Source organism: Bos javanicus, chromosome 4 (assembly GCF_032452875.1).
Source record: "Bos javanicus breed banteng chromosome 4, ARS-OSU_banteng_1.0, whole genome shotgun sequence".
In the NCBI taxonomy this organism is placed as follows: Eukaryota; Metazoa; Chordata; class Mammalia; order Artiodactyla; family Bovidae; genus Bos; species Bos javanicus.
The window spans coordinates 77,497,900-77,642,078 of record NC_083871.1 but is presented as its reverse complement, the minus strand read 5'-3'; the positions used below and the strand labels follow the sequence as shown (position 1 = coordinate 77,642,078).

The 144,179-nt window shown below is 47.7% G+C and overlaps 2 protein-coding genes, 1 long non-coding RNA gene and 1 other non-coding gene across 5 annotated transcripts; 2 read left to right on the top strand and 2 right to left on the bottom strand.

The window, feature by feature from the left end:
• Nucleotides 1-36,379: 36,379 nt before the first annotated feature.
• On the bottom strand, nucleotides 36,380-106,908 carry NUDCD3 (NudC domain containing 3). Of its 2 annotated transcripts, none has more exons than XM_061414442.1 (6): nucleotides 106,717-106,908; nucleotides 101,284-101,594; nucleotides 60,980-61,112; nucleotides 50,944-51,087; nucleotides 41,039-41,227; nucleotides 36,380-38,133 (listed from the first exon to the last, which is right to left on the bottom strand). In XM_061414442.1, the coding sequence occupies exons 1-6, from the start codon at nucleotides 106,906-106,908 to the stop codon at nucleotides 38,023-38,025; spliced, it is 1,080 nt and encodes a 359-aa protein (XP_061270426.1). In that variant the 3' UTR covers nucleotides 36,380-38,022. The 2 variants fall into 2 exon arrangements, with proteins under 2 accessions (XP_061270426.1, XP_061270427.1); XM_061414443.1 differs by having other exon boundaries at nucleotides 36,380-36,499.
• On the top strand, nucleotides 62,849-63,991 carry LOC133246297 (uncharacterized). The gene is made up of 2 exons (XR_009736000.1): nucleotides 62,849-63,045; nucleotides 63,789-63,991. It is a non-coding gene; the product is annotated as an uncharacterized LOC133246297 (long non-coding RNA).
• Nucleotides 106,909-108,741: 1,833 nt separating the features above from the next.
• NPC1L1 (NPC1 like intracellular cholesterol transporter 1) lies at nucleotides 108,742-133,679 on the bottom strand. Its single transcript, XM_061414440.1, has 19 exons — nucleotides 133,306-133,679; nucleotides 130,801-132,332; nucleotides 128,184-128,284; nucleotides 127,602-127,774; nucleotides 127,232-127,360; nucleotides 126,638-126,820; nucleotides 125,417-125,531; nucleotides 125,159-125,286; nucleotides 124,560-124,697; nucleotides 124,190-124,279; nucleotides 117,943-118,133; nucleotides 117,652-117,776; nucleotides 116,934-117,060; nucleotides 116,710-116,765; nucleotides 115,626-115,776; nucleotides 115,221-115,452; nucleotides 114,964-115,077; nucleotides 114,725-114,887; nucleotides 108,742-112,532 (listed from the first exon to the last, which is right to left on the bottom strand). Exons 1-19 carry the CDS (start codon nucleotides 133,357-133,359, stop codon nucleotides 112,333-112,335), a joined length of 4,002 nt encoding a protein of 1,333 aa, XP_061270424.1. The 5' UTR covers nucleotides 133,360-133,679; the 3' UTR covers nucleotides 108,742-112,332.
• Nucleotides 133,680-134,828: 1,149 nt separating this feature from the next.
• Nucleotides 134,829-134,901, top strand: TRNAG-UCC (transfer RNA glycine (anticodon UCC)). The gene has a single exon. It is a non-coding gene; the product is annotated as a tRNA-Gly (tRNA).
• Nucleotides 134,902-144,179: the final 9,278 nt, after the last annotated feature.

The following is a 144,179-nucleotide window of genomic DNA, read 5'->3' as shown; positions in this document are numbered from 1 at the left end:
TGCTGCCCTGCTAAGAAGCCACTTACTGCACGTCCGGCTCCCCAGGAGTAGGGTCTGGGCCTGTCCTGCTCATCTCTCTCAGCTTGGTGGCCAATCCAGGGCTGGCTCTAGAACTCACAATAAATGTCTCCTGGATAGAAGATCTAATGCAGGGATTAGGGGGCAGGGGTGTACCCAGGGCCTCCTCGACCAGGATGCCTTTGGCACACAGCTGACAGGCATGTGAGCACACCAGGTGGTGACCAATCCCAGTCCCGGCTGTTTTTGCAGACCCAACTTGTACCCAAAAGAGGGCTGGAGGTCGAGGAACACTTAGGGGACAAGGCGAGATCTGGACTGGGGGGCAGATAGGGCCCTGTGGTGGGCGTGGCCTTGATCTCTGCAGGGCAGGTCACAGATGAGACCTCCTCCAGGCCTCAGTGCTGGAACCAGAGTGCCCCAGGTGCCTCCCGATGGGCAGCCGCCCACCTCTCCTGGGGCAGCTGGGGGAGGACTGGAGGCCCCTCATGGACTGACAGAGGCTTGCTCTTGGGGTTGTGTTCTGCCCCACAGGGGCCTCTCCCCACATGCTGGGCCATCTGCAACACTCTGAGCTGCGGAAGGAGAAGGAGGCAGTCCCACACAATAGAATACAATTAGCAAACAAACAAAACAAAATTGCACCCCTCAGTAAATCAGGCTCTCTCCAGGCTACAAGCAGACCTTGCACACTGCCAGGGTCACACACGCTCCTTCCAGTGCGAGTCCATGCCACGACACAGTGGCATTAAAGTCACGATGACAGCAGACAGTGACTTACATATATGCATTCTACACGTGTTATCTCATCTAATTCTCAACCAGTCCTAGGAAGCATATACTATTATGATTCCCACGCTACTAGGTGGGACAGCAGAGCGACAGGTGAAGTAACTTGTCCAATGTCACGCAGCCGAGAAGTGGCTGAGGCTCAAACCTTATTTCCCCATTAAGACTCTTTTCTCTTTTATTTTCACACACACATATACAAACACACAGTCACATAGTACATACCCAGCACACACTCACACACACGCACGATGTCCTGCCACACTGGGCAAGGACACCACAGCACTCTGGGTATCTGTTTTGAGGTCCTTTCCCCTGGGAGGCTGCCCAGATCAAGTTTACATGAGAAGTCAGAGTCACTAAAAGAGTGTGATTTGAGGCCCCCATGTTGCTCTTGTGAGCACTGGAAGTCAACAGGGCAGCCCCTCCTCTGGGCTGGGACATTAAAGGCATGACATCAAGTGACCCTGAGGGGGGCAGGGATAGCAGGGTGATCAGAGCATCACAGTTGAGAAGGAGTGAGCTACCAAAGAGACCCAGATTGTCCCTGCCTATACAGTCCCACCCCTCAACCCCACTCTCCACCTCCAGACCCAGAAGGCTCCTCTCCAGCAGAGTGGAAAAGCTGGAAGGGAGAAGGGCTACCAGCCAAGACACTTTCAGGAGTACTAGGCCCCAGAAGCCCTCTCATCTGGCTTCAGCCTCCCACCCCTCCTGCAGGAAGGGCCCTCTTCCACCCGCACCCCCACGTCATCTCCACCTCCCACCTCATCCTTTCTAGCTGGCTTTCGTCAGTAAGGAGGGCTCTCCCTCCCCGGTGGCAGCTGGGGCGGGTGTGGGGAAGATCAGTTCTGGGAGGTTATTGTTAGGACGGTCACCATGGCAACAAGCGTCACATCTGCAGAGCCAAAAGTGCTGCACATGGGGCTCCTTCTCCCAGGAAAGCCACGGCCTTCCCTATCCCCCTTGCCTCAAGGGATTGCTGTCATGGGAGGGATGCCACTGCTGCCACTTCTCCCAGGCCCAGCCATCTGCCTGGAAGAGCAGGTTGCAGTACCCCAGAGCAGGAAGACCCTAGTTCATCAATCTCCAGTCATCTGGCCCTGACATGGCAGGCCGTGCAGGACATGGTGGCAGGCATGTGGGGAGAGGATGGTAGTGGTGGGGGATGGTGACGATGGTGATGGTGATAATGATGATAGTGGTCACGATGGTGATGGTAGTGGTGGTAGTGGTGATGATGACAATGATAGTGGTGAAGCTGGTGATGGTGATAATGGTTGCTGTTGTTGAATCGCTCAGTCATGTCCAACTCTGCAACCCCATGAACTGCAGCACACCAGGCTTCCCTGTCCTTCACTATTTCCTGGAGTCTGCTCAAACTCATGTGCACTGAGTCGGTGATGCCATCCAACCGTCTCATCCTCTGTTGCCCCTTTCTCCTCTTGCCCTCTATCTTTCCCAGCATCAGGGTCTTTTCCAATGAGTCAGCTCTGCACATCAGGTGGCCAAAGTATTGGGGCTTCAACTTTGGCATCAGTCTTTCCAATGAATATTCAGAATTGATTTCCTTTAGGATTGACTGGTTTGATCTCTTTGCTGTCTAAGGGACTCTCAAGGGTCTTCTTCAGCACCAGAATTCAAAAGCATCAATTCTTCGACCCTCAGCCTTCTTTATGGTCCAGCTCTCACATCAGTACATGACTACTAGAAAAATCACAGCTTTGACTATATATATCTTTGTTGGCAAAGTGATGTCTCTGCTTTTTAATATTCTGTCTAGGTTTGTCATATCTTTTCTTCCAAGGAGCAAGCGTCTTTTAATTTTGTGGCTGCAGTCACTGTCTGCAGTGATTTTGGAGCTCAAGAAAATAAAATCTGTCACTGTTTCCACTTTTTCCCCATCTATTTGCTATGAAATGATGGGACCGCATGCCTTGACCTAATTTTTGAATGTTAAGTTTTAAAGATAGTGGTAATGATGGTGGTAATGGTAATAATGACGGTGGTGATAATGGTGGTGATGGTGCCCCTACCATCACATCCGTGTTCCTAGTGGCCAGATAGCGAAAGGGAGGATGGTCTGAGGGCCCTCATCAGTTTTTGGTCACATGACCCTCTTCCTAACGGCCCATTGTCCAGAATCTATCCATGACTTCATTTAGCTGCGAAAGATCCTGGGGAAAAGGTCTTGACCCAGCTAAAATATGGAGATCCATCACTGAAGTAGAGGGGAGAATGCATCCTGGGGACAAGCAGAATTCTCTGCCACCTGGCCTGTGACATGGCCCACCAATTCTCTGGGTATCAGTCTTAAAGAGTCTGCAGAGCCCACTGCTATAGAAAGACACAGGGGCCTGAGTACATGCCAGCTCAGGGGTCTAATTCTGATCCCAACTGAGAGTCTCTGCTTTGTGACAGGAGCTAATATCTAATAGCTGTTAGGATTTACTGTTTTTAACAGATGCAAAATACTCTAAAAGAAAATGTACAGAATTAGGGACAGCCACTTTCAATAGCTGTTTGGCAGTTTCTTATAAAGCTAACCAAATACCTTCCCTATGACCCACTAATTCCTCTCTTAGGTATTTACCCAAAAGAAAAAAATGTATATCAAAAGAAAAAAAAGGCATTTGTACAGCAATATTTATAGCAACTCTATTCATAGCAGCTGAAACTGGAAGCAACGGAAATGTCCATACACTGGAGAGCAGGTAAACAAATCGGTGTATGTAAATAAGAATCACTACTGATACACTTGACAACATGAGCAAATCTCTCAGAACTAAAGTTGAATAAAAGAAGCCAGACACCAGACACAAAGAACGCATGCTGCAAGATACCATTTCTACAAAATTCTGGGACTAGCCCATGGTTATAGAAATCATAAAAGCGGCTGCACAGCAGAGGCTCAGGGAATGCTGAGGTCAGCTCCCAGCAGCCTGAGGGAAGATTCTGAGGTGGTAGAAATGGTCTCTATTTCTTTGGGATTACACAAGGGTAGGCTTCCCAGGTGGCGCTAGTGGTAAAGAATCCACCTGCCAGTGCAGGAGACACAAGTTTGATTCCTGGGTGGGGAATATCTCCTGGAGAAGGAGATGGCAACGCACTCCAGTATTCTTGCTTGGGAAATCCCCTGGACAGAAGAGCCTGGCGGGTTACAGTCCATGGGGTCGAAAAAGAGTTGGACATGACTTAGCGACTAAACAACAACACAAGGGTATACATTTGTCAAAAGCATATACTCTACACAAACCATACTCTTAAAATCGATGCATTTTTATGTGAATGCAATTTACATGCCAGTGACATATCATTATGTATGTAAATTACCCCTAACTTTAAAATTACACAAAATGTTGGCATCATTTGTGGAGAATACATGTTCTTCTCAGTCACATGGAACAGTCTCAGTGCTTGGCCAAGGATCAGAAAACAGAGCGGGTCTCAAAAAATTTGACAAAAGCAGGCATCAGCGGCAACAGTGCAATAATATTAAAAAATAAATAACTAAAGGAAGCCAAATACATCCACTCGGCAGTAAATTTAAATGATAAACTACAGAAACTACAAAAGCGAAACATGAACAGACACAAGTGAAACCAGCGTGTCCATAGGCCGTCGGGTGCGGCCAAGCAGTGTTCCTAGGAGATAAGCCAGTTTGATTTACTAGAAAACGAGTGAAATTGAGAATAAGCTGAGATTTACAGCTGAAAATGTTGGCAAAGAAAAACAACCCCGAGAAAGGTAAAGGGAGGAGTGTGATAAAACCAAAGAGAAATCCGTGAAATAAAAAACAGCCAAGCTAAGCTCAACTAACCAGTAATACCAAAACTTGAAAAAAAAATTTCATAGTAAAATAGACAAACTTTCGCCAAGTTTGGCCAATAGCAAAAATATGTCCCAAAAAAGTTGAAAAGGAAGACAAAAATGAAACAAAGAGATAATGATCACCAAAGAACACTATGCACAACATTTTACCAATAAATGGAAAAGCATAGTTGAAATGGAAAATTTTCTAGGAAAATATAAATGACTCATGGAGACTCAAAAAAAGAGTAAAATACCATAGAAGAAATGCAAAAACTGTGGTGAACTTTGCACAAGAATATTTTCACATATTATATTTGTACTACAAAAAAGCCAATGAAAATATGAAAAAAAAAGATAAGCAAACAAAAGCAACAGCCATGACTGGGGAATGACCAGGGCCCATCACACCTGACCTCTATCCAGTTGCACAGAAGAGTTCATTGCAAATTTAAAGGAATAAAACATTAGGAAATACTGGGTGCTCCTCCTTTACTTTTCGTTTGGTTTGTTTATGCCCGTGAGCCTGGCAGAGGCTGCATTCCAGCCCCTGGTGCCCTTTTGTGCACTTGCCAGGCCAGCGTCCCTAGCAAGGGTCTATGCAGCGCAGGTAGGATGCGCCAGGAAGCAAGGAGGGTTTGGAAGGATGTGCTCGCGGGGCGCCAGTGCCTCGTGGGGCTTAGTTATTCGGGGTTTCAGAGGAAAGAAGGATTTGTAATAAAGACATGCACAGCGGTGTTATTTATAAACCAGAAAACTGGAAACAGCCCAAATCGCCCCCCTCTGGGACTGGCCTGGCAGATCTGCGGAGGAAGGGATGGAGATACCGGGCCACGTGACACATGGGGAGGGAGAGCTCCGTGGAAACAAGAGCCTTGTGCGTGGGGGGAGCCAAATATAATGCAGTTTGCACACAGCCACCGTAATTACGGGACACTGCAGACATGCGCACCCTTACAGGTGTCAGGCCACGGCCAGGCAGCAAACAGCCAGAGTAACTCGAGTGCTAGTCTAGCCGGAGCCTTCCATATGTGGGCACGTGGTCACCACTTTGCTAACGAGGACACAGGGTTCTGAGGCGTGGGGCTGATAGTGGTGGGGCCCAGTGGATTAGGGGTAGGAGAGTGGTGGGGGAAGCTCTCCCCAGGCCTGGGGGCAGGTGATCCAGCCAGCTGTGCGATGCCACCTGAAAGCAGTCCAATGATGGAAACAGAGCTGTAAGATCACAGGTCTTGGCCCCAGGGATACAATGCCTACCTCTAAGCTAGCCGGGTCCTCCTTCCTAACTGCAGGAACAAAGCCTGGGTCTCAGGGAGCAGAGGGGAGGTAGCATTTTTAACTCTCCCTCTCGGACCACGTTCCCTCATCCTGCCAGGACTCCCCTGGGCCCTGCTCTGAGGTGCCCGGGTGCAGGGCCTCCCCCTCTTGCAGTCATCCCATGAGGGTCTCCCAGGTGTCTGGGCTCTCCTCCACCCAGAGGCCATGAGGGCAGTGGGTGGAAGCAAAGTGGTGGGTGGACCCTGAGGCCCACAGAATGGAGTGGCCTCACTCTTGCCCAGACCCCAGCCCAAGGTGCTTGGCCTCTGCCAGCTCCTGCCTGCATCTGGCCTTCCTAGTGGGTCAGGAGAAGCTTCACACCATGGATACAGCCCTCCTGCCATTCTCCCCAGACTCTGACCCCTCTGCACCGCACCCCCAGGCTAGCAGGCCACAATAGTTTCGGGGCTCTCATACAGAACACTCATGGGCTTTCCTGGTGGTTCAGATGGTAAAGAATCTGCCTGCAATGCGGGAGATCGGGTTCCATCCCTGGGTCGGGAAGATCCCCTGGAGAAGGGAATGATTACCTGCTCCAGTATTCTTGCCTGGAGAATCCCATGGACAGAGGAGCCTGAAGAGCTACAGTCCAGAGGGTTGCAAAGAATCAGACATGACTGAGCGACTAACACAGACACATACAGGACAGTCACAGAGGGAGGAGGTCCCTGTCCTTCAGGGACGTGACTACAGAAGCCCTCTCCATACAGTAGGGGCCTCAGCAGACTCGCTGGCAGGCCTGCTGAACAGCAGCTTGGTCAGGCTCTAAAGCAGCCACCCAATGCCAGCCAGTCCCCAGGCAGGCTCCCTTCACACCTCAGCAGCTCCCTGCCACGTGACTGGGTCTCTATCACAGTGACTGGTGTCCAGGTCTTCCTGCCTAGGGTTCTGCGGGGGGCCATGCAGATCCTTGTCCTCGTCTAGGAACCAGGGTCTATTGAAACCTCCTCACCTTCCCCTCACCTCCCAAGAGAAACTGTTGAAAGCCACACCCTGGAAACTGCACATCTGACCTTCTTCATGGTGTTAATATTAATACTAGTAATAGCTACTGTCATTGGCAGGGAGCTAGAAGGTTCCCAGGTGACTCAGTGGGTAAAGAATCTGCCTGCCAATGCAGGAGGTGCAGGTTCAATCCCTGGATCGGGAAGATCCCTTGCAGGGGCACAGCAACCCACTCCAGTATTCTTGCCTGGAGAATCCTTTGGACAGAGGAACCTGGTGGGCTACAGTCCATGGGGTCACAAAGAGTCGGACACGACTGAAGCAACCGAGCACAGAAGGTATGCATTTGGAATTATGATTTGGTGGCCACTGCAATGGAGAAGTCAGGGGAGAGGAAATGCTGCATGACCACTCCTGCTGAGGGGGGCAGTGTGGGAGAAAGACACGAGAGAGGAACAGGTTTGAGGCATAGGTAGTAAGTTCCACTTCTTGGTGTTGAGAAAGAGCCTCCTGGCACCACCACCTGCAGTGTCAGGTGAAGATAGGCCCTCAGGCCAGAGCAAAGGTGGGAACTGAAGGTCCAGACCAGGGACTTATGTGAAGGAGGCGCGTGGGAGCCATAGTGAATGTCAACTGGAAGAGAGTAAAGGGCCACTTGTAGGTCTCCAGGGAAAGCCTGCAGGAAGGGGATGATCTGAGGAAGGGGCGCTGAAAGACATTAGAGGGAGAAAGCCAGGGGTTCCCTGGTGGTCCAGTGGTGAGGACTTGGCATGTTTAATGCCGAGAACTGGGTTCCATCTCTGGTCGGGAAACTAAGATCCCAGATCCTACAAGCCATATGTCATAGCCAAAAAACTAAAAATAAGGAGCAAACTGAGGGTGAGAGAACCAGAGAGGAGACGTTCTGGAAGCCAGGCCTGAGAAGTGTCCAGGCAGAGAAGTATCACAGGTGGTGGGGGCAGGGGGTGGAGACAAGCGTCACCTTCTCCATCAAGAAGTTTGCTTTCAGGACTTGCCTGGTGGGCCAGTGGTTAAGACTCCATGCTCCATGCAGGGGACTTGTATTTGATCCCTGGTCAGGAAGCCAAGAGCCCACAAACTGCAACTAAACACTCTCACCACAACTACTGAGCCCATGCGCTCTAGAGCCCATGAGCAGTAACTTTAGAGAAGCCTGGATGTCGCAACAAAGACCCAGCAGAGCCTAAATAAATAAATTAAAATTAAAATAATTTAAATAAAGAAGCTTACTTGTGACTTCCATGTCTAAATATTATGGACGAACTGGAACTAGAGTAACCTTTCCTCAGATAACCATAAAACTGGACAAAATGTATGCGATAACTCTTTTCAGGCTGTGGGTGACAGACCAGACTGGAATCCCAGAGAGGACGACTTACAATCTGCAAAGGTTTCCCACAGTGGTTTCTACCAAGTTACATTCCTACCAACACTGTGAGTTTGGGCTGCTCCATAGTCCAGGGAGTATAAACTGGTAAAACTTTGGGCCATTCAGGTGGGTGTGTATTACACTGTGATCCTAACTTTCATGTCCCTGACAACCTTCTCATATGTTTAAGGAACCTTTGGATATCTCTTTTTATGAAGTGCAGTTCATATTTCCCCCCATTTTTCTATTGTCTGTCTTTTTCTTATTGACTTGTAGAAATTCTTTGTATATTCTAGATCAGGATCCTTCATCAGATACAGGCACTGGAAGTATCTTTTATCACTCTGGGGCTTGCCTTTTCACCTTCTTGAACATTATTTTTTAATTAATTTATGTTTTTATTTATTTTGGGCCACGTTCAGTTTTCATTGCTGCACACAGGCTTTCTCTAGTTGCCATGCACGGGCTGCTCACCGTGGTGGCTTCTCTCGTGGCTCATCTGCTCTAGGGCACCCGGGCTTCGGTAGTTACAGCTTGTGGGCTCCAGGGCGCAGACTCAGTAGTTGTGGTGTACAAGTTAGTCTTCCCAGACGAGGGATCAAACTCATGTCCCCTGCGTGGGCAGGCAGATTTTTATCCACTGGACAAGCAGGGAAGTCTGTGCACATCACTAATAGTGTATTTTGACCAGTATAAGTTCTTAATTTCAATGTGATTAAATGTATCAATTTTTTCCTCAATGGCATTGTGCTTTTTACATCCTATTTAAGAGATTATTGCTTATTCTCAAGGTCATAAAGATATTCTCCTATGTTTTTTTTTCTTACAGCTTTATTGTTTATCCCTATGAATTAGTTCTACAATCCTTGTGAATTAGAGGTATGTGCGTATGCACACATGTGTGAGTATTTGTGTGTGTATAGTATAAAGTAAGCATCAAAAGTACTTTTCCATATGTATATTCAATCTACCCAGCAGTAATTTTGGAAAAAACTCTCCTTCCCCTAATTTATAAGCAAGTAGTAATTTTGTCATACATGTGTGGGCCTGTTTCTGAACTCAATTCAGTTCCATTGGCCTATTTGTCTATTCTTGACTAAGGCCACCCTGGATATTTATTGAAGCTTTGCAGTGAGTGATGCTGCTGCTGGTACAAGTCCTACAGCCTTGTGTCTGCTGTTTCTCTGTTCCTCCTCCTTCAGTTCATCTTACCTTTCTTAGTCCTTTGAAATTTCAGGTAGTAAAACTGAAAACAAAAAAAGGGTCAGCTTGTCAATTTTACACACACACAAACACACAACTGCTGATATTTTGGGGGGGGGGGGGTAATGTGCCTTACATACATAGCTCAGATTGCATAGAGTTGAAATTACTTCAGTATCATCTTCCAATCCACAAATATGGTATAGGTCCTTCCATTTATTTAGGTGTACTTTAATAAAGCTCTTAACTTCCTATGTAAATGTTTTGCATGTCTTTCGTTAGTTTTATTACTAAGTATTTGGTGTTTTTTAATCCTATCAAAATGATAATTCTTAAAATATTTTAATTATTTTTGGTACATATAAATACAAATTTAAAAATATTGACATTATAGCCAGCAACCTTGTTAATTTCACATATTAATTCTAGTAAGTTGCCTGAAATTTTTTTGGACATTTTACTTGCACAATAATGTCATCTCTAAGTAATGATCATTTTATTTCTTCATTTTCAAACTTTGGGTCTTTATCTACTTGCCTTTAGAACTGGATAAACTCTTCAATACTTTGGCCACCTGATATGAAGAACTGACTCATTGGAAAAGACCCTGATGCTGGGAAAGACTGAAGGCAGGAGAAGGGAATGACAGATGAGATGTTTGGATGGCATCACAGACTCGATGGACATGAGTTTGAGCAAGCTCCAGGAGTTGGTGATGGACAGAGAAGCCTGGCGTGCTGCAGTCCATGGGGTTGCAAAGAGTCAGACCCGACTGAGCAACTGAATTGACTGACTGAACCTCTTCAGTACAATGTTGAACCGTAGGGTGATTATAGATATCCTGTTTCATTCCCAATCTCAGGGGGAATGTTTTCAATATTTCATCACTAAGAATGCTTTTATAGATAGTTTTCAACAGAATACAAGTTACCAACCACTCCTAAGACGTGATCTGAATAACTTAAGTCTCTTAATATGTGTTGAAACTTATAGTTCAACCATATGATCAATTTTTGTAATGTTCCATATATATCAAAGATATCAAGTTTGTTAATCGTGTTATTCAGATCTTGTCCTTACTGAGATTTTTATCCTCTTGTTCTCATAAATTAAGGGAGATGGGTTATCCTCTGCCAATTTTAAAGTTTCTCCTTTTAGTATTGTCAATTTTTACTTTATATGTTTTGAGCTTACTAGGTTTATACAAAATTCCTAATCTTTGTGTATTTCTGGCAAGTACACTTTTAATTATTATGTCTATCTCCAGTTACCTTTATTTTCTGAGTGTTTTTTTTTAATCTAATGATAGTATAATCGCATTAGCTTTTTTTTGGTTAGTGACTGCATGGTATGGAATAAAGGGTTAACACAGCAGACTTGGTTTGCCCAAATCCTGCACATTCCAAGACAGGCCTGATCCTTGGCTGGCTTCTGTGAAATAACTTATGAGCTCTTGGAATATCCTTGCTAAAAACCATGTTTTGATATTCCTGAGATCTTGGGCCATGCTCTATCAGTTTGACCAGGGTTACAGGGAGGCCTGGCGTGCTGCGATTGTTGCAAAGAGTCAGACAGACTGAGTGACTGAACTGAACTGAACTGAACTGATGAATTTAACTGTGTCCGCTACAAATCCAGATGCTGAAACTCTAGTCCACAGTACTTCAGAATGTGACTGCATTTGGAGAGAGGGTCTTTAAAGATAAATAAGCTAAAATGAGGTCATTTGGGTGGGCCCTAATACAATTTTGCTAATGTCGTTATAAGGAGACGAGGACACACAGAGAGATACTACAGATGCAGAGAACAAGTCATGGGCAGACACACGGAGAAGGTGGCCCTGCAAGCCATGGAGAGAGGTCTCAGAGAAATCAACACTGACATCTCAATGTTCCAGTCTCCAGGACTGTGAGAAAAGAAATTTCTGTTGTTTAAGCTACCCAGTCTGTGGAATTTTGTTATGGCAGCCCTAGCTGACCTATACAATCACACAGCTGTGCTAACGTGACTTGTGGTGAATATCTGTTTCATAGCCTGAGGCCCTGGGCTACCCTGTATTGGCCTTATCTCTGGGGGCTACAGACTGAGCAACTAAGCCTAGTCATTAGACAGTGCAGCCAATTCCCAATACAAACCCTTGACATCAAGGCTCGGCTGAACTCCTTAGCTGGCAATGCTTCATGTGTGTTATCAGGCTTCCCTGGTGGTTCAGACGGTAAAAAAATCCTCCTGTAATGCAGGAGGCCTGGGTCAATACTTGGGTTGGGAAGATCCCCTGGAGGAGGGCATGGCAACCCACTCCAGTTTTCTTGCCTGGAGAATCCCCATGGACAGGGGAGCCTGGCAGGACTCTGCTCCATGGGGTTGCAGAGTCAGACATGACTGAGCAACTAAGAACACGCAGCACACATGTGTATTATCACACTTTATCAGGGAAATTAAGCAGCTTCCCTGGGGGTGGTGGGAAGGCGGTTTCCCAGGTTATGCCAGTAGTGAAGAATCCTCCTGCCAATGCAGGAGACATAAGAGATGTGGGTTCAATCCCTGGGTCAGAAAGATTTCCTGGAGGAGGGCATGGCAACCCATTCCAGTACTCTTGCCTGGAAAATGCTATGAACAGAGGAGCCTGGAGGGCTATGGTCCATAGGGTTACAAAGAGTCAGACACAACTGAAACAGCTTAGCATGCACACACACACACATTGGGAGCGATACCCCTGGAAGCTAGTGCCTGGTTTCCCCTAGATTTCATTCATGCACCTTTCCCCTTTGCTGATTGTAATCTATTTCCTTCTGCTTTAAAAAAAAAAGTAACTGTGAATATAACAGCTCCTCTGGGTCCTGTCAGTCCTAGTGAACCACCAAGCCTGAGAGTAGTCTTAGGGACCTGCGACACACATGGTCTATATTTTCCCACCCCTTTATTGTCAGACTCTCTGCATCCTTATATTTAAGATATGCCTCTTGTAGCAACATACAGTTTGTTTTGATCCAGTCTTTCTTAGTCTTTATCTTGGAATAATTCATCCCTTTATATTTAATATGGGCTTCCCAGGTCGCACTAGTGGTAAAGAACTCACTTGCCAATGCAGGAGACGTAAGAGACTCGGATTCGATCCCTGGATTGGGAAGATCCCCTGAAATGGGGCATGGCAACCCACTCCAGTGTTCTTGCTTGGAGAATCCCATGGACAGAGGAGCCTGGTGGGCTACAGTCCATGCGGTCGCACAGAGTGGAACATGACTGAAGCGACTTAGCGCGCACACGCATTCTGCCAATGAAGATTTTCATTTTTAAATTTTTTCTATTTTTCCTGAGGTGTCTTCATTTCACCCTCACTTCTGAAGAAGATTTTTGCGACCAAATTCTACGGTATTCTAGGTTGGTGTTTATTTTTGCCAGCACTTAAAAATGTTTTTTTATTGCCTTCTGATTATTCATTAGTGTTGAAAACTCTGCTATGTCTGATTGTCACTCCTTTGAAGTTACACTGTAGTTACTTATTTTTAGTCTGGCTCCTTTTAAGATTATCTTTGTATTTATCCTGCTTGTGGGTTCATTGAGTATCTTGAATCTGTGGGCTGATAGCATTCATTTATTTTTAAAATCATCTGCCATTATGTCCATTAATATTTCTTTGCTCCTTTCTCTTCCTAGGACTCCAGTGTACACATTTTAGAACTTTTCAACATATTCCATATTTTCTTTTTTTCCATCTTTGTGCATCAGCCTTGATATTTTCTACTGTCCTGGCTTCTACTAACCCTGTCAATCAACTTTCATTAGTTCTTTATTCTCTTGTGTCCCATCATAAACCTACTGCTACTGCTAAGTCACTTCAGTCGTGTCCGACTCTGTGTGACCCCGTAGACGGCAGCCCACCAGGCTCCCCCGTCCCTAGGATTCTCCAGGCAAGAACACTGGAGTGGGTTGCCATTTCCTTCTCCAGTGCATGAAAGTGAAAAATGAAAGTGAAGTCGCTCAGTCGTGTCCGACTCTTAGCGACCCCATGGACTGCAGCCTACTAGGCTCCTCCATCCATGGGATTTTCCAGGCAAGAGTACTGGAGTGGGGTGCCATTGCCTTCTCCACATAAACCCACTGACTTATTTTAAATATCAATTATTATGTTTTCAGCTCTAGAATGTGTAATATATATTTCTCTAATGAAATTCTTTATCTCATCATCTATTTTCTTTAAAATATCAATAACAGTTATTTTAAAGCCTGTCCGATAACTCCAAAATCTGTATCATCTAAGAGTTTCTTGGTATGTCAATAATTTATCACTGAATGCTGGACACTGTCCGTGACAATTGACTGAGGTTTCTGGATTCTTCTACATCTCCAGAGAGGGTTCATCTTATCCTCTGGGAGGCGGCTAGTGTGTGGGCAGACTACTTTAATCCAAAGTAATGGGAGGCAGGATTTTAGTCCTTCTGTCTCCTTCTGTCTTTAGTTCACGCCCATTCCCAGGGTATAGCCTTCCCCAGGCCCGAATTCAGATCCTAAATTCCAATTTTTGTCTCTTCATAACCATGAGATTATTGAAAATCCCACTCCTTGGTTCTTAGCCTCTCACCATGCATTTAATATACAGGCTAATGCTTTAGGGGCCACATCTGAGTTTGGAGCTTCCAGTCTCTTCAGTCCTGGCTAATTTGTTGGCACTATAATTAAAAATGTCTCCTCTTCTCCATGTACGCGTAGAAAATTATGCTGGCTTCTGTGCCTTTTAACAACAGCAGCCCTATGCTCAGATTCGTAGCCTCTCTAAGCCAAGAATTGGTTCACATCTGAAGATGTAAGTGGTGTGCAGAATGTCAGTTCACATCTCTCCAGTTCTCTTTTCTTGGGAAACTTGGCTCCTCAATTCATGGTTGTCTGCAGCTCTCAGATGCCTTCAAACCAATTGTTTCGTCTGGATTTTCTAATTGTTCACAGTAGTCTAGCCAAGTCCTCCACCATAGCTGGAAGTAGAAACTCAAGGAAGGGATGACATCAAACTGGACAGGTCTCTCTCTCACACACACAAACACACAGAGTAAATAATGATGACTGCTCCTCTCCAAGGAGCCCTCATCGTGTGCCAGACTTGATGCTAAGTACTTACGCCCATTATGCCATTTGATTTTTATAGCAGCCTCATAGGATAGGTACTATGTCTGTCTTCATTTTACAAATGTGGAAACAGAGACTTAGGAGGTAAATCAACTTGTCCAGGCAACCAGTCTATCCCTTGCAACTGAAACACACACACAAAATTTGAAGTTGTTTTTTATTATAGTAAAATATATATATTATAAAAGTTACCATCTCAACTATTTTAAGTGTACAGTTCAATGATATTTAAGTACATTGTTGTGCAATCATCACTACTATTGTGCCTTTCCAAATTTTTCATCAGTCCAAACAGAAACTCTGTGGTCATTCAGTAATAACTCCCCATCCCACCACCCTCCAGAGACTGGTAACCTTTAATCTACTTTCCATCTCAATGAATTTGCCTATCCTAGATATTTCAGATAGATGGGATCATACACAATTTGTCATTTTTTGCATCTGGCTTATTTCCCTCGGGCTTCCCTGGTGGCTCAGAGGTTAAAGCGTCTGCCTGGAATGCGGGAGACCTGGGTTCGATCCCTGGGTTGGGAAGATCCCCTGGAGAAGGAAATGGCAACCCACTTCAATACTCTTGCCTGGAGAATCCCATGGAGGGAGGAGCCTGGTAGGCTACAGTCCATGGGGTCACAAAGAATCGGACATCACTGAGCGACTTCACTTCACTTATTTCCCTTAGCATAATGTTTGCAAGGTTTGTCCACAGTGTAGCCTGTACAGTAATCTCTCCTCATCCAAACACTCCAAGCTCCCCAGTTCAGTTCAGTTCAGTCGCTCAGTCATGTCCGACTCTTTGCGACCCCATGAATTGCAGCACGCCAGGCTTCCCTGTCCATCATCAACTCCCAGAGTTCACTCAAACTCATGTCCATCGAGTCGGTGATGCCATCCAGCCATCTCATCCTCTGTCGTCCCCTTCTCCTCCTGCCCCCAATCCCTCCCAGCATCAGGGTCTTTTCCAATGAGTCAACTCTTCAAAAGAGCATGAGGTGGCCAAAGTACTGGAGTTTCAGTTTCAGCATCAGACCTACGAATGAACACCCAGGACTAATCTCCTTAAGGATGGACTGGTTGGATCTCCTTGCAGTCCAAGGGACTCTCAAGAGTCTTCTCCAACACCACACTTCAAAAGCATCAATTCTTCGGCGCTCAGCCTTCTTCACAGTCCAACTCTCACATCCATACATGACCACAGGAAAAACCATAGCCTTGACTAGACGGACCTTTGTTGGCAAGGTAATGTCTCTGCTTTTTAATATGCTATCTAGGTTGGTCATAACTTTCCTTCCAAGGAGTAAGCGTCTTTTAATTTCATGGCTACAATCACCATCTGCAGTGATTTTGGAGCCCCCAAAAATAAAGTCAGCTGCTGTGTTCACTGTTTCCCCATCTATTTGCCATGAAGTGATGGGACTGGATGCCATGATCTTAGTTTTCTGAATGTTGAGCTTTAAGCCAACTTTCTCACTCTCCTCTTTCACTTTCATCAAGAATCTCTTTAGTTCTTCTTCACTTTCTGCCGTAAGGGTGGTGTCATCTGCATATCTGAAGTTATTGATATTTCTCCCGGCAATCTTGATTCCAGCTTGTGCTTCCTCCAGCCCAGCGTTTCTCATGATGTATTCTGCATACAAGTTAAATAAGCAGGGTGACAATATACAGCCTTGATGAAGCTCCCCAGTAGATGCCTCAAACTTCAGATAGTACTAAGCACTATGTATATTGTGTTTTTTCTATACAGGCAGAGCTGTGATCAAGTTTAATTTATATATTAGGCATAATAAGAGATTAACCATCATAACAAAATAAATACAACAATGTACACTGCATGTTCTCAGTTGTATCCAACTCTCAGTGACTCTGTGGACTGTAGCCCACCACACTCCTCTGTCCATAGGATCTTCCAGGCAAGAATACTGGAGTGGGTTGCCATTTCCTCCTCCAGGGGATCTGCCCTACCCAGGGATCGAACCTACGTCTCCTGCATTGGCAGGCGAATTCTTTACCACTGAGCCACTGGGGGAGCAAATTATAACAATATACTGTATAAAAGAATTATATGAATGTGATCTCTTTCTCAAAATATATTATTGTACTATATTTACTTTTCTTGTGATGACATGAAATGACAAAATGCTTACAAGATGAGATAAAGTAGTGTGAATGAAGTAGGCATTGTGATGTAGCATCAAACTATTATTGACATTCTGGTGATGTGTCAGAAGGAGGATTATCTGCTTAGGGTGATTCTGGAACATGGGGCCATGATGATGTCAGTGGCTGAATGTCATAAGCTGACGATGTCGATGATTGGGGATCTCGGACAGAATGGTGTTAGATTTCAACATACTACTCAGAATGGTAGAAATTTAAGACTTAGGAATTGTCTATTTCTAAAATTTCCCATTTTATATTTTTGGATTACAGTTGACCATGGTAACTGAAATCTTAGAAAGTCAAACTATGGATAAGGGTGAACTACTATATCAGAAAGTCATTCATTTTTATAGATGAATTATATTTTTGCTATCTGGATATACTATTGATACATTTTATTTATCCATTCATAAGTGGATGGACATTTCAGTTGTTTCTGTGTGTGCTAAGTCGCTTCAGTCATGTCCGACTCTTTGCCACTCTATGGGCTGCAGCCTGCCAGGCACTTCTGTCCTTGGGATTCTCCAGGCAGGAATCCTGGAGTGGGTTGCTGTGCCCTTCTCCAGGGGATCTTCAAGACCCAGGGATTGAACCCGAGTCTCTTGCGTCTCCTGCATTGGCAGGTGGTCAGTTGTTTCTACCTTTTGGCTATTGTGAATAATGAGGCAATCAATATGGGTGCACAAGTATCTGTTTGAACCTGTTTTCAATTCTTTTGGGCATTTATCTAGGAGTGGAATTGCTAGATCATATGGTACTTCTATGTTTATCTTTTTGAGGAACCACCAAACTGTTTGCTATAGCAACTTCACCATTTTTCATTCCCACCAGCAATATGCAAGAGTTCCAACTTCTCCACATCCTCACCAACACTTACTTGCCTTTCTAAAAAATTTATAACTGTCCTAGTACAGGTGAACTGTACCTCATTGTGGTTTTTGCATTTCTCTATTGCCTAATGATATGGAGGATCTTTTCATCTGCTTATTGGTTATTTGTCTATGCACTTTGAAGAAATGTCTATTGAGATCATTTTCCCATATTTTAGTTGGTTTGTCTTTTTCTCACTGAGTTGTAGTTCTTTCTACATTCTGGATATTAAACACTTATTTTCTTCTACTTTGTATGTTGTATTTTCACTTTCTTGATAATGTCTTTTGATGCCCCCCAATTTTTAATTTTAATTAGGTCTACTTTATCTAGTTTTCTTTTGTTGCTGGTGCTTTTTGGTATAATACTTAAGAAGCTAATATAAAATCTGAAGTTCAATGATTTGTTTTCTTCTAAGCGTGTTATGCTTTTAGCTCTTATATTTGGGTGGTTTATCCATTTTGAGTTAATCTTTGTGTATGGTGTGAGGTAGGGGTCCAACATTATCTTATGACACTGGCAAGTTCATACAGACAGATTAGTGGTTGATGAGGCCTGGGGATGGGGGTGGGTGGGTGGAATAAGGAGTGACTGCTAACGGGTATGAGGTTTCTTTTGGGGATGATTAAAGTATTCTGCATTTAGATAGTGGTGATGGTTGCATAACTGTGAATACATTAACAACCACGAATTGTACACTTTAAAAGGGTGAATTTTATGCTATGTGAATTAGACCTCAATAAAGCTGTTATTAAAACAAACAAACAAAAAGAACAGCTGGTGGCCCGTAGGAGGGGGACAGGCCTGGCAGCCCCGCCTCCTGCTTCTAGGAGAGCAAGCATGCTGCCCTCCTGTGGCCTCTGATGGCCGCCAGCCAGGCTCCAGGACTGCCAGGGCTGTGTTCTAAATCAGACTCGCAGCCCAGACCCAGGATTCATTCTCCTCTGCAGTGTCACAGTTTAAGAGGAAAGGATCTTCTTTCACCAACTTTTCTCCACTTCGGTCCCAACCCCAAATGCAACTGCAGTGGGCTTTTAATCCTGGCAAATCACCAAGATGGAAAGAGCGTGCAGACAGCAGCTCCTGTGCCGTCTGTCTCTTCCAGGGAGTGGAGGACGTGCAGAGGAAAGGCAGGAGCACGAGTGGTCCCAGTGGAGCCGTGGGCGAGGCCAAGATCAAGCTCTGCCCCAAGCTCCCTCTGTGCGGGGAGGGGCTGGGACTCAACCTGTCCTCTGGCATGAACGAATCTGGCAAGGTGTCTGGGGGTCTTCCTGCTGCAGGGCCAACCCGGGTTCTACCTGGGACTTGAGCACTTGAACTCACGGACAGCCTCTCAGGAGGCCCGATTTGCACTGGCTCTTTGCACGAGGCTGCTTTGTGGGCCCTTTTGTGGATTGAGGGGATGGGAAGATCTCTCATGGGTCCTGGGCATGGGGGTCTCAGGAAACCCACTGCCTTCCTGCACTTGGAGGGGCAGGGGCTAGGGGCAGGGCTGTCAGCATTCTCCCAGGGACTTTAGAGGTGCCACCTTGGTAGCCTTCCTAAGCAAAGGCTGTTGACAACCTGGGCTAGAAAGGAGAAGGCGGCAGGCAAGGGGTGAGGACTGTGGCTGAATGACCGTGGATGGGTCCCTGGGCCACTTCCAGCCCCCTCAGTATGACCAAGGCTCTAGGTTGGGAGCAGGGGGGCTGGAACCAGTCTGGTTGGTGCCATTGCTGTGTGGCCCCCAGTGGGCCTCTACCCAGGAAGCTTGGGGTCCCTCAAGCAGGCCTTGGGGGCCCTGAGCCCTCTCTTGACTTTCCTGCCTCCCAACAGGGCTGGGGCCCAGGGGAAGCGAAGCGTGGGACTCTGGGTGGAAAAAACAGGCTTGAGAAGAAGGTCCTTTGATTCTCCTTGTGAAGTCTGCAAGGCTGGGAAGGAGAAGGGCCAGAGGGTACACTGGCAGCAGGGCGCAGCCCTCCCCTCTCCTGGCCTGAAGGCCCGAGGGGCCTGGCTGGCCCACTGCCCCCGGTGTCAGGCACTTGCAGCTCTTCAGCAGGATTCAGGAACCACCTGGCTGCTACAGAGCTGCTTGGCATTTTAATTACAGTCATTAAGATGCCTCCTGCCACTGCGGCCCTGTCAGCAGTTCCAGGCCTTTCCGTGTGGAGCACCTCAGCCTCAACCCCTCCGCCTGGCTGCTAACGCTCTCCCTCCAGGGCTCACAGTCCCCTGGGGCTTCTGGCCCCCAGGTCCCACCTCCCCAGCTGGACAGGCAGGGTTTTAGGCAGCATCTCCTGCCCCGCTACCACCCCTGCCCCATTCACACTGGCCATCAGGTCAGGCGCTGGGCAGAGGCCACGGTGACTGGGTGAGAGCAGAAGCACTTCCCACAGAAGGGTCCTCAATAGCGTCCAGACCACTGTCTGCCTTGTCCCTCTGGCATTGGGAGCTCTGCCCAAAGGAGTTCACTGTGGTGTCCCCTGCTCCCAGCCCAGCCAGCCAGCCCCTAGCCCCTCCCTAGTGGGACCCCTGGGCTCCAAGTGCTGCCTCTTCACAGAATCTGTAGAGTGGGGACCTCTTCCACAGAGCCACCATACCACCACAGTTTGGGTGTGACAAGCACCCTGTTTGTCTGTCTGTCCCCTCACATGGCTACAAGCAAAGCGCCTGTCTCCCTACGCCTCCTCTAAGACCTGGGCCTGAGTCTGAGAATCTTAATTCCCAGAAAAAGCTGTTCAGCCAAACTTAGCACAGAATGGCAATTCTGGGGTTGAACTCTACCTAGCAACAAGATTAGCAGCTGATTTTGCAAACTGGTATTTTTATCCCTGGGACTGGAACGGCTCAGAAAAGTGGCCTCCTCCTGCACCACCTGGGGACCCCGCCTCCCCAGACGCTAGTCCTGGCCCCATGCCTGGCTCTGCCTTCCCTTCTCGCTTGTAGGGGTCCCTGAGTTCTGGGAGGTAGGGGGGAGGATCGTGACAGCCCCCAGAGAGGAATGTCAGTCCCTCGGTCCGTGAGGAAATGCTGAATAGATGCTGGGGCTCCCAAAGTGACCTGTCCTCCCCTCCTCACTCACTACCTCCCTTTTTCTTTTCCTCATCCCTCTGTCTCCACATCCCAGATCACTGATACTTTCCATGTTGTGCTGCATTTGGTGCCCCATTGGCCGGGGGATCTGTGGGGCCAGTGTCACAGTGGGCTGGGCAGCTGTAGGATGCTTTGGACCATTTCCTTGCCTCCCGCTCCCAGCTCCTCTCTGCTTGCCTTCTCTCTGCCCTCCGCCCCCCACAATGATCGGAACCTTCCGGCAGCCTAAAGCCCTAGTGCTGTTTATGTGGGCTGCCATCTGCCAAGCTGTCATCTAGGAGTCATCATGGCTCCTTGTTTTAGAGAAAAAATATTGTGATGGTAAAACCTCCCGGAACTGGACTTTCAGTTCCAGAACAGGATGGATGGTGTGGACTCTCTTTTCCAGCTCCTCCTGCCTGGACATAATCCAGCAGACACCCATAAAAGGACCCTGAAAGCTGGAAAGGAGAAGGCAGGCAGCCTGGGGTCACAGGACTTGAGAGCAACATGCTGTGTGTCCCTGGGTTTCTTTTTATCCCTCATACATATCCAGGGTTGAGCACAGGGGCTTGCAATCTGGATTGACACCAGACATCGACAAAACAGACAAACAACAGGAAAAGCTACTCTCAGGCCAAAGGATGGGAGAGGGAGGCCCAGCGGAGCTGGTGCTCTGTGCTCTTCCATCAGATGACAAGGCAAGCAGCATCATGGAGCCCTGCCTCTCCCCACCTCCATCCAGTGCCATGCAGAGCCCCAGGCCCAGTAGAAGTGTGCCTGGCCTCACAGGCTGTGCCACCATGCAAGAACTCTGAAAACTAAACACTGTTCAGTTCAGTTCAGTCACTCAGTCATGTCTGACTCTTTGTGACCCCATAGACTTCAGCACACCAGGCTTCCCTGTCCATCACCAACTCCTGGAGCTTACTCAAACTCATGTCCATCAAGTCGGTGATGCCACCCAACCATCTCATCCTCTGTCATCCCCTTCTCCTCCTGCCTTCAATCTTTCCCAGCATCAGGGTCCTTTCCAATGAGTCAGTTCTTCACATCAGGTGGCCAAAATGTTGGAGTTTCACCTTCAGCATCAATCCTTCCAATGAATATTCAGGGTGGATTTCCTTTAGGGTTGACTGGTTTGATCTCCTTGCAGTTCAAGAGACTCTCACGAGTTCTCTCCAATACCACAGTTCAAAGGCATCAGCGCTTTGGAGCTCAGCTTTCTTTATAATCCAACTCTCACATCTGTACACATGGTAAACACTGTTGCCACAGTCTATAAAAGTTAAGCCTGAAAGTATACATTAAACCTGAGAAGAGTGACTACCTGCTAAATAGAGGAGTTAAATAAGATCAAGACTCAACATAATAACCAAAATATCCAGGATATAACAACAACAACAAAAACCCATCATCATACCAAGAACCAGGAAAACCACAATTTGAATGAGAAAAGACAATCAACTAATGCCAATGCCAAGCTAACTTGGCAGTTAGAATTATCAGGCAAGAATTTTAGAGCAGCCATCATGAAAATGCTTCAATAAGCAGAAGTTTTGTAAGTTTTTTTATAAAAATTTTTCTATAAAGAAAAGTATTTCCTACAAAGTAAAAATTATACCCACAATTGTTGAGTTTTTTTTTATCATAAATGGATGTTGAATTTTGTCAAATGTTTTTTTCTGAATCTATTGAGATGATCATATGGCTTTTATCCTTCGTTTTGTTCTTTCACATGTGTTACAGTGACAGATCTGTAGATGTTGAACCATCCTTGCATCCCTGGAACAAACCCCACATGACCATAGTGTAGGACTTCTCTAATGAATTGTTGAATTCAATTTGTTCATATTTTGTTAAGAATTTTTGCATCTATGTTCATCAGGGATATTGGCCAGTAATTTTCTTTTCTTGTGGCATCCCTGTCTGGTTCTGGTATCAGGATATTGCTAGCCCATGAGTTTGGGAGAGTTCTCTCTTACTCTGGTATTTGGAAGAGTTTTAGGAGGTTTGATATCAATTCTTTGAATGTTTGGTAAAATTCACCAGTGAAGCCATCCGGTCTGGACTTTTGTTTGTTGGGAGGTTTTTTATTATGAATTCAATCTCCTTACTGGTAATCAGTCTGTTCAGATCTTCTATTAATGTTTCATCATGACTAAGTCCTGGTATGGGCTTCCCTGGTGGCTCAGACAGTAAAGAATCTGCCTGCAATGCGGGAGACCTGGGTTCGATCCCTGGGTTGGGAAAACCCCTGGAGGAGGACATGGCAATCCACTCCAGTATTCTTGCCTGAAGAATCCCCATGGACAGAGGAGCCTGGCGGGCTACAGCCCATGGGGTCATAAAAAGTTGGACATGACTGAGCGACTAAGCACAGCATAGCACAGGTCCTGTGTTGTTAGGAATTTATCAATTTTTTCTAGGTTGTCCAATTTGTTGGTGTATAATTGTTCATAGCAGTCTCTTATGATCTTTTGTATTTCTGTGGTACCTCATTTTTCATGAAATTCCAATCTTATTTATATATTCTCTCTGCTTTTCTTGGCAAGCCTAGCTAAATGTTGGTAAATTTTGTTTACCTTTCCAAGGAACCAGATCTTAGTTTCATTGATCTTTTCTATTGTCTTTTTATCCTCTATTTCATTTATTTCTACTCTAAGCTTTGTTATTGCCTTCTTTCTATGAACTTTGGGCTTTCTTCTTCTTTTTGTTGTTCCTTGAGGTGCAAAGTTAGGTTGTTCAGGATTTTTTTTCCCCTTGAGATAGATATTTATTGCTATAAACTCCTTCCTAATAATGCTCAACTGATCTCAGCACTACAAGTGTCAGCAGCCAGCATAAAGCAATTGAAGAGACCACAGTGAGAATGACTGGCTCCAAACAAGATCTGATGAGCTGGAACAGCAGTGCAATGAGATAAACAGAGAGAAGGAGAAGAATATCCAGTTGAAGAGAAGAGCTGAGGATCTGGAGTCCAAGAAAAAGAGATGAAGCTGAAAGGCCTCTGAAAACACAGTGAAATCACACTTCCACTCACGCCAGAGTGTGAACACATCTCTGAGAAGTTACAGGCAGCAGAGAGAGACAGTAGGAACCTGGAAGACAAGGTGTGTTCTCTGAAGACAGACATTGAGGAGAGCAAGTGCCGACACCACCACCTGAAGGTGGAGCTGGAGAGCTTCTCGGAGGTGCTGGGTGGGAGGATCTGTGCCCTGCAAGACGTCCACCAGGGCCTCTCCAAGCCGGGTGCCAGCAGGCAGGGCTGCTCCTGAGTCCCCAGCGTGTGTGTGAGAGAGGGGGTCTCCTTCTGAGTCCCCAGTGTGTGTGAGAGAGGGGGTCTCCTCCTGAGTCCCCAGTGTGTATGTGAGAGGGGGTCTCCTCCTGAGTCCCCAGTGTGTGTGTGAGAGGGGGTCTCCTCCTGAGTCCCCAGTGTGTGTGTGAGAGGGGGTCTCCTCCTGAGTCCCCAGTGTGTGTGTGAGAGAGGGGGTCTCCTCCTGAGTCCCCAGTGTGTGTGTGAGAGGGGGTCTCCTCCTGAGTCCCCAGTGTGTGTGTGAGAGAGGGGGTCTCCTCCTGAGTCCCCAGTGTGTGTGTGAGAGGGGGTCTCCTCTTGAGTCCCCAGTGTGTATGAGAGAGGGGGTCTCCTCCTGAGTCCCCACTGTGTGTGTGAGAGGGGGTCTCCTCCTGAATCCCCAGTGTGTGTGTGAGAGGGGGTCTCCTCCTGAGTCCCCAGTGTGTGTGTGAGAGGGGGTCTCCTCCTGAGTCCCCAGTGTGTGTGAGAGGGGTCTCCTCCTGAGTCCCCAGTGTGTGTGTGAGAGAGGGGTCTCCTCCTGAGTCCCCAGTGTGTGTATGAGAGAGGGGGTCTCCTCCTGAGTCCCCAGTGTGTGTGTGAGAGGGGGTCTCCTCCTGAGTCCCCAGTGTGTGTGTGAGAGAGGGGGTCTCCTCCTGAGTCCCCAGTGTGTGTGTGAGAGGGGGTCTCCTCCTGAGTCCCCAGTGTGTGTGTGAGAGAGGGGGTCTCCTCCTGAGTCCCCAGTGTGTGTGTGAGAGGGGTCTCCTCCTGAGTCCCCAGTGTGTGTGTGAGAGAGGGGGTCTCCTCCTGAGTCCCCAGTGTGTGTGTGAGAGGGGGTCTCCTCCTGAGTCCCCAGTGTGTGTGTGAGAGAGGGGGTCTCCTCCTGAGTCCCCAGTGTGTGTGTGAGAGGGGGTCTCCTCTTGAGTCCCCAGTGTGTATGAGAGAGGGGGTCTCCTCCTGAGTCCCCACTGTGTGTGTGAGAGGGGGTCTCCTCCTGAATCCCCAGTGTGTGTGTGAGAGGGGGTCTCCTCCTGAGTCCCCAGTGTGTGTGTGAGAGAGGGGGTCTCCTCCTGAGTCCCCAGTGTGTGTGTGAGAGGGGGTCTCCTCCTGAGTCCCCAGTGTGTGTGTGAGAGAGGGGGTCTCCTCCTGAGTCCCCAGTGTGTGTATGAGAGAGGGGGTCTCCTCCTGAGTCCCCAGTGTGTGTGTGAGAGGGGGTCTCCTCCTGAGTCCCCAGTGTGTGTGTGAGAGAGGGGGTCTCCTCCTGAGTCCCCAGTGTGTGTGTGAGAGGGGGTCTCCTCCTGAGTCCCCAGTGTGTGTGTGAGAGAGGGGGTCTCCTCCTGAGTCCCCAGTGTGTGTGTGAGAGGGGGTCTCCTCCTGAGTCCCCAGTGTGTGTGTGGGAGAGGGGTCTCTAGTGGTAGTGCTAGGCTGTCCTCTCGTTTCGTTGCTTCTGTAAATGCAGGTGCAGTGTGTCGCGCTTCCAAACCCGAGGTGCTGTCCATGCTCTCCTCCTCAGAACAGAGATCTCCCTTCGCTTCTCTGGCCTTATGAGCTTGTAGATAACTGAACGATTCTGACTCAGGAATCCAAAACTAGGTCTACCTTAAACATTTATGCTGTCAAGGCAGGGATGTTTATATCTTTCTTAAGGGTTGTTGCAACCACATGAACTGAAAAAAAAAAAGTCTCTTCTAATCCAAATATGAATACCTTCCTTTGCCACTTCCTTTTTCTGAGTAGTGTTCAGAGTATTCGAATGTCCATCAGGCACCAGTGCGTGGGGATGTGGTGACAGCAACTTCCCTCTCAGTATACATGGAGATGTTTCAAAACAACCACTTAGTAGAGATTTGTCCCAAGAAAGAAAACAAGTTTCTGGTGGGTGTGTTTTTTGGCACAGGAATCGCCTGCATTCACTCTGCCCACTTCCACCCGCCCCTAGTTTGTAGGGTTGTGACAATTTTCTTTATCTTGGTTTCATTTCTGAGCAGATTACAATGCTGTGGGGACACGACACACTGAGGGTGCCTAACACAGTGCCTGGCACAAAGTAGGTGCTTAGTAAATATTTGTTCAGTTAAACACATTAAAAGAAACACCTCCCTCTTAGAACTGCCTTTGCTGTACCCCATTAATTTTGGTATGCTGATCAGACATTTTTATTTTCGTTTGTCTCAAGGTATTTTTTAAATGTCTTCTTCAATCCATTGGTTGTTCAGTAGCATGCTGTTTAATCTCCACATATTTATGAATTTTCCAGTTTTCTTCGTGTAATTAATTTCTAGTTTCATACCATTGTGCTTAGAAAAGGTGCTTGATATGATTTCAATCCTCTTACATTGATTAAGTCTTATTTTATAGTCTGACATACAAGCTATCTTGGAAAATGTTCCATGTGCACTTAAGAAGAATGTGTATTCTGTTGCTTTTGGATGGATTGTTCTAAAAATATCTGTTAAGTCCATCTGCTGAACATGTTGCTTAAAACCAATGTTCCCGTACCGATTTTCTGTGTGGAAGTAAGTGGGGTATTAAAATCCCCTAGTACTATTGCGTTGCTGTCTCTTGCTCCTTTTAGGCCTGTTAATATTTACTTTATATATTCAGGCACCCCATGTTCGGTGCATATACAATTGTTCTATCCTTTTGTTGGACTGACTCCTTGATCGTTACATAACGCCTTTGTTGGTCTCTCATTAACAGCCTTTGCTTTAATGTCTCTTTTGTCTGACATAAGTATAGCTATTCCAATTTTCTTTTGGTTTGCACTTGCATGGAAATATCTTTTTCACATCTCTTCACTTTCAGCCTGTGTGTCCTTACATGTAAAGGGAGTCTCTTGTAGGAAGCCCATAGATGCGTACTGGTTCTGTTGTTGTTGCTCATTTGTTTTTTCAGCCACTCTATGTCTTCACAGAATTTACCCCACTTAAACTCTTTATTGACAGACATGTGCTTATTGTCATTTTGTTAATTGTTTTCTGGCTGTTTTTGTAGTTCCTCTGTTCTTCTCTTTGAGAGGACTCAAAAAAAGTCCTCTTCTTTTGTGGCTTTATTTCTTAAGCAGTATGCTTCTATTCCTCTCTCTTTATCTTGTGTATTTACTGTGAGTTTTTGCTTTCTGGTTACCATGTGGCTTACATACAGCAACTTATATCCTCAACAGTCTGTTTCAAGTGGATTAACAACTTATGTTTGAGCCCGTTCTAGAACTCAACATTTTTGCACTTTGTCACCCTTGGCTTAATGTTTCTGATGTCACATTTTACCTTGTGGCTCAGCTGGAAAAGAATCTGCCTGCAATGCTGGAGACCTGGGTTTGATCCCTGGGTTGGGAATATCCCCTGGAGACGGAAAAGGTTACCCACTCCAGTATTCTGGCCTGGAGAATTCCATGAACTATATAGTCCACGGGGTCGCAGAGTCAGACACAACTGAGAGACTGTCACTTTCACTTTCAACGTATCCCTTAGCTAATTACTAAACTCAGTTTTACTACTTTGGCTTTTTATCATCACACTAGCTTTACAAGTAATTAAACCACTACTATCTATTTACGCTTACCAATGAGATTTATACTTTCATATGTGGCCTTTTACTAGTTAGCAGCCTTTCTTTCAGCCTAAATAAGGTCCTCTAACATTTCTTGTTTAGTAGTAATGAACTCCTTTAGCTTTGTTTGTCCATAAAACTCTTCATTTCTCCTTCAATTCTGAATGATAACCTTGCTGGGTAAAGTATTCCTGGTTGGAGGTTTTTTTCCTTTCATCACTTTGAATATATCATGCCACTCCCTTCTGGCCTGCAAAGTATATGCTGAAAAAAAATCTAATGATGGTCTTATGGGAGTTTCCTTGTATATACTAAGCTGTTTTTCTCTTGCTGCTTTTAAAATTCTCTCTGTATCTTTAACTTTTGACACTTTAATTATCACATGCCTTGCTGTGGATCTCTTTGGAGTCCTGTTTTTTGGTGGTCTCTGGGTTTCTTGGATCTGGATGCTTGTTTCCTTCCCCAGGTTAGGGAAGTTTTCAGTCATTAGTTCTTCAAATAAGACTTCTGCCCTTTTCTCTCTCTCTTCACCTGCGGGACTCCTATAATGTGAATGTTACTCCATTTGATGTTGTCCCATAATTCCCTTAAGTTACCTTCAGTCTCTTCATTCTTTTTTCTTTTTGCTACTCCGCATTGTCCTCAAGTTTATTTATTTTTTTCTGCTTCATATAGTCTGCTGTTGAACACTTCTGATGTACTTTTTCAGTTCAGTTATTGTACGCTTTAGCTCTGTTATTTCTATTTGGTACTTTCTTATATTTTCCATCTCTTTGTTGAAGTTCTCACTGTGTCTGTCCATTCTTCTTCCCAGTTCAGTGATCATCTTTATGACAATTACTTTGAACTCTTTATCAGGTAAATTATCAAGTAAATAATTAATACTATTTAATTATAGCTTTTTTCCTGAGGTTTTTGCCTTCTTCTTTCATTTGAAAACTGTTTCTCTGTTGCTTCATTTTACTTGACTCTATGTGTAAGCTTCTATCCAATAGACAAAACAACCACTTCTCCTAGTCTTGAAAAGAGCTACCTTGTATAGAAGAGAAATCTTGTTCAACCCTGCCCCAACTTTTTGTTGTCTCTCAAATTTTGTGCTTGTCCAAACAGCCTATTACGTTTTTAATAGCTCCCAGTAGTTGAGAATGTGCCAAGACAAGTCAATGTCCCAAAGTACAGGATCTCTGTACTTAGGTTCATGCTGGCTGGAAGCCAGACCCTCAGGTAACAGCTTTTAAAATACACAAATATCCACAGTCCTGTGGAACTGCAAGGGTAAGTAAGCCCCATTGGCAATCAGAGTTAGGTGATCTGGAGTCATCCGCTGGTCCACAGCCACAAAAATCAGGGCTCCAGATGAGTGTAACTCTTTTCTGGGTGACTCCAGTGAGTGAAGCAAGACAGATGGAGAGTGTCAAGATGGTGACAACAGCCTACATTCCTTGAGAGCAGCTCTATAAACCACTAAGTGTGTGCCAAACCTGAAGTTTGCCCCTCAGGCAGATGCTCTAAGAGAAGCAAAGAAGCCTTTTTCACAGCAAGACTGGAGGACGTGCCTCAGTTCACAGTCTGGGCAGTGTCCTGGGAGTAGCAGCCTCACAAAAACCATCTCTCCAACTGCCGCAATCCTGTGGGACCCAGGAATAAAAGCCCTTCTGGTCATTGGAACCGGGTGATCAAGAGGTGCTTCCTGGGTGGGTCAGTCACAGAAAAATGGGCACCAAACATAGAAACAAGGGCACTAATGCAGGTAAAGATCCCCCCACTCCCTGCCACCAGAAGACACGGCTGCTGTAGCATGGCAGGGGTAAGGAGAAAGGTAACATCCACCCTCCAAGGTCTCTGGAAAAGATTACAGTTAGCCCCTAAATGTATATCTAATTGGAAACCTGCCCCTTAGGCCTCGGTCATGATGATTAGCTAACAGGTTTTCTTCTTGCTCTGCCTGAGGGTGGCTGTTTAAAGACTCTGTCTCCATTGCTTACAGTCTTCAAAAAGACATACGTTCCCTCATGTTCACTGCAGAATTATTTACAGTAGCCAAGACATAAAAACAACCTAAGTGTCCACTGATAGATGAATGGACAAAGAAATTGTGATATATACATCTGATGGAATATTATTCAGTTATAAAAAAGAATGAAGTCCTGCCACTTGTTGACAACATGGATGGACCTCAAGAGCGTTATACTAAGTGAATAAGTCAGAGAGAGAAAGACAAATACCATATAATGTCTCTTATAAGTGGAACTTAAAAAAAAAAAAAAAGCTCAGGATACAGAGAACAGATTGGTGGTTGACAGAGGTGGGGTTAGGGGTAGGGAAAAATTTTTTATTAAAAAAATTAATATTTTCTATAAAGTATAAATTATAGAACTGAAAAATACACTAACCAAATTAAAAACTTTGCTGAATAAACTCTCCAGTAGATTGGAGATGACAGAGGATAGAATCAGTAAACTTAAAGAAAGATCAATAGAATTTACTCATTCTGAACAGCAGGCAGAAAATAGACTGAAAAATAAAATGAACAGATCTATGGAACAAGGACACAAGATCCAACATTCATATTGTATCATTCTTATTATCTTAGAAGGCAGGAAGAAAGAATATGGGGCTGAAAAAGTAATTTAAGAAATGGTATCTTTTTAAAAATCCCAATTTTTACAAAAGAGATAAATGTACAGATTCAAGAAGTTGAGCAAACCCCAAATAGGAAAAACCTAAAGAGATCCACACCAAGACATCATGACTAAACTTCTGAAAACGAAGAAGAATTCTTCAAAATAGTCAGAAACAATAAATTTCTAATAGAGGAATATCATTCAAATGACAGCATATTTCTCACCAGAAACCCTGGTGGCTCAGAAGTGAGTGGCACAATTATCATATTATTTTTCATGTGCTGAAAAAAAGAGAACAGTCAATTGCAAAATCCAGTGAAATTACCCTTTAGGAATGCAGGGGAAATAAAAGTATTCCAAGATGAAGAAAAACTAAGAAAATATGTTGCTATCAGACCTAACTTTAAAGAATGGCTAAAGGAAGCTCTCCAGATATAATGACAAAAGAAGGCAAGGACCTTTTTCAAGAAAAGAACAATGGAGAGGACAAATATAAAGAAAACAGGGAATCCCTGGTGACCCAGTGGTTAGGACTCTGCGTTTCCACTGCCAGGGGCTGGTTTTGATCCCTGGCTAGGGAACTAAGACCCTACAAGCCATGTGAGGTGGCCAAAAAATAAACAAACACAATAGACTACTTCACTTCATGAATTTCTTTAATAACATTTCATGGCTAAAGTAAAAATCCTAATACCATCTGATGCGGTTTCTCAATGTAGAGAAAATACTGAAGACAAATGTATTTTAAAACTTAGAAGAATAAAGAGACACTAACAAAAGTAAAATGGCTAGACTCACCCAAAGTGAGAAAATGTCAATACCACTGGACTGTGACCAGTTATATATGTGTATGAGATACTTAGGGCAATCACTAAATAAAACTATACAAGGCAATACACAAAAAAATGTTACAAATAAATCAGAGTAGACTTATTTAAAAGGTTCAAGAAATGAAAAGAAAGCCAATGAAAAAGAAACAGAGGAATGAAAAAAGGAACAAAAACAAAAGAAATATTAAAATGACAAACAAAAGCCTAATATACCAACAATTACTTTAAATATATATGGTCTAAATACACCAATTAAAAGACAGAGATTGGTAGAATGGATTTAAAAAGCATGACCCAACTATACACTGTCTACAAGGACCTTATCTCAAAACAGAATGATACTGAAAGCATGAATTATAAAAAAATTTTAATAAATTGGACCTTGCCAACATTAAAAACTTTAGCTCTGAGAAAGTCTGTGCTAAAAGATTAAAAGATTTAATCACAGACAGGGAGAAAATATTTGCAAATCACATATCCAACAAAGGACTTTTACCTAGAATATATTTTAAACATTTAAAACTTTTAAAAACAATTAGTCCAATTAGGAAACAAGCAAAACATTTGACAAACATTGCACCTAAAAAGATATATGGATGACAAAAGGCACATCAAAAGATGTTTACCACAGTCAGCCACTGGAAAAATACAAATTAAATCACAATGAGAAACCAGCACCCACCTATTAGACCAGTTAAAATATAAAATATTGACAGTGTCTATCACTCAGGCATGTTAATTTCCTACTGCTGCTTTTTAACAAATTACCACAAATTTAGTAGATTAAAAGAACACATTTGGGACTTCCCTGGTGGTCCAGTAGTTAAGAATTTGTTGCCAATGCAGGGTACATGGGTTCAATCCCCAGTCTAGGAACTAGGATCCCACATGTCACAGGGCAGCTGAGCCACTGAGGCAAGACTACTGAAGCCTGTGCACCCTAGATCCTGTGCTCCAAAATGAGAAGCCATCACAGGAAGCTTGTGCACTGCAACTAGAGAAGCCCCTGCTCAGCGCAACTAGAGAAAGCCCACAGGCAGCAACAAAGGCAGTGCAGTCAAATAAATAACTTAAAAAAAAAAAAAAAGCATAGTTATTTTCTCAGAGTACTGGAAGTCAGAAGCCCCAGATGGGTCTCATGGGGCGAGAAGCAATGTTGGCAGGGCTGTGTTCTTTTCGAGGCTCTGGGAGAGAGTCCTTTTCCTGGCGTTTTCCAGCTTGGAGAGCCTGCCTACATTTATTGGCCCACAGGCCCCCACCATCTTCATAGGAAGCAACGGCTGGTCATGTCTTCCCGTTATTACAGCACTCTGACGTGAACTCTCCTGCCCCCACTTCCAACACCTGAGGGAGCGTCGGTGGGCAGTGTGGAGCGAAGGGGGTTGCAGTAGCTGGCTCCGCCCACCTGCTACGGCCACAGCTGCCCGGATGCCACCTGTCTGGGTTTCCAAAGCTGTCAACAGAGCCCAGAAACGGAGACTTCTGTTAAATCTCACTTCCAATACCTGCAACGAATTTTTAAAAATTTTAACCAATATGGAATTTCGCTTTGGGAAGGTAAGTTCTGGACGTGGACAGTGGTGATGACTGCAGACCCACGTGAATGCACTTAATGCCACTGAACTGCACGCTTCAACATGGGTAAGATGCTAAATTCTGTCTCATGCATATGGTACCACAATAAACATGTTAAAGGGTGTGGTCATCTTCCTGCCTTGGGGTCAGAAGAGGAAGGGCTGAGGAGGTGAGGAGGAGAGTGCAGGGAGGAAGGAAAGGATGGGAAACAGAGGGGAGATGAAAGCAGTGGGAGAGGAGAAAAGGGGAGAGAGAAGTGGAGGTGGGGAGTGGGAAGGGGAAGGGAGAGAAGTATGAAAGCAGAGGGGAGAGGGGGCCGGAGCGGGGAGGCGAGCAGAGGCCAGGGATGGTTGGGTAGACTCACAGGTGCACCCACCTCTCCAGGTGTGAAGGCGATGGTGAGAGGAGCTTGGGGTCACGATGCCACTGGAGGGGTCAACGGGTGCCTTTTCAGGACCTGCCACCCTGCACACCTGGCACAGGCTTTCAAGACCTGGACTCATTGGGCCCTCACTGCCGCATCCCTGGCCCCAGGCCCAGGGGCGTGTGGGGTGCCTGCCCATACCCTGGCCTGCCCCAGATCTCTGGGCTTCATGTGAGCCACTAACCCAGGGAGTTGGGGGTCCCAGAGACCTTGTTGCTTGTTACTGACCATAAACACGGGATGTGCTCTTGTGACTGGCACTGGGAGACGCTGATCTAGAGTCCCAGGGGGGTACCCAGGATGTCCTGATGGTGTCCAGTCCAACAGAATGTGATAGAATGTTCCAGAAACACCACCTGCTTCCCCTAACCAAGAATTTGAACACAGGGTTCCTGTCACTGGGTTGATGCACTCAGAGACAGAGCATGGCTGCACTGTAGCCCCCAAGGTAGTCGGGTTGGGCAGGAACCCCAAGGGAGGTGTCGCAGCAGGTGGAACAGGCCAGTGGAATCCCCATGGGGAGGGGTGAGCCCTGCTACCCTCTCCACTGGAGGAAGCCTCTGACAGTGTCCTGAGGAACCGTGTATGCAACCTCTTGATAGGAACGTGGTCCAGAGACTGGGAGGGGCACAAACTCCCCACCTGCCTGCTGCTTGCTCTCCTTTCTTCCTTCTTTGCTCGCTCTTGGACCCTGAGTGTCCTGAAATGAGGTAGAAGGAATGAGGAGCACAAGAACGCAGTCTGCTTCTCTAGCAAGCACCGCCAGCCCTCTCCTGAAGGCGGGCGAGGGCCAACACGTCAGTGGGCCCCAAACGCACTGCTAACCCACTGGTTGGATTCAGGGTGCTCCACCAGGGTGGGTGGACAGCACTGCTCAGACCCTGGGAAGCATCTGGATTCCCGCCTAGTTTCTGGCCCTGTAGGTCACACCTTAAGTCCTCCCAGGTGCTGGTACTGATGCTTGTATAAACCACCGATGTGTGTGCTGACACCCCTGGAAGGAGCTGGCACAAACCCCACACTCAGGGTGGCTCCTGTGGATGCTTTGTGCTCAACGGATGGGGCTGTTTAAGAACACAGCTTCTGTGGGGCTTGGCAGGGCCCTTCTCCTCCTTCCTGCCCCTGCCTCCGCTTCCCTTTGCTGTCCTCTGCCCTCTGCTGGCACCTTGCACCTTGGACTGAGGTCTCCCACCCTGGGTCCTCTGCACCAGCCCGGCCCTGATGGGTGGTCACTGAGAATGCTGGCACCTTCTCCACCAGAGGCCCCGCTCTGCACCCCCTCCCTGGCCTCTGTTAACCCCAAGCCCCCTGTGGGCACTCTGTAGGCCAGACAGACCCTCTTTGGGGGCTGCTGACTCCCCATGCCACACCTCTGCAGCCCGGGCCCATCAGGGGACACTCTAACCCTAACATGATGTTCCTGACCCTGGTCCCTGCAAGGTCATAACCTGAGCAGCTTCCCAACAACCCTGTCCCTCAGGCAGCAGGCTCGCCATCCCTGCAGGAGAGACCTCTGCCAACCACCCACCCTCCATCATCGCTCCGCTGTGGCTTCTGAAGTGCCCTCTGGGGCCTCTCTCGGAGTGTCTGGGCTGTCAGAGTTTCAGTGGGTAAATGGTGCTGGGGGATGCTTTGCACCCCTTCAGCATCTATATGCAGAGCCAGACCATCTCTGGGATGATGCAAGAGCAGAGGCAGGGGGTCCCACTGGGAATGAGGGCACAAGTGGGGCCCAGCTCACGCCTCAGTGGTGACACTTCCCCTGTGGCCATTGTACATGGGGAGTTTAAGCCAAAATGTCTCTAATGCCCCAGCCGGTGCTGGCCAAAAGCCTAGGATCCCTCCTAGGAGGAACAAGGACAGAGGTGATGGAAGGCCTGGCCTGAGCTCCCTGGAGAAGCCCTGACTCACCCTCGGGTCGACACCTCTCTTGCAAAGGCCTCCTCCAGAGACGACAGGCCTGGGCCTGCTCTGCGGGAGGACGGCCACCTCAGGCCCACGGGTACCCTGTAAAAGGTGGTATCTCCCTGCGCCACCAGGTTGACCCCTCTCAGCACCACCAAGTCTGAGTCACAGTAGCCAGACTCTCCCAGCGGGGGCTGGAGGGTGTGATTTCAGACGTCCCCTCCCCACGCCAATGGCAGCAGATGCCAGATTCCGCAGAACAGGGCTGGGAGAGCAGGGAGTGGCGTCCAGTTCAAGGTTCCAGGGGCAGGGAGATCTAAGGCCCCACCTGGCATCTGACGCTCCTTTTTCCCCTTTGAAAGCAGACCAGTGATCCAACCTTGAGTTATAAAGAATAAACCCAAGGATGTAGATAAAACCAAGCTCGTGTGGACAAGCTGAGGGGTGAGCTGAGCCTGAAATCGCAGATTATTACTTTTTCCTCGCCCCTGAAGTTGTGATAGGGACTGAAGGAGAGGCCTTGGGATCCCTAACCATGTCCAGGGGGCATCATGCCAACCTCATGTCCAGGAGAGGTATGCCTGGGAGCAGCCAGGTTTGGACAACCTGATTCCCAGGCCACGGGGGACCAGCGCCATATGTGTGCCACTGTTCGGGGCAGGGGCTCTGCTCTGGCGCCTGCCCTCTGTCCAAGAGGGAGAGAGTGCTTACCAAGGACTGCTTCCACACCCACACTCCACTCTTTATTCATGGAAACAACTTGTCCGCCCTGGGTTGAGATTGCTGCCAGCTGGCCGCCTGGGGAGCAGATTGGAGGTGGGTTTGGGTCTGTTCCCCAGACTGTGCTCTGAGTGGTCAGGTCTCTGTAAGGCAACTGCCACCTCCTGGACACATTTGCACACAAAATACTTCTGACTTCTCCCTCCTGCACACTTCGGAGACAAACTATTGAAGACGGTGCTGTCCTTCCTGGCAGATTATTTCTGTCCTGGGAGTTTGCTTGGTAATTTCACTGTTGAACTGTCTACTTTCTTCATTCATTCAAGAAATACCCACCAGGTTCTGCCCATTGAGCTCGGCCCCTGGAATGAGGGTGGGGGTGGGGGGAGGCCACACTGGACAGCCTGCGATGTAAATGAGGCACCAGGACGTGCCACAAGCCTATTATGCCTGGAGGGGTGCAGGCACAAGCATGAGCCCAGCATTTTGGGGCCACTGCAGGTAAATGGGGCACCAAGGACCCTCTGGCTGAAGTCTTTCGAATCCTGCTTGGAAATGGATGTGAGCTCTAGAGCTACAATCATTTTTCCTGATCGAAAGCTTATTATGTTTCTGAAAGCTGTGTGAAGTCTTGCCAGGATGCAGGCTGGATAAGAAACAGCTTTGGGAGCTATTTAGGAATTCCCATTTTGGTGTTTGCTGTATACATGGGCCTGATGGCTAGAATTCGGGTAATGACCACATAGTGAAAACCGTCTTGGCAGAAAATATCACACACAGACCCAGAAGTGCTTAAATACAGATTTATTGCAAACCAACACCGGAGACAGGGTGATTTCGCAGGCAGGCACCCCATTTTCCTTGGACCTCAGCTGATGGAGCTCAGTGGCCAAACTGCTCCTGCCGTGTCTGAAGAGAGAAAACAGGCAGAGTGCACAGGTCCAGGGCCCAGGCCAGCAGCGAGGGGCGCAGGCAGCCCACAGGATGGCAAGCCCTCCAGCCTGCCACTCCCAGATGCCGGCAAGCTGCTATTACCCCCAGTGGGGTGGGGAGAAACGCGAACACTTGAAAATAAAATCAGGCAAAAGGAAGACAACTGACCATGGAGTCCACAGCTCCCAAACAGCCAAGGTGCAGGCCTCATACCCCACCTGGTGACGGCAGAGGACCCCCTGGTGGTGGCGGAGGGGAGGAGACAGGCACGGTGCCAGAACGGTTCTCACATAGATGGGTGAGACCTCTCACTACGTGGGACAGGTGAGACCCGGAGGACGCTGAAAGGGGGCCTCAGCAGCTCCATGACCAGCCTTGGTGACGACAGCCAACAACAGTGCTCCGTGCCCCCTTGGTGGTGCTCCCACCAGTCACCAGGTGTACACACCTCCTGTGATGGCACCGGAGCAAGCAACTGCTTCCCAGGGATGTGTCTACAGGGCCCTGTGAGCCAGAAACCTGTCCCCACACACGGCAATGAACCAGCTCCCACCCACGCAGCTGAAGGGGGAAGCTTCTAGAAGGAACGTCCCCAGACCCAGGACTCCTCCTCCCCAAGTCCAGCACACAGAGCTCGAGGGCAGGTTCCAGGGTGCAGAGGCCTGCAAGGTAACAACCAATAGGGCAGCCGCGCGGTCCTGGCAAAGGGCAAGGGCTCTGGGTCCTGGGAGAGCCGCGGGAGCAGGGCCCCAAGCTCTGGGTGGCACAGTCTGGCTTCAGCCAAGAAAGGACCCGGGGCTGCAGTGAGCAGTGGCACACCGTGGGGTCTCCTGAGGGCGCCTGGCCCAGCTTGCTCTGACAAGAACCAGTCCCCCAGGGGAAAGTGCCAGGCCGGGGGCAGCAGGACAAGCCAATCAGAAGACAGAGATCCTGCTGTGCAGGGCCTGAGGCCACCAGAGACGCTTCCAGCATCCGGAATCAGAGACCAGCACCCTGGTTTCCGTGGCTCCCCGACGAGGAAGGCAGGGGACACATACAAGCAGATGGGCAAGACTACACAAGAACACACCCAGCAAGAGGGCAAGGCGGCAGCTTCCCCAAACTGGCCCTGAGCCCAGCCCTCAGCCTGCACATCCCTGCCTGCGCTTCCACAGCCGAGGGGCACCCACGCCCGCCCGAGCGCACGGAGAACAGCAAGCAGAGAGCACAGGAGCAGAGCAGCGAGTGCAGGGAGGGAGGGAGCGGCGAGCGGCGCCTGCAGGGCCCAGAGCTGTGCCCGCTGGGACAGCCCCTGCTCCCCACACCCCTCGGCAAGGCCGCACAGCCCCGCCCTGCTCTCAAACAGTCAGGAGACGCAGGGCCAGGGGTGGAGGCCGGTTCACCCTTGAGAGAAAGGATGGCAGAGGTGAACTAGACAGCGAGTCCCCGGCAGGAGGGAGCTGAGGGGCGCGGCCGAGGCCCCGCTTCCCTGCCGGCGAGGGCGTCCTCTCCTCCGGTCATTAAAACTGCACAGCCCCCGGGGAGATGTTGAACATGGCGGGGTCGAATCGCTGGCCTCGGAAGGGAGAGCCTTCAGCGTCCCACCCCTTCTTCAGCATCTCATGGACTTTCTACAAACAGAAAACAGAGAGGTTACTGTAGTCACCAGGCCTGCACGTCCCAGAGCAGAGCTCTGCTCTGCTTCCTCTGGAAAAGGACCCGCCTGGGCTGACAGCAGACCCTCTGCAAGCCCCTGCTCCCCACATTCGGGTTCCACCCCATCCTGTCCCCAGAGCAACACCGGCCACCTTCCTGGTTTGGATGCTGTCCCTGCTCACCAGGAGTATCTGTCCAAGCTCCAGAGGGCCTGAGGGCCACAGCCCACAGAGCCGACTGAGCTCTAGAGAGGGTCTCTACTCCCCTTTCATAGGGACAAGGTGGGTAGTCTCCAGGCCTGTGCTCTCAGGCCTGTGAGTCTAGGAATGTGACTCAAAGGAAGAGACCTCAGGATGTCTGACTGTGTACCCACCAATCACCGATCCCACAGCCCCTGGGGGCAGGGGCCAAAGCTGTTATCAAAGGTGGGCTCAATCATCCCAGTCTGGACCACCAGCCTTTGGGGTGGCAGCAGGAAGCTGCTCCCTGTCCCCTCCCACATCTGCCCTCCATGTCCTCCCTGCAAACACACTGGGCTGGAAACCCTCTCCCCTTCCTTCTGACCAGGAGAAATGAAGAGACGCACGGCCACAGGGCCAGAAAGCCCTGCCCACCTCTTAACCTCCAGGCCGACAGAGTGAGCTGAGGGGAAAGCTCCTGGTGTCTGACAAGACTGCAGGGCTCCTGACGGGGCCTTCTCTGCCCCGTTACTCCACCTAAGTGGTGCAGCAGCGAACACGTCAGACACGCAGTACATACTGCGCTCGGCTCGGCACACCTGACACACGCCAAGGACCTTAGAACAGCACCTGGCACAGCTGCCCACAGGCCGCCCGAATAGGGGCTAGACGCCCAGCCCCGCCCACCTGCGCGCCTCCGGGCGCCGGCAGCCACAGGGCGAGCTGCATCCCATCCCTCCTCCTCCGGCTCGTGCCCACCGCCCGCTCTGAGTCACCTCCTCCTCAAGCTCTCACTGCACGCCCCTCATCTGAGCATCTTGAGACAAACCCTCTCCAGTGAGCTCTGCCTCAAGACACACCCTCTGAGCTCGACCCATGGTGATGTCCCCATACCCCTGCCTTGCCATGGGCCGTCTGACGGGCCCTCTTGCTCCAGCCCCACAGGGTCCTCAGCCCGCTCTCTACGCTGGTCCTGCCCCAGGCCCCTCACTGCCACCTCCTACTTTCTTAAGCCCCCTCTCCTCCCACCACCCTCAACCAAAGCCACCTGCAGCGTGCTGACTCTCTTCTCCTTGGGACGCTCTCCTCCGGGGACCACAGTGACTGTGCAGGGCTTCAACGCCACAGAGGCCAGCTGCCTCACCACCAGGCCACGCCAGCTCTGCCGGATCCTCATGCCTCCACGCTTTCCTCTTGGTTCCAAACCTGCTCCCCACACTGCGTGTCCCTCAAGGCCCCATGTACCAAAGACAGTCCAGGGCGACACCTAGGAGGCCGGCCCTGTATGCAGACGTTCGTTCCCAATCCCTGCTGAGCCCAGAGGAGTCCCAGACAGCAGTGCTGGTGCCCCTGCCTCTCCTAACACAGCCCTGAGGCACCGAGCCGTTCAGCAGCAGGTCAGCTGGATGAGGGGTCACCGCCTGCACCAGCATCCAAGGGCTCCCGTGTGTCCACTGAAGGCCTCCACAGGGCACTGCATTCAGCCAGGCACTCATGCCACCATGGTCAGCACTGCCAGGCCCTTGACAAGTCCTGCTAGAACCAGCACCTCTGACTCAAACCACGGAAGCCTTTCCATCAGACCAGCATCTTCAGGTTTCTTCAGATGCTTCCTGGATCTGTGGATCCCAGCCCTGAGCTCATCAGCAGGAACCTCTTGCTTCTTATTTAGACCTCATGGCCTAGTGCCTGCCCACTCTGGGGCCGGACATCCAAACTTTCAACAGCTGCCCAGGGCCCTCTCCTGTCAGGTCAGTGTTCAGACTGGTCTTTCATCTGGCGGCTACAGGCAAATGCAGCATTAACTGGATAAACCTGCCACCTAAACGTGCACAGAGGTGGTTGCACCCCTTGTCCTATGTTAGGCCAGCTCAAGGATTACAGCCTGAGGCCACCTTCCACAGATGAGACTACCAGGTGCCTAGGAGCCAATGGTCAACCACAGTCCTGGCCTCCAGCCCCATAAGCCCAGGTAAGGTTGGTGAACCAGATCAAGGGACGATTCAGAGACTCAGGGAGGGATGACAGACAAGCCTAACACCAGCTCAGGGTTCAAACCCCACCCTGCTGCCAGACCAGCTACAGGACCTTGAACACGTGCTGTGACCTCTACACCTCGACCCTCCTCTCAAATCCCCATGCGGTTCACTTGGGACACTGAGAAAGGAACTCTCTTCTCTAAACAGCCCCTCTTGGGAGTATCAAACAGGAGAAAGACAGCACGAGTCTAATCTTCCTCTCTGCCACCACAGGCTCCAGACGAGCCTCCTCTCCAGTCACTGATGTCCTCCTGCCCTTCTTGGGCTGCCGGCCAGCCACGCTTCTCAGGCCTCTGACTTCGAAAGTGACTTGGAAGAATTTTCTTCCCCCGGGTCCTTTGTGGTCAAAGCTGCACCGGACCTGAGGTAGGGCAGGGCCAGGCTGTTCCTCCTGTGCTGAGGGTCTTGGAGGGGTTGAGGGGAGGAACAGCCCCAGTGTGTGAGGTGAGAACACGCAGCATTACCAGGACCCTCTGGAGAGGCACCTCTCGGCCCTGCCACCTGGGCTCTCGGTCCAGGCACGGAACCAGAGCCCCAGCCCAGGCAGTGACCAGGCCCAGGCTGCCGTGTCGGGACCCAGGAGGCAGCTGCAGAGACAGCAGCATGCCCGGTCCACCCCAGCTCAAGCCCCAGGAAGGCCCAGGAAGTGTGTGTGCCCGTACCAGCTCGTGGCTCTGCGGCTTGCCCTGCAGCTTCTGGTGGTAGTCGAAGGTGAGCCTGTCCAGGACGGCGTGCTCCTCCTCGTCCACCGTGGCCATGGAGCGCTCCTTGTTGATCTTGTCGATGTCGATCTGCTCCTCGCCCTCCAGGATGGCGCTCCACCAGTACTCACCCACCTTGTTCAGGCTCACCTGGCACACGAGGGCAGAGACAGGGTCAGGGCTGGGGAGGTGGCACTGGGGACCCGGGGAATGTGGGGACACTGGGGATTCCATTCTCCAGAACTGGGACTGAGTGGTGCCTAAGGTCCTTGTCTCCAGGTCCTCTCAGAAAAAGTGACCCCCCGACGGGCATCAGCAACCCTACCTGCTCAGCCACCAGAAGCCCAGCTTGCTCATCAGAGGGGACATTTCCAGCTGCTCTGAGCTGCACCACCCGTGGTAACTGGCCCCTGTCACAGCCTCCCAAGCTGCCAAGGGAAGCTTGAGCCCAAACAGGAGATTCTTTCAACACCCACCTGTGGAGCCCCACTAGCTCACCACCCCTACAATGACCTTTCCTGCTTCCAAGTGCAGCAGCCAGTCTCCTGCCTGCTGGGGGCACTTGGAACCCAAGGGACCAAGCATTCAGCCTGACAGACTCCCCCACAACCAGACGCCCAGGCTTCTTTGTCCCACTGTCCTCCTTGGCCTGGCCAGGGCGACCACTGCGTGTGACTCACTTTCTGCCCAGCCTCATGGTGTAGCCCAGGAAGGAGACAGAAGAGTCAGGGGGGCATGAGAACTCAGAGACAAGGATGGCAGAATAGCAGGGCTTGGCCTGAAGGTGCAGCCAAGTACACGCATCCCAGCGTCCACACAGGGAGGGTCCAGGGCACACCCCTTCCTATACCCAGCGGCTTGGTTCTTGGGGAAACTCTCTATCAGCTGACCAAGAATTGACAGGTGAGCTGCGAACCTACCTCACATTGTCCACTCTCGGACAGGATGAAACCCCCAGTCACGCCCGAAGGTGTGCAGAGGTGATAGAGATTAGGAGCCCACAGCAAGAGCAGCTCTTACTCAGAGAGCCATGAGGACGGTGTGACTGGCTAGCGGGCAATCCTGACAAGTGACATCTGTGCAGATACTGCGTGCTCACAGGCCACAAGTCAGCCTGCCCCATGGCTCACGGGCTGCGGGGGGCAGTGCTGCCAATTCCAGCCCTCTGTCCCGGTGCACCAAGAGCCCCTACGGAGTCCAGGTCCAGCAGAGCTCAGCCCCAGGCACTGAGAGCGGCTGAGGTGTGGGCGCTGATAGGGCAGGTCATGCAGTGGAGACAGCTCCAGAAAACCGCGAGCACAGAATCAATGTCAGTATCTCAGCCCAGTACACAAGGCTGCCCCACTTCTGACAATCATGGGTGGACGTGGCTGTGCAGATGGCAGGGGTGAGGTGGCAGGGGCCCTGCCCTCCTCATCAGATGAATGGCCTCTACCCTGCCAACACCACGGTTTCCAGTCAGAGTGAAGTCTCTGTGTCCAGATGCTCTGCCCAGCTGCTTAGCCCAGCTGCTCAGGCAGCTTTTTGCCCACTTACTCTCCTGCTTGCATGCGTGGACCTGACCTGGCCCTCCAAGACCCCAATGCCAAGCTCTGAGCCCCATCTTCATGGAACTGCAGATCTCTGGGTCAGTGCAGTGAAAGGCTTGAGGGGGAAATCCACTCTCTTCATATTATTCCAGGAGAGCTTCTGAGGAACAGTCAGCCTTCTATCCACTGACTCAACCAACTTCAGATCACAAATATTTGGGAAAGAAACTTCCAGAAAGTTTTCAAAAGCAAGACTTGAACTTGTCTCCTTCAGCCACAACTCTTTACATAGCATTTGCATTGTATTGGGTACATCCCATGAAGTATGAGAGGGGATGTATGTAGGTTATGTGCAGACACAACACCATCTATATACGAGATGAGAGCATCCTTGGATGTGGGTATCCTCTGGGGGTCCTGCAACCAACCCCCTGAGGATACTGAGAGACAACTGTACTTACAGAATATAAATTTCCAAAGAGAACAAACCCTTTGGATTTATTTTATTCGTGTCTTTGTTAGTGATCACTGATCTCAGCAGTGATCTCATTATCACTGCTGAGCTCTCTCTTAACGTGTATCATTAGCATTAATCCAAGCCCTGTAAAATACACACTGTTACCTCTACCTGGAGTCAGCGCCTCACCTGGATTGCCCAATGCCACAGGCAGAGCAGAGCTGCGCTCGGGCCAACAGCCCTCAACGGCACTGTGAGGGGGCAGCTTGAACCCCACCCCGGTGCTCTGCTGCCGGTCCTTCTCACACAAACCACATGTGGGGTGTCCCAGACAGGTCCACGCACACCCAGGCCTAACACGGCTCGGGGGCACCACGGGACTGATCCTGACGAGGAGCTTGGTGGGCCTCACTACCTGTGCCTCCTGCCTCCACAGAACACGTCTGCGAGGGCACTCTGCACACCCAACAGGCATTAAGATGAGCCTAGCACCACCTTTAAGGTGGAATTCACATCAACATAGAATTAGCCATTTTAAGGTGAACAACTCAATGCGTTCTGCATTCACAGAGGCTGTGTCTAGTTTCAGAACATTCTTGTCATCACAAAGAGAACTTGTACCCACAAGCGGTCACTCCCCACTCTGCCCAGAGGCTTGCCCTCCCCCAGCTCTGGCAACAAATCATTTATTTGCCTTTTCTGGACACTTCCCAGAAATGGACCCAAAGGCTATGTTTCCCATGCCTGGCTTCTTTCATTCAATGCGATGTCCTCACATTCCTGTGCTAGTGGGTCAGAACTTTATTCCTTTTCCAGGTTGAGCAATACAAAATGTAGCACCCAGAGGACACGGGGAAAATGTTCTTGGAATGGGGCTGAAGGATTCAGGTCTAAAAATAATATCTTTGATAAAGCAGTCTGATGGTTTAACATTTGGTTTTGATTTTTTAACAGTTATTTTTTTTAATTGGGTTTGTCGGGGCGTAAGCTGGCACATAGTAAAACTCACTTGTGAGAGTAGGTCCACCCTATGAGTTTTGACAAATGCAGCCACACAGCCACCACTATCAAGCCACACCCTAAGTTCCTGGTCCCCTTGTCGGTGACCCCTCAGCCCGCCACTTGCTTTGCCATCTGGTTGGTCTGTGTCTTGGTCTGCTCTTCTCCTAGCATAGTGGTCTGGCGTTCAGCCATGCTGGGCATGCCTGGAGGGGTAACCCCTTGACACGGTGGGCTGACGCACCTGTGGGTGGCCAGGTGGGCCTTTCTAGGGTTCGGCAGTCACCTACCAGGCTGCCTGCAGGGCTGTGTGTGAACATGTGTCTCCCTTCCCCTTCGTAGACACCCAGCAGACACCAGGGCTGCAGGGTCCTACGGTAAGTGTATGTGTAACTTTATGACCTTCCCATCAACTGTATGTGTAACTTCATGGCCCTCGTCTCCGCAGGGGAGCTCCAGGGGCTCCACACTCTTGCCAGCACCTGCTACTGTTGATTCTTTTCAGGAGCCAATCAAATAAATATGAAGTGACATGTCACCATGGTTTTAATTGGCATTTCCTTAACAACTAACAATGCTGAGCATCTTTTCATGGACTTATGTGCCATCTCATTTCTTAAAACATTTTATCTGGAACAATTTCAATCTCACAAGTTACTAGAATTGTTCAAGTACAAACAATAGCCACACACCCTTTTCCTAGATTCACCCACTGTTAACACACTACCCCTTTTATTACATGCGCGTGTCTGCACACACACTCTCACTGTGTGTAAGTTTATATATATAATATGTGGTAAGTTACATGACACTTGTTCCAGAATCTTGGCCCTTTACCCCTAATACTTCAGTGAGTGCCTCTTCCTGAAGATATGAAAGTTCTTCACTACTGGGCTGGCCAAAAAGTTCATTTGGATTTTTCTGTAACATCTTAAGGAAAAACCTGAACTTTTTGGACAACCCAGTAGAGTTCAGCTCCCCTTGCCTCCAGCACAGGATCCAGTCCAGGGTCCCGACTACATCTTAGTGGGCCTGTCCCCTTTAACATACAACATTCTGCCGCTGCGGTCTTTTGTTGTTAAAATCCATTCTTCAGGGTGGAGGGAGGAGGGTTCGGGATGGGGAACGCGTGTATACCTGTGGTGGATTCATGTTGATGTATGGCAAAACCAATACAATATTATTGTAAAGTAATTAACCTCCAATTAAAATAAATAAACTTATATTAAAAAAACTATAATCCTTTGATCTAAATAAAAATAAAATAAAATAAAATCCATTCTTCATCTGGGGTTTGTCTGGTGCTTGCTCCTGCTGACTCAGGGAAGCGCCCCCAGTAGAACCCTGCACAGGCGATGCTGTGCCCCTCCTGCGATGTCCCACCGGCAGGCACAGACGTCACGTGGCTGCAGCGCCTGGGGGTTCCTCCCTGACCCCCTCTCCCCCACAGTGGCGGGGAGACTATGCTGCCAGCCCCAACAGAAGCTGTGGGAGGCCAGCAGGGGCCTTCTCTCAGCACCAGCTCCTGGATGTCCAGCATCTCAACAGCTCTCACTCACTCCAGTCCCTGACCATGCAGCACACGGAGTGCCCCAGCCTGGCTGGTCAGGGGTGGCTGCTGTGACCTGATAACTCAGTCTTATCCCTCGGCCTTCCTCCAGGTTGTAGCAACTGGTCCTGGATCGAGAATCAGTTTCTCAGGGGAACCCCCAGAGTGCTGGCTGAACAGTTTTCCCAAAATGTCCTCGCAGAAACTTCCAACTCCATGTGGATCAGCTTACCTCAGCACCCCAATCTGTGCTGATGACTCACTGACACTCATCTCCCTCCCCTCCCCTCCTCACAGAACCCTGTTTCTATTCAGGGAGGCAGTGTGCCCGGCAAGAAGACGGCTCCTCGCAGCTGCCCATACGTGGGATCAAGTTTGGACCAAGGAGATGTGTGTGAAAGTTGCGGGTGATGTTTCAGGGGGTTGCCTTGAAACCAGGACAGAAGACAGGCAGAGACAGCAGGGGGCCTGCTCAGCTTCAGGTACTTCTGCGGAGAGAACGTGATCCCCAGCCAGACCACTGACCTCTCAGGGCTTTGCCAGGGGCAGTTCTGTTGTGGGGAAACTGCCAGTCTTTGATGTTAACAAATTTTTAAGCTTTAACATTAAAGCGCTGAGGGCCAGACAGAAGCTGGCTATGATGGGGGTGTGGTTGGGAGAAAGTGACCACGTGCTGCCGAGCTTCCTCTACTCTCTCCTTCCACGTGGGATGGAGGGGGTGCTTGCTCTGTCCACTGGGAGCGTGGTCCTCTGATTTGGCTTGGCACATACCTCCTGTTCACTGGGCAACTTCTCCAGAACGGTGCTGGAACATGATGCCTTAGGCCACCTACTTCTCAACATCAGGCCTCAGCTCTTTCTGGCTGGGACCTGGGGATTGGCAATGATGCCAAAAATGTGACCAGCCTGAGAAACATGACAGGTCCCGGGAAACATGGGTACTGAAAGCCAAGAACTTGCATTTCACTCCCTGGACTAATTTCCAGGCTTGGGCTCTTGCCAAAATACTAACATAACTTAATCTGTATTTTAAGCTGAACAGTGGTCCCTCAGGGCCAGGAAAGAGGCAGGTAGCCACCCATGAAGAAACAAAGATGGTGAACCACTTCACAGAAAAACATATATCCTCCCTAGAAAAATGGAAAGGAACAAATGGGATAAATGCAGATAAGTCAGCAAAGACAAGTTAAAATGAACAAGCCCAGTGCTGGGGTGCAAAGGGGCCTGGTGACGTCACAGAAATCTGACATCCTTCAGGGAAGAGCCATGGCAATGGCCAAGGACGACAGTCAGCCTGTAACCCCACTTCTGAGAACTGTAATTTAAAGAAATCATCTAAATATGGGAGTACAGCATGCATTAAAACACTCCCAGGCTCAGGCACCAGACACACAGCAGTGTGAGCTTTTAGGCAAGTGGACAAAGGTCTGCAAACACTGCAGCTCCTGCACTGACTTTAAATGACTTGAGTGTGGGTCATGTCGGCATGTGAACGGGCTTCGCCTCACAAATGGCTACGAATCAGAGACATGGAGCATCACAGGCACGAGGCCATAGCCTGCAGGCGCCCAGAGCCTGGCCATCAGCCCCACCTGCGGGGAGAAACCAGGGCAGTGAGCCGACGCGGGTTCTGGGACAGAACAAGACACAGGGGGAGGCCCTGGTTTCACGTCTCCGTAACCAAGAAAGGAGCTTGCTTGAGAATCAAGCAGCCTCGTTTAACATTCTCAAGTGTGGGAGGGAGGGAGGCAAGAACTGTCATCCGGTTTTAGCTGCCACCCCTGCCTGCTCTGAAAGGCTGCTTGGGCGTGTCTGATGCGGATCCCGGCTCAGGCGAGGAGAGAGCGGTGGCTGGGAATCAAGGGGCATGTCTGCGTCAGCCTGCCTGGGAGGTGAAGACTCAGGCCATGGGCTCTGGCGAGGTGACAGGCATCCCTGGGGGGACCCCTCTTGTCCCAAGTGGCCCCCACAGAAACCATGCCTTGTGATACAGCCTGTGTGAGTGTCCCAGGGCAGCCGTAACAAAGCCCACATATGGTAGGCTTGCAACAAGGTATCTATCTTCTCTGTCTGGAGGCTGGAAGGCCGACATTGAGGCGCTGCCGGGCTGCACTCCCTCCGGAGCTTCTAGGGAACCTTGCCTGGTGGTCATGTCACCCTGTGTGCCTGTGTCTTTTCTTCTTCTAAGGACACTTGTCACTGGATTTAGGACCCACCTGGATAATTCAGGATCACCTTGTCATCTGCAAAGACCCTTCCTCCAAACAGGCCCTATCTGCAGGTTCTGGGGTTTGGCGAGGACATCGAGGGGCCCTTTCCAGTCCACTCAGAGTTTAGGAGGTGGGCCCTTGATGATGTCCCTCAATCGCCCCAGGGCCTAGCACAGGGTCTGGCATTTAGTGATAAGCACACAAGGCTCTGAGCCTCATTCTAAGACCAGGGAACAGAGGTACCGTGGGGCTCAGGCTAGTGGGACTGAGGCAGAGAGCAGGCCTGGTGACCGCAGCAGCCACACTGCTTCCTCCAGAGGCTCGAGGGAGTGGCACTGGTTCTTCGCAGCAGGTGCACCAGGGTCTTCACATGTCCAAGCAGCGTGCTCACTGCACTACAGTATCATCTCAGACACATGGCACTCGGCGTCATCAATAAAATAAATAACTACACTGAAAACACACCAAACCTCCAGCTCCACGAGTAACAGTGTCTCCACAACACGCAGGCATTGGCTGTACCAATGGTCAGGAGGAAGGCGGAGACAGGCAGAGTCCCGCATCTCAGGAGAAAGTGCACGCCAGGTGAGCAGGGGGCTGTGCTGTCAAGAAAGCTCCAGAGGATATGATGCTCTAAACAAGTCCCCTTTCCCTTCTACAAGTGCTGCAGCATTAGAAATGTGACACCATCCACGGATGATGAAAGCTACTCAAAGGAACCAGGGAAAGAACCAGTGCAGCGCCCGCAATCCCCGGAGGTTTCCACGTGGACCCTGCGCAGTGAGCGGGAGCAGAATTGAGCCACGCTTACGGGCAGCGACAGGTGTCCCTCAGTCCACAGCCAGGGCTGCTCCTTTATAACTCCTTGAGCAGTAGGTGCCTGGCAAAAGCAAACTGGAAAACTAAAAGGTGGCCAGGGCACAAGCTTCCTCCTGGACCAGAAGAGGACCTGGGCTGACCACGGGGCCTGGGCACATGACCGGCCACCTGGGCCACCTGAGCAAGGCTGGCAGAGACGGCGACACCCCGGTCTCTCTGCTGGCCCAGTGCAGCCTCTCACAAACACCACCACACTGCTACCAGCTCTCCTCCCCTGCCTGCCCCCACCAGGGCACCTTTCGGTTGATAAGACAGAGAAGGAGGGAACAGGAGGCCTCCGGGTCTGGGGTCTGGATCCACCCTGAGCAAGCCCTTCACCCTGAGTGTCAGCATCCTGGTTTGTAAAACAGGCTTGCCGAGATGAAACAGCATTGCCAGGCATCTCAGAGAGCCAGGCCAGAGTGCCTGTACGCAATACATGGAGGCCTGAACTACAAGGAGTTAAGGCCCTGGCCACAAGCCACATCTGTGTTCAGATGTAACTTGTATAAAACACACAAGATGACATGGCTCTGGAACAGGTGTGAAGAAGTCAGTGTCACCTCTTGTGACAAACACCCTAAAGAGTGAGCTACCTGGTAACAACCTCATTTTCACTGAAGTAATGTCAAGTAAAGGGAATCCTCGGTATCCTGATTACAACCCTGACAGACCACGTGGGCTGTAAACAGACGCTGTGAACCTTCAGAGTCCAGCAACGAGGTCAGTCTTTCCATCCCAGGCACAGGCTCGGGTTTACAGGGCTGAAGATAGCAGAAGTGCCCCTCAGAGGGAGACCAGCACAGCAGCTAACTGCTGGGACTGCTCTGGACAGTCCATCAACCCCACACAGGTGACGTCAGGCCTGGTGCCCATGGATAACAGGGCACCCAAGATCACGAGTCTACATTTCTGGGACCACTTGAGCCATCACAGCAGCACCTGTGGAGGGTAGCCTGCCAGCTGCTGGCTCCCACTGGCTACTGGCATGACCTCGGTAGGCAGGGGGATAATGAAACCCTGGCTTTCTACCTCCAGCAACCATGCGAAGTCCAGATGAGACCATGACCATGAAGGCATTCTGCAAATGGAGGAACTGGTGATAAGAACATGGGCCATAGTTTGGGGAACGGCACTGCAAGTGGGGAGGCACAGGGGTGAAGAGATGAGGGACTGAGCCCAGGGCAATAAGGGGGGAAATCATCACAACTGTCACACGCTCGTGTTGAGGACGGGGCCTATGCAACAGAGCAAGGTCTAAACAAGACTCTGGCAGACCTGGCCAGCGCTCTGCCACCAGTGTCCCTGCCACACAGAGGGGCTGCGTGCGCCCATGCGTCCCAAGCACGCCAAGACCTCCAGCCGACCCAGCACTGGGGGTTCCTCTCTGTTCCATCCGGCATGGGTGTCTGCGAGCTGAGAGAAGCCAAACAGAACCCCATGGGCCTGCCAGTTAGGACCAAACAGGCAGGCCCAGGGGCATCTATTTTCCAGAGACAAGTAGATCTTGATGAAACTGTACATAAAGAACATTTCTATATAGAATTCTGAGGCTTTTCTTTGTCCAAAGACTTAATATTTTTCTTTTCATCTTTACCCCTTTCACCACGCCCCAGGTTAAGCACCTCAGGAGGAGGGAAAAGAATGAACCCAAATATACAGTCTCCCTTTGGTGGAGGAAGCTTCCCTGCATGCTGCCCACTGAACAGGTGCAAGGCTCTTATGAAGGAAGAATGTAGTAACTGGAACACAATCCCCTTAGTTTGGATCCCACACCCTTGGTTAGCTTAGCCAGTTGAGACCCCCTTTATCAAATAAGGCTGTCTGAGTTTATTAACTCTGCACCTCCAGACTGGCATTCATGTAAATGATCTGCCTTTTAATTTTTAACTTATTTGGTTTTGCCTTTTAGATATAACTGAATCCCTGGAGAGAGAGGCCTCTGAGACTGAAGAGACACATCCAGTGTGAGCAGCACAGTCACACTCTGGGGATGGTGCCCCGCCACGACCTCCTCCATGGTCACCGTGTGTGGTCTGTGTGTGGGCAGGAGAAGAGACTGCACTCAAGGGCCCCTGAGTTTCTCACTGATAGGGGCTCCACCTCAAGAAGTCAAGCACTGGGACCCCAGGGGCCAAGGCTGCAGATGCAGCAGTGAGTCAGCAGAAGCCCACAAAGGTGCCTTCTGAGCTACGTGGGAAACAATGGGGCAACTCCCCCGCTGCAGCAATCAACATGCTCACAGCCTCACAACCCACACTCACCAAGACGCACTTCCCAGGTTCGAGGCTCCAGAGGGAGCTCTCGGTGTTGATCTTGTGGGTGAACTTCCCTTCCATGAGGACACGCTCCCCATTTTCCTCCAGCACAGCCACCCGGATGGAGCTGCTGCTGAGGGTCACCGAGACCTGGAACAGAGTGAAAGAGAATCACCTTGTGCTCCAAGACAGGAAGGAACAGTGGTTTCCAAGGCACCTGGCTGCACACGGTAGGAGAACAGGATGCAAGACCATGCCAAGTGTCACCAGGTCCACTGAACCAAGAAAATAATACCAATTCATACATGAAGGAGACTGTGTCGTCATGTCCTTCAAGAGAACGCACTTACAGTTTCAATACGCCTAACAGTAACGGGGGTGCTTTGTGGGAGCAGAATCTCCTCTCCAGTTAGGGGAGACCAACTCCCTGGACGGAAGGCAAGCAGGGCCAGTGTAGCAGGCGGCTACTCTCCCCAGGCCCACCTTGCTGTCTGGGGTCCGGAGCAGTCCCACCCCAGAGGACATGCCCGGGGGCCAGAGCAGCCAGCTCCTCTTCCCTCCAGGAGCTGCTGTGCCGGCTATGGCCACAGCTCGGCTTTCACCCTGGAGGGTGAGGCCAGATCCTCTGGTTTTACATTTTGTCTCTCTTCTCCCATATACTCATTCGCTGGATCTCTGCTCTCACACATCTGTCTTCACACCTGTGCTGGAGCTGCTGGACTAGGGGCTTTGCTTCACGCGTGGATCCCAGCAAGCAGCATCCCAAGTACATTCAGATCAGTAAATAGTCCAGGAAAGAAAACAGAACTACAGGGATTTCCCCACCACCTCCACCACCCCTTTTTCTTTAAAATTTTAAATTCTGTGTTTTATAATGCAAAAATCTTTTTATAATAGTATTTACACAATGTATTCATTACATGAACAGAGGCTGGCTAACTTAGACCTTTCTCACCAGAGCGTGGGGTCAGTCAAGGTGTCAAAACAGTTTGGAGGTGGCCCTCCCATGTCACCTGGTAAGTGCTTATTAAATGCTTACAAAGCACTTGGAAAGATTCCCTCAGTGTCACAGAATTTTCGAAATGGAGTTTACACACACGTTGATGGAATCTGATACTATAACCTACCTGAATTTTAAATAACCATAAATGAGTGATGGAAAGGAAAACGATGTCTGCACACACCATACCCACAGGCCGGCCGAGTCAGGCCCTGTAAGCCCCAGCTCCACTTACACTCAACTTCTGGGAGAATTACCACTTTCTCGACTGATCCTGCTACGGCACAGGCACAACTCACTTCACTCCCAGCTGCCCAACAGCAGCCCACCTCACTCCTAGATGGGTCCAGACAATCACTGGCCAAATTGTGTCCCTGACCATGAACTCAGATGTGCGAAGAACACTTGATAGAGTGGGCCAAGGCTCCATCAGTTGGCCTCCCAGGAACAAGCTCGCTTTAACAAATGAAATTCTCCAGCCAGCTTCACCTAACAGGATAATTTCCAAATCTGGGTGAGCTTCCACAACACTTGTCTCTTGTACAAAGGGGATGCACCCAGGCACCAAGGGAAACCAGGCAGGAGACACTTCCAAGAGCTCCAGTCCAAGGCGTCACTCTGAGAACAGGTGGTCATCCTCTGACCCACAGAGATGAGAGGAACAAAACACAAACAGAAAAACCCCGGACAGCACAAGGTAAGTAGGGAGAGGCCGGGACAGACAAGCTTTTGACAGCTCTATGGAGAGGAAGGAGAAGTGTGTGGGGACAGACACCACAGAACAGGGACAAGCACAGCTGCGTGGGGCCTCCGGCTGGCAGTCAGCAAGTACGGAGAGTGGAGGCAGAGCAGCTGAGTCAGTCCACAGGGCAGCTGGGCCAGCAAAGCCCTATCAGGAGAGACTGGAACCCACTGTGTGCCAGAGCAACAGGCAGCCCAGCTCCAGAAAACCTGGCCAGCAGCTGAGGGGACTGGGTGGACACTGGCCCAGTACACCATAAGGCAAAGCCAACCACCAGTCAAGCCCTCAGCTGTGAGCAGTGATGGGAGGAGCAGATCTCAGACACGTAAAGGAGAAAACCATCATCATTCCACACTCAAAAGAACGAGGACCATATATTTTTTAAATAAAAAAACTAATAGGGAACTAAGGATTGTATCCTATGAGAAAAAGCAGCAGCCCCCAAAGACAGACTTAGGTTAACAACAACAAAAAAGGTAAAGACTATAGAGCTACCTAAGAAAAAAGGCAATTTTAAAATATGTCCAATTTATATTCTGAGAGACCTGAGAAGATACTGCATCTGCAGAACCAGAATAAAACATGAAAACAGAACTAGACAAAACAAACAAAAGATACTTAGAAAAAAATAGAGTGCAAATAAAATTTTCAACAGAAAGGAAAGATAAAATAAAAAAACTGGAAGATAAAATAAAAAAACTCAAGGTAGAATAAGAAACCAACCCAGGCAATCAGTTTGGCATCCCAGAAACTATGACAAGACAACGACCAGTGCTTAAGAAAAACATGTCTTCAGTTTGAAAGAACCCACTGAGGGCTGAACAGAAGGAATGAAAGATGACAATTCATATTGCTATTTAGAATAAGTTCCAAAAAGTTCTATGTAACAGGGGAAACGTTTACGCACAAAGAACCAGAATGGAAGAGATTACTACAATCAGTAACAGTGGATGTAAGAAAACAAAAGAATGACACCTACAATCATGCTGGGGGAGTCTGCTTATTTGTTTTTGCCACACAACGCAGCTTGCTGGATCTCAGTTCCCCTCCCAGGGACTGAACCTGGACCACAGCAGCAAAAGACCAGGGAACTCTCTTCTTTAAAGTTAGAATTCCATATAAACTCAAATCACAAAATAAGTGAAAGGTTAAAATAACTGCATTTCTTCTGCTTTATTGACTACGCCAAACCCTTTGACTGTGTGGAAAATTCTTCAAGAGATGGGAATACCAGATCATCTGACCTGCCTCCTGAGAAATCTGTATGCAGGTCAAGAAGCAACAGTGGGAACTGGACATGGAACAACAGACTGGTTCCAAATAGGAAAAGGAGTACGTCAAGGTTGTATATTGTGACCCTGCTTATTTAACTTATAGGCAGGGTACATCATGCGAAATGCCGGGCTGGATGAAGCACAAGCTGGAATCAAGATTGCCGGGAGAAATATCAATAACCTCAGATATGCAGATATCACCACACTTATGGCAGAAAGCGAAGAACTAAAGAGCCTCTTGATTAAAGTGAAAGAAGAGAGTGAAAAAGTTGGCTTAAAACATTCAGAAATGTTTCAACATTCAGAAAACTAAGATCATGGCAACCAGTCCCATCACTTCATGGCAAATAGATGGGGAAACAATGCAAACAGTGAGAGACTATTTTGGGGGCTCCAAAATCACTGCATATGGTGACTGCAGCCATGAAATTAAAAGACGTTTGCTCCTTGGAAGAAAAGCTATGACCAACCTAGACAGCATATTAAAAAGTAGAGACATTACTTTGCCAACAAAGGTCCATCTAGTCAAAGCTATGGTTTTTCCAGTAGTCATGTATGGATGTGAGAACTGGACCATAAACAAAGCTGAGCACCAAAGAATTGATGCTTTTGAACTGTGGTGTTGGAGAAGACACTTCAGAGTCCCCTGGACTGCAAGGAGATCCAACCAGTCCATCCTAAAGGAAATTCGTCCTGAATATTCATTAGAAGGACTGATGCTGCAGCTGAAACTCTAATACTTTGGCCACCTGGTGCAAAGAACTGACTCACTGGAAAAGATCCTGATGCTGGGAAAGATTGAAGGCAGGAGGAGAAGGGGACGACAGAGGATGAGATGGTTAGACGGCATCACCAACTCGATAGACATGAATTTGAGTAAGCTCTGGGAGTTGGTGATGGACAGGGAAGCCTGGCATGCTGCAGTCCATGGGGTCACAAAGAGTCGGCCACGACTGAGCGACTGAACTAAACTGAACTGAAGACGCTCAGGAGCACTGTATTTATTACCACACCATCATTCTGAGAAAGTTACTTGAGGCTGTAACATAACAAAATGAGGATGAAACTAAAACAGAGGAAGATCCTGGGTGAAGGAGGGTCAAAGAGTACAAATAAGTACAAATAAGTAGTACAAGTACTACTTATAAAATGAGTAAGTTCTGGGAATCTAAAGTATAGCGTGGTGACTATAATTGACAATACTTGTACATTTAAAAGTTGCTAAGACAGGAGAACTAAGTTCTCATCACAAGAAAAAAACTGTGACTATGTGAGGTGGTAATCTTAACTAAACTTATGGTGGAACTTATTTTGCTACATATATGTATATATATATACACATACACATTTCAAGTATTTATGCTGCACACCTGAACCTACTACAATGATATATGTCAATTACATCTCAATAAAAATAAAGGGGGAGGGGGTAAGGAGGAAGGCCCAGAAAGGATCTAAAACACAGTGAATTTAATCTAGAAGTGAGGTTAAAAAAAAGTTCTAGGATGCAAGCTATATAATATTGAACTAGAAAATAATCAGTCCAAATGGGAGTCATGGGTGAAATGGTCTGCAGAGAATGATTTCTAGACAATACAGATTACCAGTGAGAATCTGGGTAATTCTGAGTTTATGATGATAGTGTACTATTTTTGACAAGAAAAAAAAGCAAGACATGAAGAAACTCCAGAAAAACAAAAAACTATTCAAGAAACTCCTGATCCAAAGGGACGTAGTGAAAGTGGAGTAAGTACCATCAAAACAGCCTGACCAGAGTAAAACCAGAGACTGGAGCCCCGAGTGGAAGGGGCAGTGGGCTCAGGCACACACACTCTCGGGGTCCTGATAGATGAAGCTGGACATCAGGGGAAATTCTAGGTCCCCTGAGACTTCCCTGGGCAGCCACCTGCTGGCTGGCAGGCTCAGCTCAGTAAGGCGCGCTCAGTAAGGCGCGGGCAGCAGGGCAGCAAACAAGAGACCAGAGCCTCCCTGGAAGGGCCAATGTGGGCAATGCGAGTGTATCGCCTGTAGGGTCATGATGGTATCAAGTCATATTTGACAAGATACACATAGAAAACATCTGGCAGGACATCCCTGGTGGTTCAGTGGTTAAGGTTCGCTTCCAATGGAGGGGGTGCAGGTTATTCTTGGTCAGGGAACCAAGATTCCACATGTCTTGTGGCCAAAAAATCAAAACATAAAAACAGAAGCAACACTGTAACAAATACAATAAAAAAATTTTTAATGGCCCACATCAAAAATCTTTAAAAAAAAAAGAAAAAGGAAAGAAAGAAAGAAAACACCTGCCAAAAGATCCCAGAAACCAGGAATGTGATTTCTGAGTTTGGGGTGGGGGCTGGAATAGGATAAAAAGACAGAAGCAGGAGAGAAACTTTTCATTGTACATTTTTATTGTTTTAAACAGGTAAGTGTCCTATGCATTCAAGCAAAAAAAATTTTTTTTAATAGATAAATGCAACCTATTAGCCTTTTCTGCTATGGAAGTTTCCTATAATAAAAGTCTTCCTACATTTTTTTCTAAACGCCTTCTAAGAAGGGAACACTGTGTTGCAGAGCTTTTTAGCACAAATTCCAACAGCTGCATTGAGCTCTGGGGCACAGCATCACTGTACAAGACATGCCAAGGGGTCTTGGTGCTCTTCTGGAAGGTTCCCATAGTGAGGCTAGAGATGACATGCAGCATGGTCATGAGCCCACCAGCCCACAGGACTTCATTAGTCAATATAGACCATGCACCATCTCCGAGAGGAAAGAGAATATTGCAAAGGAAATTAATTCACTTGTCACTCACTGTCATCCAGTCAGGACTGTGCACAACAATATCATGATATTTTCCACTCAGAAGATGACTGATCAAACAGAGAAGGGGGTGGGAGCGGGGTCCCGCTCTCTGTTCCGCCACCATCTCACCAGACAGTGTAGGGCCTTAGCAGTTCACATCTCCAGGAAAGTTTTCTCATGTGCCAAGTGAGAGGTTAGACTAAAAATCTCTGGAGTTCAATTTTCCATCATTAAAATCCTATGATTCAATCAAAGGCCATGTTTACAACCAGCCCCAGCTGGCTTTTGCGATCACACAAAGATCTCCGTCCTGACTGCAAAGTTCCTTCTCCCGACTTCATGGCTACGCTGAGCACAGAATGGGGAACTTGGCTGCTTTTCCTGTGCAGAGCAAAGATCTAACTACATCTCATGAATGAAAGAGACCAAAGCTTCATTTTGAGAAATTTTCCTTTAGATCCACCAGCAAAACAATAGAAATTACAAAAATTTAAAAATGGTTGCATGTAAAATAACAACACTTGAACATAAAGCATAACCCACATGCATTTAGCTGTCCCCCACTACACCTGAGAAGCAAACCCATTTCCACAGAAAAAAAAAATCAAAAAGGAGTAAAGGAGAGGCAGTGTTCTAAGGCCTCAAGCACAAGCTACAGCTGAAGAAGAGGGGGCCCAGGACCGCCCTCCATTAACACTCGGTGCCTGCCACATCTACCTGTTATGCCCAACATGCCTGCCCCCATCACAGAAAGCTACTTACAAACCCAGAACAACTGCGACTTCATCAGCTGAGCTGCTACCATCACAGCTACCACCATGATGGTATCTGAAAGGTGCCACAGACAAAAACCAAAAATAAACACTGCCCACAGGTAGCTGTGACAGGTGCCGCAGGGAACAAATGGAAAGGAGCCAGTCCAGAAAGAAACTGGCAACTCAGAAAAACCCTTAGGCCAGCAAAAGCCAAGAGATACAAAATAAACTTACTCTCAAACTTTAAGTGCTGCTGTTGCTGCTAAGTCGCTTCAGTTGTGTCCGACTCTGTGCGACCCCATAGATGGCATCCCACCAGGCTTCTCCGTCCATGGGATTCTCCAGGCAAGAACACTGGAGTGGGTTGCCATTTCCTTCTCCAATGCATGAAAGTGAAAAGTGAAAGTGAGGTCGCTCAGTCGTGTCTGACTCTTCACGACCCCATGGACTGCAGCCTACCAGGCTCCTCCATCCATGGGATTTTCCAGGCAAGAGTACTGGAGTGGGGTGCCATAAGTGAGGCATAACTAAATCTCTTAGATCACTAAAAACTAGAGCGATCATGAATTTTTAAGAAAAATGCAGAATTTGAAAGTTGCTGAGGAGAGTATGTTAAAAGTTCTCAGCGCGTGCACACACACACACACACACACACACACACACACACACGGAGCTCTATAGTATGGTGAGATGTTAACCAGACGTTGTGGTGATCGTTGCACAACACACAGATATCAAACCATTATCCTAAAACTAACACTGTGTATCAATCATACTTTTTTTTTTAATGTCTTGGGGAAAAAATACTACTGAAAGAGAAAAGAAAATCTAACCACACAGGAGATTAGTGCAAATTAAATCAGCAAGTATCACAACGGGCCAACACTAGATAAATAACTGCCTTACAAAGAATGAGCCTCTTCCAGTCCCAACACCACAAACACTCAGGTTCATCCACACACCCCCGAGTGCAGGGAGTGCTAGCTCCAGAAAAAGCCAGCCTGGACACCCTGACCCTCTCTGTGTTTCCTCCTGTGAACCGCAAAGCCTCAAAGGACTGCTGGAGGAAAGGCCCTAGGGGTGCCTGGCTGCACAGCGCAGGTTAAACAGCCTGTTTACGCTCCACACAGCCTGGAACTGTGCTGGCGCACCTGCCTTGTACCTGAGCCCCACATGTCAGCTCCAGTGCAGTCATCTCATACCAGTCTCAGGGACCGTCACGGGCTCAGTAAATGTCAAATGCAGAAATGAGCAAAACCCAGGGCCATCCTCAGTGAAACCGAGGCCATCTCACCCCAGAGGTCAAGACAAGTGGAGCTGAGAGGCAAGGATGTGCCGGAGGCATGGCGGTCCGTCCCTTAGCACAGTAGGATGAAGGGCAGGCCCCTCACAACACACTGCTGGCGGCAGAGCTTGGACTCATGAGACTGACACCCCAGTGACTAGTGGGCACATCTGAGATGCTGTTTTCAATGAACAGGCTTCCCAGGTAGCCATGGAAGCTCAGCAAGAGCTGTCAGGTGACCTAGGTCTCTTAAGTCAAAATACCTAGTTTGGGGTTTTTGGGAGGTGGGGTTTGCCTTTTGTGGGGAGGCCATGCTGTGCAGCTGGAGGAATCCTAGTTCCCCAATCAGGGATCAAACCTGAGTCGTCAGCAGTAAAAACATGAGTCCTAACCACTGGGTTGCCAGGGAATTCCCCAAAATAACTAGCTTTAGGTTGGGCCTAACAAAAGTCCTTCCAGAGAAAGTTCCCGAAGTTCATGGAGAAGTTAGAAGACACGCTGGATCAGGAAGCTCTAACATTTTTCATTAAGTGTGTAACCAACACTTTTCATAATTTATTTGCCTACATACAAGGTAATCCTACCAAAAAAACATAATGAAAATCAACACCTGACCAACTAAAATTCTAAAGCATGCTGGGCAACACAGCCTGCACTGGCTCTGACCTACAGTGTCAGAGAGGACACGGTCATCAAAAGTAGGATTCTGTGGGGATGACCCCTAGGTACCCAGTATGACCTGGATCCTAAAGTCCATTGGGTCAGGAGGTCACTGAGCCCTAGTGAGATCTCCTGGGCTAGTGGGGAAGGAGAGAAAGGGAGAGATGGGTAGACAGTGCTGCTGCAGCTGACACCATCCCCACGGCGCCCTGACACACACCCACAAGGAGCTGTGAAGACCCAGGGGCTCCAGTCCTGCTCCTGTGTTCCATGCTGCAGGATGAACTGCATTTATCTGACACTGGTAGGAAGTTGCAGTCTTCTAGAGGCTTCCCCAGACCCACCCAGACTGCTGCAGAGGGCAGGTTTATTTTAGGTAAAGCCTGGGTAATCATAAAGGGACCAGGAGGGACCTCAGGATGGAAGTGGGCTAAGGGGAAGGCCTGGAAGGGCTTGCTCACTGCCTAGAGCCTGGATCTGACATGTATCCAGACCAGCAGGAGCCACTTCACACAGTGGTCCTTTCTCTGAAACGTACATGAAACTCAACTTCCGTTTCATATGCTCTGGGACCATCCCTTTTAAAGAAGGCTGCAGTTGTTTCTGCTTTTAAAGTGAGGAGTGGGACACAGGGAAAACAGTATGAGCTTTAGAAGCAGACACACCTGAATCAAACCACGGCTGTACCAGGGCACCCATTCAGTCACTCACTCCTTCTAAAACATTCAGACAGTGCTCACTGTTCCTGGCATAGCAAGAGTGAAGGAGACACATGGTGACTTTTCCATGTCAACTTGGATAACTGAGTAACTTCTCTCGGCCTCAATTTCTCATCTATAAAACATGAAAGATACCACTTACTTTGCAGGTTGTAGTTTCTCATGACAAATGAAATAAGAAAATAGTTTCTAGCATATATAAGAATTTTTTACATTGTGGATTATAGTAACAATGTCCCATTTCACATGAGAGTTTTTTTCTTTAATGTGAAGCCTGCCTACTTACAACGAGCTATAATAATGTTATTCTCAGCAAGGTCCCCAAGTAAACATCTCTATCTCACTAAAAGATTAAATTTCTACTCACTCAAGCTCATTAAGATGGAGAAATCCACTCAAGCTATAAATGTTACAGCTCCACAGACCACAGGACTGTCCACTTATCACAACAGAACCTGTGGTGCTCTGCTTTGCCTCTCAGGACTCCATCTTCTCCAGTGTGAAATGGGTGTAACAATAACTGCCTTGCCTACTCTGTAGTGCTTTTGCAGAAACTAAAGACAATAAATGATATGAGAATACTATAATTAAAAAGAAAAAAAAGCTCAGGTGCTATTCACATAGGAGGCTAAGTTGGGTCTCATACTTGACGTGGTTAAAGAGGGTGGAGACTGGCATGCTGGTGACTGAAGACAAGAAGCAGTTTTGTGCTGGTGGCTAAGCAGCTCCAGTGCAGCCCACAGCCTGAAGCCTTTGCTTCAGGAAAGAAGCTGAGCAGATGAAGCTGGAAGAACCTGGCGGTTACCTGCTTGCCCTTCACCACGTGCTTGGGCACCGGCACCTTGAGCTCTAGGTCAGTGTAGTCCTGGGACCAGGTGTAGTTCTCACGCACAGCACCGTTGTAGCTGTCGGGGTTTCTCTGGAACTGCTCCTGTCTCCTGAGAAAGAACAAGAAGTAAGACGACAGCCCAGGCCCACAAGCAGGGCAGGAAGCCCACAGGGTCCCAGGAACATACTGAATCCAGGTCCTGAGAACGTTCACCTAACCTTGCTTGGTTTTGCGTCTAAAAGTCCCCTTCCCTCTGGCTGATTTCCTTTCTGACCACCCAATTCGGGCCTCAATGGGAAGTCACAGGAACAAAGGGAAAATCCAAGGAGAAGACCCTGTGTAGCACCCTCAAGGTTAGGAAAAATATCTGTCAATGCAGTCCATGGCATAGCCTGGCCCTCCTGGTCTTCACAAAGCTTAGAAACCAGACCAGTCCATAAGCCAAAGAGCCTAATTAATAACATCCTGGGGCTTGTGGGTGCCTGGTTTCCCATAAACTGCTTGGCAGGCCGTATCTTTTTTTAAAAAAAGGCGGGGCGGAGGGGATACCAAAAAACCACTTTAGCCTGTAGCTACTCAACTCCAATTCTAATCCAAACCCAGCCTCCATCTTCCCCTGGTAAATAAATCAAAGCCAAGGCACTGCACTGAACTGCAGACTTTCTTCAGATGTAAGCAGTGTGCTTATGAGACAGCCTAGGAAAGAAACTCCGTCAGCTGAATCTTCTTGTACGTGGATTACCAACCCAGCACAGATGCAAACAGGCATGGCCAGAAGCCGATGTCAAAAATAAAACACAATAAAACAATTGTCACAAAATTTAACTGTTAATAATAGTAAAAACACCACATAAAAATAAGTTGAGAGTCCATCATAGTAAGTTTTTGATCTAAATTAAAAGACAGAAACCTAGTCGAGGAGGAGACAACACCTATGAGCACGCCCATCCCAACAACAGGTACATGCAGCCCCGTTCTCCTGCGCGTGCGGAGCCCGCTGATGCACCTGGAGGGAGAGGCTGATGGGTGGGCTGCCACATTCCTGTGCACGCCCACATGTCTGCAGAGGAAAACACACAAGAGGGTCAAGGGCTGTACCCCATCAGCCTCTCACTTCTGGTCAGGAGGGGCCGCGAGTGGTGGTTAATGAGGATGCACTTTTCAGGTGAACGCTGTAAGCCAAGAACATGTTTCCCTCCTGTGGGTGTGCCTTCTGCACCTTAAATCTGAGGCTGGGCCTCTGCCACAGCCCAGGCTCTCTGGGCTGGTAAACTGGTGGCTGCTGCGGGCGGAACTGTGTCCCCCAAAATGAGTGTGTTAAAGTCCTAGCCCTCGGCACCTCACGCGGAGACACAGTCTATACAGATGTAATCCGTTAGAATGAGGCCATTAGGGTAGGCCCTGACCCAATGCGACAGTGTCCTTAAAGGGAGGGGGCTCTGGACACAAAGACACACGCACAGAGGGACAACGTGAAGAACCTCGGGGAGAAGACAGCCACACGGCAGAGGCGAGCGCTGTGGAGCTGGTGTCTGTGGAGGGCGCTGGCCAGGGAGCATCACAGGGTGGGCAGCTCAGCAGGCACGCACACCTCCCTGCCCCCTGCAACCCTGTATGGACCTGCAGCTTTTCCCCAGCACAGATCAGCAAGCTTCTGGGTGTTTTTAACACTCTAAATCCACATTCTCATTAAATAAAGTTGATTATTTCCCACTGACAGTGTGCATAAAAGAAGTCTCCTGTCACATGCAGGTTCTCCGGGCCCCTGCCCTCACCCTGTCCTCCCAGACCAGCCTACAGCCACACCCCTGTAGCTGCTGGCCAGAACTGGGGTGGGAGGGGGAAGGGGGCGGGGGGAGTGGGAAGGGTGGGAGGAGGAGCATGCGTCAGCAGCCAGGGTGCAGACAGGGAGCAGGCCTCACTGCAGCACCCACGCCTGATGAGCCGGATCAGCCCAGATAACAGGGTTGTGACTGTTAAAGAAAAGGCCCTCTCCAAAGGAGAGGCTCTGCAGGTGCCCACAGCCAGCATCACCTGCACAGGTGGGAAAGGAACTCAGGCCACCTCCCCCCTCCCTCTCTCCAATCCCCTGCTCTGTGGGGGTGGCAGCGTGGGAGTGGGAGAAGTGGTGGGTAAAAGGGGTCACAGCCCCCAAATAAAGGCTTCTGTGCAGGAGGCTGGAGCCCATATAGGGAACAGGTTATAATTCAGCAGGGGGCACTCTCAAGCCCCTTTCCAGGTTCCCAGGGTTTGGGGCGGGCGGATGGGTAGATTCCCTACTATGTGGAGACAGGTGCTGGCCAGCACTCACCAGCTTCCCGGAGCCAGAAAAGAGCTGCTTCCACCCTGGAACATCCTGCCTCCACTCACTCACACCTGTCCCTCATGCTCTAAGGCAAAGGCCACCTCTCCTGGGTGTTCAGTGGTACACAGGTGTGACAGCTCCTCACCCACCTGTAGATGCCACTGTCCACGTACCCAGGGGAGAGGCCAGGGCTTGTGCATGAGGAATGTGGTGTGCGTGTGTACATGTGAGTGAGTATGTGCTGTGAGCACGTGTGTGGTGTGTACCTGTGTGTGGAGTACACAGTGTGTGTGTGTGTGGAGTACACAGTACACAGTGTGTGAGCACTTCCATGTGCATGTGTGCGTGTGTGATGTGAACATGTGGTGTGAGCATGTTCGTGCTGTGTGTGCGTGCAAGCCTGTGGGGGCGGTGTACATGGTGTAGACAGTACGTGTGTATGTACATTAGCAGACAGTAGTTCATCCTCTCCCTTTGCAGAGCAGCCCCATCTCGTGTTGATTTCCTGCTCTCCTCACTGATCCTACCATATCCCACACCTGGAGCTCGTGCCCCGCAATGAGAGAAGCCACCACGATGAGAAGCCTGCGCACCACAACTAAAGAGTAGCCTCCACTCGCTGCCACTCGATAAAAGCCCGTGCAGCCAAAAATAATAAATAAAGGTATAACAGAATGAGATAATCACCACTGTGTAACCTACAATGGAAACACTGAGTCTGGGCAGCATTCCTTGACGGATGCTGAGCTCTAGGTGAGAGGTGGATGGGAGTCTGCTCACAGAAGGACCGGAAAATCCTGCTGTGTCCACAACAGCAAGATACCAGGCACCTCCTGAGGGAACCTCACCTCTGTGGTAGTCCTGCCCTAATGCTGAGCCTTAAATCTGCTCCACACCATAGGTCTAACCACCAGACCACAGATAGCAGAAGCGGCAGAGAACGTATCCATCAAAACCACCAACATAAAACCTGCCAAGTCCAGCATCTGGGAAATTACAATAGACAAAGTTCTAAGTTTCTTTACAAACAAATGGTTACAAAGGGCATCATAAAATGAAAAAAAAAAAAAAAAGAAGAGGAATTATTATAAATTAAGAGACTTAGAAGATACAGCAACCAAATGTAACGTTTGGACTTGCTGGACAGGTATTTTGAAAAAACCAACTGTAAAAAGACATTTTGAGACAATGAGGGAAAAGTGAATGCAGTCTGGACATTAGATGATTACAGGGAATTATAAATTTGTTCAGTTGTGATATTCATTTAGTGCACTTTTCTTTTTTACTGAAGTACGCATGGGTGAAAGAAAGAAAGTTTGTGATTTCTGGGCTCTGCCACATCAGAAAAAAAAGGGATTAGAGAAAGAAACGAAACATGAATTCTGACATATTGTTAATGAGGAAGTGGGGGAACCTCACAGACATTCATTATGCTATCCTCTCCTTTCTGTGTCACCAAACCTGAAGGATCTGTCTTGACTATTCACCCAGGAGTGGATCTGCTGGGTCAAGGGTATAAAAGAAAGCATCTCACCCTTAAGAGACAGTGGGAAACTCATTTCCAAGGGCTGCCCCAATTCTCACTCAACAGTGGTGTGCACAGGGTCCTGCTCAACACTGGAACACTTTCTCAAGTTTTATCAAGTAAATACACACAAAAAATAGTGTTTCCGATCGGTCTTGATTCACATTTCCCTGCATATAATGTTAACTGGCCATATGCGACTCATTTCTGCAAAATTCCTGCCATGGCTTTTGCTTGTGCTTTCCCTGGTTTGAAGAAGTTCTCCATAAATTTTTGATAAAATTCTTTGTTGGTTTCTGAGTATACAAACGCCTTCTCCTGGCTAAGTTGTCTTCCTACTTCCTTCCTTCCAGATGTTTGATAACTCAAGCACCATCATTATCATCAAACAATCTCACAGCTCCTTCCCTCCTTGAAGTCTGAAGGGCATCGCATCTATTTTCTAACAGGAATACTCTAACATTTTAATCTCTAGTTTTTGGAGTTATCATGCCCTTTGCATTCAACCTGGCTTCCTTGTGTAGTCTTTTCTTCTCTTGACCACTTGGATCAGGAGCTTGTCTAAACAGAAAGTCCAGCTGAGGAACACAGGGGCCAGCCGGGAACAGGACTCGCCTGCAGTCACTGCATGCATGAGCCCAGCTCCTCTGGGATACCTTCTGGTCCTTAGCGCCCACTCACCACCTTAAGGAAGGCTCAGTTTAATAAAAAAAATTCTTACAACAAGTATATTTTGAAAATGTGCTTTTAATGTTTTAAAATTAATTTTGCAGTACGGTTAAAAATACGAGCTGATTCTATATTTACCTAAAATAAACGAGGCAAGGTGCTTGGAGTCTCATGATATGCCCATGAATCACTTAACAGGTGTTAATGCAAATTTAGGGAATGTATTTGACAATCTGTATCAGATGGTCAGCCAACAAAAACATAATCAATATTTACTACAAACTCTTCTAATTAACAAAAGATATAAGTTGGTTATAGTGAGACATTTTCTTAAATCATGTTAATTACTTTAACAAGGGAAAGAGACATCCCAATTTTTTTTACAAGTGTATAAATGTGAAATATACATTTTAAAACAAAAAGATAATTTACTCCATAAATATGCTGAATTCTTAGTCTTTTAAATCAATTTTCTATTCCTAGTCATCCAAAATCAGGACACTTATGACTAGCTTTACCATTTCAAGTTCCAACAGACTTCCCAACTGAGGGATACAAATGTATCTCAGAGATATGGTAGGTTCTGTCCCAGACCACCACACACCCCAATAAAGTGAGTCACAAGAATTTTCTGGTTTCCTAGTGCATGCAGAAGTTACATGTAGTCTACACTATACCATACAACTATTCTGTGTTAATTGTGCCAACTGCATTATGTCTAAAAAGATGATGTACATACTTTAATTAAAGTTACTTTATTGCTAAATACTACTGACCATCATCTGAGCTTTTAGTGAGTCAATCTTTTTGCTGGTGGAGGGTCTTGCCTTGATGTGGTGGCTATGGACCGATCAAGGTGATAGCTGCTGAAGGATGGGGTGGCTGTGGCGATTTCCTAAAAGGAGGCAACAATGAAGTCTGCCACATGGGTTGACTCCTCCTTTCATGAAGGATTTCTCGAGCAGACAATGCTGTTCAACAGCATTTTACCCACAGGAGATCTTCTTTCAAAATTGGAGTCAGTCCTCTCAAATCCTACTGCTAAGTTTATGTAATATTTCAATGCTCTGCTGTCATTTCACCAATAATCTTCATAGCATCATCACCAGTAGATTCCATTTCAAGAAATCACTTTCTTTGCACATCCGTAAGAAGCAACTCCTCATCCATTAAAGATTTATAACATACATAAATAATGAAAAGCTTTGAAATATTAGGAGAATTACCAAATCGTGACACAGAGACAAGAAGTGAGCAAATGCTGCTGGGGAAATGGGGCTGAGAGACCTGCTTGACACAGGATTGCCACAGACCTTCAACTGGTACGCAACACAGTGTCTGTGAAGCACAATAGAGCAAAGCGAGATAAAATGAGGTACGTGTGTAATGGGACCAGAGGAAAACAACACCCAAACTTTCAGGAGCTGCATATCATCAGGGATGCAACCCGCAACACAGCCACGTGTCATAAACGTCCCGTCCTTAGTACTGAGAAGGCTAACGTAAATTTTATTGTTATATTTTCAAAGTGTTTTACTAAGACACTGTCTGAGATACAACAGGTCAGGGGTTGGTAAATGACAGCCCAGCACCTGTTTGGTAAATAAAGGTTCACTGGAACGAGCTACAGTAACCCATTTACAAAGCATCTCTGGCTGCTTTGGGCTCCAGAATGCGTGATCTGCAAAGCCTGAAATATTTACCAGCTGGCCCTTTAAATTAGTTTTTGCAATTTGGAATTTGGGGGTTAGTTTTTAATGAGGTTTGCTTCAGTTGGGCTTTTTGTTCTTGTTATTTTTGAAAAGCCATGTTTCAAGAAAACTTTTTAAAGGCAACAATTTTAATCAATAAGAAAGCATCTGAAATGAAAGGACTCCAATCACTGGGACATGTGGCCAGACGGGGCTCTCCCCCCACTCCCGGTGGCTCCAACCTAGGAAGGGTCAGTGTGGACAGCAGACGGGCCAGGGGTTCAGGATGATGAGCCAGACCACTCACACCTACTCTGGGCTGCAGGCTCTTCATCCTGTCACCTCCCAGGATTCTCAGGTGACAATCACGTGGAAGTGCATGCACACCGGGCACCTGGCAACACACGTTTTGTGGGATTTTATCTAGTGTTTCCCTCCCATAAGCCCTCCCAACACCCCATCCCTGCCCCTGTCCTGAGGAAGAGAGCAAATGGCCTTTCATTCTGGAAGCTATCTGCTGCCCTCTTCTCTCAACACCTTCCTGACTGTCCCCCTGACTAGACAATCTCACCCACCAAGTGAGGTGGGCACACTCAGGCTTCGGGCTTCCACCTCTCTAGTCCAGACCTTAGAGGGATGAGGATGAGGCTTGGAAAAAACAGAGGTAGGGGAATTAAAATAGAGACCAAAAAGGATATCAAGAATCACCAAGATGATTCCGAAGAGGAGAAACCGGGGCGGGGGCAGGGAACGGGGGACGGACACAGCCCCTGTAGATGCCGACTGTGGCCCTGGCACTCAGGGAGCAAATGGTGAGCAGGAAGACCACCCAGCCCTGAACCAGGGCCTCCCTCATGGAATTGGGTGGCACCGGGGTGAGGAAGAATGGCTGTCTGACCAAGGGCGCCAATGCACAAAACTAAACCTAGACGTGATAAGCACACTTACACTTTAAACATTTTGTAGGAAATATTTTTACCACATCCAAGTAGAAAAGTATTAACAAGAAAATACATAAGATATAAAGAAAGTTTACATCTAAATTAAATGTAATACTTCTGGAAGAGAAGGCCCAAAAACACACAAAGTTAAGGACTTCCCTGGTGGTCCAGCAGTTAAGAATCCGCTGGCCAATGCAGGGGACACAGGTTCAATCCCTAGTCCAGAAAGATTCCACATGCCTTGGGGTAACTAAGCCCGTGCACCACAACTACTGAGCCCACACTCTAGAGCCTGTGCTCTGCAACAGAAGCCGCCACAATGAGAAGTCCAAGCACCGCAACGAAGAGTAGCCCCCACTTGCCACAACTAGAGAAAGTCTTCTTGTAGCAACCAAAAATAAATAAATAAATAATTTTTTTAAATACAAATAATTAAAAGGTAGGGCAGAGTGAGGAGGAAAATCTATGACACATAACCAACAAAGAACTGAAATATATAAAGGATTTCTACAAATTAGTAACAAAAATAGGAAAGTCGGCAAGGGCTATCAAGAAGACATTCAGAGAGGAGGAACCTGAACTGCCACTGAACACCGAACGACATGGCCTGCGAGTAACCACAATCGTGAGCAAAATGATGGACTCACCCGTCGACTGACAAAAAAATAATAAATAAACCACTGAGATAATGAGAGAGCAGGGTGAGAGGAGTATAACCTTCCATGCAGCCCTGGAGAGTGCACACCCTACAATAGCACTTCTCAGCGCGTGGGTCATAAAATCTACGTGTGGAACAGAACACAACAGGGTACAGAAAATGGGAAGCTGTACTGCAGAGAAAGAGCCAGCACAGCTTCGCGGAGCTGCCCCCACATTTGCACTGGGCGTCTGAGGGCGCAGCCAAGAGAGTCTGCATGCTGCTGCCCAAGAGAACCCATCACACATGCAGGAAAGGAGCTGCACTGTGGCCAGGAGAGGCCGTGGAGTCAAGAGAGGGTCACGGGGCCAGAGGGGGGCCCTGGGGTAGAAAGGGGGTCACAGAGTAGGCAGGACATCGCATCAGAGATCTATCTGACATCCAGGGGGGTAAGCACGACAGCAGGTCAATCAGCGTCCAATGTATGAGGCTGCACAACTGGAAACACCGTTTAAAGACGAAGGGTGATGACTGGGTGGTGCTTGTGTTGGGGGTGGATATATCCACCAACACAAGACAGACAGAGAAGCAGCTGGGGGCTCACAGTCAACCAGTCAATCACAAAAGCAGGAACACCTCCTCCAGAATGCATCCAAGCTGGAACACGGAATTCACCTATTAGAAGGATTGGCCTATTCCATCGCAGGTTATAGGTGATAGGAGCCCTGTTCTCACTCTCAGAGAAAGGTACAAAGATTTCAATGTATTTCTAGAAAAAAAAGATAATAAGCACATATACTGACAGGGCAGTGGTAGGGGGGCCCAGCGGCAGGGGTTCCCAGAAGCAGTGAGCTCATTCACTGCCATGTACGGTTTCTAAATATTGCCTGTAAAGAAAGCAATCAGGCTCCTTGGAGAACGGGTATAAGAGAAAATACGATGAGATGAGCCTGGAACCAGGCAATGCCAGAAAGTAAGGAAGTGCTCAAAAAACCACAGGATGCAGAACGTCAAGAGGACAAAGAAGCCAACCAGAGAGCTCCCAATGGGGCAGAGCTGGAACTGATGTGAGTGGCTAAATACGTGACACAGTGTTGGACTATAAGGCAGAGAATAAAGTGATACCCGTGAGTCACTCTGATACAAATGAATGACTGAATAAACAAACAACTAATTAATAAACAGAAGGAATGAGGGAAATATAAAATCAGTGTTAATACCACAGTGATAGTTGCTGTAAGCAAGATTCACTGATGATGCTAAAAATAGTGGGTGAGATTTTTAAGGGGAAATGGGATATTTGCATAACTTCACAGTATCTCCCCCAAAACATTTATCAATGTGGTTTTAATCTATGTTGAGAATTTAACAAATTTAACAAATTCTCAGCAACTCCTCTACCCTCCTAGGAGGTGGAGATGGGCGCAGTGACCAGAGAACAGAAAGGGAACAGCAGTGACATTGGGTGAGGACGCCTGCAGACTTATCCTCAACCAGGCGACCAAGCCAACGTCACAGTCTTAAGTCATGTTCGTATGACGGACACTCATAGGATGTGAGGGGAGGGACACATCACCTCTGCGGTCTTCATCCCAAAATCCATACCCCAACTGGACCATGAGAAAAGACTGCTGCTGCTGCTGCTGCTAAGTCACTTCAGTTGTGTGCGACCCCATAGACAGCAGCCCGCCAGGCTCCGCGGTCACTAGACCAACACAAACTGAATGTCTACAACACACCTGATGTCTTCAGAAGTTTGACAGTCACAAAAACCAAAGGGACGGAGAAACTGTCCCGGGCTGAAAGTGACTAAAGAAACGACAACAACACGCAAGGTGGCATTCTGTTCCTTTCCGGACAGAAAGGGAACACTAGCTAGGGAAGGGGGTGGTGGTGGTGGTGGGGCCAAAATCAGAAAACCCCCAAAAGACAAGTGCACCAGCCCACTTTAGGGGCAGAAGGGCGACTCCACTCTTAGGCTCACTCTACAGCCAGAACTCAGGCCCTGGGATTCAAGCCACCCCAAAGTTTGAATCCTGACTTTCACTGGGGCAAGGGTGTTATCTGATCACATGTCTTAACCCCTTTAAAGCCTGGATTTCCTCACCTGCTTACTCACACGGCTGCTGAGAGACTTACATCAAACAATTTTCACAAGACCCCACCCAGTACTCCATGTGCAAGCAGCTCTCTACGATGCAGGGTTGTTAATAATAGACATTCGCTAACATTTCCTGCCCGTGATGCTGAACCAAAGCCCAGGCAATGAGGCTTGGCATCATCTCCAATTCAAGATTACTGTATTTACTCTTCCCCCTCCTTTTCCTCCCTACCTCCCGAACTTCTCCAGTCCCACCGATTCTGAAAAGGAAATAAAAGGGCTTTTTCCCTCTGCATAATTTCCCTGCCGACTGCCATTGTTCATAGCACTTGATGTAGCAAATTCTGGCAGTGTTTTCCCATTTGCTTTATCTGGAGAGTGGTTATTTACTGCTCCTGCCGTTTTGGGGGCGACAATGCCAGGGATCCACAAATAGCGAGGTGTGTCTGCACAACAGTTAGTCCGGGGAGGGCACTGATGAGCTGGCTTCCTAACTTCAACCACAGCTTGGCGACAGTGGACCTAAGGGATTTTAGCCTGAATTACTCCAATCTAGACTCAGAAAGATGGCCCTTTGTTTTCCTGCATGCACCAACTTCTGGGAGGAATTCCAGCAGAAGAGCTAAGCAATCTGCTGGGAAACAAGCCCCATAGCATCAGCATCAACCTGCCCCGTCCCGATTAAAAGGGTCACCCACATCAAATAGCCCAGGTTCTCGGCACACCCTGCCTGACCCCTAGCCCCGCTGCCTGGTATCTGCCCGGCGCTGGCCTCCCTGTGCCACCCTCTCCTCAGGCCCCCACATTCAGCTCCGTCCAGGCCTGGCCACCAGCAGTGCCGAAGCCAAACCCCTGTGACTGCAGCATCCACACACTTGCTGCTCAGGAAGTACCAGCTGAGCACCACTATGCCTACACCATTCTGGGTGCCGGGGCCTGAGAGGGGGCATCAAAGGCAAGGCCCACTTGAGTGGGGCTCAGACCACGAGGGCCAGTGGTGTACCGTGTTAATAAATGTGACTGGGTGGCCCCTGCAGAGCCTCCAGGGCCTCCCACTGAGATCTGCTAGATGACACGACAGGCTGCTCAGAAAGGCCACAGAGCCACATCTCTGGTCAAGGGAGTCACTCAGAGGCTTGACAGGCAGAAGGGTGCCTATGACCCCGGCAAGCAGGGGAGGCAGGCGCCCAGCCCCAAGCCAGCTCTGCCAGCGACTTGCCATGTGACCCTGGGCTGATGCCCCAAGCTTCTCACCAGTAAAACGGGGACCTATCAGTACCAATCTCAGAGACGTGAGGATTAAATGAGTCAAGACATACAAAGCGCTGAGAGCAGAGCCTGGCCCAGAGTAAGTGTCACCATCATCAACATCATTACTCACCTGGATCATCAATTCTATAAACACTGTCACTGTTTTGTCAAAGACAAGAAGCAGTTGTGCCAAGTAAGACCTGGGCTTTTAAAACCAGGGTATGGAATTTAATCAAAAAGTGATGGGTGGTCACCACAGGGTTGGAACCAGGAGTGATATCATTTGATTGCTTTAAAAGGTCCCTGCAAGGCTGCCATGTGGCGCTGATCAGATGGCAGGCCGCTCCCAGTGTGGGAAAGGAAGCTGGTGGGGGGTCAGCAGGGACAAGAAGAGGTTGGAGGAGAGGGTACTGGGGGCACCAGCCAGCAGGCGGCATGGGAGCCTAAAGGGGCGGCGGGAGTAGCAGGAGGGCGAGCACCTGGAGGGCTGGCAGAGCCCAGATACTCAGAAGCTGGGGGCTGAGAGTCGGGGACGGGGTGAGCCAACCACACTGGAGGCACGCCTCACCTCCCCCACCCGTTTCCCTCAGCCTGCTCATCCATCCTTGCCTTTCCCCACCAAGCCCTCACCAGGACCAAGCTTCAGCCCTGATGACAAGAGGGATGAGTCCCCCCTTCACACTCAACACCAGGATGCAGACGACACTGAGACACACACAGAGCAGGCGTGGTGCTCTCTGCTCATCTCACGCTTACACCTGGGCAGCAAAAGGCACAGCTGTCATGGGGCCCCACATGAAATCACAATCTTCCAGAAGAAAAACCACACCTAACAAGGGTCTGCTATACAGCTGGACAAGCTTTGAACACATTAAATGTAAACCACAGAACTTATACATTCATCATAATCTTAAAGAAGACATTCTCACACTGTTTCTTTTAAATCCATCCAAAAAGTTTCAAGTTACCAATGTCTAAGCATCGTTTTCCATCTGAGAAGAACGCCAGTGGAACTCTAAGCAGAGAGGGAGTCCATCTCCTCAGCTGTGAAGGCCCAGAGCCATCAGGGGTGGGGAGGGCTGTCCACTGAAGCAGCCTCAGGCCTGACCTGAAGTTGTCCTGCTGCAGGTCAGCCTCACGTCAGCCTTCTGCATGTGCACCAGCTTCCTCTCAGTAAACTCTAGAATGCCTTTGCAGCAGGCAAAAACTCGCACCTGGAATTCAAGAGTCCCTTGGACTGCAAGGAGATCAAATCAATCAATCCTAAAGGAAATCAATCTTGAATATTCACTGGAAGGACTGATGCTGAAGCTGAAACTCCAATACTTTGGCCACCTGATGTGAAGAACGGACGCATTGGAAAAGACCCTCATGCTGGGAAAGACTGAAGGCAGGAGGAGAAGGGGACGACAGAGGATGAGATGGTTAGACGGCATCACTGACTCAATGGACATGAGTTTGAGCAAGCTCCAAGAGTTGGTGATGGACAGGGAAGCCTGGTGTGCTGCAGTCCATGGGGTCGCAAAGAGAAAGACACAACTGAGTGACTGAACTGAACTGAATCCACTAAAGTCCACTAAGTGAAAATCGATCACGAACTGCAGGCTGATGACCTGAGACAGGGCCTGGCACAAGGCTGGTTGACCAGCATGGGGGCAGCCGCAGGCCTGGGCCCCATCTAGCCACTTCTATCCTCTCTGCTCTCCAGGTTTCTGAGATGGAACCGGCCTGTCTCCTCCATTCTCACCTCAGGTTCCTACTGCCTGGCCCTCATCCACTGCTTTGACTGTAAATCCAAACAGAGAAAGTCAAGGCAGGGGAATTAGCCCTTTTCTCGCCCAATCACCATCTTGACTCCCTCCACACCCTCTCCACCCTCTGCCAGGCCAGGAAGAGGTGCACCAACCCTAAAGACCTTCACATTGGCGTGGCACGAATATATGTTGCAAAGAGAACTACTCCAGTGAACTAAGGTTTTAGTTAATGGGCTTCCCTGGTGGCTCAGACTGTAAAGAATCTGCCCACCATGTGGGAAACCTGGGTTTGATCCCTGGCTCAGGAAGACTCCCTGGAGAAAGGAATGGAACCCACTCCACTATTCTTGCCTGGAGAAATCCACATGGACAGAGGAGCCTTGCAGGCTACAGTCCATGGGGGTCACAAAGAGTTGGACATGACTGAGTGACTCACACACACACAAAGTGAAGCATTCATTTGACATAGTAAAGTTCCACTCCTAACAATGCTATGGAACACAATTTCGATGTTAACTAGAAATGCTGAGCCCTAGGGAGCTGGGATGCTGCTCTTGCTTCTTATTGCCAAGATCAACGTTGCCAGGCCCCCTGACTGCTTCCTGCTTGACCCTTCCCATGGATATACTGTCTCTCACAGCCTCTAGCTCTTCTCATCTACTGCTACCCACTTCATTCCTCAGCAGATCTTAGCAACAAACAAGGACTTAAAAAACCCCCATTCCCTACCAGCATTCCCTTCAGGAAGTCACTTCCTCTCCACCTAACCCTCCAGAGCACCCCGCTGTGAAACTCTCTGACAAGCCCAGCAACTTCCAAGTGTCATAGCCAAGCAGGGCTTTTGTAGTTTCAGAGCCTGCACTCCCCCTACAGTATCTGACATCAACTTTCTGCCCGAGACCTGGGCCCCCTTCTCTCTCCTCCACATTCACACCCATCACCACCCGGTCCCCAGCTCTCTCCTCCACCATCACACCCATCACCACCTGGTCTCCAATGGTCAACCTTTCCTCTGCCCCGTCCTCCCCATAAGCTCCAAGGGTCACAGCACTAACCCTGCATCTTCCACACACAGTGTTTCTCCGGAAACACTGCCAGTGAGGTATCCTGTTTGCACCCCCAGCTATGTCTGCTCCCTGTTAACTTGCAAACAAGCCACAGTACCAAACTCTTGAGTTAGAAACCACTGGCGATCTCCCACAAGATAGACCCACTTCTTCAGCGTGAGTCAGGGTCCTTCACCAGGTCATCCCAGCCCCCAGGTACTGACAAGCCCTCTCTCCTCAGACCTCCCACAGGACCACAAGAACACCGGCACACCAGTACTGGAATTCCCCGACAGGACTGCCTACCCTTTTCAACCTGTTGACCTCCCACGCCATCTCCCTGGGAGTCTGGCAGAGTCTCCCCACTAACTGTGCCTGGTGTTTCTGTCTTGTTTTGGAAGGGAGGACGGTTGTTGGGGTATGTGTGTGTACACACACATGTGCACAGTAGAAGGTGCATTCCAGACTCTGACACAGCATCGATGGTACTCACAGTGTGAGGACGAGAATCGGCAGCTTATGTAACACTGAGAAGCAATGAGCACCTGACCCTAGAGAGAAAATGGAAGGCCAGGCAAAGGGATTCACATGTCTGATTCAGTCAGAGCAAGGAACATCTTCGAAGGAATTCAGATAAAAAAAAAAAAAAAGGACAGAATAATTTAGTGCTCAAGGACACAGACTCTGGAGTCAAGGTCCCTGCTGGGCCACCAACCAGCAATGGAACCAGGACAAGCTGGCCCAGTTCCCCAAGTCTCGGTGTGCTCACTGGTGCAATGGGAAGCATAACCCCTCACTGAGGAGACAGCACGGCCTTGTGAGCTAACAGACTGGCAGTAGCCGACTCTCAGAATCCACCCACAAGTTGTGTTGGTCCTTAGCCCCAGTTTACACACATGAGATGGCACAATTCAGGTCCAAATTCAGGTTCAGAACTGTGACTTCTGGGTGCTAGCCATCTGCCCATGCACACGACCCTAAGCTCTGAGAGTGTGTGGTCAGGCTCTCACACTGACAAAACACACTTCTCCACACACATCCAGGGTCTTGGTCAGAGTAGAGCTGTTTTCACAGCCTGACAACAGCTCAACATGGAAGAGATGGCGGCCCAAGAGTTCAGCCAAAGCAACAGCGTGCCATGGGAACACTAACGCCTGCTGGATTTCAGTCTCTGCAAATAGTACTTTCCGTTCTCATTAGTTACAGGCTGCCAGGGAATTTTAGCTGCGAACAGAATGAAGACAGGCTGGAGAAACACTCCTACTATTTATAAAGTTCTGTGTCAGAGACTCAATCCTCCCTAACAGCCCCCTCCTCTTGCATATATATGAGCTGAGACCCTCCAGCCAGTGCTGCTTTGAAGGGGGCTGAATGGATGGCTGGACAAGACCCAGGCCACGGGCTGGCCAGGTGCTCCCGTAGCCCGGGGTCGTGAGCAGGAGCACAATGCCACTCAGCCTCGCCGAGCTAGTTTGCTGTTTGGCTCCCACTGCCTGTCCCCACACAGCACTGTTAATTTTACTGCCTCCTGAAAAAAGTGCTTTGGAGGAGCCTCTTAGACTACTGTATATATTTGCAACTCCCATACTTTTACCCTTTAAAGTAGCGGAACTAGATACTCTATTGAATGTAATTACCTCATTGGACTAACAATGCCTGAGGAACACAGCCCAGATTCTGGCAATGCAGACTGGAGAGTTCTATGTAGAGGTTTACAAAGATCTTTCTTTACTATTGGAAGAGTCACAAACAAAACCAGCATCAGAAAGGCACCTCTGACAGGCAGTCTTTCAAATATGGCACATCTACTCGGGCTACTGATGGAAAACCACTCCTCCTCTTACGGAGGACACACTCTGCCTTCCTCGGGGATGGGCCCTGGCAGGGGACCTGAGGGTGCACAGGCCAAGGCCCTGACAAGGGAGCCAACACTGACTCTGCAGTCACACCCTCACCTCCCAAGGGATGGAGGAGCCAGAGAACCTGTCCTCGGGCACCAGAACAGGGTTCCCAACGGGCATCCTGCCATCCTAGAGACCAGACTCACACACGGCCCACCAAGACAGGCCGTCACTGTCCGTGGTCGGGCCCAAGAAAGAAGGGCTGGGACTCAGTTTCACCACGTGTCTGCTGTCACCAGCCACCCTCACACACAGGCCCCATCACATCCCAGGCATGCCTAGAGTTAATACTGGGATGTTAGGGTTAATGTTCCACATCAAGATGCTGGGCTTCAAAATCTGTCTTTAAATGTAAAGAGTAAGGTTCTTTCAAGTCAAGAAATGCAAATAAAAACCAATAATACCACCTCATACCTGTCAGGGGCTTCCCTTGTAGCTCAGCTGTAAAGAATTCACCTGCAACACAGGAGACCTGGGTTTGATTCCTGGGTCAGGAAGTTCCCCTAGAGAAGAGATAGGCTACCCACTCCAATATTCTTGGGTTCCTGGTGGCTCAGACAGTAAAGAATCTCCCTGCAATGCGGGAGACCTGGGTTCGATCCCTGGGTTAGGAAGATCCCCTGGAGGAGGGCATGGCAACCCACTCCAGATTCTTGCCTGGAGAACTCCATAGACAGAGAAGCCTGGCAGGCTCTAATCTATAAAAATACTGAATCATTATGTTGTACACTGGCAACTACTACAATATTGTAGGTCAAACACATTGTAACATAAACCAATCATCTTCCATGTCAAAAAAGTAAGCAAAGAGCACATGAACAAAGGATCTGCTGACTTACCAAGTTCTGCCATCCCAAACGGAGAAGGCAATGGCACCCAACTCCAGTACTCTTGCCTGGAAAATCCCATGGATGGAGGAGCCTGGTGGGCTGCAGTCCATGGAGTCACTAAGAGTCGGACACAACTGAGTGACTTCACTTTCACTTTTCATTTTCATGCATTGGAGAAGGAAATGGCAACCCACTCCAGTGTTCTTGCCTGGAGAATCCCAGGGACGGGGGAGCCTGGTGGGCTGCAGTCTCAGGGGTCGCAGAGTCAGAGACAACTGAAGCAACTTAGCAGCAGCAGCAGCAGCAGCCATCCCAAATGTGGCCACATAGTTCAATGGATGAGCTCAACTCCCTGAACTTGCTTTCAGTCCACTGAGACCCACCTCACCCTTCCCCGACAGCTCTGCCCCCTGTCCCAGCTCAGGTCAACAAGTCCTTCCTAGACCCTCTTGCTTTCAGATCCCCCTCTAGCCAACCTGCCCCTCTTTACTGATTCTTCTTCTTCAGCCATCCCCAGATCTTCAGAACACTTTCCCCAATCTCTCACTGGCCACAGCCCTTCTCACTCCTTTCAGAGATAAAACTTGATTCCCGTGATTACAACCATCACGTCTAAGATGATGAGTGGCTCCAACTTTTGCTCCCCTCCCTAAACTTCAGACTGACACGTTCCTGTCAGCTAACCACTTCCACTCACAGGTCTCCACAGTCACCTCATACCTGAAACCAAACGCACACTCCTTGTGACCACAAAACCCCCAAAGGCTCTTGAGGTGGGGACACAGTTACTTTACGAAGTAGAGAAGTGGGCTAATTACTAAGGACAGGATAAAGAATCTGTCTAGGAAAAATCAACCCCTTCCCTGTTCCACGAACGAGCAACCACCCCTACCTACTCTCCAAAATCTCAAGGTTTACTCCACAGGGAACTGAAAATAGCTAGACACACACACACACCCGACTCCATCTTCACATACGTGTCCGTCCTCTCACAAGAGTGAGAGGATACTGCAGCCTTGAAAACCAGAATATTATGTTAAAGGACAGCAACAACCTCTTTCGGAAAACAAAGAAAGAGCTTCTGGAAATGAATAATGACAGCAAAGTAAAAACTAACTCAATACAAAAGGACTGGAGGATGCAGATGAGGACATCGTGCATGAGTTTCCCAGAAAAAAAGTCAGAGACAGAGTACACAGGCACTATCACATTTTGACTGCGTTCTGCAGATACTGCTTTCTTTTTAAAAAACACAAATTGAAGCTTTACGACAACCTTGCGTTCACTACCAGGTAAGGGTTAGCATTTTTTTAGCAAAAAAAAAAAAAAAAATTTAATTAAGGTGTGTATATTAGTTTTTGAATTATAATGCTACTGTACACCTAATAGGCTTATAGTATAAACAACTTTTATATGTACTAGGAAACAAAAATATTCATATCACTTTGACATTTGCATTATTGCAGTGGTTTGGAACCAAACCTGCAATATCTGCAGGGTGTGCCTATCACCAAAAAAAAAAAAAAAGAGTATTGGAACAAGAGATCCAATTTCCTAATACCAGAAAAATTAGATGAAGAATAAAGAAAATAAAGGGGAGAAGATAACCAGAAAGAATTTAAAGACACTTTGTAGAGATGAAGAACATCAATCCACAGCCTGACAGGCCCACCAGGTGCAAAGCACACTGAGCTGAACGAGAGCCAAACCCAGAGAAGCAGAACACACTTTTGGAACAGCAGGAACACAGGGAAGAGTAAGCTCAGGAAGAGCAAGAATCAGAATGCCCTCTGACTCTCAGGAGTGCACTGTGGGCCAGAAGAAAACAAGGGAATGCAGGGCACACTGCCAGCCTAACACTCAGCACAGAGCCGGACCACCAACCCAGTATAAAGGCAACACAGACATGTTCAGGCATTTGGGAGAGTGACCAGCTTGCCCCAGTTTGCTTAGGACCTTCTTGGCTTCAGCACTGGATTCTCACATCCTGGGAACCCACTCAGTCATGGGCAATTGTCTGCCCACAAAACAAAAGCCCCTTTATCCCAAGAACCCCTTAATCCCAGGAAAATTAGGAAGCCTGGTGACATCTCAAAAACATTCTCTCATGGACACTTTCTCAGGAAGTTACTAGCAGGTGTTCTCAACTAAAACATAAGAGTAAAGGAAGACTAAGGTCCACAGTTCACATCACATTTAATGGTAAAAGTCTGACTGCTTTTCCCCATGTCTAGGAACAAGAAAGGATGTCCACTCTTACCACTCTAGTCAATGTAATACTGAAGGTGCTAGCCAGGGCAATTGGGCAAGAAAATAAATAAAATGCACCCTAAAGGGAAGGAAGAAGTGAAAATATCTCTATCTGCTGAGGACATGATCTTGTAGACAGACAGATAATAGATAGATCCTTAAGAATTCAGTAAAAATTATGAGTTAAGCAAAGCTGTGGGATAAAAAAATCAATATGAAAAAATCAATTGCATTTCATAACAGTAAGTGAACAGTATGAAAAAGAAATTAAGATAATTCCACTCACGACAGCACCAAAAAGAATAAAATGCTTAGAAATAAATTTAACAAAAAAATGATAAAACTTACACTCCAGGGACTTTCCTGGCAGTCCAGCAGTTAAGACTCTGTACTTCCATTGCAGAGGAACTGCTTTCCTAACTGCCACAAGCTGTAACACAGAGTGGCAAAGAGAATGCCACTCCTAAATGCAATACAAACATTAAATATCTGGATATTAATTGGACTCAGAATACATGAAACCTGTATATAATTCTCCAGGACAACTTTCTGTAACTGAATTTAATGAGAGAAGGAAAGGAAGCCATGAACAATGCAATGATATATCTGTTTTTAACACAAATTTTTTTTTTTAATTTAATGGGAGTTTACTTGATAACATACTGAGTTGCCCAACATGTTTGTTTGCGTTTTTCCATCACAAATACCACAAGACACTCCACATGAAGAAGTGACTGTTATGCTTCTCACAAAATTGGCAGTAAGAGATTTTGGCTTTCTTGAAAAAATCCAAAGTCTCTGTTAAAGCCTATCTGAACTGCATGATGGCTCATTTCCACACCCACCAATGCGAGGTGGCCCTAGACAGCAGACCCAAAGACTAGCCTGGCCACAACCCTGCCCATCTTATGAGTTCCTGAGCACACGCAGGGCCCTCACCTGCCTGCCTCCTGCCACGACATGGGCTGGAATACCAGGAAGCCCCCACTCCTAGCTCCTGGGGCCCTGTCTAGCACACCTGCTCCAGGAAGCATTTCAGATGTCTAAGCGGGTTGTCTGACCTCTTCCTGACACTCATCACACTGGACCACAGCTGTCTGCTGCCATCCCCACACCATGAGCCTGCAAGCACCTCCTGTCCCTCCGGCTGCAACGGCAGGGCCTGGCATGGGCCACAGAGACACAACACACAGATGGGGTGAGAGGGTAGAAGGGCAGGACCACAGAGAGACACTTCCTCTAACATTAGGGTGGCCTGCGAAGAAGAAACTTCAAATAATCAGTTTCCTACCACTGGACTGATGGATTCCCACATTTGAGAGAGTGGAAGGGCAGAAGACAGCCCACCCCCATTGCTGAGGGTCAGGGCCCCAAACCCACAGCTGTTGAGCACAGGCTGGGCCATCCTATGAATGGAGTGCTGCCATGCCTTCAGCCCCAGTGGCCAAAACTGAGGAAACTGAGGAAAAGGGAAGCCTGTGAGCCAAGCCCAGACAGGTAAGACACAGCAGTCCCTGGGGACACTGCCACCCTCCTCAGCAGCTGGCCCAAACTTGTGACCACATGGAAGCTGTCCACACTTGCGATGAACAGGTGATGACAGGACAACTTCTACAGCAAACAACATCAGTGCTCAGACCAGTCAGCTGTGCAGCAGATGTCCAAGAACAGGTGGCCTCCCTAGGAGACTATCTGTAGCATTGTAAAAATTAAGCCAGACACACACTCCCTGGGAGAGAAGGAAAGACAAAGAGAAATGTGTGTTACCTCTAGATCCTTGAGAATATTTCAGGTAACAGTAGAAGAACTGGATACATCTTGCTTACTAATGACATTTCACAAATTGCCCTAAGATTTCAACAGAAACTAATTTCCAGGGTTTTAGTCACAGCTACTGAACAAATGCAACCCTTCAGTGTGTCGTTAACATGTTCACTATGTAATAACCTATATAAATAAATCAACACACATGCAATTCATATGCCAAAATCCTCTAACAATCATGTTTCCAGGATGAGAATAAGTATAAAAAATTGATCAGAATATAAATTTGGGACTTCCTTGGTGGTCCAGTGGTTAAGAATCCACCTTGCAAAGCAGAGAACTCAGGTTTGACCCCAGGCTGGGTCCATCTAGTCAAAGCGATGGTTTTTCCAATAGTCATGTATGGATGTTGAGAGTTGGACTACAAACAAAATTGAAAGCCAAAGAATTGATGCTTTTGAACTGTGGTGTTGGAGAAGACTCTTGAAGAGTCCCTTGGACTGCAAGGAGATCTAACCACTCCATCTTAAAGGAAATCAGTCCTGAATATTCATTGGAAGAATTGATGCTGAATCTGAAACTGCAATACTTTGGCCACCTAATGCAAAGAACTAACTCATTGGAAAAGACCCTGATGCTGGGAAAGATTGAAGGTGGGAGGAGAAGGGGACAAAAGAGGATGAGATGGCTGGATGGCATCATCGACTCAATGGACTTGAGTATGAGTAGGCTCTGGGAGTTGGTGATGGACAGGGAGGCCAGGCGTGCTGCAGTCCTTGGGGTCCCAAGGAGTCAGACATGACTGAGCGACTGAGCTAACTGGGGAATTAATATCCCACATGCCTCAGAGCAACTAAGCTCACACTGCAACTACTGTGAGCTTTGCAGCCCATGTGCCACAACAAGAGACTCCCGCATGACGCCATGAAGACACCGAGTGCTGCAACTAAGACCCAAAGCCACCAAATAAATATTAAAAAACATATAAATGTGTGTGTGTGTGTATAAGCTTAACTTCTCATGGAATAAAGAAACCTGAAAGCAGCTCATTCCACCTGTTCAAATGTGCATGAAAACAGCAAAGTCCTACCTGGCTGACAGCTACCAAAGGGAGAGATGCCATGAAGCGCTGGGGGCCTGGAGGAAGCAGGTGACTCTGCCTACACATTGTCCTCTGCCCCCAAGCCCCCACACTTCCCTCTAAACTTCAGGCAGCCTATTTACAACTAATCTGAGCCTGAAATAGAGCCTAATTTTAGAAAAAAACCCTAATAATCTTTTGCCTGTCTCATCATACTGAATTTTCCAGGCATACAACTGTGTATGAATCTGTTTGATTCTGGGCTCTCCTGAAAGTTAGTCACCTCTTTGAAAACGCTTGACTAGCACAGCACTTAAGTGACTTGCACTGGTAGACTTAAGTACCTGCACTGGTAAACTTCACCTAGGATAGTAAAGTGCAAAGACACAAAGTATTTCTTATAAAAAGGGAGCACAGTCTGGCAAGGTTAAGGAGCTAAGGAGGAAACAGAGTTTTCACTTTTTAAATAAATGAATGCTTAGCAACTCTTTGGAGAATCACCTCTTGATATAAACTTATAGAAAAGCAAAACAGGATCTAAAGTAGGGATCCCCAACCTCCTGGCCACGGACCAGTACCTCCAATCAGATTAGCATCGGCATTAGATTAGAAACAAAGTGCATAATAAATATAATGTGCTTGAATCATCCCCCAAACCATCCTCACCAAGCCACACAGCTTATCCCCACAGACAAAGCCACCTGCCAGCCTCTGTGCCCACGAAGAACAGTGTGCACAGGGCTCAGGCCACACTCAGGGGACGCTGTGGCTCCACGAAAGACAACTGCTCCGTGCACGTCCAGGACAGAGGGCTGAAGGGACCTCAGAGATGATCCAGCACAATCCCCTCATTTACCCAGGACAGAACTGTGACTTGTCCACAGGCACTGTCCACAGCTCTGCTGCCATCTCGTCCTGACCCAGGCTCAGAGGTCGAACCCACTCAGACACTTTTGGGGAGCAAGTGCTAAGCAGTGCCTCAGAGACTCTCTAGAACAGGGAGGTGAGGGAGCTTTTCCCCAGCAGGAGCACTGCTTGACAAGATCTTTCAGACCACAGGACACTCCTGGACGATGTGTGGCCCCTCAGTGCCACCACTGCCTCAGAGAGGGCCAAGGCTGAGCCAAAGGCTCCCCCCAGGGGCCCAGACCTGTCAGAGTCCTCTTGCAAAACTCGGTCCCTGCAGTGTACCACAGATGTCATAAGGACACCTGAAGAGACATTTTGGAAATGGTAACACTGGATCCACATCTCACACATACAGAGAGAGCAAATGGATCTTTTATAAATATAAAAAAAATGAGACCACACAAGGGTTATTTTCACAGAACTATAGAAAAAACGCAAACATGTACTTGAGGAAAATGGCTGAAATCCTTCCCGAACTGAGCACAAGAAAAGGTTCCTAATTCAAACTCCAGAACTCTCCCCCCAAAATTGATTAATTTTATAACACAAACATTATGAATATTAAAAAATGCTTTTGCTTGGAGCAAAACCTAACATAAACAAAGTCAAGAGACAAACTGGAGGAAAATATTTATATTACAGATAAAAGCCTAATTTCTCCAAAATAGAGAACAAGCTCTTGAAAGTCAAAGTAAAAAAATAACAAACCCTAACAGAAAAATGAGCAAAAGACGGAGTACTCTCAAAAAAAGATATACAATTAGCCTTAGCTGCATGTCACTATGCACAACTTTACACATGATAAAAGAAATAAACATTAAAAATATGAGTGTATCTCATCTTTCAAAGAACAAAAAATTCAAAAGCTCAGCACACCCTCCGCTGGCCGAGCTGTGGGGACAGGCTCGTAGACACTTGCGCTAAGAATGCAGACAGCTCAGCCTTCCACAGGGGAGTGCCCATGGCTGATCTAACAAAACCACGGACACACTCGCAACTGTAAGGGAGGGGGTGGAGGGAGCACATGGGCAAGTTTCCGGTTATTTCTCACTTGGGAATATCTTGTTCTGGGTGGTGATTCATGGCAATGCTCGCTTGTAAAAATACATCAGACTATACTTGAAAACTGCACCCATAACAGATGCGTGTGGTGTGTCACTCTGCCTAAGGGCCCCATCTTTGCGAACTCCCTTCCCTGGGAGATTCTGAATTCAAGTTGGCCAGAAGCCGCCTGTGGATCGAAGTGAAAGTTTCACGGGGGCAGCAGCCTCAACTGTGAGACACACAAGACACAGGCTTGGGGTGTCTGGTGGGCTCCAGCTCAACCTCATCACTTACAGCTAACCAGGTTTCCGGCTGGTGGTGGAACAGACCACCGTCAGGCCTGCAAGAACCACGACTACGCAGGATGTGGTAAATTTACCAAGTATTCCAGGGGCCTTCCAAGTCTGGAGCCAGGCGATCCAGTGTCTAGGGACAGTGGGAAGATGACGGGGCCAGGGGGCCCTCAGCAGGGGTGGCCTTGTCCCCTCAGCAGAGCCAGGGGCAAGCCCTGTACCGAGAGGGTACCTTGCTGAGCCAGCTGGTGCTGATGCTCGAGAGCCCATGTCTCCCCAGAACTCAGGAGGGCATCCTGGGCATGTGGAGGGGGCAGTTCAGGCAGATGACCTTTCAGTTTCTCACTTACAACCTGCTTCGGATAATTAGCTTCAGGGTGTACCCCTCAAGCCTAAGTTGTACTTATGCACACAGACCAAGTCTGAGATGCAGAAAAGGATACATGACTAACCTCAGGCAGTCTGAACCCAGAACCAGTGGCATGGTCAGAGAGGGAGAAGGACAGAAAAGGAGCCAGGGCACAGAGGGGAGTGTCCTCCCAAGAAGAGGGACATTCTGGTAGGATCAGGGGATGAGCAGGGAATGAGCCGGGGATGGAGGCAGGCAGGGAGAGCGGGAGACGGCTCCCTGGGGAGAAGTCTGAAGTAAAATGGTGCAGAGTGTGAGGTTTGCAGGACAAAAGCAATGGAGAGAAAATGAGTGTCAACGAGCTAGGCTAAGTGACCAGAAGCCTTAGGTGGGGAGGGAGAGAGGAGGCCACCAGTTTCGGGGAATTATCTTACACACCTGCCTGAGTGTGCATGAGACTAAAGGGAATGGAGAAAGGCAACGAACCGAGTAGGAGGCTTCAAGCCCCAGTCTGCGTGGAGGGGTCAAAGATGCTGAGACAGACCCAGCTGTGGTCTTGCTCAAATAAGAAGGGCCAGTGTGCTGAGGGCAGGACAACAGAAGGACTACAGGTTCACCTCCTGCCCTCTTCCCAGTACACGCAAAATATGAACCAAGTGGCACCAAACCCAGAGAGTGTGGGGACACATCTGGGGACACGTAGGAAGTGGTGCTCCATTCCTGCAGAACAGAGACGGACACAGTACAGCCAAGGCCACCCGTGCCCTGCTAAACACTGCTAGAGACCAGCTGTGAATCAATGACAGACTTCACAGACAGGGTAACTGGAGTCTGGAGCACAAAAAGGAACACAAAATCAGGAATCACCAAGCCCTGAGACAAGCCAGCTTCCCAGGATGGGGGCCACCAAATTCTACAGGGAAAGAAGTGTTGCTGTGAGCCCCAGAGGGAACAGGATACCAGGACCCCACAACAGACACGATCACCATTCCAAGCGAGGGGAGGGATACTGGACTCTAGAAAATCCATCGGCCAGCTGAGAAACTGGTGATCACTGAAATTTAAAAAAAAGGAAACACAAAAGGTGAACTCCAGGAAAGCAGTTGTCTCTGGGAGCACACTGCAATCGGGGTGGTCAAATGGGGCCTGAGATTGATCTGTTTCTGAGTGTACTCTTCAGTTACCTGTTTAAGGAAAAATAAATGAAAAATTTCAAAGGATCATATTTTCTGGATGAAATAAATGAGAACTCAGTGCTTCTGTAACAGTCCCCCAAGGGGCAGGGCATCTAGAAAGGAAAAGGCCCCATGGACTAAATGCTGGGTTACATCACGTGTTTCTCTATTCCAGACCGACCTCCAGGTGACAGTGGCATGGCTCAGGCCAATGACACACGGACATCTCAAGAACACACCAGTCACAGAAACAAATACCTCTGCAGACGCCCAAATCTGTCTTTTTTTATTCTGTGGACCAAAAACCTTATGAAAACGGACAACCCCTACTCCTAGGCTTTTGAGCTGTCTCATTTTCCTCAATGAATATGTATTACTTCTGAAGACATTCTGAGAACTTTCAGAATCTAACAGTCTGGTCACCGTTCTCTAATTCCACAAGAAACACGGCCAACAGAGCAGACAGAGTCACCGAGCACAGTTTACACAGCGGAACACGCCAGGCGGCCGCTCCAAAGAACACACGGCATCGATGAGGCCGGCAAGGACACATTTGTAAGAGTCGCTGTGTGAAAGAAGCAAGGGAAGAGCAATGTACACAGCATGCTATCATCCCTGCAAAAATTCAATCTGAAAGACAGGGTGGTGACGTGGGGGAGGCTGTGCCTGTGGGAGCAGGCGTGCGTGGGAACTCTGTACTCTGCTCACTCTGCTGTGAACCTAAAACTCCTCTAAAAAATAGTCTGTTTTCTAAAAAGTAGAGGTGAGGCATAAATAAACATCTACGGATCCTCACAGACTTCCCCCGTGGTGACTGGCTCATGCCCGGAGTTGGGGTAGGGGGAGAGACACCTCTCTGCGGAAAGAACAGGAGGCGGGGTCATGATGAGAGGAGGACTGAAGTTCCATGGCTCCCCTTTCTGCTGCTACAATCCCTTTAAATATCTGCATATAGCATTTTTCAAAACATCAGCAAAAAATAGTTTTAAGGAAAAAGGAAGTTCTAGTGCTAGACGGGGGGCTTCCCTGGTGGCTCAGACAGTAAAGAATCTGCCTACAATGCTGGCGATCAGGGTTCAATCCCTGGACTGGGAAGATCTCCTGGAGGACGTCATGGCAACCCACTCCAGTATTTTTGCCTAGAGAATCCCATGGACAGAGGAGCCTGGCCAGCTACAATCCATGGGGTCACAAAGTCAGACACGACTGAGCAACTAAGCATGAGCATCAGGGCTAGAGAGATAACGGGAGGCAGATCTAAGTAGACACTGCAGCAGCAAAATCAAAGGTCCTCGGCCACAAGACCACAAAGTGGGAAAGAGATGAGCACAAGGAGGCAGCTGTAAAGAAATGACCACTGGACCCAGGGGCACAGCCTCTACCCTGCAGCCAATGGAAACTGCCAACCAGGGCAGGTGAGACTCCAGCCCCTGGGCCACCCTCAGCAGGGCTCTCCCCAGTGTCCTTGGCAGAAACCTGAACACTGCTGTTAAAGTGAGATCTACTCTGAAAGAGGGCACTGCCAACCTGCCGGAGGACAGGGACCACACCCAGCTCCACGGACCCTTGCTGTGTGGCAACCATCCCCCTCCTTCCCGACCCTGAGCTCTGGGAGGCACTCCCTTTGTGTTTTGCTCTTCGGAGAGTTGGGGACTTGTTTTTCTTGGGATGGAGAACAGATTTCTTTCTGTTCTCTTATTCAGGACCCAACAGAGTGGGCTGGGGTGGGCGGTCCCACAAAGCAAGTTAAGAAACCAGTCGTCATGACATCGCTTTGTGCAGCACCCATTCTGCCAAGCATGTGGGCACAAGCGTCATGGAGTCCACATGCAGGTGCTGGGGTCATGGGGTCACCCCATAGGTACCAGGGTCACAGGGCCAGCCTGTGGGCACCAGGGTCACAGAGTCAGCAGCACTGCCTTCAGAAACAAGAGGCCAGGAAAGACTTGGAAGTTTGTTCTCCTGGGAGAACATGAGCATTTGAAATGACATTCCTCCTACTTTATTCAGCTTTCCCCAGGGACGCCCAGAAAATGCTCAAGTGTTTTTAGGTCACAGCTAGTCCTACCTACCCACTTACTGTGACACTCTGGCAGCAGCAGAACAGAAAGCTCCCAGGGAGCGAGCCTGCCTGCCCAGGGACGCTGGCGGGGGTGGAGTGGCTGCCCGAGGCACAGGGCTTTGCAGGGACCGGGGGAACAGCACTTCCTACTGATTTGCCCCACAGAAAAGATTCTGTCTAAGTACCTGAGGGCTCATGGAAACGTGAAGAGCACTGACTCCGTCCCCCTCATCGGCCCCCATGCCGCACTTAGCGCGAGTCACACTCGACCCCACTCCACCCCACCCCACGGAAGAACTGGCCAAGGAAGGCAGAAAGGTTATGCCAGAGGAGGGGAGTAGTTCCTTCCAACTCCACACATGACAATGCCACCCACAGCCCAGCGTGGGGCTCGCTGCCGGAAGCAGAATGCACTGACAGAACCGGGACTGCTCATTTAGCTGGGGACAGCCAAGCGCCCACTCCTCCCCCCGCCTCCCTCCAGCTCAGAGCAGCTCGGGAAGGTGGAGGCGTCCAAGGCGCTGCCCCTGCACCAGCCGGCCAGAGGGCCCACCGGGCCTGGCGCTGCTGCACGCCACGTGCCCCAGATCCTGAGACAAACCTATACGTGTATTCATTCCAGAAACACTTGCTGGATGAACGAATCCAAGTGAGCCCTCCGCTTGAACTAACACTCTCATTTTACTGTCTCTCTTCACCCTCACAACAACCCTTTAAGCTGAGAATCATCACCCCTACCTGACATATGGAAAAACTAAGGCCCGAAGGCCAGACAGCTTAACAAGGTCTGAGCTGGCATCTGAATGCAGGGTTTCTGACTCCCAAGATGCACACCCTTAATCCATACCATGAGTTTTTTTTTTAAGGGGGCACAGAGAAGAACACTGGAAGTGAAAAGCTGGGCAGGATAGTTTCAGAGGTAAAGAAACTGGGAAACGGGCATAACCCAGGCCTAGTAGCCAGGACACAAGCAGTGATAATACACCTGGTGCCCAGATCCTCAATTTCAGACCATTCTCCAATTAAACCCGAGGCCCAGGAATTCCTTGGGGGTCCAGTGGTTAAGACTCCACGTTCTAATGTAAGGAGAGCGGGTTCAACTCCTGGTTGAGGAACTAAGTTCCCACATGTAGCACGGCAAAAAAAAAAAACAAAAATGCAAAAAACAAACCCCAAGCCCTTTTGGAGAAAAAGCCGACTTCACAGTAGGATGACATGGAACATCTTGTGGCACAAGCATGAGAAGTGCTCAGAAAATGATGTGAAGATGTCAAAAGGATAAGTCCATCTGACGGGCTTCCTGAGCAACAACACAAGACATGGGGGTCATAACTACAGAGTCAACATCGTAAGGCACTCCAACACACAGAAACAAGTGCATGAATGAGAGTGAGTGGAGGAGGAAGAAAAGCCATTCCTAACAATATAATCCCAACTAATAAATGTGGAAAGGAGGATATAAACGGGAAATCGCAATTTGGCAGACACCACAGCGGTAACTGTTTCAGGAGAGAATAATCAATGGTTGCTAAAATTAGTGGGCAATATATGAGAAGAAACAAAGATATTTACAGAGTCTCAAAGTATCTCTTGCACAAGACACTTATTAATTACAAAGGAGAAAATAGTAACTCTTTAGCACAGAAAAAAAAGGAGTCACTGACACCACCTCAGCTGGTCAGAACAAAACATTAGACAAAAACCACACTGAGAAACACTCTACCAAGCAAACAGTGTCAAGGTCATGAGCGAGAAGACTAAGAAACTGTGCCAGAGAGCGGAGACTGAGGAGACATGCCCCTAATGCAGTGACGACGACAAACGCGATGCTGGCCAGGCAGAAAGGACCCTAATGGAACAGTGGGTGAAAACGGAACAAGGTCTTCAGATGTGCTCACAGCAGCCCCTGGTCACAGGAGGTACAAACATCTGGCATGCTGACAGAGGGATCCGCAGGATTCTTTGCATGGTTTTTTCAACTTTTCTTTTTTTGGCAGGTCTTAATCATCTAAAACAGAAAGTTTTTTTTTTAAAGACCACAAAATAAATAGACCTTGAGAATTATATGCAAAAGCACATGCTGGCCCTTGTTTAGCTAAGAAACAACTGACCGCATTCCACCGCATCATTGAGACCGGGACATGCACTTGACCCTCAAGAGAAACTCAGAATCCAAGCTCACAACCAACTAGGCACACAGGATTCAAAGCGGAGTCATCCGAGACGACCTATTCCAGGGCTTCTCCAAGCGAACCTGGAGGTAGAGCCCTATGTCGCCAACTGCTGAGCCCCCACCTGTCGTACCTGGTGGCCTTCCCAGAAGTATTTCTCTTACCCACAGGAGGACGGATTCCCTGGCTTAAGAGAAAGAGGCTAAAAACTCGGGCCTGCTTCAGCCTCCTTGCAGTATAGCCTACAGAGCCCAAGGCCCGCTCAGACTAGGGCTCTGGACTCCCACCAGTCCCAGGCCTGTCCCTCAAGGGTTCTTCACCAGCAGGAAAGCTAAGTGCCTGGCCTCTCCGTACAGAGACAGGGACTCAGGGCTCTGTGGTCACACAGGACTCAACCAGGAGTTTACAGAACGCTGAGTTGCCATAAAAGACAGGGATGAACAGAACATAGATGTGAAAGCTCTATGAAAATTTTCATAATTCTATGAAAATTCAAGAAAACCTGAATGTTACTCGATAATGGATTTAGATAGGTTAAAATTCAAAAGTTTATCACTTTTGAATATGACTTTTAATATGAATCACTCATTCACTAGGCTGGTTACTAAGTGCCAGCTATGTGCCAGGGACGTTGCAGGCACTGGACACACGGTGGACAGGATAAATAGAGCCAAGGTGCACACAGTAACAGAAAAGCTGGGCTCTGTCCCTCCATCACTTTCTGCCAGCTGCCCTTCTCCTGGTTTCCCTGGTGAGAAAACTAACACAGGGGGCTAAAGATATAAAAAAGGCAGTTTACATGGGGACACACACAGGAGCCGCCACCAGGGGCCAGAGACAAGGGTCTGAGCCAGAGGCCAGAGAAGCACTTGCCACAAGGAGAGCCAACCACAGAAACAGAGACCAGGGGAGAGGTCAGGAGTGTGTCCTGAAGGAAGGGAGTGACGACTGACAAAAGCAGGCCAAGGATGCGCAAGATGCAGCAGAGAGCAAGCACAGGGTGGAGCAGCAGCGAATGTTGCACACGTGTCACCACTGGCCTCCCACCCTCGTGGCAGGGCACTCGTGGTTGCCCTGCTCTGCCCCCAATCACACACCCCACTCTCCTGACCCCAAGGCAGACGCCCCCTCACCTCGTGTACAGTGCCCCAGCTCTCAATCCTTGGACCTCTTCTCCATCTACACTCACCGCCTCATCCAGTCTGTGATCTCATCCAGTTAGTGGCTTCAGACCCATTCATATACTGATGCTTTTCAAACTCCCACTCCAGTCCCGCCTACATCCCACCCTCTGAGTTCCAGACCCGAGATCACTAGCGTCCTCAGATTTTACCGACATCACTCACGGACATCACGCACATGACTGCAGCCGAAGCCTAACCTGTCACCCCCAGAACTAGCCATCCCCTACCCCGTCCCTTCAAGCAAATGTCAGCTCCACCCTTCCAGGGGGCTCAGAGCAACAAATTTTAAGGGAGAGAAAAAAAATGAATTTACAAAAATATTAAAAATATATATAATGTATTACTAAACACAGTTGTCACTAAAACACTATAATAAAACTAAAGAGTTTATATTCCTAGAAAATCCAAGAAAATCAACTGAGACACCATTACAAAACAGTGAGAGAATTCAGTATCGGTGCACAGGACTTATTGAGTAAAAACATTAAAATTCTACAGAAGAATATAAAACAAGACATGAATAAACAAAATGTACCTAGCTCTTAGACAGAAAGACTCAATAAGGTAAAGCCGTCATTTCTCTCTAATTACAATTACATATCTAATGTACTACCAATAAAAATTTCAACAGAATTTTTCACATGGAAAAATTTTCCAGAAAAGTCTGTTGACAAGGGATTAAACCAAGTATTAAAATGTGTCACAATAAAGCCATTGTAAATAAAACAGCTAGGTACAAAAAAAAAAAAGAAAAAAAAAACAGCTAGGTACTAACAAACAAATAGAACAAATGGTTTAGTGTTTATGAATAAATGGAACAGAAAAGGAAAAAACACATTTTAAGTAAAACCAATGGAGCAAAGGTAAGAGCAGTCAAGAAATGTGTTAGGGCTGCTGGCTGGCACCTGGGGTTGGGTCAGGTACCCACCATCAGACATTCCGGGAGAGAGAGAACAAACTGTTACAACCTCTGTGAGACCACTCTAGCAACATCCATCAAAATTACACACTTCATACCCTCTGACCCAGTAATTCCTGTTCTGGGAATTCATCCAACAGATATTCATACACATGTTCCAAGAAACATGTGCAGGTACAGGACACTTGCTGCAGCATCATTTGTGACGGTGGAAGACTGGAAACAGCCTAATTACACTCCCTGCGGAGACTCACTAAACAATGACACCATGCCACGAAGGAGAATACTGTGCCACAGCTGAACGGCTGCAGTCAAGTCTGACCCTTAGCTACAGGCAGATTCGCCCAGAATGCTTCCGAAAACTCTGACACACGGTGGCAGCCAGGCCGGTTAAATTCGATCTCGAGGGGTGGGTCCAGCAATCAGCATCTTAAAAGTCCTGTAGTTGTGAAGACAGTGACCATGCATATCAGGAAAAAGGGCACCTGGCAACAGGAAGACTCAGTCCTTGTCAGCGGCCTGTCAGCTGCTCAGGGATGTAACTAAAAGTCCACACAGTACATCATATATAAATCAATACGAAAAATAAAAGTTTATAAGACAGAAAAATTTTACATCTAGTGAGATGGATGAACCTAGAGTCTGTAATACAAAAGGAAGTAAGTCAGAAAGAGAAAACAAATATCGTATATAAATGTATACATATGGAATCTAGAAAGACGGTACTGATGAACCTATTTGTACAGCAGTAGAGACACAGACATAGGGAAGAGACTTGTGGACACAGCGGGGGAAGGAGACTGGACAAATTGAGACAGCAGCACTGAAACATAAAGATGTCCATATGTGAAGCAGACAGCCAGTGGGCATTTGCTGTATGATGCAGGGACCCCAACCCGATGCTCTGTGACAACCTAGAGGGGCTGCGAGGCAGGAGGGAGGGGTATACTTATGACTGGTTCATGTTGATGTATGACAGAAACCAACAACATTGGTTATTTAATTATTTAATTATCCTCCAATTAAAAATAAATAAATTCAAAAGGTTTTTACAAAAGTATGGACAATGGCTGCCTTTAGGGAGAACTCATTTTCAGTACACACTCACATAACTTTCAAAAGTGTTCACCCTAAATCCAACTGCTAATTTACTCTGCTGCTGCTGCTAAGTCACTTCAGTCATGTTCGACACTGTGTGACCCCCGTCCCTGGGACTCTCCAGGCAAGAACACCGGAGTGGGTTGCCATTTCCTTCTCCATTGCATGAAAATGAAAAGTGAAAGTGAAATCGCTCAATCGTGTCTGACTCTGTGCGACCCCATGGACTGCAGCCTACCATTTACTCTACTACAAAATAATCAGGGAGTGGGAAACTCAGCATATCAACAACCTGATTTTTTAAACAAATAAATTTTGAGAATAGAAAAGCAGAGGGTCAACTATAAGCAATATGTGGTTGGAGCCTTTAATTTATAGATTTAAACTTTTTTAAACATTATGACACTATGAAAAACTGGAAGTTTAAACACTGGTTGAAAACATTTACGGATGAAATGATGAGATAAAACTTACTTCTAAATAACACAGGAGGGGGAGAAATGGCTGGGTGCCAGGTTGGCAATGAGTACACCCAGATCCATGACATTCTTCTGTCTTCTCCCCTTTGTACTTAAAGTCAACTTAATACATTTTTCACAAGGTGCATATACTTTTTTTTCAACAGAAAAAAAAAAAAAGCAAGCATAAAAAGCTATACTTCTTTCAGTCAGTTCAGTTCAGTCGCTCAATCGTGTCTGACTCTTAGGGACTCCATGAATCGCAGGACGCCAGGCCTCCCTGTCCATCACCAACTCCCAGAGTTTACCCAAACTCATGTCCATCGAGTCAGTGATGCTATCGAGCCATCTCATCCTCTGTCATCCCCTTCTCCTCCTGCCCCCAATCCCTCCCAGCATCAGGGTCCTTTCCAATGAGTCAACTCTTCGCATAAGGTGGCCAAAGTATTGGAGTTTCAGCTTCAGCATCAGTCCTTCCAATGAACACCCAGGACTGATCTCTTTTAGGATAGACTGGTTGGATCTCCTTGCAGTCCAAGGGACTCTCAAGAGTCTTCTCCAACACCACAGTTCAAAAGCATCAATTCTTCGGTGCTCAGCTTTCTTCACAGTCCAACTCTCACATCCATACATGACCACTGGGAAAACCATAGCCTTGACTGGACGGACCTTTGTTGGCAAAGTAACGTCTCTGCTTTTCAATATGCTGTGTAGGTTGGTTATAACTTTGCTTCCAAAGAGTAAGCATCTTTTAATTTCATGGCTGCAATCACCATCTACAGTGATTCTGGAGCCCAGAAAAATAAAGTCCGACACCGTTTCCACTGTTTCCACATCTACTTCCCACGAAGTGATGGGACCAGATGCCATGATCTTCGTTTTCTGAATGTTGAGCTTTAAGCCAACTTTTTCACTCTCCTCTTTCACTTTCATCAAGAGGCTCTTTAGTTCCTCTTCACTTTCTGCCATAAGGGTGGTGTCATCTGCATATCTGAGATTATTGATATTTCTCCCAGCAATCTTGATTCCAGCTTGTGCTTCTTCCAGCCCAGCGTTTCTCATGATGTACTCTGCATAGAAGTTCAATAAGCAGGGTGACAATATACAGCCTTGACGTACTTCTTTTCCTATTTGGAACCAGTCTGTTGGTCCATGTCCAGTTCTAACTGCTGCTTCCTGACCTGCATATAGGTTTCTCTATACTTCTTCAATGCTACCAAAAAACACTCAAATAGAAACCGACTGTGTTACTTTTGAAAAGTATCTCTCAGACAGTTCTGGTAATAGCTGTTTTCTTTTTTTTCTTAACACAACAAAGAGAACATCTGGGCCCCAGAGAACACTGAGTACTGCTTCAATTCCCCTTGACTCTGGCCCTCCCTTCTAACTATGGTTTCAAGCAAAGCACTTCACACTGCTATCTCCATTCCTCATCGGTGGAAAGGAAGAATGTCAGGCTCTGGCATCTTGAAGTACACATTCCCGGGGTGGGGGGGGCTCCCTGGGGGAGTCTCACTGGCCCCCTCCTTCCCCACACACTCATGTTCACTCTCACAGGCTAGGACACCAGGTCATTTTTATGATGCGGCTTCAGTATCCAATAAACTTAAGTCACTGCTGTAAGATATACAGGCTAACCTCTTCTAAATGAAGCCTAGAAGCTAGAAATGAATCCCAAAATGAAAACAGGAATATAATGTTTCTAGAGGAAAAAAAATACTTCTAGCAAACAACCTATATCATGTTTCTTGACTTGTAATTTAAATCAAATCCTTGAGGCCTCTTACACCTGAGGTTCCTTAGAGAAGGGGCAGTTTCAGGGTGAATCGCTGGGTGGGACAGCAGCTTCTCTACTGGATGAGACTGAAAACAGACCCTGAGGCAGGCGGGCCCAGCACAGCCCCAGTGAGGTCTGAGAGCTGCGTCTATGGGGAAAGCAGGCAGACATCCCTGGACCTCTGGCTTTCCACTTACTATTCTCAAAATGCATGTTTACAGCCAACACCTTCATCTGAGCAAAAGAACCTCTTGGACACACGACACTCAACAGCACACACAACATGAAATCAAAATCAGCAAAAGGGATGCAGGAAATGCTCAGCATACAATGTTCAGCAAAACATAAGCCAAGTGTAAGAGAACTATATTATAAGCATACTGTGTGTGCGTGTGTGTGTGCGCGTGTGTGTTCAAACACATGCATGCACGTTTACATGCATAGGAAAAAACTGCAGAAATATCCCATAAAATTAAGGGGAAATGGTAGGATGTGTTCTTGTCTTTATACCCTTATCTTTGTTATCCAAATAGCCTACACTGATTATAATGAAGAAGAAAAACAGTCTGTTCTTGTTTAAGGAAAGAAAAGCAATACCGAGAACAGTACCTACTTGAGGGCTCACTATGTGCAGGACTCCTGCTCATCAGGTCTTACACACTGACCTCAGTCAATCTTCACCATAAGCCGACAGGGTGGGTACTTGGGGTGGCATTCCGGTATGTCCACGTGACTCTATCAAAGGGCCTCCTGCAATGGGCACCTGAAAAAGCAGGGACCAACAAAGGAAGGACCCTGTTTAGAGACAAGCCCAGAAAGCCAGCTCTCAGGCAGCGTGACTGCACGCAGGGAGGATGCCCTGGCAGAAAACTTCTGCCTTTTTGCTCTTGTGACAGCCCATGCAGAGATGCCCTCTGCACCTCTAAGGCAGAGATGTCACAGGATGTGGGTGAGCAGAACCAAAGGAGAGGCACGAAGGAATGAACTCAGCATGCATCAGACACTCACCTAACATGGAGCTAGGACCAGAGACAGGCTGAGTAAGTCTCTGCCCAACGCTGAAAGATGTGAGAACTAGTCATAAACAAATGGTAAGAGGAAACACACACTCAAAGGAGACGCAGTTACCTGTGGCAGGCGGCAGGACAGAAGGCTGGAAGACCTTACTGAGGGGACAGAAGCACTGAAGAGCGTGCTGTGCATGGGCAAATGCACCAGCGCGATGAAGATGAAACATCTGCTGGGTATACTACTGGAAATCTGGAATCTGAAAGTGGAATAACTGAACACAAAGGCCATGCCACCCAAAATAAGAGAAGCACTGAGCAGCTTTCTAACACACCCTTTTTCTATCAGGACTTTACCACACAGGTCAACGCATCAAGCAGTTCCATGACACCACCCCTTCACGAGGCTCTTCTGTCTGCTTCCCTGTGCAGGAAGATGGGTAGCTCAGGAGGGACTCAGGAATTCTGTAGTACTGTAGTATTTGCTACTGAAAAAAATCCATGTATAGATGAATCTGCGCAGTTCAAGGTTGTATTGTGGAAGAGCCAATAATGCTTTCTTTCCTTTTTCTTCTTTTTAAAAAATTCTGTTCATGATTTTATAAAGCCAAAAGCCAGAGGTAGCACAGCCTTTTGGACATCTTTGTCAGCACTCTAGCACCAGCAAGTGCCATTATTACTGTTTGCCTACAGCGACACCTGCAGATCCAGAGCAAAACTGCAGGACCTATTGCCACCAAAGTGGGACCAGACACAGAGATGGGATCAGAGGCAAACCCCACCCACCAGCTGCTCTGAGAGGTGTCCAATGTAGCCATTAGGATGTTGATAGTACTGATTTTGCATCCCTCTCCTTTCACAGCAACAGTAATGTCATCAGCATTTCTGAAAGTTTCCCAGCAGTATCCCTAGAAGTCCTTTGAGCACAGTTCACTGGGTCAAGTACAATAGAAACACTGGGACTCGAAGCAGTACTTTTTACAGTATCTTCACTTCAGACACTGTGAAGCTGTGAAGCTTCATATACTGTGAAGTTCCCCTGCAGAAAGTAAGCATGTTCTCAAAGCTATCTTGTATGGACAAGGAAATCTGTGTGCCCAAATGCTCTCTTCTCTAAGGAATAAAACTGGGCATCTTAAGCCCTGAGGTGGCATGTGTTAAAAATCTGCAGGTGTTAAAAATCTGCACATTATTTTATGTATAAGCAAAAATGTACACTGCAGAAACTTTAACCTGTGGTTGGCAGGGCCTAGGCTGGGGACAAGGAGTTGACTCCAAAGAATGATTTGCCTGTAGACTGAGAGAAGCTGCCATCACCACTACCCAACATTGGGCAGAACCACCAGCAAACAGGTAGCAAGCAGGAGGAATCAGAAATCAGTCATCTCAAACTGGAAATCAGACTCTAGGTAACTGGTTTTTGGACAGGGTACCCAGGAAAGGCAGTGCTCCTGTGTGGCTACCTCAAGAGTAACTGTCTTAGGTTATTTAATTAACAGAATCCCCAGATCTACAGGGGCTTCCTTGATGGCTCAAACAGTAAAGAATCTGCCCGAAATGCGGGAGACCTGGGTTCGATCCCTGGGTTGAGAAGATCCCCTGGAGAAGGGAACGGCACCCACTCAGTATTCTGGCCTGGAGAATTCCATGGACAGAGGAGCCTGGCAGGCTCATGGAGTCATAAAGAGTCAGACACCACTGAGCGACTTTCACTTTCTTTCTTTCGCTTTCCAGATCTACAGTTCACAGGATAAGTGATTCTGGGCACTGACTGGAGGGACTAGGGGGACAAGGACGGCTTTCATGTTCCATTTCAGAGCTGCCCCAGCAGTGTCTGTCAGAGCGAGCTAGAGATCTGGACCACAATTTCTTATTTTGTTCACGGAAAATCAGCAAGTACCTGAAGGCCAAGAAGGTTCAGTCCCTGGAACCACTGAGCCTGTAGCATCAGTCTAAGGTTTTCTGGGACACACCCAAGTCTTCAGTCTATACTAACACCAGGGTAGGATTCACAAAACCCAGAACACAACTCTTTGGTCTAAGAATAGGGTCTCTGCAAAACAACAAGGCAGCTATTCTAATCTATTACTCATGAATCAAAAATAAACCCCCTCTTTTAATAGAGTTTTTAGACATAAAAAGAATGCAAAAAATTAGTAAAATGAAGTATACAAATCATTATAGAAAAATTAGAAAATATAGTAAGGAAGAACAAAGGCAATGAAAACCACTCACAATTCCACTCATAACGTATTTCCTTCCAGGCTTTTCTCACACATACAGTTAACCCCCTCTTGAACACATGGTGGTTACAGGCACTGATCCTCCATGCAGTCGACCTCAGCCTTTCAGACTCTGCTGTCTTGCCCCAACCTGTCTCCAAAAAATTCATTTTCCCCAGAACAGGTCACAGGCACAGTGCAAGGAGAGGGAAGAACAGAAGGGAAGTTAAATTAGAAGGGATGAGGCAGGAGAGGTAGCCCAGGAGAGGGCAGGGAGCGGTCCTATTAAAGAGGGAAGAAAGCAGATTTGCCTAAAAACAGAAACAGGCCAGGAGCAGCATGGTCTTTCAGACACTGCCTCAGCTCATACACAAGGAGGTATCAGCTCTTCTCACCCAAATGGGAGCAGTGAAGCGCCAAGGGAGCGGAACCTCTGAAAAGTGAAGACAAGTACCAACACAGGGCCTGACTGAAGCCCTTCCACTCAGTCGCTGTATGATCCTTAGTTCATTCAACAGTCACGACAGCCAGTGAGGCAGGTGCTGTAATTACCACCTTTGCATTGCAAAGGCGAAAACAGAGACACAGAAAAGTGACCCTGCTTGCCCAAGATAATACATTTACTAAATGGCAGACTCTGGGGGGAACTCTGGGTCCACAGTCCCCCGTATCAGACAACTTCTTCACGTGTCCATTAGACCAAGAGGATCGCAGGCCTGCATCTCAGCAGTTACTCTGCAGGGGAAGAACAGAATCAAGACTCTGAGGAGAAACTTCCACACGGATAAGTAGGTCTCATGGGAAAGCATAACTCTATGAACCCAGTGCTCTAACTTTGGCTCAAGCTCTTAACTGGCTGTATGACTGTGGGCAGACTATTACCTTACCTTACAGAGAGAAAAAGGAAGAGGACTGAACTAGTTGACCTACAGCTTTCAAAATATATAAATAATGTACAACTCAATAACAAAAAAAACAAAGAACCCAAACAAAAAATGGACAGGAGACCCAAACAGACATTTCTTCAGAGAAGACGTACAGATGGCCAACAGGCACATGAAAAGATGATCAAATCACTATTAGACAAATGCAAATCAAAACTACAATGATGTATCACCTCACACTGGTCAGAATGGCCATCACTAAAAAACCTACAAATAATAAATGCTGGAGAGGATGTAGAGAAAAGGCCAGCCTCCTACACTGTTGGTAAAAATGCAAATTGGTACAGCCACCATGGAGGTTCCTTAAAAAACTAAAAATAGTGTTACCACAAAATCCAGCAATACCACTCCTATAATCCAGAGAAAATTCTAATCTGAAAAGACATATGCACCCCAGTTTACAATAGCCAAGACATGATAGCAATGCAAGTGGCCATCAACAGATGAGTGGATAAAGATGTGATACACACACATACACACACACAATGGAATGCTATTGGGCTATTAAAAAAAAAGGAAATAATGCCATCTGCAGCAACATGGATAGACCTAGAGATTACCATACCCCATACCAAGTGAAGTAAGCCAGACAGAGAAAAAAACAAGTATCATAGGATATCACTTACACGTGAAATCTAAAAAAGATACAAATGAACTTATACACAGAGCAGAAGCAGACCCACAGACACAGAAAACAAACTTACAGTTAACAAAGAGAAAAGGGAAGATAAGTTGTCAGTTAACAAAGAGAAAAGGGAAGATAAGTTATAAGTTTAAATTATCAGACACATACTACTATGTAGAAAACAGATAAACAAGATCCTTCTGTATGGGACAAGGAACTATATTCAGTACCTCGTAATAAATCATGATGGGGGAAAAGAAAAAGAAAGGAAAGAAGCAGCCGAGTAGAGATTCTTACTTGGGAAGAGCTAGCGGTTCCCTGGGGGCTTCAGCAGCGCCAGCATCTGCTCCCGGTGCCTCTGCCTCCCCAGAGCTGACAGCCACTTCCTGCAGGGTGCCCCGTGGGCCTGGGGGCTCCTGGGGCCCACCTGAGTCTGTGGTGGAGTCTACCTCCACCTCCTGAACCGGGGCTGGAACTGGCTCCTGCTCCGCTGTGGCAGCTGCCACCGCCGTGGCCTCCTCTTCTTCCTTCCTCCTGATTTTCTCCTCCAGCTCTTTTCTCCTCTTTTCATCATCCTGACGGGCCATGTGGTCAAAGGTTTTGAATACCTAAAATCAAACAGCAATTCAGTGTTGAGTTCACCTGCCAGTACTGTATCACACATTCTGTAGAAATACAGCAAAATCTGGTTTAAAAAAAAAAAAAGAATGAAAAAGCAATAGATAAGAAGATGTTCCCACTAGCAAAATGGAAATGCACTTCAAATTCACCAAAAGCCACTACGAAAACAATCTTTAACAGGGGAATTCCAAAAATCAATGAAAAAGTGAAACTTTTACAAGCCAAGGCTCAGAATATTTACACACCTATGAGCCCAATATTTACGTCAAAAGACATGTAACTAAATGGTCTCATCTGTCATTACTTCTACAGCCCGAGAGAGTCTTGTTCAAAATGCAAAGAACCCATTGTCCTGGTGCTGGGAGCTATAAAGGCCCCAACAACTCAGATGCAAAAAGGGAAGATGGGGAATTGGTTGAATTTCAGTCCACAGTGCAGGCTGGCTCACTGGGTTGCTGCTATCGTCCTATACTGCATGGGAGGAGGGACAGTGCAAGTCTCACCCTGGGAATTCAAAAGACATTCATAACGTGCCTACAACTTGCCAGGAGCACCAAAAATCCAGCGACAGCTCCCACCCTTGAACAACTCAATTTTCTGGCATGTGGATCAGTCATTAATCTTTCCTGGGACACAGTCACACCCAAAAAAGTACTGCAACTCTCCATCCAAAAAGTGCACAGGAAAACGGCATATTGCATGCACTATTTAAGGGTGCACATAACCCTGAAGTGTGGCCAGGACAGACCCAGAAGTGACAAGTCTGACAGGAAAGGCTGTGATAGATACATGTGATGCCATCGGAATGTGGGTGCAAACAAGCATTCTGGCGACAGAGAGCTAAGGACATCTCTTAGAAGAAGGGGGTCTGCATCAGACCTTGAATGAAAGGTATGTCTTCCAGAGGAATGACAGGAGGAAATGTCACAGCGCCAAGAGGTGGGCTCATCAAGAAATATCTCTTATGGCAGCTGGAGACAGGAAAGCCAGAAGATCCACGTTGAAAAGTGGGTGGGAGGAGACCCTTACATTCAATCCAGCAACCATGCCCCTTGGTATTTACCAAAAGAAGATGAAAACATGTACCAATAAAAACCTGTACACGGATGTTTATAGCAACTTTATTCATAAGAGCCAAAACTTGGAGGCAACCAAGATATCCTTCAATAAATGATGGGATAAACGAACTGGTGCATCCAGACAATGGAATATTATTCTGCCATAAAAATAAATGAGCTATCACCCATGAAGAGACATGGAGGTTATTTAAACGCATATTAGTAAAAGAAGCCAATTTGAAAATGCTACACAATGTGTGATTCCAACTATATGACACTGTGGAAAAGGCAAAACTTTGGAGACAATAAAAAGACCAGTGGTCGCCAGAGGTTGAGGGGAGAAAGGAATGAACAAGTAAGACTACACAGGATTTTTTTAGGGCAGTGAAAATACTCTGTGTGATGTCATAATGAGGGATACATGTCATCATACATTTGTCCAAATCCCATAAAGTGAACAACACTAAGAATGACCTCCAAAGTGAAGTCTGGGTTTGGGTGACTATGATATGTCAATGCAGGTCCATCCATTGTAAGAAATGCACCACTCTGGTGGGGGATATTGACAACAGGGGAAGCTGTAGGGGTGGGGGTGGCAGGGGGTAAATGGGAAATCTCTGTACTTTCCCTTCAATTTTGTTCTGAACCTAAAACTACTCTAAAAAGTAGTCTTAACAAAACAAAAATGTTTTAAAGTGTGTAGAAGTCAGTTTCCAAAGGGTTAGAATGTAGACAGGGGCTAAATAACTGCTGTGTGCACTGGGCCAGAAGACAGAACAAGAGAAGTTACAATGTCAGTGTTTTTATAAACATTCTCTCACAACCCTCAGGAAAATGCTGTTAGGAAGATAGCACTGATATTTCAAAGATGAGGGAAAACTAAGCTCAGAGGGTAACTTGCCCAAGATCCTGCCAATGAAAGAAGAAAGTAAACAATTATACAGGAAGCACACTAAACACTGAAAGGAAATGGAGGCAGAGGAAGGCAAGGGAAATCCTAAGGTTAAAAACTAGAAACAGTACCTATCTCTGCTTCTCCAGAGAACCTGAGCCCCTGACTCACTCCTCTCACACCCATGTCAATGTTACCAGACACCAGACCCACTGCCCTCAGAGCCGTTCATCTTCCTGACACACCACATCTTCATCTTAACTCCAGAAAAGAAGTAACAGCAAGGGCTCTCTCCAAACACTGGGACCTCCCTTGGACCCCAGGCCTCATACTCCTGATGACACTGTGGCCCCCACTGCCCTTGCTTACTCAGCACCCCCGGATCCTCTAAGATGACACGTGCTTCACCTCTCACATTGCCGCTGACCTCAGCACTCATTTCAGAATTCTGGATTGCGGAGCTGGAAGATGTGTCCCTGACCTCCAAGCAACCTTCTCAATTGACAGAGAGAAGAGTGAGTCTCCCAAGACTTCCCAAGAAGCTCCAGGAGGAGCAAAAGGAGCTAGCTTTCCTGACTCTCATGGGGAGGTGGGGTGGCGGGGGCGGGGGGGGGGGGGGGGGGGTGGTAACCTTTTAAGCAGGCTTCCCAAACTGAACTCCAGAATAAACATAGGTTCAACTGAAATGAACAAAATGTCAGTCTAAATTACTGTTTTCTTAAAATACACTAATAAATAAGGGAGTGGAATACAATTTCCACATGCATCTTTCCTGCTGAAGGTCCTTCAAACTGTACAGCCTGGCTGTGCAAGCCCTTAGAACTGGGAGGAAAAATTGAAGAAGGTTTAAACCACACAAACATCCCATACCCCAAAATACCAGGGGAAAACAGGAGTTCCAGAATGGAGCACTACAATACTCCCATCCAAACTCTCTTTGCCTGAATTCTGAAAAGACCCCCAAGCACCCCACTGCCCAATGCCTCTCTGAATAAAAGAACAGCTCCCCAGGATTTACCCTGATCTACTCAACCACAATAACCAGGGGACATCTGCTCTTTTAAAGTTCCTTGGGCAATGCTGACGATTGAGAACCACTTTCAAAAAACACTACATTCCTCTTAACTACCTGCTAGAAATTGTCCCTCCTGGTTTCCATGGAACTTACTGCCCTGCCCACTTCCCTCCATCCCCCTCCCACTCCTACAGCCTCTTGCTTCTCCAATTCCTTCTCTGGGGTCCTTCCCTCCAAAAGCACCTTCTCTCTGCCGTGCTCCTTCACCTTCAGCTCCTCTCCTTCAAACCACTCAGATTCTTCTACCTCCCATGAGATTCAGTCCCACAATTCAACAGCCTATGGACAGAGACTTCTGTCTGCAATCTCCAATTCAACCTGTCTAAAACTAAGCTTCTTCCCCTAAACTCATGTGACAATTCAGTGAATACACTACTGATATTACAGTGCCCTGGTCTGAAACCTTGGGTCACTGCTGGCCCATCCCACCCCTCTCTGCCTTGTTCCCTACCTCCACTTTATTAAACTGTTCACCAAGTCTTAACCTTTGAGAGTCTCTAAAACATAGCAGGTGTCTTACATACTGTTACCAGATTCATGAATTACCTCTGTCAGTTCACCTGTAAAACAAGGAGAAAGATCAACCTTTTCAGGTTGTTAGGAACAAATGACAACCTAGAACAAAAATTACGTAACAACTGCTAGGTGCTCAGTAAATGTTCCTTTCTTTTTTCTGCAAAAGATCACCCTAGACAAAAGTGTTGCCGCTCTACAATGGACTGGTTAAATAATAGAACAGAAAGATATGGAATCAGAAAAATGAAGTTTTGAGCTCTAGCTATATGATGAGTTTGGTCAAAACACCTGATCTGCTGAACTGGCACCCTCATTTGCCACATAAAATTCAACCTTATCTACTTCTCAGGCTTCCGTGAAATTATTCATTTGCCAAAGGATTTGCTAAAAACCATCTCTGACACACAGTTCTCTGATCACTTGGATGGTACTTAACCACTACAAGGATGAGGAACAGCCTTAAGTTTTCAAACGGAATACCAACCTCACTCCTCATTTGACCATATCATCTCTGGTTGTTATTCAAACATTCTAAGCTTTTGTTTCTTCATGCAGGCACTTAGGAAAGTAATATCGGACCAACCTGAAGTGGGTAGCAAGACTTCACGAGATGAACCTTTGAAATCACTCTATAAACTGAAAAGTGCTAGACAACAGTGAGAGGTATCGCCAGCATTTCTACCTTCTCAGGTTCCTGGCTCAATGCTTGACTGAGTATCCTCTTTTGATCCCATCAAAATTCCACCTCCTCTACAAAACTTGTCTTCATTTCCAAAAGATCATTTCTATTCCTTTCCTTCCAATGGCTCTGTCAGATAACAGGCAAAGATCCCTGCTACTGTATTTCATCTCTTTAAATATAGCGTAAGTGTCCCAAGCAGAGAAACCATTATTTAACCATCCGCATAACCAGTGTATCTCCAATGCCTGTGGCGGCTGAGAGTGTGAATTCTTGCTTATTACATTTCAAATACCACGTCAACTTCAGTGAATGATAGCCTCCAACATAAGCTTAACCTGGGATGCACAGATATATGCTCACATGTAAACTTATTAAGTACTATTATACGGTCTTCGACGTGAAAAGTCACGTTTCAAATGAGAGAACCACACCCATCACACAGCCTCCCCCTCGTCCAGTAGTCGTAGTTCTGAGGTGTGCAGGTGTCCGTGCTGCCGCCGCCCCTTCCCCAGTCTAGCCTGCACTGTTTTCATTCTCTGCCTGGCCGGCCCTGTCACTCGAAGGGGTTACGCGCTGCTGGAGCTGACCGGGCCCTACGCTTCTGACATCCAAATGCACCCTATCGGACCACGCTGCTCTAGAGCCGGCATCTCTCGCACAGGAGTAAACTGATTACAGACTAGCATCTCGGCAGAAGCCGCGGCCGCAGGAGGCGGGTCCGGGGAAGCGCCAGAGAATGAACTGAGGTCGGCAGCGGAGGAAGCGGCGGGCTCGCAGGAGCCTGAGCTCCCAGAGGGTGGGGGACTACGGGAGCGGGTTCGCGGGGATCGGGGCTCCCACGATCTTCCCCCACCTCACCCCGAGGTTCCCGCCCACCGCGCGTTACCTGCAGCACCAGCGCCTGCGCTGCCCCCGGGGGAAAGCCCATGCGGTCCGACGGGTGGCGCAGCAGGCGGTAGAAGTCCGTTTTGCGGTAGAGGAAGCCGAAAAGCACACGCAGAAAGTCCTGAACGTTGCCCACGTGCTGCAAGATGCCCAGCAGGGCCTGATCGTACAGCTCGGCCGCCCCGGGCTCCATGGCGTCGCCGGCCGGAGGAAAGCTCACTCACTGCGGGCGCGGCCCGGACGCCGGCCTATGGCCACTTCCGGTGCTCTGCAGTAACGGCCTCGGCCGCTAGCGCGCCCGGGAAACTTCCGGTCCGCTCTTGTTCGCCCCCGCGGTGGAGATGGGCTGGACTGCGCTGGAGCCGACTGGACCCAGGCACCGCCCCTATTGCCCCCGGGCTTCTCGGGCGGTCTCGCTGAGGAGCAGAAGTGGGCCGCGAAGCGCAAGAGGGCCCGGGGCTGCGGCATTGAGGGCGCCTAGTGGCCATGTTGGAAACTGGCGGAAAAGTTGTAGCGCGGGCAACAACTGTTACGTGAGCCACGCTGTTGTCACGTGGTTTGTGGGCTGTGTTCCAGACTGGATATCCAGAAACTAGGCGGGACAGCGAGAACCCTTTGCTTGCGAGTCCCAAGAGGAAACTGAGACCTTTCTGTTGGTGTGTTTCCCGTTACTAACGTAGTCGTGGGTGAAATGCAAGGTGATGTGCATAAATAAAAGAAGACAAGATTGTCAAGTGAGTGCATGTACCAGTATTAAATGGAAAGAGCTAGATGCAGAATAATCTGGTGTGCCATCCTGTGAAATATACATATACGCATATATATGTGTGTGTGTAGTATATATGCGTATGCATAGTATATATATATATATATATATACACAGACAGCATGTATACATGTTCTAAGTGTCTTTCAAAGCATAATCTGAAACTCAAAACATAACACTTACTCAAATATATAATGAACACATCAGAGATTTATCCATTTTAATTAACAGTAACCAATGATATGATAAAGCTAGTTTGAAGAAGCTTTTCGAGAAACTGGGTATTTTAACGCTTTCAGAAAACAGAGTAAGATGGCTAGATTGGATACAACGCTGGCTGGTGTCCTATAAAATGATGTAGATTATCTTTCCTAGTGGATAGAAATGATTTGCATCTCTACTGGCCTGAAATCTACAAGTTAACATGTATCTTCATAGTGTATGGACTCTAATGAATTGTAAACAAAGTCAAACTCATAAATTGCTCTAGAGCAGCGGTTCTGAAACTTTTTGGACTTAGGACCTATTTACAGGGGATTCCCTGAGGGTCCAGTGGTTAGGACTCTGCACTCTCACATCAGAATGCCCAGGTTCAATTCCTGCTCCAGGAACTAAGATCCCACAAGTGTGGCCATGGCCAAAAGGAGGAAAAAAAAAAAAAAGACCCATTTTCATTCTTAAAATATATCAAAGACTCTTTGGAGTCTTCCATAAATTTTATGTGTATTCTGTTTATTGATAGTTACCATATTGGACATAAAAACAGAAAATGTTTAAATATTTATGCATTTTAACATAATAAAAACATGTTAACATATTTTTGTAAAGAAGTAAGGTTCTTCAGAGCAGTAAAAGTTTATGAGAAACAAAGCATCCTTTTAAATTTTTGCAAATCTCTTTACTATCTAGCTTAATTGAATTGAAGACAGCCAGATTCTCACATCTGCTGCATTCACTGCATTGCAGTATGGTGTTTTGATTGAAGTATGAGAAACCCAGTCTTATACAAATAGCAGTTTAATTGCCTTTTCAAATAAATGTGAGGAGTATTCTTGGAAACTACATCAACATTCAACAAATTGTAGTTTCTTAAAGATTAGTTGCACTGTGAAATCTGAAATTGTATCAGTAAATGTCTCCTACTTTGTCACATTAATATCCATTGGTCTGTCCTAATACTTTGAGTGGATCTTTGTTCACAATCTAGTCTCTGTATACACAACACAGAGCAAGGAGAGATGGAAGAAAGAGGCAGACCACTTCAGACTGGTAGGTAGGAGGTTTAATAAGCAAGGAAAGTTACTTGTCCTGGGAAGCCACAAGACCAGTGTATTTTCACGTCCACTTTGCCAGAATCGCAAATGTTTATACAGACACCTTAACTGGGTTCAATCACATACACTGTCCAGATGGTCTCAAAAACACCTTCCTCTCTCAAGGTGTTGAGAGGAAGATGTTGTTGAAAACAACTCTCGCTGTGAGAATGGTACGCAGAGCAGCAGAGCATACATTACAAGGACAGAGGAAGGCGTGAGGAGTCTCCCATTGCCTGGGTCTAGCCAGAGGGTCAACCAGGGATCGTATTCTCCTGAATACCCCCAACAAACTTTTACACACATGATTTTGTAAAATCAGAATGGAATAAAGAATGTGATGCAAGAATCTTAACTATATTAAAAATGTATAAGGGCTTCCCTGGTGGTCCAGGGGTTAAGAATCCTGCCAATGCAAGAGAAACGAGTTCAATCCCTGGTCTGGGAATATTCCACATGCTGCAGAACAACTAAACCCGTGCCCCACTACTACTGAACCCATGCACCTAGAGCCTGTGCTCTGCAACAACAGAAGCCACTGCAATGAGAAGCCCACGCACCACAACTAAAGAGTAGCCCCTGATCTCCGCAACTAGAGAAGGCCTGAAGGCAGAAACAAAGACCTAGCTCAGCCAAAAATAAATAAATAAATATTTTTTCAATGTATGAAGCAGCTTCTCTGAAAGGGATACTGACCCCATCTGAAAGATGCTAACCCAAGTAACTTTGGAAAGGAATGATGTCTGTAAGACTAAAGGCAAAAGGAATTGCATGTAAACACTAAATTCTAAAGTTGTTTTCCACAGGAGTGTAGGTTATCATTTCTCAGACTCCTACATATGTATAAAGGTAATCAACAACTAAGTAAATGGTGAGGGTTGTGGAGCCCGGCTTCTCATTAGTGGCATGAGAGGCTACAGAGAAGCAAGAAAGGAGTCTAGAATGATTCATGTGATTATGGGTTATAACTGGAGGTATCAGCATAAAATCCTGTTTAGCTTAATGTAGATACAGATGGCTTTTCATAGAAATACTTCTAGAAATGTGTACATATACAGGTCAGTATTCACATATGTATGCCCTTGCTCTCTCAGCTGAGAGGATCAGAAGCAACAAAGCCCCAGCAGCAAAACACACTGAACACCCAGATCCTGATTTCTAATCTTATCTCCAGATGAAGGACTGGAACTCCTGGGAGAAATGGCTGACTCTAGGACTGGGATAGAAATATACAAGTTGAGCCTATACTATCTTATAATGCCAGGAAGTACAAAAGTGCTCAAAAAGTGGGGGAACCCCACAGTGAAAGGAATACATCAAAGGGACCTAGGAGCCAACTGGAAGAGTTCCCAATGGCCAAATGTGGAGCAAATAGTCACTATATTAAAACCCAAAGTAAAAAATGAGCATCCTTGGTTCCATACTGATAAAGATAGCATACTGAATAAATAATAAATGGAGAACAATTTTCCTGTTCAGAAGAGTTCCAAATAATTTATGTAAACACTCCACCCTCCAGGAAGTAGAGCATAACCACTCACCCTTAAGTGTGGGCTGTGCATAGCAACTTCGCTGCAAAGAGTGCACCACGCAAACAGGTGCAAGATAAGTGTACAGAGGAGACACCTGGCCAACACAACCTCAGCCAGGTGGTCAGGGCCAGTGTGACAGCGACAAGTTACGGTGACTGCAGGCACCCTTGACACAATAGGCTGAGACCGGCTCTCTGCCTCGTGATCTCCCTCCGAAAAACCCATCACCTTTGTCTAATCGGGAGAAACACTAGACAAACCCCATTTGAAGGACATTCTTTAAAATACCTGACCAATCTTCAACTGTCCGAGTCACCAAAAACAAAGAAAAGGAGAGCCTGAAACACTGTCACAAACAAAAGGAGCCTAAGTAGACATAACAACAGTGTTGTGGAGTGTCCTGGACAGGATCCTGGCTCAGGAAAAGGACCCTGGGTAAAATTGTGGAAATCTAAACAAAATATGGATTTGGGTTAGTAGTAATTATCAGTACTGGTTCATTCATGGTACACTGACAAGTGTTATCACACTAATGTGTTACTCAAGTAAATTTTGGGGGGCGGGCGGGGGGCATACAGGAACTCTGTATTATCTTTGTAATTTTTCTGTAAAACTATTCTAAAATAAAAAAAGTTTTCTTTTAAAAAAGTATTTTTTAGAAAGGGATAACAATCTATAACCCCACTCCCCTCCCTCCCAGAAACAAGTGGAGCGTTGTGTTGGTATTGGTGCAGGGAAAGAGGCACCCTTATCCCCTGCTGGTGGAGGTGTGAATAGGGCAGACGCCCTGGAAGACACTAGTCTGTATCCATTCAGTGCTACAGCGATGGTAGCTCCCCACACATAGACAGGAGACGTGTAAACACCTGCTCATCACACAGGTCCATGGTTCCATACCTGAAATCCCATACGCAAGCTGAATTTCAGAATTTAGAACGTTTTTTTAGAAAGGTAATTTGATGCTTACAGTACATTAGATATTAGACCTCATCAGGATCTGGGGAAGCAACATGAAATCAAACTTGTTAATGTGCTGAAATATATGACTATTCACATCAAGTTGGCTGAAGAGTGTAAGTATGCTATTTATGGGAGAAAAAAAAAAAAAAGAGAGAAGTGTTAGTCACTCAGTTGTGTCTGACTCTTTGCAACCCCGTGGACTATAGCCCGCCAGGCTCCTCTGTCCATGGAATTCTCCAGGCAGGAATACTGGAGTGGGTTGCCATTTCCCTCTCCAGGGGATCTTCCCATCCCAAGGATAGAACCTGAATCTCCTGCATTGCAGGCAAATTCTTTACCATCTGAGCCACCAGGGAAACCTATTTATAAAGAGTATAAATAGACACATCGTGTCTGATCAGTCTTTGCTATGAAATGAGTTTGTCCCAAACTTACAAAAGAAAAAAACAAACACACTAGGTTTTCAGAGTTCTGGGGGTTCTGAAATTCCACATAAGTGACTGTGGACTTATAGCAGAAAAAATAATTCAGGACAATGTGATTGCCCACTAGCAGGGGAATGCATAAAAAAACATCCTGTTCATTCACACAATGGAAAGCTGTGTCACAGTTAAAATGATTGGACTAGATCTCCATGTATCGTCACGAATAAATCGAAAAAATGTATGCTGCATAAAAAAAAAAAAAACCTCATTGCAAAAGGATAGGTCACGTATGGTATCAATTAAGGAAAATTTTAAATGTGAACAAATATGTTGTTCACATATATGGAACTAAAGTTTTAAAACTTGCATGAGGAGGACACATGTCAAATTCAAGAGATGGATTTGGACCAGGTCACACCCAAGCCATCACGTGGCACCTCTATCACAATCAGTGTCCTTATGGGTGAGATCTGGTGGCTAGAGGATGACCGATGGTGGACGGTCCTGTGGAGACAGCCTCTCTCAGGGCCTGGGGGAAGGATAAGTCAAAGGACCCCCAGGAGGAGCCTTCATGGCCCCTCAGGTCATGGCTGATGAGCTTGGACAGGGGCTCTGGCCCCATCAGAACTTCTGCCTGTTCTCTGATGGAGAGCTCTCGAGGCCTCCTACACTCTTGGCAGGATGTTCAAAGCTGCAGTTGACGTAGACACCATAATCAGTGCTCATCTGAGCGGGGTGCTTTGAGCAAGAGGTCTCCTTGGCCGCAGCTGCCTCCTCCTGCTGCTTCTGCTGCTGCACCAGAGCTGGGTTGACATCAGGCCCTGCAGAGGGACAGACACGAGCAACACGGTCAGGGAGGCGGCATGCTGGGTGCGGGATGCAGGCATGTGTTGGAGCCTCAAATGGAAGTTCTAGAGAGGGAGAGCTAAGTCCTAAGCCCCCCACCTCCCATCACTGCCCTTCACCCCAGCCCTCACTTCACCACACCCCCCAAAAGCTGGTAACTGTCAGTTGCCACCCACGCCCAGCCCCTGGTCCCCTCTGCCTTCCAGTGCAGGTCCCTGCCATCCGGGGGTCTGGCAGGGGAAGCCCTAAGCCACCCATAGCCAGTGACTCCCTCCCCCTCCTCTCTTCCTTGGACACGCTGTGCAAGCATTCCTTGCTGAGAGAAGCCATTCCTCACTGTCATCAGACTCAGGTCAGAGAGGGGACCCGGATCCCTGCGCCTGCCACTCGCCTCTCTGTCAGGATTCCAGCCACTCTCCAGGGGGTGGGCCACTCAGAATCTCCAAGGGGTGGCCATGACCTATGGGACCTGTGGCTCCCCAGCCAGGTAGCCTCTGGGGAGGTCCCCAACAACCACATTCTCCTCTTCCAAAGGGGGTCAGGAAGTTTCTACAAGACTGGGGTGCCTTGCGGAGGGGTGCCGGTGCTGTGTGGCCTCCAAATACACTGCATGTGACCAGCTCTATTACTGGGATGGAGGGGTCTCAGGTTCCTCATCTGTGAAATGGGGATGAAAACATCACCTACCTCCAGGGATGATAAGAGAATTAATATATATTTACTAGCACACAAACACACTCTTCTATTAATATAAATGGTCCACCTAAAATTACCATTATTATTAGTCCTGGTGTCAGGGAACAGTGCAAAATTGAACTCTCAGCTTGCCCACCCTATGAGGGAACGCTCCATCCAGGGGTCCTGTTTAAATCTCTGTGGAGGGATGGGGTGTGTAAATAACTGTGCTCAGTAGGGACTTGTCTAGTGGTCCACTGGTTGGGAGTCAGCCTGCTAATGCTGGGGACACAGGTTTGACCCCTGGTCCAGGAACTAAGATCCCACATGTCTCGGGGTAACTAAGCTCATGCACACAACCACTGAAGCCCATGTACTCTAGAGCCTGTGCCCCGCAACAAGAGAAGACCACGCACCACAACTAGAGTAACCCCTGCTCGCTGCACCTAGAGAAAGCCCACAGCAGCAAAGACCCAGAGCAGCCAATAAGTAATTCTTTAAAAAAGAATAACTGTGTTCTACAGTAAGCTCCAGGAGTTGGTGATGGACAGGGAAGCCCGGCATGCTGAAGTCCATGGGGTCGCAAAGAATCAGACTTGACTGAGCTGAACTGAACTGAATGCTCTACAGTGAGGAAACAAAAATGTACATGTTGCTAATAGGAGTTTAAATCGTAAAACTTCTTAGAGGGTGTTAACAGTTGGAATGAACAATCAGTATTCATGGACTGAACTTTCTCTAGGATATATTGGAGAATGAGGTCAAAGATTCAGCCACAAAGGATAGTCATTGCAGCACTGACAATAACATGCAAAGTCAGAAATAGTCTAGTTCTAGCTCTATTTCAGTCGCTCAGTAGTGTCCAGCTCTTTGTGACCCCATGGACTGCAACACACCAGGCTTCCCTGTCCATCACCAACTCCTGGAGTTTGCTCAAAGTCATGTCCATCAAGTTGGTGATGCCAGAAACAGTCTAATGTCCAGCAACTGGGGGCTGGCTAAATGGACTGTGGCCAATCCATACAAAAGGATATGTTTTTCAACTGCAAGTTGTCACCCATGAATGACTCATGAAATCAATTTCTCAGATAACACCGGAATTTCTTAAAAAATCAATGATAGAATAGAACAGAAAATACCTGAAGCTTCTTAGGCAGTGTTATTTTGTGAAAGGCCTGTTCTACTCTGCATGTCCATGTCCATACCTGTACATATCTCCTCTCAATGTGAAAATCTATTTTTTGCTCAAGTCATGATCAAAAGTTCAATGGCATGCAGCAGAGAACCATATGGCCACTGAATGTGTTTGAAATGCACATCTGACCCCAAAAAGATGCTTTCATATGCTAAATGAAAAACTGTAGCTTCCAAACCAGGAGAAATGGTGTGCCCACAATTTGGGGCAGTACCCGTTCCAGGTGAGGGGGGGCTGTGAGTGTTCCTGGCATTTTGCCTGTGGCTTGGAATCTTGTGGGAGGGGCCTGGCACTCACCCAGGTAGCTGAGGATGACGGGCAGGAAGACCAGGCCATGCAGCAGGCCCAGCACAGTGATGAGGAGGTTGAGACGGAAGAAAAAGATCTGGATGAGCTGCGCCTTGGCCAGGCCCAGGACAAGGATGCCAGGCAGGTTGGTCATGGCTACTCCTGCAAACACCTGGGGGTCACAAGCAGGTGTCAGACTGGGCACGGGGTGGCTGGCCAAGGACCATGCAAGGCAGCCTATCACTCACCGCACTGCCCATGGAGATGGTGGCCTCCTTAGCCCTCTCCAGCCGGGTGGGCTTGGTGCTGATGGCAAAGGAGCGGGTGATATGGGACACAAACTCCACAGAGATGCCCACCGCCTGAGGGAAGAAAGGGGGCTTCAGCCACCCAAGGGCAGGGGCAGGGGCCTCCACCCAGGCCAGCAGGCAGCACCTAGACTCTAGAAAGAATTGGGAGCCTCGTTTCCCACACTAGAGCCCTGACACTCCAGCCGGCGGGTTACCGTGACCAGGTTGATGAGGGACACAGCATTGTAGCTGATGTCCCAGAGCATCATGAAGCCCACAGTGTCCACCAGGATCATGATGATAGAGAAGAGGTTGAGGAGGCCGGAGCGGACGTCCATGCCCAGCAGGAAGCAGCAGACGACAAAGGTGGGCACCAGGCAGATGGTGAGCATAAAGAGCCCCTCGGGGACTATGGTCAGGTACTGCTCATAGAACACGTTGGTGACCCTGTGGGGCACAGAGCACAGTCACTGCTCCGCAGCTTCCTGTGCCCACTTCGGGATGAACACTGGGTCCAGGTGCAGCTGAAGCCCCTCTGCTGGAGCCCACCCCCACCTCGCGGCCACCCTTGCCAACCCAGCACCCTCACCCGCACCCCCCTCTGGAGCACATGCACTCACGAGTAAGGGAAGACCTCAAAATCTGGGTCAGTGCCTGGCACCTTCCGCAGGTCAGCGGTGATGTTGGCTGCCAGTGCCCGAGTTGCCCGCAGAGCCTCCGTGAAATCCCGCGAGTTCTTCAGCGGCTTGTTGTAGGCCATGAACCGCGAGGCTGTGAAAGCCAGAGCCTGCGTCAGATACCCTCAGAACCCCCAAGAGGCAGTGCTCAGCTGAGTTCAGGGATCTGCTGCCATCATTTGGGAACTCTTAATACATGTTGAGCAAAGGGCCCTGCATTTCGGTTTTCCCCCAGCCCTGCAAGCTCTGTAGCTGGTCCTACTGCTGTGCCAGACTCAAGTCCTGGCCCTGCCTCTGATGGATGGAACTTAAAGAGTTCTCCTGAGGGACTTCACTGGTGGTCCAGTGGCTAAGACTCCAGGCTCCCAGTGCAGGGGGCCTGGGTTCGATTCCTAATTGGGGAACTAGGTCCCACATGCCACAACTAAGAACTTGCATGCCACAACTAAGACCCAATGCAGCCAAATAAATATATTTTTTAAAGAAAGAGAGAGATCTCCTGGATGAACCCAAACACTGCTCTGTATGGTTTCAAAACATGCACTGGATTCTTAACATTAATTTCATTATTTTTCCAATGCACATTTTCCTATAAGAAAGGACCAGAAAGGGAGACAAAAAATACAACAGTTGACTTAACAGAGCTGTGGGTTGGGGGACCCCCTGGGTAAGTAGAATAGTCATTCATTGAACTGGCTGCCCACTGCCCACATCTGGGTGTGACTTGCACCTGAGAGAAGAGGAAGTAGGTGGCCCCCAAGTGCAGCATCAGCCACTGAGAATTCCATGAATGTCACACTGATTATGAATTTAGGGGATGGGGAGAAGGAAGCAGGCAGACACAGGGTGGAGTCCGAGGACATGAAACTGGGTGACATGACTTCTGAAGACAGGACCAGGACAGTTAGAAGTCCCCCAGAAAGGAAGAAGGAGGGAAGGTTCAAGATGGAGAATCTGTCTCCTGGGACTCTTGGGGCCCCCGGGGCAGCTGACCCTGGTCTTCCCCTCCAGTCAAGGCCAGACTTACCTAAAATCTGGCCATCTGAGCTCATATTCACTGAGGTGCTGTATGCTGCCAGGCCACTGCAGGAGGAGGACCAGAACAGATTAGCCAAGGATCTGTCCCCTCTGTGAGCTTGGCCTATGGCTACCCCGAGAGGCCCCGCACTGCCTCCTGCCCCCTGTGACCCTGCCGTGGGCACCCACACAGCTGTCCTCCTCAGTGCCCCCCCACCACCGCCCACTGCCTACCCTTTGGGACATTTGATGTTGGGCTCGTCACTCAGAAACCAGGGAAGATATTTGTGGAACTGCTCCACTGATGGCCGGGCAGAGCCCGCTGTGGGGCTCACACAGGTCTTCAAGCAGGCCAGGGAGTCTAAAAAGAGAGTGGGGGGCTCTAGGCAGCAGCACCCCCCAAGGCCAGGCAGACGATGCCCTGCCCCACCTTGTGCTCCTTTCCCATTAGGATCCCCATGCACTCCCACTGCTGTAACAAGCATGGTTACTGTGGAGAGATATGTGTTTGCCTCTACAGATGGGAGGAGTGCCCCTCTCATATATGGAAACTGCTGGTACCTTCAAGCAGGGTGGGAAGCAAAGTTCAGGGCAGAGAAACAGCCTCCACGGGGCCTCCCCACTCCACCTACAAGCGCAGCTGCTGAGGCAGGATCATGCACCAACCTCAACTCTCACTCCACTCACATGGCACTTGAGCACCAGTCTGCTCAGTGGGTATGGGCACAACTCAGCAGGGCCAGGAGGGTGCGATTGCCTGGTAATCCAGCTGGACATCTACATATATAGGTGTAGCACCCCAACCTTAGCACCTAGACAGGGCCCCTGCCCCAAACTGACCCTGTAGGAGGGCAGGAAGGGGTAAGAGATCCTCCACTGGTTCTGTCCTTTCTCTAGTCCCAATTTCCCCAAGCTATGGTGGGCCCTGAACTCCCAGAGGCCCCATACTCACTGACAGTCGAGGGGCAGAACTCATCTTTATTGGGACCAGAGATATAAAGGCGGCAGCAGGAAGATGAAGTCAGCCAGTCAATGAAGTCGTCCACCCAGGAGGAGGCAGGGATGGCCAGGTAAGACCTGAATGTCAGGGAAGAGGAAGTCAGGGGACAGGACCAGATAGGCAAGCTGTTGTGGGTCCTTCCTACAGTCCAACCTCCACGCTGGCTCCCCTCAGGCGCATAGCAGCAGGTGGGCAGCAGGGCAGGAGGGAGAGAGACACACAGAGGTGGGCTGGGACACTCACATATCAGGGAAGTCGGTGGCGTACTGGATCTTCTGGGTTAAGGAGAAGTTGTTGCAGCCTGCACTGGAGCAGATGGCATTCATTCCTTCCTCACTGGAGAAGTTGTAGCCCCCAGTGGTAACAAAATAGACCGGGGCCCCCACCTCAAAGTAGCGGTTCATAAAGAGGAAATAGTCGATCAGGTATGAGTCCTGCAATGGAAGACAGTCAGTGAGCCCATGGCCAGACGCACCTCCAGCATATGCTCAAGAGATACACACACAGTGATACACACAGAGGTACAGGCTCACAGAGTCATGTGTACAGTTCCACTACAGACGTACATGGTCATAAGTATACCCACAGAGGCACACACACACTCCAAGGTACACCTATCTAGGTATAATCACAAATACCTACACAGAACACACTCAATGGAGGTACAAGCACAGGGCATCACATACTCCCCTGTGTGAACACGCTCTCTGACACACACATACGAACACATACATATAGTTTTTACCCCTTCCTATCATCCCCTTTTTGGCACAGCCACAGTCTAGCAAGTTAGCCTATGACCACAGCCCACATGGATGCACACATATAAACACCCTCCTGCACACCCTCAAGGCTGTATGCCAGGCATCTTCATGGCTCATTCCCTTCTCCTGCAACATAAAACTTCAAAGTGACATCAGGAATTATGGTGGAGTAGGAAGTACCAGGATTCGCCTCCCCATCTAGACAATAACTGCACTGGCAGAATCTGCCTGATGTAACTATTTTGGTACTCTGGGGTCTAGTGAGGGCTTCAAGTTTCCAGAGAAAGTTCTGGATGGTAGATTGTGGTTAATTTGATCTACTTCAGCTCTTAGTATGGTACTAGCTAGTCATCATTTATCCTCCCCGACCTGTGGCAGGCAGCCATGAATGCATTCCAGGAACAGTCTGCACACAGCTTGCAGACCTGCCTCTTAAATATCAAGGATCTGTGTTCTCATCACTCATTGCTGCTTCTAATCTCAGTAGAGCAGAAACAAAGTCAGGTGCCATTAGAACCTTCACCTCAAACTGAAGTGACTGCCAAGATATTTAAAGATTATCTTTACTTGCCCAAGATATTAAAGGGCAAGTGCTAAATTTGTCTTCCCCCTTCATATTTCCCTTTTTCTCCTTTTGAGAGCCAGATGTTTAAGAAACATGACACTCAAAAGCAACCACAAATACAAGGAAAAGTAGATAGTCACTGCACATGCCCAGGGAAAAGTGGAGATTCAGAAAAGATCTGTAAAGACTTTACATCTCAAGCTGATCTCCAGGACAGAGACATTCGCAACAATTAACTTTTTAAAATAAATGAATAAATAAGCAAATTCTGGGGATGGGAGAGAATCTAATTTCTGGAGTTATTTTGGACTCAAATGTCCATTTTTCAAAAACAACAACAAAATCATAAAGCATGCAATGACTCAGAAAGATATGGCCCATACCTAGGGACAAAAATTAATCGACACTATCCTTGAGAAAGACCAGACAATGGATATATTAGATAGAGACCTTAAAACGACTGTCTTAGAGATGCTCAAAGAGCCAAAATAACATTGTTTTCTGGACACAGTCAAGAAAACAATGTATGAACAAAATGGAGGGACTTCCCTGGTGATCTAGTGGTTAAGAATCTGCCTTCCAATGCAGGGGACACAGGTGCAGTCCCTGGTCAGGGAACTAAGATTCCACAACCTTGGGGAAACTAAGCCTGTGCACCACAATGAAGACCCAGCACAGCCAAAACACACACAACACACACACAATGGAATGATCAATAAAGAGAAAATATAAAACAGAACCAAAAAGAAGTTCTGGAGCTGAAATGTACAATAAATAAAGAAATAACTAGAGGGATTCAAAGACATATTTGAGCAGTCAGAAGAAGAATGGCCACACATGAAGACAGGACAATTGAAATTATCAAATGAAAAACAGAAAGAAAAAAGAATAAGGAAAATGAACAGAAACTAAGGGATCATGCAGCATCATCAAGCAGAACAACACACACATCATAAGAATCCCAGACAGAAAAGAGAGAGAAAGAGGAAAAGAGATTATTTGAAGAAACAATGGCCAAGATTTCATAAATTTGATAAAAGATATGAGTATAAAAATCCATAGAACTTTAGCAAACTCTTAGTAGGAAAACTCAAAGAGACCCAGAACCAAGGCACATTACAATTCAAGTGTTGAACGATAAAGACAAAAAGAGAATTCTGAAAGCAACAAGAAAGAAGAGGCTTATTATATATAAAGATTATAAGCATAGTTCCTATCAGAAAACTTGAAGGCCAGAAGGCAGTGGATTTGTATATTTAAAGTATTTAAGTGGGAAAAAACTCTCAACCAGGAGCCCCATTTTTGGCAAAACTGTCCTTCAAAAATGAGGGGAAAAATTAAAGCATTAAAAAGTAAAATAACTATAGAAGTCTGTTGCCAAAAGACCTGTCCTGCAAGAAGCTATAAAGTGAGTCCTTCAAGTTAAAGTGAAATGATGCTAAAGCATAACTCAAAGTCATGTAATTAAATAAAGATCACTGGTAAAAGTAAATACATGGGAAATTATAAAAGCTAGTTTTATTATAACTTTGGTTTGCAATTCCATTTTTTTATTTCTACATATCTTAAGAGATTGATACATTAAAAAAGTATTATTCTGTGTTTTTGAATACGCAATGTATAAAGATGTGATTTTATGATAGCAATAACTGAAAGGAAATGGAAAGGCGCAGTAAAGGAACAGATTTTTTGTAAGCAATCCATGTTAATCTAGGATAAATTCAACGCACTGTAGGATATTTAACGTAATTTCCCTGGTAACCACAAAGGAAATAGTCATATAACATACCCAAAAGGAAATGCAAAAAGAATTTAAACATTTCGCTATCAACTAAACACAAAAGAAGATGGCAATGCAGGAAATGAGAAACAAGCTATAAAGTGCATAGAAAACAAACAGCACAATAGCAAGTCTCTCCTCATCAGTAATTGCTTTACATGTAAATAGACTACTCTCTCTGATAAGAAGTCAGAAGTGGACAGAATGGGTTAGAGAAATAGGATCCAACAATATGATGTCTGTAAGAGTCAGTTGAGATCCAGAGACACCCACAGGTTGAAAGTGAAAGTATAGAAAAAGATATGCCATGCAAATAGTAGACAGTTTGCAAAGATTGCAAAGATATTCCATGCAATAGTAGGCTATCCCACTGCCAGGTAAAATAGGTTTTAAATCAAGAAAGTTTACAAAAGACAAAGAAGAACATTATATATTATTAAAAGATTCAGTACAGCAAGGGTAAGTGTATACAAACAGTTCCACACCTAATGAGTGACCATCAAAATCTATGAAGCGAAACTTGACAGAACTGAAGGGAGAAATAGGAAATTCTACAATGAGTTCAGTACTCTACGTCAGTAATGGGTAGGACATCCAGACAGAACACAAGTCAGGAAATGGAAGACTTCAACAACGCTAAATCAACTAAATCTAGCAAGCTTATACAGAAACTCTGCTCAACAACAACAAAATGCAGATTCCTCTCAAATACACATGGGACATTCTGCAAGATAAACTAGGTATTTGGCCACATATTAAATCTCAACATTTAAAAAGATAGATGTCATATTATGTATACACCCTGACCATGACTGCATGGTTAGAAATCATTAACAGAAGGAAAATTGAAAAATTCACAAAGTCATAGAAATTATACATCCCAGCAATGATTTATCTTGAATATGACACCAAAGGCACAGTTAACAACACCAACAAAAATAAACAAATTGGACTTCATGAAGATTAAAAACTTAAGTACATCAAAAGATACTACCAAAAGAGTAAAAAAGCAACCAACAGAAATGAAGAAAATATTCACAATTCACATATCTGATATCTGATATTAATTAATCAGATATTAATCCCACATATCTGATAAGGGATTGATTATCCAAGCTATCTAAAGAACTCTTTAAACTTAACAACAACAAAATCCAGCCCAATTCAAAAATAGACATTTCTCCAAAGGAAATATACAAATGGCCAATAAGTAAATGCTTAACATCACTAATCATTAGGGAAACACAAATAAGCCACAATGAGATACCACTTCATATCTATTATGATGGCTGTTGTCAAAAAACAAACAAACAAAACTCAGAAAATAAGTGTTGGTGAAGGCATGGAGAAATTGGAACCCTGTGCACTGTTGGTAGGAATGTAAAATGGTACAGCTATATAGAAATCAGTGTGAAGGTTCCTCAAAAAATTAAAAATAGAATTGCCATATGATTTAACAATTCCACTTCTGGGTATATACCCAAAATAATTAAAAGCAGGGTTTCAAAGAGATATTTGTAAACCCATGTGCATAGCAGCATTATTTCACAATAGCCAAAACATGGAAGCAACCCATATCCATCAACAGAAAAATGGTTAAGCAAAATGTGATATATATGCATTCATACATACAGGAATATCATTCAGCCTCAAAAAGGGAGGAAATTCTGATACATGCTACAACATGACCAAACCCTGAGGACATCATGCTAAATGAAATAAGCCCATCACAAAAGGACAAATGGATGATTCCACATATGTAAGGGACCTGGAATAGACAAATGCAGAGACACAAAGGAGAATGGGGCAGGGGGTGCTCCAGGGACTGGGGGAGGAGGAATGGGGAGTTAGCGTTTAATAGGGACAGAGTTTCAGTTTTGCAGAATGAAAGAGCTATGGAGATGGATGATGGTGAGGATTGTACAATGTCCTTAATGCCACTTAAAAAATGGTTAAAATGGCAAATTTTATGTTATATTTTACCAGAAAAAAATTGAAAGAAATATATTTTATATAGTCATAAGAAACAAATTCTCCCCCAAAGGAAAATAAACAAAGAGCATAAACAAAACCTCAGCTGGGGGACTTCCCTGGTGGTCCAGTGGCTAAGACTCCCCGCTCCCAGTGCACGAGGCCTGGTTTGATCTCTGGTCAGGGAACTAGATCCCACACGCCACAACTAAAGATTTCACACACCATGACTAAGGGTTCCGAGCACGCCAACTAAGAGCCAACACAACCAGAAAAAAAAAAATTCCTCAGCTGGTCTTACAGCCCAGTACCTCCTTCTCACTGGTTTGGCCTACCAGGCCACTGATACCCATTCTGGGGTCACTGGGGACCCTCTTCTCTTCAGCCGTGTGAGCAGTCCCCAGGGCCACCGTGAGTGGCAGAGTCATTCTGGACCCTTGCTGGCTTTGCAGCCTCTTCTTGCTCCCTATGGTGGCTCGAAGGTGCCGTCCTGCCTGTCTGCTCTGCTCCCGCCTCATCTTGCTTCCAAGACCAGCACCACCAGAAGGTGGCTACCAGGCCACTGAATCCAAGATTCCTGCCCACGCCCAGACCCCCATCGCCACCCCTACAGTGGCCCTGGATGTCCAAGCCCTCATGATGCTCTCTCTCCCCTAAAGCACAGGTATGCAGACTTGCTTCCCCCAGCCACCAGCCCAGCTCTGGTTGCATGTCCAGACAAACCTCATGGCCTCTTTGATGTATGATTCCTGTCAACCTCATATGCTTGCTGGTCCTCGTCAGCACATTTCCCCACCCCGTCACCTGCAGCACCTCCAGCTCTCGGCCTTACTGCCTCTCCTCCCCACACCTACAGTCACCCCTGCACACAGTAAATGAGCCTTGGTGCACCCCAACCTCCCATGGGTCAGTGCTGTGACCCTTGCCTCCTTCCTCTGCAAATCCCACTCATGTTCAGACACCCCTCAAGCCTCTCCTCCATCCAAAACCCTCAAGACCATCCAGGTCTTTTCTTACCCAGAGCCCCCAACCCTCCCTGTCTTTCCGAGGACAGTCCAGGGACATTTGCTGCTGCAAAACCCAGGCCTGAGGACAGAGAGGCAAGCACTAGGCACTAGGCACTGTGCATCTGGCACTAGGCAGACATTCACTGAGGTGTTGGCCATTCTGCCCGGACAATCGGCTCCCACGGCCAGTCACTCGGCTGCCTGGTCATCTCCCTCTGGTGGCCTGGGGCTGGAACCGAACTCAGGCACTTTCCATGCAGAATATGGCTTCTCTTCCTAACTCCGCATGATGAATGGTCCCCTACCCCTACCACACCCCTGGTTCAGGCCAACCCATCCACTCTGTGCTGCTGATTGCCCTCACAGCCTTGGGGACTGAGGAGAGGGGAGGGAGGGCACCCACCTTGGGCAGAGCCAGCTGCTGGTCCAGCCCCACATTAATGTAGCACATGAAATAGAGGCTCGCTGCAAACAGGGCCAGGAAGAGCAGCACCTGGAAAGGGAAGCGTCACTTGAAAGCCTCCCACCCAGCAACTCCCCAGTCTGGGTCTGGACGGGGTCTTGTAGGAAACATTCTGGAGTTGGGCCAACTTGAATCTTAGCACCCCCATCCCTGCCCCGGCTTCAGCCCCTGGACCTGGGCAAGCTCCAGACCCCTCCGATGACCACGGGCAAGGATCAAGGCTAAGCAGACCCTCCCGCCCCAGACACTGCCAGGCCCCCCCAACCCTGGGTGGCATAAGGTCCCCCTGCTGCCCCTCTCGCCCACTCACCACGACCACGCGGGTGAGCCAGTGCAACAGGAATGGGACGTAGAACTTGCGGAAGAATCGGAGCAGGAGCCCCTCATCCTGGCTCGGCGGGGGCAGCTTCTGGGCTGTCTTGCAACAGCAGATGTCCATCCGGGAGGCCTAGAAGGAGGAAGGCACTCAAGATGACCCCAAAACAGACCCTGGGGACCACTTCCCTCCCGTGGAGTGGGAGAGTCACCTTCCACATGTGGACTGTGCCAGCACTGCATGATGGGGACATGCCAGTGCGCTCTTTTCTTTATCTTCATTTTCGGCCTTGATAAAATACCTTTGAACTTTGCACCATCACCAAAACAAGAGCTCCCTCCCTGTCAATCTCTCACTTATACTTTATTTCACGACCTCAGGTACTTTTAGCAGGTTTGATCATATTCCCCCAAATGACCAAAACAAAGTTAATTTTCCATGGGACATCAGGGACTTTGTGGCCTAAACATTCCAGCACGCTGTTCCCACACTCAGTCCCCATGCTCTGAGCCTTCTGTGCAAAGTGGAGCCACTCCATCCCCAGCCAAGATGGGGACCAAGGGTGAGTCCCTGGGCCTTGCCTCCACCCCTACCTCTTGCCTCCTGCTGTCGAGGGAGAGCAGGGCCACAAAGGCTGACATCTGTAGCAGGAAGTCAAGAAGCACTGCAAAGCCGGAGGTCAGGGCAAAGGTCCGTACAGCTGGCATGGGGGTCAGGGCTCCTGGGGGATGGGGAGGGGGGTCAAGAGTGAATCTCAGGGCCTGGCACCTGCTCAGATGGGAATAGAGGGAAAGGGGGCTGCCAGCCTAAGAACTCCCAGTGCCTGGTGGGGAGGGGTTGCTCAGGCTCACCTAAGAAGAAGCAGATGGCCTCAGAGAGGCTGCAGAGAAGCATGCTGGGGGCCACTCTGCCCAGGGCTCGGCCGATGTGGGCCTCCCGTTCTTCCCCAGGCCTCCGAGGCAGCCTCTGCATGGGGATGGCAGGGACAGGGTCAAGATCTGACCAAGGGCTCTGTCCCTCACAGGGACAGCTGGGAGCTGCCACATGCCCTCACTCCCCAAGGCATGGGCATTGCCTGGAGATGCAGCCAGGCCTGAGGAACTGCCCCCACCTTCCCCAGTGGGGACAGCGGGGCAGTGACACTCTGCCCTGCCACATCTTCCACTTCTCAGGGTCTGGCCCAGAGAAACGCATGGTGTATTTTGGGATGTCCATAGCATCCTTCCTCTGACTCATCACTAGAACTCTAAATGTTCACTAACAAGAGAGGCTAAAGATTCTACTTGTCTTTCCGTGGAATGCTACCTAGCACTACAAAGACAGAGGTGGCTCTGTGTAGAGCAGAGATGAACAAACATGACTCCATATTGGACCTCTAACCTTTGTGCTCTGTTGCCTGTGCTTAGTCTTGCTGTCTCTGGATCTTTTGTAAAAGGATGTTGCCCAGAGCCTGGAATATACATGACAGCCCATTGCCAAGGCTCTGACCTTTAAAGGGTAAAACACTTTTCCATTCATATAGAGATTAAAAGGGTGCAGAACAGAATCTAACATTTGCCTTGTTGGAGGGGTTTAGGACCTACTTTGACAGCTGCAAGAATAAAAGATTCTGGCACCAAAAGGTTTGCAACACCCAGCCACACCACTTCCCCTTTTAGTATAAAAGAAGTCTAAATTCTAACTCAGGTAAGGTGGTTCTTTGGGACACTAGTCCACCATCTTCTCAGTCTGCTGACCTTTCAAATAAAGTCACTATTCCTTTCCCCAGCACCTCATCTCTCAATTTATTGGACTGCCATGCAGTGAGCAGTATGAGCTTGGGCTCAGTAACAGATGTGCTGTGTGACACTCTTGCCAGACACAATGTGGGGCTAACTGAGAGCAAGTTCAGGAGACATGTGAGGTACAAATGCATTTATGTGAAAGATAAACACAGAGCACTGTATTCTACAGGAATTGTACACATGGACATCAGTGCTTAGGAAGAGGCTGAAATAAACCCAGCAAACCCATGGGGCCATGCCTGGGTGTGTAGGGGCAGCTGAGGGTGTGCAGAACTTCTGCCCTCTTACCTGGTACTCAAGAACGAAGATGAAGATGTTGTCAGCCCCCACGGCAAGCACCAGGAAGGGCACCACTTGAAGGATCACCAGTGAGGAAGGGACACCCAGGTAGGAGAAGAAGCCCATAGAGGCCACGACTGCTCCCAGCACCACGGCCACCCCGCCCAGGCCCAGCGTGGCCTTGGAGTCCACCTGCAATGGGACCAGGCTCAGCCTCCTGGCTGCAGGGCTGCCCAATGTGCCCCAACCCTCGTTAGAGGAGAGCTGCATGCTCTGAGCTTCTGCACTTTGGCCACTCTGCAGCGCCATCCTCTCGAGAGCAGGTCCTGTGAGCCTGACCACTTCTTCCTCGAGCATGCATCGTAAGACTATGTAAATACCAACTTCGCATTTGCACAAGTCGAGGGAGGGTTGTCATGAGCAGAGTGAAAACTCGCATGGCCTTTCGAAACAGAACACTTCAAGAAGCATCACCCCTTGGAAGAGCCACCCTGGGTATGTCCACTTTGCTGTTTTGAAGTGCTCTAGACAGTAGGTTGGGAAAGTTCTAGGCACCCTGATGGTGGGCCAGCTCACCCTCACAGCTCCCCTCTCACTTCTCACCGGTACCCGACGCCAGCTGGAGTAGCTGCCCAGGGCCAGGGAGATGTACAGGAAGATGACAAGGTAGCTAACAGCAAAGATGGGCAGGTCCTCGGCCGTGGTGCTGTTGATCTCATCCTCCAGGGAACGCTGTGGACACACACCCGACCAGACCCCCTGACCCAAGAGCTCGGCCAGAGGGCACCGTGTATGTGAGCCCCTGTGAACTCTGACGTGGCTCACAAACAGCTGTAGCATCACCCCATCCTCCTGGGCAGGCACCCGTTAGCTCAGGGTCACTTGGGAGGGGTGAGGGCAGGATGGGGATACAGGACCCCACCAAAACCACCTGAACTGTCTGCCCCAGAGCCAGGGACCCTGCAGCCCCTACCTCCGCCATGAATGTGACCTGGAACACACCAGCCGTCCGACGCTGAAAGGCTCGCATCTCCTCCAAGAAGGCTGCCTCCCAGAGCTTAGCCTGGGCCAGCTTGGGGTCCCCAGGAGGGTAATTGTTGAGGGAGAAGGTCATGATCAGGGCCTCTGCCTCAGAATAGTCCTTTCCTGGAAAGAAAAATGCTCAGCTACCTCCAACCACATCTCTGCTTTCCTCCCCCTACTCCAGCCTCACCCCTGCTTCCCCTCCCCCAACTGCAGCCACACCCCTGCCTCTCCTCCCCCACCCTCCTCGTCCAAGTCATTGTGTAATTCTACATCCTACTTCCCTCTATCAGTCAAAGGCAAAACCTGTGGTTTCAGGCACAGAACCAGAGAACCTGAGCAGGGTTGGCGGAAGATGCAATAAGTGACAGAGAAAGGATGCAGGATGGGCAGGTCTGTCGTCCCCATGAGCCCCTCACCGACCCAGCCGCTCCCAGGCAGTGGGAAGCCCCCACGGCCTCTCCCATCCTTCTGTCCATGACTCCTGCCCCATATGTCCACTCACTGGCCTCCTGGGGAGGTCGGAGCTTACCTTTGTAGCCCCCCACGGCGAGGAAGGGGAAGATGGGTGCCCCATAGTCAGCCATGCAGCTCAGGGCCAGGGCCGTGCCATCTTTGTAGGTGAGGGGGGCACTGGTGGGAAAGAAAAGGACCTTTCCTGACCCCACTCCGACCACCATGGCCCCTGTACCTCACCCCAGACCCCAGCACCATCACCTGACCCCCAATCAGAACATTTCTTGGTCCAATCCAGAGTGAACTGGGGCTCCCTGAGCAGGACCTCGAGTTCATTTTCCCTTCACACCAGCCTCATGGTCCTGGCTCCACCATCATCTCCTTCCAGATTGGCAGGTGGATGAGCATCACACACACTCCCCTGGAGTGGCGGCTGGATTCTGGTACCAGCCCCTCCCTGAGTCCTAAGCACCAACAGAGACACACAGGCCTCACACTGCCCTCAGGGGTCTCCTCCCACCAGCCCAGAACCCTCCAGGCCCTGAGGTGGGAACTCCTTCTTTCCTCATTCAATGTTCCAGCTCTGTAACTGTGGTCGGGTCTCCATACCCCTCACTGAGGCCTTTCTGTAAATGGGTCATAGGTGCCTGGACAAAGCACTCATTTTGAGTGCACCTGTGAGTCACCAGCTGGCGGGGAGTGCCGGTTGCTGTGTGACCTTGAGCAGTTGACCACACCCCTCTGAGCCTCAGTTTCCCTGTCTCTGAAATGGGGATAATCAGGCCACCCAAGAGTTGTGAGCATCCAAAATCAAAATAAAGGCAATTCAAGGACTGGAATGGATGAGATGGTTGGGCGGCGTCATCAAGTCAATGGACATGAGTTTGAGCAACTCCGGGAGATACTGAAGGACAGGAAAGCCTGGCGTGTTGCAGTCCATCAGGTCTCAAAGAGTCAGACACGACTGAGCGACTGAACAGCAACAAAGGACTGGAAACCCAGAGTCAGAGCTTCTTCCCCTGACCTGCCAGTCCCAAGGGCCAGCCCTGGGGCTGAGGCACAGACTCCGGGAAGCAGCCCACACTTGGTTTGCCTGAGGGGTGGGAGCCCTGACTCTTATCCAGAGGTATTCAGGGTGACCCAGGGTCTCAGGAGCCCTAGAGACCCTTTCAAGGTCTACAAAGTCAAAACTATGTCCATAATAACACTAAGATGCCATTCTGTTTTCAGCCTTCTTTGATCTCAAGTCTGTGGCCTACAGACTGTTCACTGACATGGCTTTAGTTTCATATTGCAGCTAACATTTAAGAAAGCATCACTTGCTGAGTTAGATGAAGTAGTAAAGAAAACCCACAATTCTCTGGAAAGGCTTTGACAACACACTTCCCTCCTCTGGCTACATGGGTGGGTGTGCGGCCAAGCATTCTCGCTGCACTTCAACCAACAGGCCAAATGCAGAACCAGATGCCAGAATCCAGCATCTTCTGCTAAGCCAGACCCCAAAGAGATTTGCAAAGATCTAAAACAATGTTACTGTGATCACTCCTGATATTTTCAGTACAGAAAATACGATTTTTTTTCATAAAAATATGTTATGGGACTTCCCTGGTGGTCCAGTGGTTGAGAGTATGCCTACTGGTGTGAGGGACGCGGGTTCCATCCCTGGTCCATGAGGATCCAACATGCTGTAGAACGGCTGGGCCCATGCGTGCACCACAACTAATGAGCCCATGAACCACAACTACTGAAGCCTGCGTGCCTTTGAGCCTGTGCTCCACAGCAAGACAAACCACCGCAGTGAGAAGCTTGAGCACCACAACAAAGAGCCTGTGTGCCACAACAAGGACCCAGCACAGAAAAAAAAAATTAATAATTTCCTTTAAAAAAATAAATAAATAAAAAATGTTATTTGTGGCAGCATATAATGGGCCTATTATAGCTATTGTTACAGAATTAATTAACTATTTTGTCATTTCTCAGTTTTACTTTCTCATGTGGTAAATGTCAGTGAATATAACCTCTACCCACACCCCAGCTCTCAGGGGTGCTTGGTCTTTTGTCAAGAGTGAAGGGACCCTGAGACCAAGCATTTGAAGACCTCTGTCCACTCCAACCCCAGGGGCCTCAGTGCTGCTAGCCAGCCTGCTCCCTTCAAGGCTTGGTAGCTCTCAAACCTCCACTCTTGGTCCTAAGACCCATAAGCTTCACTGGCTTCCTGCTTGCACCACAGCCAAGTGGACGCAGCTGGGGACCAAGCCCCAAACAACCTGCACAGGGCACCTGGCCCAGGCCCCTGCCCAGGCCCGGGGCACCTCCTGGGCTGCCCATGGCCCTGCTGGCCTGCACCCAGGCCCAGCACAGAAGCAAAGAAGGGAAACTACAAAGCACACCAGTGAGCAGGGCCTTCAGATTGCTCTGTGACCCTTAAACCAAGAACATGCAAGGACGAGTCCAGCTACATCAGGAGCGCTACAGAAAGACCACGTGGAGGCCAGGACAGTCAAGTGTGAATCAGGTATGGCGAGCGTGCACTCCACTGAGGATGCGGAACCCAAGAAGGAACTTGGAGAGACACGGCACATCACAGCCCACGTGACCGAGAGGCAGAGCACCTCAACCATACAAGATGTGTACCCGGCCTGGGCCCCACGAGGCCCACGCTGACCCCAGAACCTGGTCCCGGGAGGACTCACTTGGCGCAGTAGAGGAAGTGGTCCCTCCAGTCCACCTGGGCGGTCTGCCCTGACAGCGTCTGGTTGGCTGTGAGCAGCAGCTGAGTGCGGTTGTTCTGGAAGTACTGCAGGAGGCTGTTGACGCAGCAGTCGGACAGACTGGCGTTATGTGGGTTGAGGGGGGCGTAGCAGGTGTCCCGCAGGGAGACGTTCCGCTGCTCCTCTGGCGACCACACCTGCAGATGCCGCAGCCTCTCCTGCAATTCCAGCACCTCCAGCAGCAGATCCGAGGACAGGATCCCGCTGAAGTTCTTGGGCCCCAGCAGCAGGGAGTCATACCTATAGCTGGGCCGGTGAGGTGCTGTCATGAACACCTGGCTGGTTCGGAAGAAGGGGCCGAAATACTTGTCGTGGAACGCCTTCTCACGTCGGGCTAGGCTGTTGGGGGCTGACCACAACTCCACGGGGTCCGTGGTCAGTTCTATAAAAGCCAGGCCCCCTGCCATGGCCACCACCACAATCACAGATACCGCCAGGATGGTCAGTGGCCATGAGGCCACCCAAGTGCCCCACCACTGGAAGCAGCGGCTGAGGAGGGTGTGGGTGGAGAGGCTAAGCCTGTGGGCCAGGTTGATGCTTGCCTTGGGCTTGGGCGTCTTGCGCTTGCCCCTGCACCACTCGGCCAGGCGGGACCGCAGGAGGAAGGCCGTGAGCAAGACAAAGAGAGAACAGAGGATGATAATGAGGACCAGGCTCCCTTCCATCCGGCCCAGGCGGAAGGTGGGGTCCAGGGCCCGGGGCTGGGCAATCACGGGGCAGGAGGCGGCACAGTCCTGGCAGGAACAGGCCGCTGCACCGTCCCCCTGGGACTGGTTGCAGGGCACGACCTCATCATTTAGAGGCTGTATCGCGCTCCCCTCGGCCTGGCTAGGCTCCCACAGGTGGAAGGTGATGTCCAGGGGTGCCAGGCCATTGCTCGTGTCCCCCTGGAAATTGAGCCAGCGCTGGGCGTTGCAGAGGGCAGAGCCATAGACGCCACACATGGAGCCCACGGCCAGTGTGGCAGCTGCGGGGATGCGCACACGGCTGCAGGAGTTGTAGGTCTGCTCGGCAAAGCTGCGCTGGTAGAAGGCCTCGTAGGCCACCACGGCCTGGGACTGGCTGTTCCCCTGTGTGACCACTCGGGTCACATTGATGAAGAGGCTTTGGTTGGGGCTGCAGGTGTTATGGCAGTGCAGGCTCACGAAGTTGTCAGAGCAGGCGGGACAGCGAGTGAGGAGGGCCTTGGTGATCCGCAGGCTCATGTCCAGGGCCACCAGCTGCTTGGAGGAGCAGCAGGCGTAGGTGGTGCTGGCGCCAGTGTAGAGACGGGGACAGATGCTTTGTAGGAGGGCCAGGTGGTCACCTGTGATGTGGCGAGCAGGTGAGTTATCCAAGCAGGACACATTGGACAGCGAAGCCAGGCTTCCGGACAGCTCCGGGTTCTTCCCGCACTCATCGTAGAAGGCACAGTAGCCAGGCTGGTGTATGGGTGTGTAGACCTCACTCTGGGCCTGTGGAACAGGGCAGTGTCACCACGGGCCCCAGCGCTGGCCAGCACCTCTGGGTAGCTGATGGGGCAGTGGGCAGCCAGGGAGGGCGTGGGGAATGATGCCAAACAGGGCAGGTGAGGGGTGGACATCGGGTAGCTCCAGGATGCCAGGGGGTCCAGGGGAGCACTGGAGGAGATGGGATGCCCAAGTAGCACATGGGACTCTCGGCGGTGTCTAAGGATTGTGAGCAGATGGGTGAAGGCCTGGTTGACCCTGAGTGACAGGGTCACTGAAGAAAGAGGTGACCTGACATATCTGGGAGAGAACAGGGTCACCCAGAAGACCCCTGGACCCCTGTGTGGTCCTCCTGAGAAAAAGTGGCCCCTGGACAAGTCGAGGGACTGACTCCCAGGAGCCATGTGGATGCAGGCCCTGTGTGCCTCGGGCATCATTGCCATAGCAGTCAGCCACCACCATGACCAAACTGCAGACCACACCCAGAGGCCGGGGCCCCTCTTGGAGAATCTGAGCAGAGCTTCCCCTGCCTTCACCTGCCGGGAGCTGAAAACCTTCACCCACCTCCTCAGACGTGGAAATGAGCAGGAAACTTGAGAGGTAAGAACCTCGGACCTCCTCCCTGGATGCCAAATCCTCTGTGGGTGATTCTCCCCTTGAATCCACCTCATCAGCACCCCAGGACTGGATCTTCCTTTAACCTCCCACGAGCCACCTTAGGCCAGGACACCCACAGCAGACCAGGGATGGGAAGAACTTGGTCACACCCAAGCCACCTGTCCCATTCCCCATGCTTGTGTCCATCTGACCCCACCATCTGGAGACTGGAGCAGCCCAAGACTCCCAACCTGTACCTCTTCTCTAGGGTGCCTGGCATCCCTCATCTATGTAGAAATTGCCCCCATCTGCAGACCCCTGGCCCTCTCTCACATTTGCCAAGCAGCCCTTGCCCAGAGAGGACACAGGGATTGGGACTCACCAAGTGCAGGAGCAGGGCCCAGAGCAACCAGCCCTTCAGGCCAGTCTCCACCATTCTGGCACTGGGCAGGGGTCAGAGGGTAAGTGAGGCCAGGCCTTGGGGACAGCCAAGGGCCGGCTCCTGACAATGCCAGAGCCCACTTCAGCCGTACATATACTGAAACTGGGGACGGACTACAGGGCAGCTTCCCTACCAGGGACAGCATCACCTGACTGGGTTGGGGACCAATGGGGCTGAGCCCTGTGCCTCCCAGGGCTCTTAGCTAGTTAATGATCGATGGATCACTTGTCCCTCCCACCTTTGGTCCCACCCTCTCAGATGAGCCTCTCAGGGTCTCCCCTTTACCCACTTCCCAAAGTGACCAAGGCCGGAGGGCTGGGCCAGCCAGCGACCTGCCGAGAGTTTCCCACACAGCCTCGGCTGCAGGAGCTACCAGGCCCAGGAGAAGAGGGAGACTCAGGTGGGTCTGGACACTGGCCCTCCGAAACTCTACCACCCCTACCCGCCACCCCAGATCCCAAGCCTCAGACCCCTACTCTCCTCAGTGCCCTCTTGGGTCCAGGCCAGCTCTGGCTAGGGCACACCCTTGCACTGTCATCCTTAGCAACTGTTGTTAATTAATATTAACAATCCGATAACAGAGGGGGCAGTGGGGAGTGGAGTGACGCAGGGACAATAGTCTCCTCCTGCGGGTAGAGGGGACGGCCCAGCTCGCTGGCGTCTGACAGCGCACAGAGATCCCAGGGCTGAGAGCCACAGCCTTGCTCTTCAGCCCTGGCCCCCTCCCTTATGTCCCTTGCCTGGGTCTGTCCCCACCCACCGTGGAGGGGGCCGAGTGTTTCTGGGAGACCCAGGTGAGCAGCCCCACCCTCCATGGGCCCAGGTACTCTGCACTCACCCCTGCTCCCTCCAGATAGGCATCTCTGAAGGCTTCCTTGGGCTCACTATCACCAGAATGGGCCAGACCTTGGCCCCCATGCCAAGGCTGAGCTGATAAGGGCAGCCTATGGAGACTAATCTCCCCTGTGGCCACCTGCCAGAGGCAGTAGCAGGAAGGAACCTGCTATCTCCCTGGTCTTGTGTTTGTTTCATGGACGCTGGCCTGACTCAGAGGGAGCTACCCAACACATACGGGGGAAGACAGAAGCCAAGAGGAAGGGAACCAGACGCCAAGGGGGGGATGCGGGGGCAGGAGCAGACAGATCCCTAAACCTGGAATCAGCCACAGTGGAGAGGAGAGTCAATGGCCCAGGGCCTGCCTGTGTGCAGTGACTTCCCTCTGGCATCTTCCTGGCCCTGCCCCCACACACCCTGACCAGCAGATGCTGAGGACTCCAGCCCACAGCTATGGGCTCTGTTCTCTTTCCTAGATGTCTTCCCTGAGAAGGAGATGCTGAGACAGGGATTCCAGTATGAATAGTTGATTTGGAAGGTGATCCCAGAGGGCAGTACCAGATAGCAAGGATGAGCCAGGACATGGAAAGAATTGACCAGGGTGCATTGAAGAGTGGGCTCTTGAGACTTCCCTGGTGGTCCAGTGGTTAAGACTCTGCACGTCCATTGCAGGGGGCATAGGTTCAATCCCTAGTCAGGGAACTAAGATCCCACACGCTATGCTTTACAGTCAAAAAAAAAAAAAAAAAGAGTAGGCTCCCATGTGGGCATCTGTATGCCCACAGAGATCCGCTGGGAAATGGCGGGGAGACTGCCCCAGAGGGTGTGGGCTTGTCCATCATTTTCTTTGGTTGCTGGTTGAGGACACTCCCTGCAGATTCAGTCTCAGGCCCCCCCCCTGCCATGTGTGGAGCCCCCAGGCACACCCCCTCGATCTAGTTCGTTCCCAGGGGGAGGCCCATAGAGATGGAGCCCAGATGTACGGTATCTGCAGTCTTCTCTGAGACACGCACAGGGTGAGAGCAGTACCAGCCAGTTCTGAGTTACAGAGGAAAACGCTCAGCCACAGACGCACCACCAGGCTCCCTGTGCATGTGGGGTCTCTGAGGTGATGCCCTGGGGCACAGACTTCAGTTGTGACCACAGTTCCTGTACACTCCTGTATCCCACTTTATCTCCTGACTTTTAACACAGACTCAACGCTTCCTTTACTCTCTGACTAGCACATGTGTCACTGGGTTGTGTCCCACAGTGATGGATCGTCTGCTTTCCTCGTGCCAAAGGTCAGGCTGCTTCCAATAAACAAGTTTTGGGTGACTATCTTCTTGCCTAACTCTGTTTCCTCTATTTCATGTTTACCTTCCTTAATCCGGGATTCTAGAGATGAGATTGGAGTGTTAAAGAGTACCAAGTTTACAACCCTAAGCACACAGAGTTCATCAGCTTTCTCCTTGGGCTAATCTAATCTAGGATATATTGAGTAATTATCCTGATAATTACTGATCGGTGCTGATTGGTTCTGGTTGGTGTCTGGTGATGGTAGACACCCATGAATTTCCCCAGGTCTGTGATTCTTCTCACTGACACCAGCAAAAATCAAAAATGCCAAATCACTAGCCTCATCGATCTGTTCGATCTGTTATCAAGATTTACACATTTAATAACTGTAGAAAGATGCCTCATTTTCAATTTTCCTTTATTACTAAGGGGATTGAATATGTTTGAGCAGTAGCAGAGAGAGAACTGGAACTGAACACCATCCCTAAGCTCAGGAGGTGGCAAGGACGGCCCTCCTGCGGTCAGGGATGCCTGGCTGACTCAGCTCCCCTCACTGACTGGCCGCTGTGCATCCCAGGAGCCTGCAGAGGGTCTACAGTCTGGGCTGAGAGGTCAAGGTATGACTGCAATGCTCTACTGGTCACTGGTCCAGGCCGTGGCACCTGGATAGGTACGTGTGCTATGCTCTGACTAGCAGGGATGTGAACAGCCTTTGGTAATTTCTGGCTCCTGGGGGGTAACCAGCCTGCAGGTTAAGATTTCAAGCCTGGTCATCTTGTGGAGCTTTCATCTTTGCCATCAGATCCTGATTCTATTTGGTGAAGGGCTGTGTTTATAGTCCAGGTGAAAGATGCTATTCCCTGCTCTCCCAGCCTCCTTTGCAACCAGCAGTGGTCCCGTGATCCTGTTCTGCCCAATGTGAAGACTTCTTTTAAAAAAAAATTAATTTTTGAGCAGTCTTATGTTTACAGAAAAACCAAGCAAACACAGCTTTATAAATCTTTTAATTAAAAAAAATGTTTTTAACTAAGCAGAAGGTATCAGTTCCCAGATGCCCCTTTATCCCTTCAAAAGTTTCATCTATTATCAACATCCGGCATTAATGTATGGCACATTTGTTGCGATCAATGAGCTAATATTGACATATTATTATTCACTGAAGTCCATAGTTCACCTTCGAGTTCCCTCTTGGTATTGCACATTCTATGGGATTTGACAAATGTATAATGACATGTATCCACCACCATAATATTATACAGAATAGTGTCTTGGCCTAAAAATCCCCTTGGTATGCTCTACCTATTCATCCTTCCCTCTCCCCAAATCCAAACTGCTGAAAACCACAGCTCTTTGTGCATTTATTTTTCCTACTGAAGTATAGTTGATTTGCAATGTTGTGACAATCTCTGCTGTATAGCAAAGTGACTCAGTTATACACACACACATGCTATGCTAAGTCGCTTCAGTCGTGTCCGACTCTGTGCGACCCCATAGACGGCAGCCCACCAGGCTTCCCCGTCCCTGGGATTCTCCAGGCAAGAACACTGGAATGGGTTGCCATTTCCTTCTCCAATGCATGAAAGTGAAAAGTGAAAGTGAAGTCGCTCAGTCGTGTTCAACCCTCAGCGACCCCATGGACTGCAGCCTACCAGGCTCCTCCATCCATGGGATTTTCCAGGCAAGAGTACTGGAGTGGGGTGCCATTGCCTTCTTCGACACACACACACACACACACATATATATATATATTCTCTTCCATTGTGGCTTATCACAGGAGGTTAGATATAGTTCCCTGCGCTATACATTAGAACCTTGTTCATCCATTCTAAATGTCATAGTTTACATCTGCTAACCCCGAACTCCCGGTGCATCCCTCTGCCTCTCCCCTTGGCAACCACAAGTCTATTCTCTGTCTATGAATCTGTTTCTATTTTATACATGGGTTCACGTGTGCCATCATTTTAGATTCCACATTTGAGTGATATCATGTGATATTTGTCTTTCTGACTTCACTTAGTATGATCATCTCTAGTTGCATCCATGTTGCTGCAAATGGCATGATTTCCTTCTTTTTCATGGCCGAGTAGTGTGTATACCTTTTTTATGGTCCATGAAATACACATAACAAAATTTACCATCTAACCATTTTTAAGTGTACAGTTCAGAGGTATTAAATACATTAAATATAAATAAGTGCTACCATCAACATCATTTATCCTCTTAACTCATTTCACCCTGTAAAACTGAACTTCGATATCATGAAACATTGGCACCCAATCTTCCCCTCCTCCCAGCCTCTGGCAACCACCATTCTTTCTGCCTTTATAAATCTGACTACTCTAACTACCTTATATGAGTAGAATCATACAGTGTTTGTCTTTTTGTTACTGGTCTATTTTCCTTAACACAATGTCCTCAAGATTCATCTATCTTATAACATATTGCAAAATTTCCTTCTTTATTAAGACTGAATAACAGTCCTTGTATGTATACACCCATATTTTGCTTACCCATCCGTCAAAGGACACTTGCTTCCACTTTTGGGCTATTATGAATAATGCTACTGTGAACACGGATGTACAACATCTCTTCCAGACTCTGCTTCAGTTCTTTGGAGAATATACCTAGACATGGAATTATGGGACCATATGGCAGTTCTATTTTTTATTTTTTGAGGACCCACCATACCTTTTTCCACAGCAGCTATACCATTTTATGTTACCACCAACAGTGCACAAGTGTTCTAATTTGTCCATTTCTTTGCCAACGCCTGTGATTTTCTGGTTTTTTGATAGTACCCATCCTAAATGGGTGTGAGGTGGTATCCCGTTGTAGTTTTGATTTTCAATTCCTTTATGAGCATCTTTTCATATACTAATTAGTCATTCATATATTTTCTTTGGATAAACATCTATTCAAGTCCTTCACCAATTTTTTAAATAGGTTGATTTTTTGTTTTGTTTTTTGATGTTGAGTTTTAAGAGCTCTTTCTATATTCTGCATATTAATCTTTTGTCAGATATATCATTTGCAAATGTTTTCTCCCATCCTGTGGGTTGTATTTTTACTATGTTGACAGTGACTTTTGATGCAAAAAGTTAATTTTCATGACGTCAATTTCGTTTACTCTTCCTTTTGCTAAGTGTGCTGCTAGTGTCACACCCAAGGAATCATTGCCAACTCCAGTGTTATAAAAACTTTGTCCTATATTTTATTCTAAGAGTTTTGTAGTTTTTCAGCTCTGAAGTTTAGGTCTTTGGTCTCTTGCGTATATGGTATTAGTGTGGGTCTGACGTCGTTCTTTTGTAAGGGGATATCTAATTTTCCCAGCATGTGTTGAAAAGACTGTCCATTCCCCCGAATGGACAATGGGGGAATGGACAGTTTTTCCATTGAATGGTCTTGGTCTTCTTATCAAAAAATCATTTGACCATACATGCAGGTGTTTATTTCTGAGCTTTCTTTTCTATTCTATTCTATTCTCTGGCTTTATGCCAATACTATGTTGCTTTGCTTACATAGTTTTGTGATAATTCTTTAAATCAGGAAGTGTTAAGTGCTCTGTCTCTGTTCTTCGTCAAAATTGTTTTAGCTGTTGAGGTTCCAATATAAATTTTAGGGTGTGTTTTTCTCTTTCTGTGAAAGCTATCATTGGACTTTTGATACAAATTGCACTGGATCTGTACATTGCTCTGGATAGTATCGACACCTTAACAATATTGTCTTCCAACCCATGAACACTGGAAGTTTTTCAATTTATTTACATCATCTTCAATTTCTTTCAGTGATGTTTTGTTGTTTTCGGTGTATGAGTCTTTCACCTCCTTTTTACTAAAGAAGGTAATTCCTTGGTATTGCATTCTTTTTGATGCTATTATAGATGGAATTGTTTTTTGAATTGTGTGTACAGAATTGTGTCATGTATGGAGATTATGGGTTGACTTTGTATACTGCAACTTTACTGAATTCATTTATTAAGTTCTAACAAGTATTTTTGTGTAATCTTTAGGGTTTTCTACATATAAGATCATATTATCTGCAAACAGTGATCATTTTACTTCTTCCTTTCCAATCTGGATGCCTTTTATTTCTTTTTCTTGCCCAATTACTTTGACTAGAACTGCCAGAACTATGTTGAAAAGAAGTGATTAAAGTGAGTATCCTTGCCATGTTTCTGACCTTAGAGAAAAAGCTTTCAGTCTTTCATCACTGAGTACACTGTTGGCTGTGGGTTTTTCCATATATGACCTTTATTGTGATGAAGTATTCCTTCTAGTCCTCATTTACTGAGTGTTTTCTTTTTAAATCATGAAAACATATTGGATTTTGTGAAATTCTTTCCTGCATCAATTGAGATGATACAGTGGGTTTATTTCCCTTCATTTCGTTGATGTGGCATATTAAATTGATTGATTTTAGTATGTTGAAACATTTTTCCATTTAACAAGTAACTCTCACTTGGTCATGCTGTATAATTTTTTTTAACACGCTGCTGAATTCTGTTTGCTCATATTTTGTTGATGATTTTTGCCTCAGTTTTCATGAGGGATATTGTTCTGTAGTTTTATCTTCTACCTTTGTCTGCCTTTGGTGTCAGGGCAATGCTATTCTCATAGAATGAGTTGGAAAATGTTCCTTCCTCTTTGATTTTTTGGAAGAATTTGAGGAGTATTAGTGTTCATTCTTAAAATGTCTGGTACAATTCACCAGTGAAGCTGTCAGGTCCAGAACTTTTCTTTATTAGGAGATATTTTATTATGCTTCAATCTGCTTACTAGTTTTAGGTCTATACAGATGATCTGTTTCTTTATAATTTATTCTTGGTAAATTTTGTGTTTCTAGGAATTTGTTCATTTTATATTTCTCTAATTTGTTGGCATGCAATTGTTCACATCATGAGAAACGCTGGGCTGGAGGAAGCACAAGCTGGAATCAAGATTGCCGGGAGAAATATCAATAACCTTAGATATGCAGATGACACCACCCTTATGGCAGAAAGTGAAGAGGAACTAAAAAGCCTCTTGATGAAAGTGAAAGTGGAGAGTGAAAAAGTTGGCTTAAAGCTCAACATTCAGAAAACGAAGATCATGGCATCCGGTCCCATCACTTCATGGGAAATAGATGGGGAAACAGTGGAGACAGTGTCAGACTTTATTTTTCTGGGCTCCAGAATCACTACAGATGGTGACTGCAGCCATGAAATTAAAAGACGCTTACTCCTTGGAAGGAAAGTTATGACCAACCTAGATAGCATGTTCAAAAGCAGAGACATTACTTTGCCAACAAAGGTTCGTCTAGTCAAGGCTATGGTTTTTCCTGTGGTCGTGTATGGATGTGAGAGTTGGACTGTGAAGAAGACTGAGCGCCGAAGAATTGATGCTTTTGAACTGTGGTGTTGGAGAAGACTCCTGAGAGTCACTTGGACTGCAAGGAGATCCAACCAGTCCATTCTGAAGGAGATCAGCCCTGGGATTTCTTTGGAAGGAATGATGCTAAAGCTGAAACTCCAGTACTTTGGCTACCTCATGCGAAGAGTTGACTCATTGGAAAAGACTCTGATGCTAGGGGGGATTGGGGGCAAGAGGAGAAGGGGACAACAGAGGGTGAGATGGCTGGATGGCATCACTGACTCGATGGACATTGAGTCTCAGTGAACTCCAGGAGTTGGTGATGGACAGGGAGGCCTGGTGTGCTGTGATTCATGGGGTTGCAAAGAGTTGGACACGACTGAGCGACTGATCTGATCTGATCTGAATTGTTCACTGTACTCTCTTATACTTTATTTCTGTAGAATTTGTAGTAATGTCCCCACTTACATTTTTAAAATTTTATAATTGCAGTCTTCCCTCTTCCTTTTCTTGATTCTAACCAAGGTTTGTCAATTTTGTTGATGCTTTTAAAGAACCAATTTCTAATTTCATTAATTTTCTATACAGTTTTTCTATTCTTCATTTCATTTATCTCTGCTCTAATCTTCATTATTTCCTCCCTCCTGCTAGCTTTGGGTTTAGTTTGTTCCTCTTTCTCTAATTCTTTATGTTGTAAAGTTAGACTATCAATTTGCAATCTTTCTTGTTTACAACTATAAATACCTTCTTAACACCACTTTCACTGCATCACATGGGTTTTAGTATATTGTGTTTTCATTTCATTCATCTCTAATTATTTTCTAATTTCTCTTGTGATTTGTTTTTTGAGTGATTGATTGTTTAAGAGTTTAAAAATTAAGTACAGCTTCCACAAGTTTACAAATTTTCCAGTTTTCCTTCTATTATTTATTTCTAAATTCATTCAGTTTTGATCAGAGGATATATATCACATTATATCTATCTTTTCAAATGTTGAGACTTTGTGACCTAATTCCATTGTATTTGAAAAAAACTGTGAATTTTAAAGAGTGTGTATTGTGTTGTTGTTGGGCAGAGTGTGCTGTATTTGCCTGTTAGATCTAGTTGGTTTAACATGTTGTTCAAGTCCTCTATTTCCTTACTATTGAGAGTGAGATATTGAACTCTCCTACTATTATTGTAGAACTTTGTTTCTCACTTTAATTCTGTCAAGTTCTGCTTCATAGATTTTGATGGTCTGCCATCAGGTGCATAAATGTTTATATAAAATTATTTTTCTTATATTGAATCTTTTATTAATATACAAGGTTCTTCTTTGTCTCTTGTAAACTTTTTTATTTAAAGTCTATTTTGGGGAATTCCCTGGTGAACCTGTAGTTAAAACTCTGTTTTAACTGTAGTTTTAACCTGTAGTTAAAACTCTGCTCCCAATGCAGAGAGCCTGGGTTCGATCTCTGGTCAAGAAACTAGGTCCCACGTATCATAACTAAGAATTCAAATGGTGCAACTAAACATTTTACATGCTTCAACGAAGATCAAAGATCCCGCATCCTACAACTAAGATCCAGTGAAGCCAAATAATTAAATATTTTTAAACGTTTAGTTTCTTAAAAAATATATTCAAGAAGGCAATGGGGGGGGGCGAGTGAAGGTACAAAGAACTAAAGGAAATGAGGAAAAAATGTATTGACAAAATTATAATATCAACAAAGAGAAAATCTAAAAAGAAACCAAAAGGAAATTCTGAAGCTTGAAGTATAATAACTGAAATGAAAAATCCATTAGAAGGGTTCAACAGCAGATGTAAGTAAGCAGAAGAAATGATCAGTGGACTTGAATACAGAACAGAAATAAAAAAGCTTGAGGCAAAACTGACAAGACTATGGGACTTTAGGACACTATCAAGCAAAGCAACATATATATTATGGGAGTCCAAGGAAGAGTAGAGAGAAAAGGGAAGAAAGAGTATTTGAAGAAATAATGGCCAAAAACTTCCCAGATTTTCTCAAAGATATAAATCATTGCTTCAAGTAGAATAAACATAAAGAGATCCATACCAGGGTACACTATATATAATCAACTGTCAAAGGCCAAAGACAAAGAGATAACCTTGAAGGCAGCAAGAGAGAAATGACGCATAATGTATAAATTTGCTTCAGTAAGATTATAAAGTGATTTCTCATCAGAAACTTTGGAAGCCAGAGGCAGTAGGTATTACTTGTTTAAAGTCCTGAAAGAAAGTAACATCAATAATACTATATATATCATAATTACCCTTCAATAATAAGGAAGAAATTAAGAAATTCCTAAATAAAAGCTGAAAGAGTTCATTACCACTAGATCTGCCCTACATGAAATACTAAAGGGAGTTCTTCAGGTTGAAATGAAAGGACACAGAACTCAAAGATACTTAAAGAAATATAGGTCTCTGGTAAAGTAAATATATGTGCAAATATAGAAGCCAGTATTATTGCAACTTTGGTTTGTAACTATATTTTTAAATTTGCTACATGATTTAAAAGACAAATTCATGGAAATTATAATTTGATTTGTATTGGTCAAACACTGTAAGAAGATGTTATTGGTGACATCAGTAATATAAAGTGAAGATGAACTTGTATAGGAATAGAGCTTTGTATTCTTTGACATTGTTATCATCAATTCAGATTAGATAGTTGTATTTTAGGATTTGAGAGCTGACTCATTTGAAAAGCCCCTGATGCTGGGAAAGATTGAGGGCAGGAGGAGAAGGGAACGACAGAGGATGAGATGGTTGGATGGCATCACCAACTCAATGGAAATAGGTTTGGGTGGACTCCGGGAGTTGGTGATGGACAGGGAGGCCTGGCGTGCTGCGATTCATGGGGTCGCAAAGAGTCGGACACGACTGAGTGACTGAACTGACTGACTGATTTTAGGATTTATATGTAATGTCCGTGCTATCTACCAAAAAACGCAGCTATACACTATAAACAAGAGAAAACAAGAACAGAATCAAAATGTGTCATTACAAAGAAACCAACTCGGAAAGAATTGAAAGCAGGAATAGTTGTACACCAATGTTCATTGCTGCACTATTCACAACAGCCCAAAGGTGGAAACAACCCAAGCACCCATCAACAGGTGAATGGATAAAATGTGGCATATACAGGCTTGGAATATTATTCAGCCACAAAAAAGGAATGAAATTCTGATACATGCTACTACATGGATGAAACTCAAAGATATTAAGCTAAATGAAATAAGCCAGACACAAAAGGACAAATACTGTATGATTCCACATATATGAGGACCCTAGAGTGGTCAAACTCCTAGAGACAAAAAAATAGAATGGTGGTTTCCAGGAGCTCCTAC

What these genes read in the sequence shown, in the direction of transcription:
- NUDCD3 (XM_061414442.1), bottom strand. Translation starts at nt 106,908, where the DNA reads ATGGAGCCCGGGGCGGCCGAGCTGTACGATCAGGCCCTGCTGGGCATC. An exon ending in GAACCGCTAGCTCTTCCCAA is followed by an intron (nt 61,113 to 101,283) that starts GTAAGAATCTCT and finishes GTTCTTTCTCAG; the next exon opens with GAGACAGGAGCAGTTCCAGA. An exon ending in AACCTGGGAAGTGCGTCTTG is followed by an intron (nt 41,228 to 50,943) that starts GTGAGTGTGGGT and finishes CTCGTGTGCCAG; the next exon opens with GTGAGCCTGAACAAGGTGGG.
- NPC1L1 (XM_061414440.1), bottom strand. Translation starts at nt 133,359, where the DNA reads ATGGTGGAGACTGGCCTGAAGGGCTGGTTGCTCTGGGCCCTGCTCCTG. An exon ending in CACTTCCTCTACTGCGCCAA is followed by an intron (nt 128,285 to 130,800) that starts GTGAGTCCTCCC and finishes CTTTCCCACCAG; the next exon opens with TGCCCCCCTCACCTACAAAG. An exon ending in AGGTCACATTCATGGCGGAG is followed by an intron (nt 127,361 to 127,601) that starts GTAGGGGCTGCA and finishes GTGTGTCCACAG; the next exon opens with CGTTCCCTGGAGGATGAGAT.